Raw genomic sequence first — 144,179 nt, forward strand, 5'->3', positions numbered from 1 at the left:
CAACAAATCTTTATGCTCTTGTGCACATTGAGCAGATCAATTATGTCTCAGAAATCTACACATTCGGACAGTTTATCCAGCAAAAAGACTAAAAGTCTAGAGCCATGCTAGCCACTATGTGAGGTGGTAGTTTGGCACAGGGGTGCTTTGAGCTAAACGCTAATGTCTGAATGCTAACATGCTCACAATAAGGTGTCATGTTTACCATGATTGTTTAAAATGTTAACATTTACTAACCAGCACAACACGCAAAGTATAGCTGAAAGTGTGTAGCTGAAGCTGATGAAAATGTCAACAGTCCTTAGGCATAATTAATAGTACAGGCATTCATGTCCTAAGGAGGACACGAATGTCTGTACTAAATGTTGTCACAATCCATCCAACAGGTGTTCAGACATTTTACTCAAAACCGCATGCCAGAGATGCTCACAAGTCTTTGAGCTAGAGTCCAAGTGAAGTCTCAAGTCTCTGAGCTAGAGTCAAAGTGAAGTCTCAAGTCTCTCATGGTTGTTGTATCACCAGCTATGTTCAATCCAGGTTGCTTATAAAACTGCATAGCTATAAGGAATACTGTAACCTGTTTCATTTACAGAGCACAACCATGTAATGTGCAATGCAATTATTGATTGCTCATTAAATACTGCAAGTCAAAAACACTCCCCAGACTCTTAAACCCAGTGTAACGTTAACTAAATAAAACTGACGTTGCATAATCAACAATAAACCTGTAACCCGTTTTTAACTTACAGAGCACAACCATGTAGCCTAATGTACAATGTCTGAAGTCACTGTGTGTTCGACTTAAGTCACACTCGAGTCCGAGTCTCTAACTCGAGTCCCCATCTCTGCCGCATGCCAACCTCATTGTTGCACTAGAGAAATGTGTCAGGGTTTGTGGTGTGGAGAAGGTAGGAGGACCCAAATGCAGGACACAAGGCTGACAGGTTCAGTTCAAAAGGTTTAATGGAACAAACTGAGGGCGAGCACACTTACATACAGAGTGGCTGAGCAGAGGGAATCCAAAATAACACTCCAAGAAAACAAAGGTGATCCAACAGAAAAATCCAGAAACAGGTGTGTGAACCAAAATCCAAAGAACTGGCGGGGAATAGGCAGGAAACAAGGAAGACGAGACAAAGCAGGCTACAACCATTACAACAGGGGGCAGCAGCAGGACACACAACAACAACACACTGCAATGACCAGACAAGGACTGTTCAAGTTCAAGTCTTTATTTGCCACAGTGACGCAAGTCGCCTGGAATTCATTTTAGTAATTTGGCTCATTCAGGACAGTACAAGACAATATTGGACAAAAATAAACACATCACAACATAGCATTAAATACCACAAAACTAATGAGTAAATATAACAGATAATCAAAAATCAGACGAAGTGCTAATACATTTAGTGACACTGAGGAGAAGGACATAGTTGTATAGGCAAAGCAGATAAGGATTGTTGGTGTGCAGTGCAATTAGAATAACGGTTTGTTCTAGATCTGATGCTTCTTGGGCTTCTGCCTGATGGTAGAAGGGTAAAAAGAGAGTTAGCAGTGTGCAAAGAATCTTTAAGTATTTTCAGTCCAGTTTTAAGTAAACGGGTGTTGTAGATGTCACAGATCTTAGGGAGGTCCAGCCCAATTATTCTTGACGCTGTCCTAACTACCCTATTCAGTGCAGATTTATCATCTGCTGAGCAGTTACCCCACCATACAGTGATGGAGAAAGTAAGTATACTCTCTATCACTGCTCTGTAGAAGTGGAGCCTGGGACACTTTAAATTTCCTAAGTTGTCTTAAAAAGAAGAGTCGCTGGTGAGCTTTTTTTAACAATCTGACTGACATTGGTGTCCCATTTAAGACTGGAGGATATGATGTTCCCAAGGAACCTGAAACTTTCCACCCTCTCCACAGTTTTGTCCTTGATGACCAGGGGCTGGAGCGACTTACTATTTTTATTCCTGAAATCGACAACCATCTCCTTGGTTTTGGAGATGTTGAGGGACAAGTTGTTAGTTGAGCACCACTCAGCCAGCAAGGACACTTTTTTGTAAGCCGATTCATCATCATTAGTGATGAGGCCCACCACAGTGGTATCAACAGCAAATTTAAAAATCTTGACTGAATCATGGTGAGAAAAACAGTCATTGAGGAGAAACAGCAAACATATATACACCAGGGACTAACGAGCAGGGCGGGAGCAACACAGGTGACAGACATGAGACTAACGAGACACAGGCAGGCAGGGAGACAGCCAGGCAGAGGAATACTGGAGGAACAGTCAGAACACAGGTTACAGATAAGAGGAATATAAATAACAAATGATTACAGACCGATAACCAAAGACTACAACCAACAATGAAAACAGACTGAAGCTGGGATTAAAGAGGACATAGAGCAGACAAGGGCAAAATAACAGAGGTACACAGACCAAAAGTAAACACTAAGACATGAACTGAGACACAGAACTAGGAGCCAAGATGCAGGAGCTAAGACACAGGGCAAACAGAACACAAGACCAGGAACCGAACCTCAAAACAGGAAACATGACAACTGACTAACAGATAGGAGTAGGGAACAGAGACGGAACCGACTGGGAAACAGGACAACAATGAACATGGAACAGAAAAGTAAATAAGGGAAATACCAAGACACAACAGACTATATAACAGATACTGGACTAAAGGACAACAGACAGGACCGACCCCAAAACCCAACATACTATAAGACAGAAACTAAAAAAGACTACCAATAATAAGACCGACAGAGCAGACATGCCCACAGTGTGGCAAAAAAGTTTTTTCCATCTATCTATCTAAGTAGATGCTGACATATATAGAAGGATGGAAAGATACAAAGGCACAAACGGGCACAGTGAAAATGACACCTATCTGTCAACATTTTAGATGTCCCGTCCCATCCAGGCTGTGATTGGTCGGTTCACGAAAAGTGACATTGAAGAGCTACATTAGGCACTGCTTCAAAGGCACCCGAGCTTCTCTTCTCCCTCGTCTCTCTCCACCAACAGAGATTAGCTGGCGGGCGAGAACTGGAACAGGTGAGCGTCACGCATCGCCCAGAAAACCTGATATGGAAAGGGCCGAGGAGAGTTGTGAGCAGCTTGTGAGCATACCCGGTACGCAAGAAAATGTCCTGGTACGCCGAAGAGTAAAATGTCGAGGTGGTGGTACTGCGTACCAGTGCGTACCCGCCCATTTCGAGCTCTGACTCACTGACGAAGCCAGCCGGCTGAACAGCTGACCAGTGCGTCGAATGGGGGCTGTGTGCTCTACATCGGACGTTAGAGCACACACACTGGACACAAAAGATACAGTCTCACTTCCCTGTACCTTAAGTTGGGTGGGGGGGTTCCTGGACCTGAGCATGCTCCTTATGTTCTTTAGAACAAAGGAGGGGTTTCATCTCAATCCACCTGCACTGTGGTTACCACAAAGCAGCATGCCGCTGGGGTGAAGCGACAGGGCACACGGTTCACTCACCTTCTTAGCAGAGGTGAAAGCTAGCAGCAAGGTTTTTTGAGAGATAAAATTTTCAATGAGGATGCTCCTGGGGCTCAGGGCACAAGCAGCAAGTGCTGCTGAGGTACCAAGAGACACAACACTGGATGCTGTCTTCTCACACCCTGCAGAAAGCGTATGACGAGGGGGTGGGTGAAGACTGACAGGAGAGATAGCTGCTGTGTACACCTTGATGGTTGAGTGCGGCAGCCTTTTCGCCATCAGACCTTGCAGGATCGAGAAAATTTATACCACCGAACAGGTAGACGGATCTGTCTCCCTCTCAAAGCATCAGCGCTGAAAGCCCAACCACTTAGCTTGGTGGAGCAAGTCTTGGCAGAGCCACTTGGATGGTCTGTACGACCTCAGCGGATAGACCAGCCTGTGTCTGCCTCTCCTTTTCAGGAGCCAAACCTGGAGAGGCTGGTCCAACACCAGCATTGCGCATATGATGCCTCATCCTTGTGACAGAGCCCCAGACCAGAGGCACAGGCCAGGGCTCTGTCACGGATGGCTCAGAATGACGATCAACGGTTCACCTAACTGGAGGGTGAGATGGCAAAGAATAATTCATAGAAGTGGTGACTATCTGTGGAGGGGGTGAATTCAGTGAGCAGTTCGCCGTGTGCTGTAGAAAAAAGGATGCTGAGGCAGTAGGGACACTGCTATTTATACGTCACACACGGATCTATAGCAACATGTAACACCTCCAAACTAGTTCCCAATTGACCAACCAGTGTATAAAATAAGCGGGCAACAATAGAACACGCTGTACAAAATATAACCTCCAAATTTATTTGTATAAAATAGACATGCAAAGGGTTAAAACAAGACTGAGGCTAAGATAGTTAAAAAGAGTTCAAATAGGGGAAACTGTTAAACGGACCTGCAGTTCGTCGTGCCTGCGTGGGCGAAGCCAAACACAACAGGAACGGGTCTGCTGTTGGTCACAGGCTGGTTGGTTGTAGCCTCATTGCTTGGGCCTCTGGTAACTCTACTGAGTAGCGGTGGCTCTACACTGGCAGCTCCCCAGACCACAACCCAGCCGTGTACCACACTCTTGCAAAGAATCAGCAGCCTCAGCACACCCGCACACTGCACACAGGAGACAAACAGAAGACTCTTGAGCCTAGTGTGTGGCTGGTTAAATAGTTTGCAGATGGATGTCATGCCCAAGCACACCTGTCTGCCATTAGTCCATATCCATGCAATTAACCCAAGTGCAAAACCACACCCACCAAATGCACACTCACACTAAGTGCTCACCCCTCACACGACCACTGCACTCAAAATTGGCTGATACAGGTCTACCCCGTTACAAACATCCTATTGGTCGGCTACGTGCACAATAACAATTTCAGTGGGCAAGTGCGTGTGTGTGATTGGAGGAGGTAGTATCCATAGAGTCCAATAGAGGGCGGAGCCTGTGTGATTTAGAACAAGGTTTAGGGGATCACCGAAGACATCCTCTGGGCACCATGAATATAAACTTTCACAGCAATCCATCCTGTAGAAAGATTTTCAGACTGGACCAACCTTGTGTATCGCAAGATAGACATTGCCATCTCTAGAGCCTACAACCAAAAGACAACTAAAACTGTATCGTGTAAGTACTTATCTCCAATGGAGTTTGACCATTCTCAATATGAATGCACACAGAAGGATTAAGGGGTATACTGTGAATATAAATGACTCCACAAAAATATTTTTCAGTGGACACAAACAAATTATACAGTTCACAAAGTATTTCTGATGCACACATAAATATGAATTGTTTTAAATAAATATAATCGAAATCTACAAATGTATGTTTTTATATATTCAAGTATTTGCAATTTTCACGCTTACATGATTGGCTAAGGCAGAAGGAGCCATCTGATTGGCTACAGATGGTTCCTTGTTGAAAAAAATGCATTTATGATTTGAGAGGGGCATAGGAGTTCCCCAAAAAACCACATACAAATGCAGTGCAGGGTGCAGGTTCAACAGTTTTTAGATAAATGTAACAACATCCAAATATGTTTGATGAAAATTGCAAAGACTTTTAAATACATAAATAGATATTTTCGTGTGCATCAGAAATATATTTGTGAACCATATTTTTTTATTTGTGGTTTAATTGGAACAATTTATATTTCTGTGTGCACTGAACAACATTTTTGTGGAGAGAGACATTTGTATTTAAATCCCAAAATACATATGTTAATGCTTCTGTGTGCATTCATTGATTTTGGGGCTAATCTCCATACTCCATACTCTCCAACGGTTAAAAAAGTAGCACCTTTTCTAAAGGTTGATTCATGGCTGTGATAACTAGCATGATGTGACAGACTGATCAATAACTGCTCATGACTGTGGGGGTAACATTTTATTTTAATTTCTTCCCACAATTTACAAAAAGGGACTGTGTGTAGCTTTTCCTGTGGTGTGGTTAATTTATAATTCTGAAGTTTTAGCCAGAGTTTCTAATGTGTGTGTTGTTACCATAGCAACCTCAGCTGACATTTGTCTATATTATATAAAAGAAACAGCAGTATATGGTTAAATGCCGGACAGAGAAAATTACAAACTTTACTGAGAGGAAGAAAGGAAAATAGAATTTAGTCAGAATGTCCTCAGAACAAAGGAGATAAAAAAAAGAATTGCTGTTGTTTGTGAATGTCTCCTACAAACAAAGACTAGTTTGTGTTATGTCAGAAAATGTAATAATACGGGTTGTTTGCGTTGACAACAGAGGGTGGGTCCTTAGTGATCTCATAAGATTCCATCAAAGCTGTTTTGTTTTGAAAGTAACCTTGTTTGAGTTTCATTCTTCAGATGTTAAATAAGACAGAACAAACACTCCGGAGGCTTCTCCGAGATTCTGCAGAAATATTTTATTGAAGTTGTGACTTTTGTAGCTTGTAAGAACCCTCTTTGTCCTCAGAGAGCCTAATGCCCCCTCCACCATCCTCTCCCCTCCTCCTCCTCTTCCTCCTCCTCCTGTGTCCTGAGTTGTGGAGCTATGAAGCTCCTGAGGATAAGGAGGATGTGTTTGCTAAAAGAGCCTGTCCTGCCTTCCTGACCTTCATCAACGTTGCCTTTCTGGCTGGAGTCACTTTGGAGATGCCCTGCCACTGCAAACCAGAACAGGTAAAACCACTACATGCATGTCTGTGTAATTTTCATGTCCCACTCTTTAAAGCAGCAGTGGGGAAATCTTTTAAAAATAACTTTTTGTCATATTTGCTAAAACTGTCACTATGTCGTGACAGATACAGTGACAGTTTTAGCAAATATGATAAAACAAATGAGACAAGCGACCATATATTTTGGTCATTTAGTTGCCTGTGTGTTTCAGGTCCAGTCAGTTGTTTGGTTCTTCAAGAAACATCTGGGCAGCTCCAAGGAGACAAGAGTCCTGACAGATCACCATGGCAACAAGCTGCTGGACCCCAGTCACATCCCTCACAGCGGCAGCCTGGAGAGTCGATTCTCTATTCGTCTCTTCAGCCTGTTGATCTTCAGAGCGGGGCCTCACGACTCCGGCATCTATATCTGTGGCTCTGCCCACAAAGACTTCTTCTATGGTTACGACCTGGACATTCAGGAGGCGCACACACTCAGCTTCACTCCAAGGTCACGCGAAAGACGGGTAGTCAATGACTGTGGCTTTATTAAAAATTGGACATAACAGCTGTCAAATTGTGATGATGATGTATGTGTTATTTTACTGATAAGTATGTCATACATTTTTTATAGATTCTGAACAAATTATATTTTTCTTACCCATGTAACCCATTTTGAACTACTGATCATGAAGGGATTCATATTCTGATTTGATGCTCATAGGCTCACTCCAGAAACTATAACAGAGGAAAGTAATGAAACAAAACGACTCGGCTCTGCTCAGCCGTTGTACCGGATCTTCACCACGTTCCGGCCCTGGTCAGTCTGTGATCGCTGTGGAGTACCGGGAGAGCAGGTTCGTGTGGGACTCTGCTACGTCCACTCCCACTTCCTGCATATACGCTACAGACGGGTCAATCAGACAGTTGCGTCATGTGGCTCAGGAGGGGTGCCTTTTGGGCAACTGATGCGAGTTGGAGCCAAGCTGGAGGTCAAAAGCTGTGAAGTGACTTGTCCAACTCAAGCTCCTCCATCCTCCAAAATCCTTGCTCCGATGGCATTTCTGGGGTACAAGTAAGCATGTAGATAAATATAAAGAGGTACATACATCAGACAGGTGGGGTGGCTGTAGCCTCAGAAGGAAGGTAGAGCAGGTTGTTCACTAAATCAACAGATCGTCTGCTCCCCCTGACACATATCTGCAAGACTGAATGAGAGGCTTATTGTGAAGTGCTTTAGTTAAAAGCAGTTAAATTCAGACATTTAGGTGATGGGTACATTTTAACACAGAAACAGATTTATGCATAAAACATAAAACAAATATAACTGATGATCAGTCAAAGGTTTAAATGCTGCAATCATTTCATTAGTCCTGACAAGGAGTGTAAGGCTCCACTAGCATCCACTAGAATAATTATACCAACACCATACAAAAGAGCTGCAGGTAACAAAGAACGTTTTGTTCAAATAGAAAGTTGATCTTATACAGTTGATAAAGACAGTCAGTGGGTCACCAAAATCAGCAATAATCATCCAGCGGGAACCATGAATCTGATACTTTGTTCTGGACTCAGGTGTTTGTAGCAGCAAATTTATCATTCTAACAATGTCAAAGTTGATAACTACTAACAGGTCCAAACTGTTATTTATTTCTAAAAACAAACTTTTTTACGAAAACATGACCATATAGAATACTAAATCATGGATCTCTGTTTCTGTGTTGTAGTTCTGAGGAGGTACCAGTGTTGTACTTGAACCACCCTACGGACCGTGTTCTGACCCTGGGCTGTCCCGGGGCACGACCTGACATGGCTGTGGCATGGGACAGAGGATCTGAGCCCATCTACCGATCTGAACACTCGGCAGGTCATAACCTCAGCGCCACGCCCCCCAGGCTGTTGATAGACACCGGACACCACCTGGTGTTTAACCCTGCAAAAACCCAGGACTCAGGTACCAACCACTGCTTATTGTCAGCAAGTACAAGTTTGTGAAAAATGTGTGGTGATTTGATTTCGGGTGGTGTTTTGTTTACTTTACTGTCTCACAAGCTGCCAATTCAGGTCAGCGTAAGCTACTCACTACCCAGTTTGTGCAAAAACACTCTCACCTCAGTCAATCATGTGATCCAGGCACCTGGCTGCTCAGCTGTCCCTCATCACCGCATTAGTTCCAGTGTATGTGTTGTAGCCCCCTGCAATCATCTATGATGTTTTGGTGTTTTAATGTGATCCTGCTGAAATCCATTTCCTCTTTTGAATGCCTGTTTTTCTCATTTCAACCTGGTGTGATAACCAGAATATTTTGTTTAATGTCACTTAAATATTCTTTTTGTTAATTAGGTGTCTACTGTTGCTGGCTGCAGGGTCAGCAGGCCGCCGAGATACGACTTCTGGTCTACGCCCATTTGGGGCGAGGACAATCAGTGACATCACATCCTGACTTCCTGACAGCTCTCAAGACTGTGTTAAGATCATATGCTGTCATGACAGCTGTATTTTGCATTCTGCTGTTCGGCAGAGCTGTGGTCAGACACCTCAGAGACACCAGAGAAACACATTTGGATTAAACTAAATATTGTGATGTAGGGTAGTTATTCTCAGCCACCATAATAATAATGCCCAGAGTTATGCTGACACAGTTACACCGTTTGTTATTATTTTGTAAGCAAAAACAGGTGCAGCTAAAGGTCCTGGAAAATTACATTCACAGATTTTCTTGATGACACTGCTTTCTAAAAACATGTTCTCATACTACTCTCCTAATCTGCTCTCCTCTCCACTGTATTGTTTCCTCTCCTCTCCTGTCCAGCAACAACAACAAGCACATCAATTGTAAAATAATCAAGATTAATGTTATATTAAGTAGACTAGATATGTCAAAGACAATATTTGAGAAGCCATCATCAATTTAGATGAGTTTCTCAACAGCGTCAGTTATGTTGTTTTTCGCTTTGTCTCCGGAACCACAGTTGGTCATTTGAGTGGGTCCCCAATAAAAATAGAGTTTTAGATAAATTGTAGTGTTAAACTTTTAGGGATCGGTATCGATAGGATTTTATCAATACTACGACTCTCATCGGCTCGTTTTCTTTAAAATCAATACTCTTAAGCTATACTCACACTGTAAGCCCTAATGCTCATTTCGATTCATTGCCCAGATCCAATTTTTTTGATTGACTGCCTATGTCAGACTCCACTGTAAATTGGCAAGGGCCTGATAGTGACAACCTCTGCAGATAAGAGAGTGAGAGATAAATGATGAAACAAAGAAAAACTCACTGAGAGACAATAACTTAATAATAAGAAAAATAGCGGGAGAAGAGAAAGAAAAACCGTCAAGCTTGAGCGGTGGATAAAAATTAATAGAGATGGCGAGATGGGAGTTAATGAAGGTGAGGAAATACATGCAGAGTATTCCCATCCAATTATCTTTGTGCAAAATAGATGAAAAATATGGATGAAAATGCAAACATTGTTAATATTTCCAAAATATTGTAATTCATAATTCATTCAGTTTTATCATTACAAAGAAATGCATGTGGAAAAGAACACTTTTTTTTGCAATTCTTGATCATTATGTTCATTAAAAGCAGACCTGGTGTGTTTTGTAATAACTTGTTACACCTGGAGTTTTGTAGCACCTGCAGGTGTTGAAGTGTCTTCAGAACCGGGGTGCTGTGCTGAAGTGCAGCATATTAACAGAATCAGAAGAAAGATATCTGTGTTCTTGCTGTTAGACAGAGGGGGCTTCAGATGTGTCCTCATTAAGACGTTTCTCCACACTGAGAGCCAGAGGGATGAACACACAGGCAGTTGTTCCTCCACAGCTGTGGCCTGCTCTTCAGACCCTCTCAACCCTCTGTTTTTTCCTTCCACCTTCCCATCTCCATCTTTCTGTGACAACAGCTCTGAATCCACTATATGACCTCCAGCAAACACACTCATGGTCAGAGTCTTTGGGTGTTTTAGTGGTCCCCATGAGATTCTCACATGAGTCATTCAGTGAGATCTTTTAAGCTCAGAGGTTGATTTTTTTACACCAAATACAACTACAGATCTATTAGCAGCAATAGATGGTCTGACTGATCAATCAAGAGGTCTTTAGGTAATCAGCTAAACAGTAAATGGCCAGTGAATTAATATGTTTGATGGTAAATTTACTTTCTTTCTTTCTGTAAATGTTTCTTCTCTTTCTTAAATTAAAATCATACAAAGGACATGAGCCACATGATGATGTAACTTAAGTTCATACCGCTACAGTAAAAGACATTGAGTGTTAACAGCTTTACAATCTGTACATACAGCATGAAGACCCTCTAAATTTACACCCTCTGTTTGGAGCAGTCCTGTTCATTTGTGCCTGAGGAGCAACTTTCAGCAACTTTTTTGAAAGGAAACTCTCACCATGCTGTCCAATACTAGTCCATTCCCCCTAACCCCTCTCAGCCAACGGGGCCCGGTCATAGGTGCCACCCCATTATGTGGAATCGTCTGTTTTGGGTGAATTCTGTTTAGGAAAATATTAGAGATAGAAAATTAAACATCAGAAGAAGACTGACGATAAAAATGCAGAAATGTTCTTTAAAGAAAATAAATGTCAAATAGAAAATTGTCCTTCGAGAGCCTGAACTAAGATAAAGATTATATGTTGTATAAACCATACGCAACTCTCTTTTGAATGGTATTACTCAATGATGTGGCACCTCAGTCCTAACACCCTTTTTATATAAGAAAAAAACGTATTCAGAATCTCAGAAACATTTACATCTTATAAGGTTTGAGAGATTTCAGTTTCAAAAAGACATTTATAAGCTGCTCATCCCTGCCTCTGCACTGTGGGAAGATATTTTTTAGTTCACATACTTCATGACCTTCCTCTACACTGTTGTATTGCAGCCTCCCTTTACTTGCTGTACTTTCCTGTCTGTTAGGCAGCTCGGAACAGGTTCACATGCATTGCTGCCTTGCCCCAGGATATTTTCTCATTTTGCGGAGTTATGATTTTGTGCAAACCTGACTGACATTTCTGTGATATATGGATGTTTCACGTCCCTGTGAGCCGCCAGCTTGAAATCCATGACAATAAAATTAATTTGACAAACAGAGTTGCCCCAAAATCTTTATTTTGACAAACATGTAAGTTTGATGTGCCTTGGTTTGAAGACACTTTACTTAGGTTCCTGCTTTCCTTCTTTTCAATAATCAATTCTTCACTTTCAGAAAGCACAAATTATTAACATTATTTATTATTATATAAATTTCATAGATATATTAGTTAGATTTCACAGAACATTTTAAAAATAAATAATACATAAACATTTAAATGAAATATTAATGTTTTTACTCAATCCATACTTTCTTCAGCAAATTCAGAAGCCATGTCTCCTGGTTTATTAGAATATTAAAAAGGTTTTGTTTCTGGTAGACAAAAAACTAGTAGGTATTCTTACACACGTTGCATTACTTTTGCATACTGTGTGTTGATTTCCTGAAATCTCTCTAACTCAAACATTTCAAACTTGATGAAAAGATAACACCCTTTTCGAAGCATTCAACAAAAGCAGACTTGAATTCAGTTGAAGAAGCTGAGAGTCTACACCTCCTAGTCCAAAAAAATGTGACTTTTCAAATCAGAGCGTTATTCATTGTTAAATAACTTTCACAGTAACAAATTGGGAAAGATTTTGTCAGGTCAGCTGAGGACAGCTGTTTACATGTACGACATTGACATCATCAGCATAACCCCGGATTGTATGGACTTTTCTGTGTCTTTACATCATTCGCCGACAATATGAAAAGAAACATTACATTGATTTTTCCTGTGCACAAGAGATAACTGTTATACTGTATAAAAGCAGAAGGCCGATTGCTCATAATGTAGCACATAATGTGTCCTTTCCAGCCACATGTCCTTGAGCTAACAGTAGACAGTGACCATACTCCTCATCTAACCCTCTGCACAAAAATATTTCTGTTCATTTGTGTTGGAGGTGAATGAGACGGCGTCCTCTCCCTCAGCCTTATTTGCCCCTGTTAGATAACTTTCCTTCATAGTGAACCGATTGTAGCTGGCAGATAGAGCATAGACAAGAAGGCAAGGGAGAAAAATTTGGCCCACACACCACAGCCATTAATCAACTTGTTAGTGCATCCAGGCCAGCAATGTAGCATGCCGGCTGTCTGGTGGAAGATAAATGAACAGAGGGTTTCTTAACCTTGTTTTGCCCCGGGAATAAAGACAGAATATTTAAACCTTTCTGCAGCAACGCTACCTGCCCGCAGCGCAGGAGCGGGCAGATCAATGAGAAATGATTCTAGTTATTTCTCATTTGCTGCCACCCAGTTGACTGAAGTGATTGAGGTGAAAGGGTGGAAACTGGATTTGAACCGCATGCTGTACTAACTGAGCGAAATGAGCTCCGTTTCTCAAAACATTTGAATATCGTGGAAAAGTTCTTCCTTCATTTAGTTAAAAAAGTGAAACTTTCATATACTCAAAATTCATTACACATAAAGTAAAGTAAAGTAAAATATTTCAAGGCCTGTTTTTGTTTTATGGCTTACAGCTCAAGGAAATAAAAATCCAGTATCTGAAAATATTTGAATTTTATAGAATACAGAAATGTCAACATTCTAAAAAGTATGTTAATTTATGTACTCTAACTTGGTCGAGGCTCCTTTTGCACGAATTACTGCATCAGTATTGTGTGGCAATAATCAACCTGTAGCAGTGCTGAGGTGTTAGAGAAGGAGCTTTGACAGTGGCCTTCAGCGCATCTGTATTGTTGGGTCTGGTGTCAGGTCAGACGAGTGGGCTGACCAATCAAGCACAGTAATACCACGGTTAGCAAACCGGTAACTAGAGATTTAGGCACTGTGGACAGGTGCCAAGTCCTGCTGCAAAAGGAAATCAGCCTCTCCTTAAAGCTTGTCAGCAGATGGAAGCATGAAGTGCTCTAAAATCTTCTGGTGGACAGCTGCATTGATTCTGGACTTTATAAAACACAGTGGACCAACACCAGCAGATGACATGGCACCCCAAATCCTCAAAGACTGTGGAAACTTCAAAAAGCTTGGTTTCTATGCCTTTCCACCAAGGTGGTTGAACGTATAGAGTTTTACAGGTGGATTAAACGATTCTAAAGTAATACTTTTCTTTTTGTCAGTCTTGCAAATATTTCCTCACGGTCTGCTAGATGTCCGTCCGGTGTATGTGCAGAATAAAAATCTGGTGTTAGCACACTGCCCTGGCTATTTAAATGGAGAAACTAACAAAGTTGGCTGCACACTGCCATGTCAGACTCAGAGGCTCACACACCAGCAACGCAGTCAATCCACCTGAGTTTGCATTCTCAGGGTCATACCTGAGCATCGAACATTATGATGTGATTAAAACTGAGATATAACTATTCCAGCCATGATTTGTGTGTCAGGCAATGTTAAACGACTTGCCATTGGACAAAACAAAGAACAACAATAAAGCACCTTCAGCCAAATGGAACCTGTTCAGTATATCCATAATTTACATGTCATAAATATAAAGAAACCAATGAAAGATCTGACTTTAAGATTGGAAAGGACACTGCATGCCAGGATATAAATACAGCCAGATTAGAATCTTATTCAGATATATCAGCAGCCTGGCTCCCCAGTAACTCTGAAAAAGGTTGATTCATTAGCTGCATTATCACTGTAGAACCATTCTGTTTCGTCACATCGATCCGAAGTGTTGTTTTATGATTAAACATAAAGATAAGGTTTCAATAGATAGAGAGACACTGAGGGTTAGAGGAATTAAGTAAATCTTTATTGCTAGTGCTTTAAAATTGACGGAATGAGTTGTGCTGTCCCGGTTGTCCTGGTAGTCCTGGTCACTGGGCATAAAAATGCAATTCAACGCATTGGGGGAAGGCCTGTAGCTGCAGATTCTGACGGTAAAGGTATATGATATTTAACAGAAAAGACTGAGTAAGGTGGTGTTTGAGGTGGATGGAGGGCCAGAACCCCGACTTTGAACTATTTAAGTTACATGAGTTGCGTAAGTTATGCAAGTGACGTAAGTTAACTTACGTGTTAACTGACCTACGTAGTTATTTTAACCCATGATCTTTTACTCCTCATCAAGTAGTTTTGTGACATAAACCTAACAAATTGCAACATTTCATGACTTCAATAACGCGCTGTTTCAAAATTGCGATGTTTCGAAACACAAGCATTTTATTTAGAATATTTGTTGTTGCTAAGCATTGTTCAAGTTCAAGTTTATTTATATAGCAGATTTAAAAAACAACCCTAGTTGACCAAAGTGCTTTCCAAGTTCAGAATATACAACATATATACACGACTACAACAGTAGAAAAGGTAAAAAATGTCACTACTCAAGGCCAATGAATAGAGATGGGTTTTTAGGAAGGATTTGAAAGTGTCAGCAGTCCAGGCAATTCTTATTTCAAAAGGTAAAGTACTTCAAAGATGACTAAGATTAGTTGCTAACCTTAAACGTTAAGGTTTACCTTTTTATGTACATGTCTTTTTATGTCTATGAGGGGTACCCAGGGCGTTGCCAAGCGACACCAAAGGGCCTTGACCAAAGCGTCAATATGTGACGAGTCGGGAGTGAGAATGTGTTGTCCCTGGTAATACTGTGCCAGGCCTATACTTCTGCTAGCTTCACTGCCAGCTTCACTATGTTAATGAGTTTGCCAGTTAAGAACTTTCCGCTGTATGATCACAGAAATGAATGAGGTTACGTGATGATGGTGATATGTTGTCTATATACACTACTGTCTATGTGCATTCTGTCTGTTTTTATTATGTCTTTTTAAATAAATAACTAAAACCATGTTCAGTGCTACAGTACAAGTGCCCATGAAATGAGACATGTATAAGTGCTAGCAAGGGTTGTTGAGATGTAGTCTGAAAAGGTGAGGGTTTTAGCCTGCAGTTACTGTTTAATTTCATATGTAATATTATGGACAAAACAATGAAAAATATGTCACTGTCAAAATATTTTGCAATTGTGAGCACTGTATATCCACCTATGGCAGTGTTGGAAAGCAGGTACCACCTGCAGAGGCATCATAGAAATTCCAAATTAGAAGTGTCAAAAAACACATCTGTGAAACAACTGATTCAGCTGGCTGCAACTGTGAGTCTGGTGGCGGTAACGTGCTGTCAGACATGTACTTAGTTCTTCATCTCTTCCTGAAGAACATCTGTGCTCCTTGCCTTTGGAGTGGGCAAGCCCAACATCCAGACATCCAGTCATCATTCCATTTGTAAAAGAACTTCAGCAACTGCAAACTCGTGGTACGGAAATACGAAGCAGTTTAATGGACTTTATGGTTGTGACTTCTGTCATCAAAGAGAGGTGGGGGTCCTTATCCATATGTTAGCCCTGAGCCCTGTCTACGAACGGAAGCTGAGCATTTCTACAATGCAACCCAAGTCTACTCATGAAATTAGACTTTCAAATGGTCCAACCCATAGGAAAGCAAAATCCAATATGAGATCTCATAGTTGTTTCCTTCTTTTCTCCTAGACACAAGTGAGCTGCTTTTAATACCAAGGTGAGACCAAAGGCCTTTTCTCCCACTTCTCAAATTCATCTCAGGAGAAACAACCACATAAAATCTCATTTATGTCTGACTCTGATCAAAACAAGAGATCTCTAACTGATCTTAAATAAGTCTAATTTAAGTCTCCTGAACATTGGACCATGAGATCAGAGAAAGAGCTCAAAGAAAACTCAGCGATGACTCCTGGGAGCTCATGATTCTTCTCAAATATGACTCAGCTTTCTCATATTGGCCTCAGGAGCAAAAACTCATCTCTGTCTTACTCTGATCAAAGGATGAGATCTCTACAGTATCTTAAATAAGTATAATTTCAGTCCAGAATGTGGATCAGAAAAAAAAGCTCCAAGATATTTCTCAGTTTTGTCTTAGTGACCCCACTTAGGGGTTATTTTACAAAGTGCATACTTACATAAAATGTTGAGGTTGAGTATTTTCTTTTTATGGGGGGTTATACTTTTACTCCCCTTAACTTCAAATCCTTATTGTATTTATTGTTAATTATCTATTACAATTAAGTTATTGAGAAAATGAATTTTGACATTGAAAATAATGCACTTTGAAATTTTATGTTTTCCAATTTGTTAAGGTAGTCACAGCAAACATAACTGGAACACCCAATACTTTGACATGATGTTTAGAGATTAATTCATTAAGGACCGAATGCACACAAGAACTGAGATACAACATGTATCTGTCATATAGAATAAGCACTTTTACTTTTGATACTTAAGTACATTCACTATGGAATACTTTTATACCTTTTATAGAATGTAGAATTTTGAGGACTTTAATTGTGGATATGATATTTCTCCTCTTTTAAGTAAAGGAAAATTGTACTCTATTTAAAAACAATCAGTCCTGCACTTTTAATTTTAGCTGGATGGCGCAGCGGCAGTATTGTTGCCCTTGGACCAAAACAAGGATGGTTCAAATCCAGCTCAGGGCCTCCAGCACGGTTCTCCAAGCACAGACAGTAATGTCATACAATCAAGCTCACAAACAACTCTCCTGAGCTCCCAACTGCTTTTTAGGAGCAATAAGCAAGACATTAATGAACTCAAAAAAGATACAATGATGAGATCTCATCTGTGACTTCCATTTATCCTATTGTAATCTCAATTCAGTATCCATTTGTCTCACCCAAGTCTCAAAACCTCAATCTCTCTTCATCTCATCCTTTTCTACTAAGGGGGTTTAGGAGCAACAATTCAGATTGGAGTGATCTCAAAAAGATATACTATTGAGATCTTAGTGTTTTTTTAAGAGTTAAAGAAAAGATTATTCTGAGAAAAAGATTTTTCCTCTGGGAAGGCCTTGTTCCTGAATACCAGCATAGTGTATGTCTCAATGTTACACAAGAGCTGGCAACCCTGTGGCTGAATTCCACAAACCATGAAAATGGAACTAAAACGCAGCTGATCAACAAGAAACTTAAAGCAATCTTGCCACCTACGAAGATCACAAGAGTACCACGATCTATCAAAGAAAGGAAATTCTGGAAGGTGTCTGAGTGGAGGTTGTTTCTTTTATTCTATGCTTTGCCTGTTTTGAATGGGATCCTCTCCAGAAAATACTGGAGCCACCTTTTCCTTTTGGTTTTTGCCGTTTATCACCTCCTGCAATGCAGGATCAGAGACAGCGACATAGCGATAGCTGAGCAGTCATTGAAACAATTTGTCAGAGAATTAGAGGGGTTATATGGCACAGCTAATGTTTCATTTAATGTGCATCTAATGATGCATTTTTCTGCAAATGTGAAGAACTGGGGACCTCTGTGGGCCACATCCACATTTTTCTATGAATCTTTTAATGGTACCCCGTTGAAATATTTCAGTGGAACAACTCATGTGCCTTTCCAGATAAGGAAGAGGTACCTTAGGGGGAGGAGTGTCACAAAGAAAGGAGCCACCGTAATGTGAAATGCGAATGAGAATGTTACAGATCTTTTCTCTGAACTACAGGGCAGCAAGTGTTCAACTGACAAATCAGTTCAAATCAGTGCCCACATCGGAGTTTTTGGTAAATCAGTACATACATACGTCTTGGTGTTCCACATGCTTGCAATAAAGGAACTACTAGCCTGCTACTACAACCATTTCATTGTGCATGGAATACTGCATCACTGTTACACCAGCAGCCGCCTTCAGAAAAGAAACAACTCCATTGTAGAGTTGCAGAATGGAACACTAATCAAAATTCTGAGCTTGGTATTTTCTGGTGTAATGCACTGTGTTTTGGTCAAGGAACTTTTGAAGTCTGGAAGGAAGCTGTGCAGAGACACATTATTTAACATTGCATCAAGTTTTATATATGAAGTGTCTGAGTGCAACAAGATGTATGCCATACATCCAGAGTCACTGACATGCAAATGTGTCATGATTAAGTCAAGAGAGAAGGTATACAGGGTACCCGTGGGGTCTTAAAAATATTAAAAAAGTCTTAAATTTCATATTCCAAAAATAAGGCCTTAAAAGTTTTAAATTTCACTAATTTTACTAAGTTTTAGATTTTGTTTACCAAGGTCTTAAATTTTTTCTTGTCCTTTCGTAGGATTTAATTAATGCTGTAACGTCATAAATGAATACTTTGTGTGTGTGAGACTTCATAATATACTCCGTTTGGTGTGACTCTGATGTTGTACGGCATTACAGGTAACATTACTGTTTAGGTCAGTGTTTAGCTTTACGCTCTGAACTGTGAAGTGTTAGCAGTGCAAGAGCTATGGCATCCAGCTCTGCGCGAATCAGTCAGTTGTTAGAAAAGAAAACAAAAGAAAACGTCTCTGACGTGCTAGTAACGTTAGCTCAGAATGGGCAAGTGTCTGAAATTCAGAAAGCCAGAGATATGAACAAGTTGGCGGACGAGGCTGAGGGCAGTGGCGCTGAGGTTAGCACAACAAGCTGATCGGCGTGCGAGTCAGTCACACTGTGGCGAGCGCTGATGAAACAGCAGAGCTGGAAGACCCGCTGCAGGTTACCTGTCAGTTATTAATACAACAGCAACGGAGAGGCAGTGTCACGATCCTGTCTGCCATGTCATGTTTTGTACTTTTAGTCAGTTTTATTATCTGTTGTTTTGGTCTGTTGGGTTTTGGGGTTCTGTCTTGTCTGTCGTCTCGTGTTTAGTAACCTTTGTCATGTCTGTTACCCCAGTGATCCCCCTGCATGTCTGTCTCTGTTTTCCCCCGCTCTCTCTCTGCCTGCCTGTGTCTCGTTAGCCTCATGTCTTTCACCTGTGTTGCTCCCGCCCTGCTCGTTAGTCCCTGTGTACATACACCTGGTGTTTCTGTCTTGTCTTTGTTGGTTCATTGTCACCCAGTGTTGCAGTTTGTTCTTGTGTCTTCAGCCTTACTCGCCGTGTCTCCCTTTTACCCTGCTCATTTTTGGATTCTGGTTTTCACCCTTTTGGATTTCTGTTGGACAGCCTTTGTTTTTGGATTCAGTCAATCAGCCACTCTGTTTGTAAGTGTGCTCGCCTTTTGTTGTATTAAAACCCTTCTCTGAACTGCTGGCTTTCGTGTCCTGCATTTGGGTCCAACCTGCTCATACCTGCCTACCACCACTTACCGTGACAGACAAGTGTGTATGAGACGAGGGTCGTGTCTGTGTGTTAGGCTAACATTATGTGAATGGAAACATCTAACGCACATGAAACTTACATCACCCAGATGCACTGCTCACGGGAACGAGGGAAAAACAAACCGGAGCCCAACTCCTTATCCCTGCTGCTTTCAAGCCAATACTATATTTCAAGCAGCCTTTAGATGCTTTAGAAAGCAATTGGCATATTATATTACATTATCTATCTTATCTAGCCAAGGTGTAACTAATTCCAACAACTCATACCACACTTTGTTTTTGATTTCACCCCTTAAGAGTTCTTAGTGCACAAATATTGTATTCATTTCATAGGTGTCATTTACACTGTGGATACTGGGGACATGTCTCCATCACTTTTTTTTTTTTTTTAAAGCATTTATTAAACATGTTCTGAGAAATGGCTTGCAACAAGAAATGTTAAAAAAACAAAGGTTTATTTGCACAATAAGAAAACATGCAATTTAAAGATAAAAGAAACAAATGTGCATTGTTTAAACTAAAAAAATCTGAATCACTTTATTTAACCCTCCCGCTATCTCGATCTTCGTTCATCTTCTCGCGCGTGTACCACGCGCACGCGCTCACACGCACGAAGGGCAGTACGGAAGCGCGCAGCTCCTGCACACGTACTTGCTGCAGCCTCGGCACGTGGTGAAGGTTTTGCTGTCTTTTTTAGCGGGGCATATCTGACACCGCTTCCTCTTGCTGGCTTGGAGTTTCTGCAGCTGCTGCTGGAGCGGTTCGGTTCTGTCACGTGACCCAGTTTCAGAAGGTTCCTCTCGCGAAGGTGGTTGAGGATGAGGATGAGGACGAGAATGTGGACGAGACTCGCACCGAGCCCCGGTCGCGTTCGTGTTCGCGCTCGCAGCGGTTCTCACGCATCGGACCAGCGCGAGCGAGGCCTCGGAGCGGGGCAGCCCGCGTCTTTTCTCTATAAGAGGGGCCACGAGCGCTTTACCCAGCTGCTCGAGGAAGAACCTGCGCTTGTTGCGATGCCCGGACAGCCAGCCCGGGTTCGTTTCTCGCCATATCACGTAAGCGTTGTACGCGGACACGTCGAGTATGTTGTGGAACACGGCCACGGGCCAGCGGGAGGTCATCCTCCTGCAACTGTAGGTGGCCACCAGCTTGTCCAGGTTGTCGACTCCTCCCTTGGTCGCGTTGTACTTGAGCACCAGCTCGGGGCGCTCGCTGAGTCCGCTCGCGGTGAATGATGAAGCTGACGCTGAGGATGATGGTCCTCCGGTTCGAGAGTGCCACGGTAGCGTAGTCATCACCAGCACGTTCTTGTTTTTCTTCGGTACGTACGAGACCAGCGTGGTGGTTCTGTGTCCTCCCGGCCCCGGTCCGGTAGCGAACGCGAACTCGGAGGAGAAGGCGGCTCTACCTTTAGCGGAGATGAGCGCGGGAGGGAGTTCGGGTCTGTTCTTCCTAACGGTTCCGAGCATGGTCAGGTTCGCGTCTAGGAGCCGCTGGCCGAGCTCGTAGGACGTGAAGAAGTTGTCGCAGGTCACGTTGCGCGGGCCGAGGAGGTCGACCGTTAGATCCAGTACCACGCGCGCGCCTTGGTTTTTTTTGGGACGCGCGGGGGTCGCTGATGAAGACGATAGACTAGTAGACTCTCCGGTGGTAGTAGTAGTAGTGTTACCGGGTTTATTATTTTTCCCCAGGTAGACCTGCATCTTCCACGCGTAGCTGGATTTGGCATCGCACAGGACCCAAGACTTGATCCCGTATTTGGCCGGTTTGCTGGGCATGTATTGTCTGAAGGGGCAGCGACCTGAAGAGGAGAAGAGGGTAGAGGACAGGAGAGGAGAGGGGATTTTTAGCTTAGGAAAAATAATGGAGAGCTGATAAACACACGCACGCACCCACGCACGCACGCAAATGTAACTGCCAACGCTCTCTATATTAGATTTGTGAACGATGCTGTGCGTTTATGTCTTTCGCGTTCCTTCTTTCTCGTAACACACAAAAAAGAAAACCTAAACAACCGATACAAGCTAATAAACGGGCCATGCGATTAGCACGATACCACCACGTACCTCTGAAGGGGACCAGCTGTTCGTCCACGGTGACATCGGGTCCGGGGTTGTACATGTAGGGCAGCATGTCGGCCCACCTGTCCCAGAGTTCTCTCACCGCTGCGAGCTTATCCGAGGATCTCCTCTGCGCCCTCGTCTCGCGGTCGTCGAAGCGCAGCAGCGTAGAGTACGCGTAAAACGCTTTCAGAGGCATGGTCGCTCGGAATATCGAGCGTCCGCTCTCCGCGTCCCACAGGCTCGCCGCGGCCTCTCCCCGGGACCTGTACACGCCCGTGAGGATCAGGAGGCCCGCGTAAGCGCGCAGCTCCGCTTCGCCCATGCCCGCTTTCCACCACGGGTAGCGCAGACCGTAGCCCGTGCGCTCGGCGTGCAGGTTCGTCATCTCCAAGACGAGCGCACGGATCGCGCGCGTAAAGAAGAGCTCGAACGCGGAAGGTATGTCGCTCACCAGGGAAACCGCGTACGGGGTGGGTCCGGGCGGCGGGGGATTGGGGGTGCGAGTATGAGAAGCATGATTATGATGATGAGGAATATGAGGGGCAGCGGTCGCTGAAGAGACATCGCGCGGAGCGGTGCGCGTCCAGATCAAAGCTCCGTTTTTGGACGCGAGGTCGCTCCTGGGTAGTGGTTGCGGGCGCGATGGTTGTTCTTCTTCTTCGTTTTCTTCTTCTTCTTCTTCTTCTTCTTCTTCACCACCACCACCTATTTGCTGCAGTTCGCACTCTTCGCGATCCTCGTAATCGTACTCGCTGTCCGAGTGGGATCCGTTACCGCTAGCCTCGTTGCGCGCATGCGCAGGATTCTCCATGGTTACGGTCTGTGGATTCGATGACCTTTGCGTGAACCCGCGTGTCCGTTAATAATAGGGTTACGCGCTCGGGGTTGGGTCAGTCTGACCCGCGTGGGCTTCGCTTTATATCACGCGGGTCAGACTGACCCAACCCCGAGCGCTCGTAATAATGTAATGTAATGTAATGTAATGTGAACGGTTTAGTGCGGCCGGGTCAGGGTGACCCCTGGCAGCCAGGTTACACTAAACCGTATGAGCGTATCCTCTGGTATCGTACGCGAGAGGGAAAGGGTGCTCGAGGGTCTATCTGACCCGATAGAAGAGGTGTTTTATGGTGTTTTGTGTTTGTGTTACTCCTTGGTCTTGTCCTCCGCGGGTCAGATCGACCCCGTGTATCTCTGCTGCGGGTCACGTTGACCCAGACAGACACGTTTTTGTTTTGTGTTTGTGTTACTCGCTGGTGTTGTACTCCGCGGGTCAGATTGACCCCCGTGTCTCTCTGCTGCGGGTCACGTTGACCCAGACAGACACGCGTTTGGCTCTCTCTCCGGGTCACCCTGACCCTCGGAGACAGGCCTACAACATCAACTACCAGTCTCTACTATTCTCTCTACTTCTCTCGTTCGTTCGCTCGTTCACGGACCACTCTCCGCTCTCCAATCTGTACATTGTCCCAACAATTCGTATTCATTCATGACACGTAAGCGAGAGAAACAGCGGCCGCTCGCGGGGGTCACACGGACCCGGAAGGGTAGCGCGAGGGTTAAATAAAGACAATTCTACCATAAATTGGTGCAGAAAATGTCTCCAGAATGCAGGAAATTAAGTGTTTAGTGCTCAAAATTTTCTAGGGGACCCCCCACCCAAAAATATTTCCGCACTGAATATGTCATCAAATAGTACATAAAATATCATCTTGTCTTGTTCTCGTAAACCGAATATTGTGAATTGTGCATGTGAGCTAAGTTTGTCGTCACACCCCTAATCTAAACACTTATGGGATGTACCACGACTTTTAAGAACTGTTCTGAACCTTACATACATAAAATGATCTTTCTGTAGCTTTGTGCATTTATATGTAACAGTCCAGACAGAGAGAAAAATTCTTTGAATTGCAACTTTAAAGCACTTCATTAAATTAAACATGGTATAAATGATAAAACTAATAACATGATATAATAATAATAATAATAATCCTTATTTGTAGAGCACTTTTCAAAAACAAGTTACAAAGTGCTTTAACAAGTGTAAAGAATAATACAAAAAAAACAAGATGAGCATGAAAAATTAATATAAAATTAGTAAAATACAATAAAATAAAAGGGATAAAATACAGTCAAATAAGATCGGGAAAAGCTCTCCTATAAAAGTATGTTTTAAGAAGGAACTTAAAAGAGTTCACTGACTCAGCCGACCCGATTTCCTCGGGCAGGCTGTTCCAGAGCCTCGGGGCCCTGACAGCAAACGCTCTGTCCCCTTTAGTTTTCAATCGAGACTCTGGAACAGACAGCAGACCTCTGCCCGGGGATCTCAAGGTACGTGCTGGTGCGTATGGGACTAAAAGTTCAGAAATATAACAAGGCAAGAGGCCATGAAGAACTTTAAAAGTGATCAATAAAATTTTAAAGTCAATTCTAAAACATACTGGGAGCCAGTGTAATGAAGCTAAAATAGGAGTAATGTGGTCATATTTCTTTGTTCTGGTTAAAAGCCTGGCAGCTGAGTTCTGGACAGTCTGGAGTCGATCAATAGATTTTTGGGTTAAACAGGTGAAAAGGCTGCTGCAATAATCCAGGCGTATGCAAGCATTTAGATAAAATTATATGTATACTAAAAACTACAATAAGTATTTGAGATTTAGTACATGCTTCTGAAGTGAACTAATGGACATAAAGTACTCTTCATGTAACTATACTACAATAGACTTTTAGCTAAATGAATTTCACAAGCACACTAAATTAGCACCATAAGTATTTGCAATACAGTATACTTTTAAATATCACTTAAAATAAAGTAATATTGAAGTTCACTTTTTGAAAGTATACTTCAATATACTTCTTTAATAAAGCTTACTAATAGTATATTACAAATGACTTGAAAATAATAATAAAGTACACTATATTACCACTACAAGTATTTGTGATTTAGTATATTTTATAAAATACACAGAAAGGCAGCTTAAAATTTATTAACATTTAGGTGCATTTTTTTGTGAGTATACCAGGAATATACAGTACATCTGATGAAGTAAAATCAAAACATATTTTATGATACTAATAGTGTATTACAAAAATGTATACCTTTCATAAGTACACTACAGGCCCATCATTTCATGGTTATTTTGAGGTAAAGTGCAATTTGTTTGAGCTGTCATGACATCCAGGAAAAATATTGTACACAAAGTGTAAATGTGTATCTTGGGTACAAACCAATCGTGTGTGTGTGTGTTTGTGTATGTGTGCGTCTGTGGGGTGTGAACTAAGCACTGACTGTCTTCGCCTTGTTGGCTCCTGACAGACCGGTGTAGATCAATGCCCTCAGTGTTTGTTCCAGAAGTGACAGGGAAGTGATGTAGAGGCAGACACCTACCGGATCATTCGGACAATGCGCACACACACAAACACCATAGATCACATGCAATGCAGTGATAAGTTGATGCAGTACATGGCACTAAATAATGCATGTCCCTCCCCGTGTGTGTTTCCAACGGTAGATGCATTGAGATGTTATACCGATCAGTGCTCCCTTGAGAATTTCGAGTTATTGTTTTTTGTTTATTTTCTGGATATCGCAGAGATCGACCATCATTTCTGGTACCAGAAGAGAAAGATGATCAGATTTAATTGGCACCATCATACTTCCTTGAAAGCCATTTGCTGTCATGAAACATGATAATTAAATTCTGTTGAGAAAATGAGACGTTTGTTTTGCGACAACCGAGAGGGGCAGAGCAGGAAGGTGAAGCCTTGCAGACCAGACAGGTAATCGGATGCCTGCCTGAAATATATAAAGTTGCAGATCTGAGATTTAATAAACATTTTGGTTGTTAGTGACAACTCAAAATGGAGCACATTATGATTAATGTCCTAAAATAGAAAAACAAATACATGTGGGTAATATGAAACATTTTGCTGCACAGAGTATTAAATGATTGTTTGGGGTAGGGTTGGAGAGGTTAAATTACTCACTAATTATGTCCCTGGGCAGTTCAGATTTATCGTTTTAAAAGTGAGTTGGTTTTTATTAGAAAATTCAATCAAAGCACAAATTACTTCATAAAGGATCATCAATGGCCTGTCCCATTCCAGAGGGTCTGAGAAATGCAGCTGAGAAATTCGATTTGATCATTGTATACTTTGCAGCTCCAGTAACCCATGATGCAACTGTTTTTTTTTTTTGCACTGTGGCAATTGTTGTCACCTTGTATAGTCAGGAAATTTCATATTACATTATACATAAACATTCAAATTGGGCAATTGTGAAAATCCCAATTTACATCCAACACCAACATTCAATGCCAATACAGGAAGTATTGTGGTGTAGCAACTGAGACCAGTGGAGAATCTGTTAACATCGTCAACTGCTTATCCTGTGTACAAGGTTGCGCGGGGCTGGAGCCAATCCCAGCTGACATCGGGCGAAAACGGGGGTACACCCTGAACAAGTCCACCAATCCATTGCAGGGCCACACATAGACAAACAACCAGTCACACTCACACCTAAGGACAATTTAGGGTCCCCAGTTAACCTAGTCTGTATGTCTTTGGACGATGGGAGGAAGCCGGAGCACCCGGAGAGAACCCACGCAGACATGGGGAGAACATACAAACTCCAAGCAGAAAGACCGGGGCCACCCAGTTTGAACCCGTGACCTTCTTGCTGTGAGGCGACACCGCTGCCCACTGCACCGGGCCGCCCATTATAACTAATCTTCTGTATAAAATGCAGTTTGGGATTTTTTTTTTTTTTGGTGTCAACTGTGCAGTGCATTTCGCTGTGGCTGGTTGTTTTACAGCTTCAAGCTTTCACTTCTTTTAATTTTCTACTGACATTATGCCATTTGATTGTGATGGGAGATGCCCACTATGACCATCTTGCATCGGGACCCCGCACCAACTCGTTACACCCCTGCCTGCTTCTTATCTGATTTGTTTGCCTGTTTACCTGCCTGCCCTCTTTGGGTTTGACTCAGTGGATTTCATATTAAATCAGTCACCTGCACCAGATCTGACTCAGTCTGCATTGCCTACCCCTGTATTCCTGTAACCTTGATTTCAGCCATGACACATGCTGAAGAATCACCTAATTTGTCCAATACGTTGCAGTGTCAGTATGGTCTCACATGTGAAATAGTTGTAGACAAAATCGACATTTTCACACAAAATACAGTTTCATAAGAGTGAAAGTGTTTCACCAACTTCAGATAAGAATTTAGTAATATTTCTGTGTAATAAAGATAAATAAATTCAAACTTTTAAACAGTCTCTCACACTAATGTGATTCATTCTATTTGCATATTATTCATTGTAATTTGTTGTTTTTTTCTCAGGCTGTTGTTTCCCTGCTGAACACTGCTGTGCTACAGCACTGAAGTCAAACAATAAAAACAAAAGGAATGCACAGCGCTGAAGCAGTATGTAAAGGATATAAATGACTAGACGAGGAAAGTACTTTGTCTTCTTTCCCTTGGTTACATCTGTTACACTGGGCTAAAAATAAAACATATTTTCATGCTTTTTGTTCTCCATTATTTACTTTACCAATCTTTTTTCTATTGTTTTCAATTGATGTCTTCTGTGATACTTCTGTTTTTGCTTGAAGACACATAAGAGGACATGCATCTGTTCATCCCTTCTATTTGTTTTTTTATTTATTAAATTTTCAGTTGTATTTTTTCTACACATCGGTTTCAGTTCATCAGATTATTTAAATCATTCTTTCTCTCATTCCTTTGCTGCGTCACTTTATTTCAATCTCTGTCTGCAGTTGTCTCACTCCTGTCTCTGCCTCTGCATTTTCTTACCATCTCCACATCTATTTGCTGTCATTTCTCCTCCATCACTACTCTTTTTTTTTTCTCTCCATCTGAGTTGCCTGCTCATTCATTCTTCTTACTTGACTCCAGTTTATGAAAAACAATCTATCAAACACGTCTCTCCACAAGGCAATCGTTGATTATGCTCCTGTTATTTAATGGATTTATTAAAGGCTTAGAGGACTTATGCGTAGAACTGATTTAGATTGTTGTCATTTATTAGTCGATATTTTTTGCTCATGCTATACAATAATCACATGTCATTTGGCTGATGCTTACCCACAAAGTGATTAGACCGTATGAAGTGAGTATACTTTTTATTTATTTCTGACTGTATCTGTCTGTCCAGCACCTGAGAAATAAATCATTTACTGGCCATGAAATTTGCTGTGGATTTTTATGATCCTTGGATGATGAACTCCAAATCCATATACGTACCCAACAATAGAATAGAGGTCTGAATATGTGACAAAATGATGTCAAAGTTTCACTTTTTCACAGTTTTCAATGTCAACATCTTGTTATACCTTTAGCTGGTTTTATATTTAACACAAGGGGTTAATTGAAGGTACATAACCACTTGTTGTGGCAACTGGTTCAGTCAGAAGTGTGTGTGTGTGTGTGTGTGTGTGTGTGTGTTGAAATGACTCCTATTTTATGTAAGTAAAGTAAATGAGCCAATTTAGCTGTGTATTGATTTGAGAAATCCACTGAAACGTTGTTGAACACACACACCCCCCCTTCAATATTCAAGCCAGTTAGCCTGTATAGCTCCTGTTATGTCTCTCACACACAAATAATACCATGCATATTTGTTTGTATTTTTTTGACTGACACTAAAGGACGCCAAAAGATTAGCTGCAGGTCTTCCGAAGCTTTAAAAGTGATTGTTAAATAACAGCCAAAGTTCTTCTTCTTCTTCAAGTTTTTCACAGAATGTTGGAAGGAATTAATCCAGTGGGACAGATTTTATTAGATACAGTCACATTCATTCTGGACCAGAAATTATCTTCCAATTCATCACAAGAATTAGGACTCATTTTGTTGTGCTCATTTGTATTAAGAAATGTGATTCCCATTTTGGAACCATAGTCTTATGTTAACAACTCCTGGCCAGTTTGCAAAAAAATTACTGTGATTATTTATGGAGAACACAGATAAAACAGCAGATAAAAGGTATGCTGGGCTCACCCTCAGGTGACGGAAGGAGTTGAGAGTAGAACTGCTGCTCCTTGTTGACGTGTGAAGAGGCAGTTGAGGTGACTGTGCAGACTTTACAGATGCAGGCAGGTCAGTCGAAAAATAAACCAGAAGTTGACATAACTTGGCTCCAGTGAACACGTGCTCTGTTCTGTTCAGTTCCAGTTCACCCTACTCTCTTCATATCTTGACAAAAAAGACAACAATATATCTACAACAACAAAAAAGATCAGTGTGTCAGTTTGTGGCACTACTTAATGTTTCCAGGTTGTCCTGACAGGCAGCAGTCTCTTTCTATCAACATTCCTTACCTCTCTCAACCCTCTCATTTGCTCTCTTGCTATGTCTCTCTTCATCTTGTTTATCCCTCCATTTATCTTTCTCTGTCTGTCTTTCCATGTAGGGTATGTCTCTTTGCCCTTATCTTCTCCTGTCAGTCACGGTGCTCTGTGGCGCCCTATTTAGTATTCCCCTCAGTCACATCTGTCGGCTCGCAATCAATCACACACACACACACGCACGCACGCACGCACACACACACACACACACACACACACACACACACACACACACACACAGACTGCAAGTACTAGTGTTAATGACTTATATTTTAACACAGGCTACAAATTAGAAAAACAAATAGATGCAGTGGCATACCCACACACCCACAAAGCTGACAGTCTCATGTCCTTGGTTGCATGGTTTAATGAGCAGGAGGACACATGTAATGGCTGTGCTGGTCCAATGTCACGGTCACTTTATTAAAAGGGGAAGTATTTTGCAATCGCACCACGTCTGGGTCATTTGTACCAAGGACAGCCAGATTTGGCGTCCCATTTCAGACTCAGTCTCTTCCAAAGGACGAGGCCCTCGGAATGGAACGTGAAACTGTCCAAGCACCATCAATCACCATGGTGATGGTAAACATTTATGTTGCTGGATAATAATTTGAGATAAATGTGAAGTTAGTTTACAGTCATTCACTGTACTTGTTAAATACAATAAAAGAACCCCAACATGTGCTAATTATATAAGCCTAACTCCCGAAAGTCCACTGACTGAATTTGTCCTTTTTGTGTTTCTACTACCTTCTTCACAGCTCTCTGTCAGGTTTTGTTATGTTGTCTGCATGGCTGCATATCCCACAGGGATCAGAGCATTTTGCCTGCCTGATTCTGCTGACGTGTTTTTTTGTTGATTTGGTCATCAGTGCTTGCTTTTTATGCTTCAACTATGATTAAGTAGGCTACATAGTTAAATGTAAAAGTTCTTTTTTTGTCTGTTTTAACTGGGTTTATTGTTGTTTTATGATCGGGAGTCTGCACAGGTAATTTTATTATGAAAATCGGATTCTCTATGTCATTCTGTGTCTGACTTCCTGCCCAGTTCGATCTGCTCTATGCTGCTTGATGCAGCTTCTGTCAAAAATAGACCCACTGCCTATTCTCTGCGGAGTGGACAGCTGCATCTGGGGCGTGCTGCAGCCACGTCTGCAAGCATTAACTAGATTGACCGTGATTAGCTCCGCAGCCGTAACGCGGTGGAGTAGGACTCGGTGGACTTTGCGGTTGAAGGCATGTCCTGGCAGAATGCCGTGCAAATTTCAGAAGCAATGTGATTGTAAACAAAGTCAATGTTGTGAATTAATGGAAATTTGTTCAAGAAAATTATTCATTTTAACGAATCTACGACAAGAGAAAGAAAAATATTTAACAACAAAAAGGAATTAAGTTCCTGGTGAGTCCGAGTCTGAGGTGTCACAAAAACAAGATCAGTGCATACATTGCTGGCTAACTTACAGCTAACATCTGTTCACATCAATGGGCAAATTAACAGAGGCTGCAAAACAGTCCTATGATCAAATTTCCACAGATATCACGAGGCTAACAGTACAGTCCTCTGAACAATTTGTACAGTTTGTGTTTTTCACAAAGTTTATGAACTTAAGTGACTCTACAACCCGCTAATGTTTTTTTTGTTTTTTTGTTGTTGTTTTTCGATACTGCTGCATTTTAATGTTTATTCTGCCTCTTAAGCTTTGTATTATAACTGACTAATGTCTTTGACTGTGTTCTTAATATTGACTCTAGTTGTTTTATGAACTGCAGCTTGTGCTCTTATGTTCTGTCGCCTCCAGCTGCATTTCTACTTAAGCTCTGTAGCGCATGAACTTCTTGTTGCATGTTTGTTTTGGCGTCTTATTCCTGCTAATGTAGCAAATGTAATGTTTATTGTATTTTTGTTTTACCTATTACCTATTTTCAGGGTGCCTATTGTACATCGGGCCTAGGACTACAGATGAAAAATAGCCTTTTGGCTAACTCTGGCATATTTTGAGCCATGTTAAGTCATGTTAATATGCACTGTCCTTGCAAATAAATAAAATAAATAAAAAAAAAAAAAAAAAAAGAAATGAATGTTGCATACATGAATTGAATAATTGACCCTTCGCTAAACCACATCCCCCTTAGTTACTGTTGCTAAGTCTAACAAACAGACCTGTCAGACTTTTATCACGGCGCTGCCACTGTCTATTATTTCACTCCCAGGATGTTGTCAAATTTGTGGAAAAAGCAATCTTAGAAAGAAGCAGGCAGTTTTGCAGTTGTGTTGTGCATTTGAAGGCTGTATTCAGGCGGCTATTGAGACAGAAGACAATGATATTAAGGATCAACACTATTCCTTTAAAGCTGGTAGGTCTCTATTCACTATTACAATCATTAAAAAGCAGAACAGTAGGGCTATATAACGTTACATTCAGTAGTAAGTTAGTTAGCATTAGCAAACCAACATTACATTAGGAACAATCCACAGCCTACATTTTCTGGATTTGTTTTAGGTTTTGGAAAGGGAATAAATCGTACTTCTTCTTTCAACCTCTCTGGGTGGCGACTGTAACTATTACAAGTTCCCCAGGAACAGCGTTTAACCTTTTAAAAATACAGTAAAATAAAGCTAGAAAACAACTCCTTTTACATACAAGTCAATGGAGTGCAGCCATGAAAGTGTCGGACCTAATTTAAGGCGAGTCTTATACTTCGCTGTCATTGGCCAGCTTCGTGTTCGGGGCATGGCATAGCGAAGGGTGAATTGCATGATGTATACCAAAGCAACCCTGTTATGTGCACGAAACGTAAGATAGTAATATTTTTTGCTTCCAGAATGGAAAACATTTTATGCAGAATTTAAGGGAATACATTTTACGTTTATTAAAAAGTTTAACAAAATACTTGGTGGTGGTTGAGGTGAGTCCCCCCCACTTCACTGTGAAGTGCTTTGAGTATCTATGATAAAGCGCTATATAAATGTAATTCATTATTATTAGTAGTAGTAAGGTTGTTATTTACTGGTCATACACTAGCACTTAACATTAGTTTTTCACAATTGCTTAAACACTAAACCCCGTTCTCTGAACCAAATGCTCAGTAGCCTAAATCCATTTGTCGAATCAGTCACTCTTTTGGCAAAACCTTAAACAAGTTCAGGTAGTTAAGTTGCAAATCTCATGCACTCTTTTTGCAAAACTCTAAATACATTCTCAAACACCAAAACACATTTTGCACTGTGAATCACTTGTGTTGCAAAATGTTAAATACATGACGCAAAAGTTAAACACAACTACAACACAGCTTTTACACACAACAACTCATAATTCTGCTCACTTATTTCTAATGATGTGATAAAACCTATATGTGGTCAAGACCCTGGCCAGTGTAGTAGCAATGTCACACTTTGACCAAGCTATAAGTAAGTGACTGTCATTTGACCTTGGGGCCATATTACACTGAACACTGTCTTACTTTTCTGGGTGGTCTTTGGAATTTTGTGTTTGAGAGTGAGCAGCAGGATCATCAGCCGGCAGTCCATCCTGTCTATCTGACAACGTCAGCTTTTACTGTGGTTTCCCTCTAAGCAAGTGGTTCAATATCAACTAGCAACCAGTGATTCATAAATGTTTACCTTCAACCATACAGCCCTTACCTCAATCCAATAAAGGATAAAGGAATGAGAATTTTTCTCTGCCTGGTAGTGGAATGTATATGACTCATTTACTAGGTAAAATCTCTTACAGGCAATGGAATTGGCCTGTGGTGAGATAGGTGTGCAGTGTACAGTAAGGCTGCATCCAGCACACCAGAGGGTTTTCCTCCTTTGCTTGGCAAGGGACAAGGTTGCATGCGATGTGAACGGAGTCCTCTGGCCGGACCCAGCACAAAGACGTGATGGTGAGGCAAAATTAATCTCTCATTGCCTTTGATTCTGCACAACATTTTTTTATGTAATAGGCTTTTCATAGAGTTTTCTCTGTTCTCTGGGCTTACAGTACTGTATTTTTATGCAAGTACAAATATTCAATACTGCATTACTTGCAGTACTTACGGTATACTAGATATTTACTGTAGTAAGTTGTGATTACTATACTTTTTAAAATTTGAAAATGTGTTTCCTATATGCCAAAAAACATTCCCTGGACGCTGTGATCTCATTTTTTTAATGTAGTGTCTAAAGAATGCTCTGTTGTGTTTTATATATTGACTGTGTTTATGTTTTGAAAGAGGTGTTGAGCATAGATTACATGGTTTTCAGGCAATTGTTTGATTTTGCCAGAAGAGTCAGGAGTTTTGTGAATATATTATATAGTTTTGTTTAAAGTTTTGAGAAAATGAATGAAGGTTTCAAGAAAAAAAATAATAATAATAATAATAATAATAATAATAGCCCCCAAAAATGACATGTGCACCAAGACTACATGAGCTCTACAAAAAGTGACTAAACAATCAAACTAGTCTTCTAACAACTAAAATACAAAATTATGTGGACCTTTACTGTAGCCATAACAGTAGCAATTTCCAGCTCAGAAATAGGTCATTGCAGCAAAGAATATATCAGAAAAAAAATAAATGCAACCAATCTTTTGCCACCCGTATGCAGTTAATGAGCCAGAAGTGAACCATTACAACCGTTTTGTGCCTGTTGGTTTGCTACTCCAGATAAAGCCATCAATCAACAGGATTAACAGGGCTTATGTTAGATAAAGATATACCATTAATGTTTTATGTTGCATAATACCGCAAAGAGGAGGGGTGATAAAGATAGGAGAAAGGAGAGAAAGAACTGAAGGGTCAAGGAGGTTAGAGCTGGAGATGAGCAGATGAGAGGGCAGGAAAGGTGACGAGGTGAAGAGAGGAGAGGTGATGAGTGTAATGGATTAATATCGAGGAGAAATAGAGAGGAAGTGAAAACACAAGAGTTAGGGAGGGATAAGAAGTAGGAGATTTGGAAAGATGCCAGTATTAGACGTGTTCAGAAAACAACACTGTGTTAGACAAAAAGGGGCTGCACTGGTGTGGGCATGTGTGTACAGGTACTGGAGAAGATGAAATATGATCCAGAAAGTCCATTTTGAATAATACAGTACCTCTATAAATAACAAAGTATTCTGCCAGGATTGTAACCTAACCTGTAACTTAATTTGAGTTTTTTTAATTATTAATTATTATGCCCAGAATTATGTTTATTTTGTTTAATTCTGTAGCGCACATCTTATGTCCAAGGCCAAAATTTGGTGCCAATGCAAGCGGTAGTGTGCAAGGTGTGAAGTGAGAGTGACTGGGATAGTGAATGGACATGTAAAGCTTCTGACATAAAGCTGTTATAATTTATATTTTTTATAATAACTCAAAATGACAATGTGAAAAAGGTTGCTTTTAATGATGAACCTACAGAGAATTATCAGCTGAATATGCAGCACCTCTTGCCTTTATGGTGCTTGTTAGTGAGTCTGAGATCATTGTTTAGCTGTCCAACCCACAACTTTAATATTTTGATTCGCTCTCACTCCTCTTGTAGGGACATTTTCTGCTACATAAGGTAGTGAAAAAATGCTAAAAATCCACTGAACACTACTTGCTCACACATAGAGCAGCATTTAGCAAGAGAAATATGTCAACATCTGCTATGGGATAGCACAACATTTGGTAAAGACATTCATGGTTCCCAGAGGATGAATCCCACTGACTTTGGTGATCCCCTGACTTTTCCTCTAGCACCACCATGAGGCTGACATCTGTAGTTTAGTAAAATATCTTGACAACTATTTGATACCATAGACTGAAGTGACCATATTTGGACAAGAGGGTGGAGCTAGCTAGCTTGGTTAGCAGGTGCATCCATAATTCACAGATGCTAATTCAATTCTAATTCCCACAAGGTAAACATACCGCGGTCGAGCGGGGGCAGGGACCTGGCGTTTATTAACGGTAGAAATGCGGCAGTGGATGCTGTGATGTTATACAGATTGGATATGTCCAACACTTGCAGTTTGTGTTTATATCTGTCTTTTTCTTAAGTTGAAAGGTGATCCAAATTAAATTTTACTGCTTTTTCGGTGTCTTTACAGGGGAGTTGCGGTGTGAGGCGCTATGTTGGTCTGTTGTTTTGCCCTCCAGGTCACCGCCCATGTCACATGACTGAAAACAATGAATTGCAGTCAGTGGAGTCGCCCCCTGCTGGCAATTAGAAAGAATGCAAGTTTAAGGCACTTCCACATTGGCTTCACTTTTCAGATCTGGAGGTTGCTGCTTATATGAAACATACATTCCTGTTTCCTCAGGGTTAATTGTAAAAATGGTGCTAGTCTGACTTTTCATCTACCACCAAGAAAAAAATGTATTGGTTCAAATGTTAGCATGTTAACAGGTTAAGGTAAGATGGAGAATACAATAATACAATAATACACTGTACATGCTAAATGTTAGCATGCTAGCATTGTTAGCATGCTGATGTTACAGCCTCACAGAGTTACTAGCATGGCTGTAGATTAACAGAGGGGGATGTGTGAAAATTCTGCATCACTGGAAAAAAGGGAGCAAAACATTTAAAGGAGGTAAAAGACAAGGAAGACTGGAGATGTGAGAGGGTTAGTAAGAGAAACCAAGAACAGAGAGGGAGAAGGTGGAGAGGTGGCAGATAAATTGGTATGTGACTGGAGCCGTTATCTATTCACTCATCACTGTGTTAGAGGAGACACTCTCACTCTTTTCTGTGCCTTATCTGTCCCTGTTACTCTTTTCTGCCTCTTTCCATTTGCTTCACCGGTCTCTACCTTCTCTCCTCTGTAGATATAGATAGGCTACAGATTAATAACACGTTGGACCGAGAGACAGAGGGTAGGAAACAGTGGCATTACGTACTCTGCCAATTTATGCAAGGCCTCTGCAGCATACTGGAGGCATTACACTTATAGTGTCTGTAGATTTATTTTATTAAAATGTTTGTCTCTCCTATTTCAGACAAATACATACACACAGGATTTGTCATGCTATATCATTATCTTGTCGCAAGTCTGAGTGTGAATGAGAGAGAGACTCCTGCTGAGTGTAAGAGGGAGATAGACTGACAGTGATAACAGGGTGATGATGGTGAGATGAATAAGTCCTGACAGAACGGCTCACCCAGACACGTGCCTTGTCACCAACCAGGCTGTCAATTGTTCCTCAGTCAATCAACTGTTCAGCCTGCACTTAGATTATATGACACACTTAGCCCTTTTAGTAGGTAGTCATGCAGATAGTTTTGATTTTAGTAAGTTTTGAGGTCCTCAGACTTGGAGTATGAGAATATAAATCAGCACATCCAAGTCTGAGGCTATGGGTCTTTTTTGGGTTGGGAGTGAATTTGCTGTCCCAAGTTCTGGTATCTCAGGGTGTCATTCGCATGTGAGGGTAAAATGGAGCGTAAGACTGACAGGTGGACTGGTATGTTGTCAGAAGTAATGCATGTGTTGTACCAGACCATTGTGTTTAACAGTGTTAGGGTAGTTACTCAAAAAAGGTAATGGATTACACATTACTAGTAACTTTTTTTAAAGTAATGCCTTACTTTACTAGATTTCTCACTGCTGAAAGTAACTAGCTACATTACTTTTGGATTACTGCATAACATCACCTGTGATGCACAATAACAATATAAAGTTACACCTCATATATGCCCAGATCAACACAAATCCTTATTATAATGAGGACACAGGATCTCTCTTTTATGCTCTTTAATACTACAAAGCTGACAACAAAGTTGTGAACATCAGCCCAACATTTGTCAAGAGAAGAACGAGGCTAGAGTACAGTACTATAATGCTTAGAACTTCAATTGGACATTTGGAAACATTACATTTTTTTAAATAATGAATTTCATTACAATACAACATAACTTGAAATAGGTTGTCCTTCCAACCATCTAGTACAAATATAATTTTGTCAATCAATAAAAAAACAAGAAACTGGCCCTTGTCAAAATATCAGATTCTGCTGAGACTTCAAAGGAAAAACAGTGAGAGAGAAGAATTTAGAAAGTTGTGTGGCACTACAGGGAGTCCCCAGGTGCAGTAGTGCATGGATCATGCGTAAAATTCTTCCAGCCAGAGGGAACGATCACGAACCGATCACGAACCGTTCACAGCGTGTCGGTCGTACTAGCGACACAACCCGTACCGGAGAGTTAGTGGGGCGGTGGAGCGTACACAGCCAGGAGATCGTGGAGCGACCTGCCCGCTGCGGAAAAGTGTTAAGCCCTGGATATAGTTTCTTTTAACTACACAAGATGGCTGCCATGTGTATCCTGCGTTCCTTTGGAACATAGGTAGTGCACGTCTCCAGATATTAACGCTACGCGTCTGCGAGATGCAATTCAGCACATGAACGTGGGGGCAGTATGTCGATCTGACCGGCAGGTCAGCAGCAATCTATCAAATCATTAATCAATTGATTACAACACTGGTGGTGAACAGGGAGTTGAGCCAGATGGCAAAGCTTTAGATTTACCAGTCAGTCTGTTTTCTCACCCTCACCCTCATGAGCTTTGTTTAGTGACTGAAAGAATAAGATTGTGGATACAAGCAAACAAACGGACCCTGGGGTAGATGCAGAACACGCAAGAGAGATTATATATCTCATCTGGCTTGGAAACGCTTTGGGATCCCCCAGGAGGAGATGGAAAACATTGATGGGGAGAAGGACGTCTGGACAAACTTGCTTAGACTGCTTCCACCACAACAGAGCCTGGGATAAGCTGTAGAAAATGGTTGGATGGATAAAAGTTTTAAGGGTCATCATAACTGAGACTTCTGCCATCAAACCAGTCCAACAACCACCTATTTTATTCACCTCTGTTGTATTGGGAGGGTGTCAGATATGTCAGCGATTTCCCTCAACTGCTTTCAGATGTTGTGTCAAGGTATTTGTGCAACAAACCAAACAACAAACAATGTTTTTTTTTATCATCACCTTCTAAAATGACCCAAAATGCAGACAGCACACACTTTTCAAATGTGAAAATGACAACAGATTTCTGACTGCATCAAATTAGAAGCTAACAATCAACTAGTTATCCCAAGTCTGATCTGTAGTAGTTGATTTGACCTCAACACTTGTCTAGACGTCCATTAAGTGCTTCCTCTTGTGGCAGCATGTCTCTCAATCTGAGTCCAGTTTGCCTCTGTAATTAACTTTCTCTCTTTGCCTCTATTTTCTCTCTAACTCGTTTTGTTGTCTCACGACCTCCCCCGGCTCTTTCTCTCTCTCTCTGAGACAGAGCCGGAGGAGATGATAATGGAGGATGGAACATCGATTTAGAGCTGAAACCCAATGATGAACATGCTCACGCATGTACCTACTCACACACACACACACACACACACACACACACACACACACACACACACACACACACACTGTGATTTGGTCTGAGTGAGTCACACCTTAGCGTGGATCTCCAAGTTATGGTTCTTCTGTTTAGAAGTTGCTGACAGGAGAAGGAAAGAAATCAGAGTGACATGTAGATTGTTCTGGTTTACATTCTCCTCTTTTTAGTGAGGACAATATTATAATGCCTCGGCTTAAAAGAGCCATCCATGGACAAGTGGTCAGATTAATAATGTCCGGTCATCAATCTGAAAGCAGATGGGCCCTCACAGGAAGACCCTGTATACTCATTCAGGGTTGCTTACATCTTGCACTAACGCTAATAAACTGTCAATGGGTCCTTTTGAAGAAGCTGCAGTGACGTTAATGATCTGATGGGCCATTTTGTGCTGCATCATAAGCTCCATTCAAAAGGGATTTATGTCTGTAGTGGAGGTCAGATCATTTTATTTCTGCAGCAGTGATGTTAATCCTATCCGGATCGGCCACGTCTGTGTTTTTCACCTCCCGCCCTCAAGACACCTGCTGTCTCAAAAGCTGCTCCGATTATAGTTGTTCCATCATGTTTTGATGATGATGATGATGATGATAAAGGACACACAGCCAACTCAACAACCACAGTTTTGTCAACACTGTCAGCACTAATGTGTTCTGTCATTTCTGTCTTGATGGGAAACTATATGATATACAGCACTGTGCAAGAGTCTGATTAAGTCATTCACTGATAAATAAAGTCTATTAACATGTCTACTTTTGAAAGCATTCTTACTTTCCAGCATTTTATTTTACCACACCTACCCAAAACTCTTGCATAGTATGTATATATTTGTGGCTAGCATCTTTTCAGCTATGGCAATTTAGTGTATTTGATTTTTATTTTACGTGCCACTCTTTATGGTGGTTTCTGAGATGTGAACCTAGCCTGTTTTTGTGTCTTTAAGAAGTGACTTGGCCAAACCACCTTTGGTACTACCAAACTGGAATCAGACCTATGACATGAGGGTGTGTTTTTGTTCTGTTTTTATTTGTTACTGACACCTAGCTTGCCGGGTTATTGCAAAGCATTGGCTGAACCCTGTCTCTTTCTTCCTCCCCCTAAGGACTGTGTGTTTATGTTCAATACGTGTCACTCTTGGACACAGACAAGAGACCAGTCAGAGACAGCAAGAGAAATATCCTAATAAATTACATGTGAAAAGAATTGAACCCAAACCCTGGCCTGCACCAGAAACCAACAAACTACCCTATAACTAACCTTTACTGTCTGCTTTGTAAGTCATATCAATCACAGTCATAACTGAGTTCAAAGCTGTTTGGACTGACCATACGGTTGATTTTATTCCCCACATTACCCTGAGAAACTGAACCTGTATAAATGTTATCAGGCAGACAAACTCTGTTTTTCTTTAAATCTTTTGGCTTTACATGAAAACCTGAGAGTTTTAGTTGTTAGGAGAGTTCCTACTAGGGTTCACCAGTTTTTCATGATCAAAGGACAACTGATGTAAACTTAAATTTCTAATTCATGTGAGTTTATGCTACATTTTCTAGCAAATCTGAAACTTGTCTGAAAATTATATATTCATATATACATATATTTAAACATCCCAGAAGCTTAGCTGCTGTTGAGTTGGTCAGAACTACATGCAGCGTTAGCATGTGGGCTCATTACCACTTTGGTGTTTTATTTAACAAGTTATTAAATATGCATTATGTTTCAGATACTGTAGATGCCACCCCCCATCTTTCCTCAGAAACAGTAGCTGCCATTACTTTCTCCGGGCTGAGTGTTTATTATCTCTTTGCCTCCATATGTCCATAGTGGGTTAGTTGCTGCTCTGTGCACACAAGATGACACGTGAGTTCAACAGCCGAAAATCCACCAGGCTGCATAAAAAAAACAGTGTTAATTCTGTAAATATGTCTCTGGGGCTGTTCAACCAACATGCACTCTCTGTCTCACTCTCACTACTGGATGATGTGCCCCTTTTTTATATAGAGCCAATTTTAAATTGGTTTTGGACTATTATAAGTGGAGGAATATGCTATTTTCTGCACTATTTGTTTGATATGGCCAGTTATGTTTAGCACCTCCTTTAAACCATTAGCTGAGGAAAGGCAGGCAGTCATGTCAGGATATTGGTAGAAAACGGTATATATATTTATCCTTTCAATTTATTTTTCACACTTGAACCAAAACAGAATAATGTATGCACATGTACTTGAACAAAAAGTATTTTTAAAGTTTACTCGAGCTTGTACAGTGTTTGTTTGTTTTTTTACTGCACTTGATGGCACATGACTCTTATTTTTGCCTGTGTTTTGTCTGTGAAGACAGCAGCTTGTACATAACACATCAGGCATGTGTGTATTTGTGTGAGTGTATGGGTAGCAAAATAGGAGGCTGAATATAGAATATAGTTCTGCATGAATTTACAAGATCAGTCCAGAGGTCAGGAATTTTGAACTTTACAGCACACTTTATTATTGTATTATATTAATATACAGCAGCATTTACACCTTTTGTTCAGTTTGTTGGACAGATGACTAAAATGTCATTTGAAATTGGGCAACACCTAATAACTGCACCAGAACATCAAAGAATTCTTGGAAAAGATTTCAGACAGATTACTGTTTTTTTACTGCAGTGAGAAACACCATTTTTTCACCAGCTAATTTGTCAACTTTGTCACTCTACTGTTTGGTGTTGGGCATGTAGTGTACAATCAATTTATCAGTTTGCTGAAAACTGCTGTGTGATAATTACCTGTGAGTTTGTTACTACAAGGTAGTGACATATTTTCTATTAGACTTGCATTTGATTAAATATCACAAAAAATATTGATTAATGCAGCTTTATAATATTTATATTTTCTTAAATATTTCATGTCTTAGGAAAGCCTAATGGGCAGACTGATGATTCCTGGTGTCTGATTGGAAGCACAAGACTGCAAGAGACTATAAGTTAGTGAATGAGGTCTTCTTCCATCTGTTTGCACTGTCTATGGTTATTATACGCTGTGTGTACTGTCTGTATGTCTGTGTGTGACCTGAATGTGTACGTGGCTGCTTCATGTGTGAATAATTCTCAGCAATCTGCGGTTCACTTTACTCCAGTTCCAAACTCAACGGGGGACTTACTGATTGCAGCATAAAATTATGCCACACTAAATGTATTAGACACAACAGGAACAACAGAAATACACAGTCATTATGGTAAAACGTAAATAAGAAGACTACAGGAAAACAATTGTATAAATGCATGTGGGGATGAAATTTGAATTTTGTATGGGTGTGTTTGCGTTTCCTGTTTTGCAGACATGGGTGGAGGTTTCACTTCCTCCTCAGCAAAACTTCAACCTGACAGAATCTGCAAGTCTATAGGTAAAAAAAATAGAGAAAACACACTCTCTGTGCATTGTTGAATTTAGTTTCTCTGAATTTCACATACACATTTTTACCCACAGACCCACAGTGTGAGGAACAATCTGTGTGCAATAGCCTGTAACATCTACTTCACCTGTAAAATATTTACAGTTTATTTTTCATTGTTGAAATTCAGCTTCTTTTTAAAACATAAATATCTTCACTCAAAACACATCTATTCCTCCTGCCTGAAAAGTATCTGTACATTATATATATTATATAGTGCAAAGTTACAAATAACACTTCACGTGTCACATCTCCATAATTAAACCCAGCAAAAACTGGTTTTATGCTGAAAAAGGTCAACTGTTGAACAGGTCAGGCTGACCTGACACATAACAGAAATGTTTATTTAAGCAAATCTATTTACACATCTAATGATATCACACCTACACTAACTTTTGTTTACATGTCAACTAATGTGGTTACTGGAGGTGAATTACGCTATTTCATGCCAGCCATCGTTACCCAAAGCTCCATGTTTCTGCCCATGTTTGTCTCATTTAATGTTCTCAATAACAACTGTATTGTTTTCTCACAACTCTTATTGAATACTCTGCACTCCTGCCGGATACTCTTCTTTGAATTGTCACGCTAAAGGCTTTATTTTTCCTTTAAATAATAAATTTTATCTGGCAGTTTGTGCTTACTTGTTTCCTTTATTCATTTGATGCTGATGCAGAATCCTCTGCATGTTGTTTTGATGACTTTCCAGATCTCTGTAGGCTCTTTGACGTCCTTTGAGACACACTTGTGATGAAGAGGAAAATTAACTTGACGCGAAACTCAATGAGAAATGCTCAGCCTTCCCTCAGAAACGACTAGTCCTATCCTCAGGCAAAGCAATTAAGCCCTAATTCCCTCAGTGGAACTAATCACTATAAGATTATAGTTGTGTAGTCTGTACTCAGGTGGTAATGCCCAGTAATGTGAAAGTGGGTTGGTGTTCCTGGACCTTCCCTGGATCACAGAGTTATAAAAACAACACAATCTGCTCTCAGCTCAGGTTCTTTGAGGACAAATCAAATGTTTGGAGCAGAGGGAGCCAACGCATCCTGGATGCTACTGTTGGTCAATATCTGTCTGCAAAAAACAACAACAACAAAAAAAACACCATCTGCATAACCTCAAAAAGGGGAGTATAAAAAAATGACTTGATATGCAGCTTTAGTGCCGCCCTGTGGTGACACAAAGCACATCACTGGACATTCAACAAGTGGCCGGTTTAGTATATTTCATGGAAACTGCTAGGACAGATGCGTGCTTTCTACAGGTTACAGCATTTTGGCATTATTTGATCATATTGTAGACATATTAACATAAAATAAATTTTTGTCAAAAGTCCCACAATGTTGTGTGTTTTTGCCTTGTGTAGTTTGTATTAGTGAGATTTACAATGCATCACAGTAATCCTAAATGTTTTCATGTCACCTAGACTCAAAGCAGCAGATATGCTTTAGGCAGTGGAAATGCATTTGATAAGACTTCACACCCCGAACACATATCAGAGGAGATTTGTGCCGCTAGATATGATTCAGAATTATATCACCGATCAAAGGTTAACCTCTGATAACATATTGTGGTGGAGACTAAAGCCAGCTCCGCTCAGTATCTGTGACAGTGTTCCAACAGAGGGCGCCCGGCTGAAAAAACAGATTGTACCGCCAATATTTCAAGTCAACTGTTGGGTATTTTAAACTTAAATACCCCAATGATCAACCTTAAAGGCAGCTGACTCAAAGGACAGGTAATATCAGTGGTTAAAGGGCCCTGACAGTGTTCCTGTAACCCTATGATTTAAGAGAAATTAAATGAATGAGAATAAGAGCATTTAACAGTGATGTGCAATGGGAGGTGATTCAGTAAACTCACCATGCACTTGTACGTTTTTAGCAAACCAATTTTGGAGAATTTAAAAGCCTAATGTTGGCATATTCATGAGTCTCATGACTGAAAATGAGGAAACAATGTCCAAAATTGAAAAAGAACACTTGACTTTACTGGACATGCGTATCTTTGACACTTTCACTAGTTGATATGGAATTGCTGGGTATTATAGAGGACTGCTTAGTGTGCTAGTATAAGTATTACAGTAGGGCACTTTTATTATTAAATAAATACAAATCACCCCCCATCCTCATCTCTCCTCTCTCTCTCTTTTTGCCTCCTTTTTCCCTGTCTCATTGGTGTATGGCGCCCCCTCCTGTTGCTATTGGTCCATTCACATCATTTGAAGCAATCACTCATTTCCTGTTAAAACTCCACAGATTATACATTTCACAAAAAAAGATGATTTATCCTGCCTTATAACCACAAAACTAAATCTGAAGTATTCTAGGGGACTAATTACAATTCAGGTATCTTTGAGTTTTTGAGCTTCAGCCACCTTAAAATTACTATCTTGTTACACTCTATGAGTCAAATTAGGGCCTGTAAATCCCTGGGGTCTGTACAACAAATTGTATTATTGTTCTTTAAATGTGCAAGTCGCATTAAACATTATCTCCCTGTATGCCAGGAAATATGGATGTATGCATGGATGGATGAAAATAGTGTGGCTCCAGAATATACTATTAGTGAATAATAGCATTGGTGGCTGCTGTAGGTAATTGTACTGATTCTCATGTCAACCTTAAGATTCCTCAAAAAGAAGGAATCATAGTTCATGGAGGATTGATGGTGTTTTTCTCTCTCTTTCTAGGTTTCTGTGTTATTTTCTGACCACTGTTTTCCCAAGTCGAGCCACTGATTAGAAGAAAGTGTTGCAGAGATCTGTACAAGAACATTGTAATGTTGTAAATCAAGCTCTGAATATTAGGGACCAAACTTTTAACAATGAAATCTGAAAGCTTCTCTAAACGTTCTCAGCAGGATAAAAGAAGAGAAAAGAAGTTGGAGGTCCAGTGGTTTGAATCTATGGCCAGAAATATCTAATGCTGACCTGGGGTGTGTATGAAAAACAGGATATTGCTGGAATGGTTTCCTTGTGGTCACTTGACTTCTCTGCCTATCATTTCATCAGAATCCATCAATGCATGCAGAATTAAAACATTTCGTAGAAAATCTGTCGTAATAATCGTAGTTAATCTGCTGTCTGATTCAGTGTCAAAATTGTCAATTATACACTCCATAGTGTAGTGTTTAATAAATATAAAAACTATAAATACAAGTTTATTGTGATGTGGATACACTTCCTTGTGTGTAATAACATTTACAACGAAAAAACTTGATATATGCAGTATATCAAGTTTTTCAGTAGCCTATATAAAGTTTTATAACTCCGGGTCTCCTCCTGCTTGGATGGACGTGAAACCGCGCATGCGCTCCGCCGCCCTGTCCGCCAGGGCGGTGATCTCGCTCCCTCTCTCTCTCTCTCTCTCTCACTCACACACACACACACACACACACACACACACATACACTTTCTGTATGTCTCTCTATCACTCTCTCTCTCTGGGAAAAACCCGAGCAGGAGGAGAGCAGGGGGAGGAGGCGGACTCCTTCTTCTTCTTCTTCTTCTTCTTCTTCTTCCGATACAGCGTCGGCGGTAGGATATTTAGAAAAATAAATCAAAAGAAATCCACGCACCAACCCCCCCACCGGTGCGGAGCCACAGAGGGGAAAAAACACACGGATGTGCCTCCGAAAGCGCAGCGGATACCGCCCTCCGGACCTTATTAATGCCAAGATTGTGAGTATCTGATCGGCTGCAGAAGCGAGCTTGAACACGGGGAGGGAGGGGTGCTGGTTTCAGTTTAATTTCCCCTTCCCTGGTCTCCAGTCAGCGGCGGGGCTTTTCCTCGCTGCGCGGTGTTGAGGAAAAGGTCGGTCTCCGTGGTTCCTCCCCTCCCCTCCCCTCCCTCCTTTCCTTCTCACCTTCTTTCCTTTCTTGCTTTCCTTGATTCCTTCTCAAGAACACCAACAGCTCATTGGTAGAAAACTGAGAGAAAAATGGAGGGTTTTCTTACTTTACTTCTATATTTCTTTCTTTCATTTGTCATGTATAGTGAGTTTGGAAGAAACTGACTGTAAGCGGACGTTTCTGTGGGTTAACCATGCAACCTTCAAAGACAGTTTCTATAGGGGAGAACGGGTTCAGTTGTTACCCACCTCTCTTGTTAAACCAGCATGTAAAACACACATTTTGTATAGAACTTTATTCGTTTGACTGAAACCTTTTATTCTCTGATTTGTTTGTGTGTTGTATCTATTTCCCCTTTCAACTAATAGCAAATTGTCTTTTACTGTGTTTATGTCTGAACATACATTTGCAATGCAGATTCAAAAATGTAAGGAAGCTACATTAGGTGCCTTTTTAAGTTAAATGTTTGATAAAGTTGTTCTCTGGCAACATGAAAGTTGCAGCGGACCTGGGGCAGGTTGCACAAAACACCTTACATTCTTCTCCTGAAGCTTTCCTTAAAATGTTCACACAAATATTTAAGGTTTTCTCCTAATCTTGAGCTGTGTCTCAATTTGGATTCTTCCATTAGTACATTTACATGTAGTACACTGTGTGCACTATTTACTTAGTATGTGAATTTTGGCAGGGTAGTCAAACATGGCCGTATTGCGAATTGAAACTAAGTGGATCATTCTCATCAATAGTTGCAACAATTGTCAGCTACCAAAATATCTTCCAGCTTGCCGCCATTTAAACAAGTTTGAAAATAGGTTGGTTGACCCTCCCCTACGCAGTCATGATGTAAAACCATTGAGGGTGAGAAGTGTCCAGCGTTCCACCCTCATACTTTTTGATTGTTTTGAGTGTACCATCATTGTGCACTGCATTTCACCATGTTTGCCAGTGTGAAAGCACATATGCACTCAAAAGAGTAAATATGGAAGCGTGCAAATTGAGACACAGCATTTGTCTTAAATAATCCTTTAAAGTTAGCTAAACCATTGCACAAAAGACCACAAATGTCCTCTGACTCTATCTTAACCGCAACATGACATGAGTTTATGGCTATAAATGAAGAAAACAATGGCATCCCAAGAGGAATGTTCCGCGACCATGAGAACCCACTGGACAGACAATGAGCAATTAATTTTACATTATTATAGTCAATTCATGAGTCATCCAACCGTCTGCAGTTTACCTTACTTTCCACCGTGGTGTTATTTCAGCAATTTGGCAATTAACGGTTGCTCCACCATTTTATGATGTCGGCTACCATCACTGCCTCATTTGAAAGAGGATTGGGAGGTGGAAAATTAAATTTTGTATGGAATAAACGTACGAACCATATAAGCAGTTAGTCTAACATTAACGGATAGACATATTTCCAAGTAAGCTGTAAGATTTCTTACAGCTTATGTTAAAGTTATTCTTAGCAGTTTTGTTGGATTCCTTCCTGAAACTTTTATCTATTAAATGTTGTTATTATTTATGTTTGGTCCTCTGGGATGGACCTCTTCACCAGACTTTGGATGAATTTTTGTTGCAATTTCCTTCCTAATTTGTTGTTTTTTGCTTGTTGTTATTTGTGGATCAAGTATACTTTTTAGTACATGGTCTCTTTTATTGGATTCCTCCAGAAGAAAATATTTTCTTCCTCTGAGCAATTTGGTTTTCTTCTGCCATTTAAAAAAAATAAAAAATAATCTATCACTTTGTGAGACGATAAGATGATAACAGATAGCCTAGGCTATCACAAGTACTGGTCGATGGATGTGGGATTTTCAATAGCCGATATTTAGAGTACAGGGCAGCCAAAACTAACTTTTTCCCAATTCATTCCACAGGCTGTCTCTCAGCTAGGCTTTCTCTCAGGAGAAATTAAGCCTTAAATGTGCCTAAAGGAGAAAAAAGTGTTTTGAGATACAGATTCAGTTGATGTTGTAAATCTGTGTTTTTGTTTTTAGTTGTCAAGTTTGCTAGCTTGCTACATAGCAATTTGCTAGCTTGAGACTTCATGCCTCAACGACATGCAAAGTCATCTTGTTCTTTAAGTTGCAGGAATGACTGGAATGGCTCGAACATGTAATTTTTCAAATATCAAAAATAAATTTTGTGCTTGTGTTTTGAGGAATTTTTTAAACTCCTAGTTAGTATTCTCCCAGCACAAGAAGTGGAGTGATGTAATTGGTTTAGGGGCTGGTTTATCTCAGCAACGTTTACAAGAATTTGCCAAATTTTAAGATACATGGCAAACTATGCTGAACAGTTAAACTACATACAGAATCCGTGTATGGTTCGTTCTTTGATTATTCTATTTCAAAACCAAATCGTAAAAATGGAAAAACGGTAAACAAAGAAGCAGACATCTGTTCTTTTCTGTTTTAAACCCAAAATGGAAAAACAAAGCTGCTGCGTTTTGTTCTGTGACCGATGTTGTATCACTGCTGGGTTTTCAAACTAACTGGCTGCTGTACACGTGCACCTGATGCAACAGCTGTGGTCTGCCTCCGTCCCCAGATTGGTCACACTAGCAAAACATACATGGTATTTCTTTTCAAGTCGCATCGCATCTCATAGTGACTGTGGCGAATATCACTGTAGAAGTGAGCACTATATTATAGCCACATATGAAAAAAAAAAATTAAGAAAATGTAAGCTACTTTTTTTGCAAGATCGCGCCAAGCTGGGTTTGAACTCATTGGAGCAAGCAACATTTCCGTGTTGTGACTTGTTGCATTGCATAAACAAGGAGGAACAATAACCGTCCATCCGCAGCGCACCTCTCCCTCGCCCTTTATGCTCCAGCGCCCTGCTCCCTCTCCAGTAGACCTACAATGGGTTGTGTTGCCCATGGAACCGGCGCATTGTGGAAGGTCGGTGATCGTTCCCTTTGGCTGGATGAAGTCCGACGCTTCTGGTTTTACGCATGATCCATGTGCTACTGCAGCTGGAGGCTCTCTGCAGCGCCATGCAACTTTCTAAATTCTTCCATCTAAAGAAAAAAATAAATGTCAGGTTGAAACCCTGTAGAGAGACTGCTGCAGCTGTTGTGTCTTCTCTACACTGATTGTAGCAAAATGGCTACTTATAATGGCTACTAATAATGGGCATCGCAATGCTTGAATTAATTCATAATTAAGAAAGACATATTTATTTGCCATAAAGTGCTCGTCCATACCGTGCTTTAAAGCACAGCTTTGCTCCAAATGAGCCCAGTATGATGTATTAGGCTATATAGCCTACATTTAAATAATGAACGAAAATTACCCGAACATCTTAATCAGTGTATGATTTGTTAATATACAGCTTGCCGAATTAACTGATTACAGTTCGTCTTTGGTGTGTACCATTGGATGTACTGACAACTATCACTGAATTAATTTGATATTGAAGAAATCTTAAAAAGGGTTTTCAGGCAACTTCTGAGACGTTCCTCTTCCTGTCCCAGTTGTACATAGGCCTCCTGTTTTTCTAACTAAAAACCCACTTATGTTCAAGCTCATCTTAATTACATTTAATCAGGCGCCGCCATCGCCCAAGTGTATCTGCTGCAGGTTTATAAAGTGTAACACACAAATCTACACAAATCGGACACATTAAATATCAAAACCAATATTTTTCCGTTTTGGTTTTAAAATGGAAAAAACACTACTTGTTTTCTTTTGGTTTTTCAGATTCGGTTTTGAAACAAAATAATCACAGAACCATACACTGATTATACAGACAGCTTTTGTTTTAGCTTGTTTGTAACTATTTGCTATGGAGCCTATCAATACTACGGCCTTTAATAATTTAGCCCTTGGGCCCGTTTAATACCCGGTTTCAGTACCCATCTCTAGTCTAGGTATTTCACTTTTTGTCACATATTTTGTTCACATGACACGAAACTGAAATAATGTTAAAGTTTGTCACCTGTCTGCAGTGATGTGTTTTTCTCTCATCCTCGATGATATGAAGTAGCCTACTGACAATTGTCGCAAGAGGTTTTGTCTCCGTTCTGACCGCAGCGTCCTCCAACTTGTGACTTTGTTGTTGTATGTCGTGCTGAATTTAGATTTTTGCTATTCCAAATGCAGCTACATCACTTCAGCGTATCTGTTGGTGCTGCTAAAGCAAAAAAAAGCACTTAAAGGTATATACAGTAAAACTTCAATAAATAGCCGAGTCCCAAATAGCCACCTACCCCGTTTACTGGCCTGATGTGGGAACACATTTTGACAAATAAACGCAGGTCTCCCTTTAAACGCCTGGTCTGGTTGTTACATCTTAAACCCTGCGGGGTCGCCTGCTTTAGCTGCTTCTAAGCTGCTTAGATCGTTTATACAAATAGCCTATGCAATAGCTAATGTTTAAAGTGGTGGTTTATGCTCATTTTCTGGTTCAAAATCTTATTATGGGGTCGTACCAGAACAGATTTACATGGTTTAATTTTCAAAAAACATACTGCACATTGCTGCAGCTCCTCACCCTGTGTTGAATGCTTCGTTTTAGCTGTGGAGTGATACATCTTGTCTTTGTTGGGAGTTGCACACGAATAGTTCCTAGTTAAGGAATACTAGCCAATCAGAAGCAGTGAAGGGCGGGTCAGCCAAAAGACGGTAAGCCGCTTCGGTTAAGCTGTAGGCTACATGGACTGAAGCAAGAGTTTCAGAGTGGTGAGTTATTAATCTGTAACAAAAGTATTTTTCATCCATAAAGTTATAACTGAGCTCTGTCTCTACATCACAGTAACAACTTTCTGTCCATTGACTGCCTGGAGGGTAGCTAGTGTTTGGAAGGAAGAGGAGGGGCTAGATCAAATGAATGACGTGTCTTTGATATTATTGGATCATTTTTGTACATGTAATATTCTCTTTCAACTATTTCATAGTAGCCTATTTTAGTTTTGTGCAACAGGCCTGTCCCTGTATGGACGCCTTTCCCAACTAAAGGCAGGGTCAATTCAATGATTTGAGCAAATAAAAGCCCGGGCTATTAATCAAAGTTTTCTGGTAGTTCTAAGGGGAAGTCACCAGAACAGTTTGATTCGAAAAAGCCTTATGATTTTGTAGCCGACAATGTTAGCCGGTGGCAGCGTTGGACGATGGCATCGTCCTTCGCTCTTAATTACTCGAAGCTTCGAAGCTCAAAAAATGATTTTCAGGCCAGCCCTACATGTTGCGCCTGACACTTTAGAAGTAAGAATAGAAGAGACATTTTTAGCACAAGAGCCGAAAAGCTGCCACTGTAGCTTCTCCTGCGCGCTCGGAAAGGGAGGTGTGAGCGATGCATTCATGTGTTGTCGGAATAATCAGAATCTTTTTTTCCTCCTTTTGATAACGGTTAATTTACTGTCCATGTAGAGTGAACTAGATGTCTGCGTAGGGCTGTGCAATATGACAAAAAATCCATATCCCGATATAGGTCATTCCATATCCCAATAACGATATAGAACATTTTTGTAAATGAAATACGGCATTTCCAACTGTAACTTGGGGTATTTCTCTGCATTATTAAGTTGAGATGACAAATACCATGATAGAGTGAACAACAACACAGTAATAAGTAATGTAACTAATGTTAGCTAGGTTGTGGGTTAGCAATCTGACGCTACTGCTGCAAAGCTAACATGAGAGGACGAGACGGCTCCAGAGCAGCTCCAGACAGCGACACTCGAAACCCTCCTGCTACTACAGCTAACATCACAACAGCAGCATGTCTTGGTGAACTATAAAGTAAGCTGTTTGTCTGTGGGCAAGTTATTTGACATTTCCTGACTGACACACACGTCATGGCTGGCACTGTTGGATATTGTTGTGAGGCTCGTCCATTATTTTTAATGCAAATTTCTGCCCTGCAACACCGGCATGTGTGGAAGAACGGACCGCAGTGAAGTTAGTTTCAAGTTTGATGTTAGTTTTACGTTGGACATTCGATAGATGCTTTCCAACGTAAAACTAACTTCACTGCAGTGCAAAGCGCTGTTCCCTCCAAAATATTACATTAAAGTGTGGAATTTGTGACACAACGATATAAATCGAGTATAATTGTAAACGATAGACGTTTTTCTATCGTCACATGATAGATATTGTCATATTGCACAGTCCTATGTGTGCGTGTTGTTTATACGCTCTGATAATGCTAATCCAACAAATTTTCGTTGTAGCATCCATGTTGATTAAGAGCACATGAACACACTTAAGTCGGAAAATGACTTCACAACTCGAGAAATGGGACCATCCGAAGAGCACATGAATGCATCGTGAGCCACTGGTTGCAATTTACAACCCTCACCACTAGATGCTACTAAAACTTACACACTGAACCTTTAATATTAATATTTGTCTATTAACAGCATAAACTGTTGTAAGAAAAGGTAAAATGTAAATTGTTTAGAAAATCATGGCACATGGTTGCAACCTTATGATGAAGAAATAGTTGCTGAAAATTGTAAAATATATACACATCGTTATTTAGATTGGCTTAACTTGGAACATGATCTTAATTTCTGAGGTTTTGTGTTTCTATCTGGATCAAAGTTTGACACAAGTCCCTCTAGGAATATTAAAACTTGCAGTGGATGTTGTAGTGATGTCACAAGTTACTTTAACAGAAAAAGTTAAATTGAACAGTGGTTGCTGTTCCTCATAAGTGCATGCATGGTAATAAAACACAAACTCTGACAGGGTTATTGCCTCTACCTATGTAACACAGAGAATTTAACCCTGACCCTAGTATGTTCCATACAGATTCAGTGAGACAATAAAAAGCTCAGATCAGCTGGTATTTTGGACAGTTAAGACAAAAATCACACTGTCTTTGTGAATTTTGTGAGTTTATAGTGACTTTGCTGTACTTGATGGTATGTTTATGTATAAACTGCCACCACGAAGTTCCTGCTAAAAAGCAGTCGAGCAGCAGATTTATTGTGTCTTGTATAGCACACCCTTTAGCTTTAAACTATAGCTTTAATATTCCTAGTGAGACATATAGGATTATATCATTCCTTTTTATGACCATATAAGGTTTAGCCTCTAGTTAAGCGCTTTTAAGAGGAAGAGACACAAAAAAGGAGAAATGAATCTGTTGTTGCATTAATGTATAGGCTACTTAATTTGAGCACATATGGTATTTTACAACTGATGTTCCTTTACTTTCTCCCAGGCTCCTCATCCTTTCGTTGTGTAGTAAATGCCTTTTCATGAATCACACTGGACAGCTCTGTGTGAAGGTAATGCACAGGAAGGTGTTTTTGAAATCAGAAATAAAGGTGTCAGACTTGAAAGTATGGCCCTTTGCATTTCTTCCCTGTTTTCTATTTGGTGTCTCCAAGCATGTGGAACTGCTGGCTATCAAATGTCAACATCCATCTCCTTTTATCCTCATAAATCCTTTTGTTTTGGGTTCCTTCCCTGTAGCCGGTTCAGATTACACACTCGGCTATAAAAAAGAAAGTCCTCTTGAATGAGAAGTGAGATTTGTTTTCAGGTGCCTCTGTGAGGTTCGAGGTTATAAAAACCTTTTACGCACGTGAGTAACTAAACCAAGCTGAAGGAGGGAAAGTTTAATTGAACAATTTCAAACACATTTGGTGTGACAACGCCCTCAGAAATTGCAGGCATCCAAATTCCTTCTCTATATGATCTGTCATTTATTGGAGATTTTTACTCAAAGCAGCAGTTGTATACTGCATCACCATGGAAGCCAACATAAACAGTATCAGCTCTCAGAAAAAGAAGTCTGTTGCCTATTTGGGGTCCCAAACCTGAGATTAAGAAACATACCACCTCTCAGATACTGACATACACCCTACTTGCCTACTTCTTTTTGCCAGTTGGTACACACTTCCTCTTCCTGCGTCTTTCTTCATTGTGTCTGTTGCTTGCTTCCTCTTTTTTTAAGTTGGTCATCGCCTTCCCTTCCTGTGTCTCTCGCTCACTATTTCTGTCTCCCCCATTGTTTTTTCTTTTTGTCTCTTATTGTTTGTTTCTGTCTTTCTGGCCATCTTTTGTGTAATGTGTGTGTTTGTGTCTATGTACAGTGTGTGGTTGCCATTCTAAAGTGTCTTCGTCATCATCTTGTGCTTCTAGTGTCTTGTGGTGGAACTGGTCACTCTTTGTTCCTTGTTTGATGTTTAAGTCCATGAAAACACAAAAGTAGAACTCCCATGTCCCATATTGATGTAAGTTGAAAACCTTAGATCTCCCTCTCAAATGTTTCTCCAGGAACAAACCCCACCCACCACCACCACCTTATTTTTAGTTTGATCACCACACATTTTTGAGGTTCCGGGGGGATTTTGAAAGGATTGCATCAAGAGGTCGGAGAGTTTTCTCAGCCCATAGAGGACCTGGTCTTGGGAAAATATGAACTCAACAAAAAGTCACCGAAATTGGAGTTCCAAGTGAAAGCTGAACATTCTTTTGTGAAATCTAGAGCTCTAAATAACAATTTACTTGATTATTATATTATATATATTAATTTTCAGAAGGCCAGTGTGCTCAAATAGTTTTGTTCAACTAACACTCCAAAAGTACTCACAATTGAGAACCTTGAACAAGGGAATGTTTGCCACAGTGGCTTGAAATATGACTTAAAAGACGAACGGAGAAAGGAGAATAATTTTCATATTATCAAAATTGTTGCAGATCATTTTTCTGTTAATCACTAAATTGAAATTATAATTATTTCATCTCTAGCTGAAAATCTTAGGTGTGTCTGCAGTTGCATTGGCAGATATCAGATTGATTTATCAATAGGGTTGGATACCGAAACCTGGTGCCAATATAGAACCGGTTCCTATATGACTGGCACCTACTGGACTAAATTAGAACGCAAATTTCAGTACCTCATTTTGGTCCCACATAAATGTGTCAATTGAACCATTTTCTCTCTGGTGCTCCGAAACAGAGGTAAGGTATGGTCATCACCATTCACTGCAGTACCAAATGTAGCATCTTTCAATGAAAGTGTTCGAGCTGACAGCCTCTGTCTATATTAATGCGGCAACAGTACAGGCTAACGTGAGCCGTAGCGCATGGCAAAGAAACAAACCTGGCTCAACTGCAAGCTGCACGTGTTAACTTTTATTATTCACCCTCTCTGTCCCGAGGCCAACAAACACTCTCCTCCAGGCCAACAGGAACAACAACAACCGCCCCCTTAACTCTCTGTCAGTCACAGGTAGGAAAATAAAAGATTGACAGGCTTCTACACAAAACTACAATAAACAGCCCTATCTTTTACTCTATCTATTAAGTTTAAAGTTGGTTTGTAGCATAAGAAAACCTGTTAACTGTTATTTAGTGTTAAATTATTTTAGTTGCGTTAGGTGATTTAGGTTTTATATATTGTGAATTTGTCATGTAAACAACCGGAATCATAAAAATCCCAAACGATACCCAAACCTAGTTATCAGTATAAGATTGAAATTTCTTTTTGGCTCAAATCAGATCTGAAAATATCATAATCCAGCCAATATCAGTATGTAAGCTCAAAACCTCAAAAATCCAACATCAGTGCATTCAACATGCATTTTCTAAACATGTTCATAATACATTATCTAATCTGTGCTACATCAGCTAGAAATCAGAAATGTGCCACCTTGGAGCGCGCCGGTAGCCACAGCTCCCGCTTTGATTCCAGACGAGGAGTTCTGATGTATGTCACAACCCATCTATATCCCCTTGTTTCCTGTCAGTCTCTTCACTCTCGACTTCCAGTAAAGGCAAAACAATCTTTAAAAAGTGTCACCTCTATCAGGCAGTGCAAATGTGGCCTTAGGCGTTGTCCTCACACTTGACAAGATTTCTGGGTAATGAAGTCTTAGAAATTCAAATTCAGCTTTATATTGCAGTCCTCTATAATCAAATTAAAACAGTACAGGGAAGGCATGAATTCATACGTAGGGGTACAAGTGTCCACAAGTTAAAATATACTTTGAGTTATGGGGATGTTACTCTGTATTTTTTAAAAGTAAACCTCTGTTTATTTTGCCATAGGTGTCAGGTTTGAGGCCATAGTCCCTAAATTAGTCCTTTCAGTTTCTCCAGAATGACTTTTTAGCATCATTAGCATTCCTTATTTAAAGTAATTGGCATGATGAGCAATAACCTTGCCACTAATCTCTGTCTCATGGTTTCAATGTAGAATTCAGCTGCTGTTTAAGAACTCCAAGCTTGCATTTGTTAAGAAACGCTTTGGGGAGCTCACATTTATTTATGTTTTCAACATATTCAAATTGTTTTTCTTTTCCATGCAACAGATTTTCTATTCTCAAATTTGTGCACATTTTAAATTTGGTTTGAAGCAGTATTCCTGAATGTTACAGCCCTGGTTTGGTCCAGTCTTCAATGCAGGGTGTCCGCGGGGTCTTAAAAAGTCTTAATAAATAAATTTTTGCGAAAATTAAGGCCATTAAAAAGTATTAAAAAGTCTTAATCGCCATTTAACAAAGTATTAAATTTTGAAGATATTTTTTTCAATGTGAAAATCCTGTTTGTCCAAAAGTTTGTTTGCTAAAAGTGTAGGTGAACGTATTTATTTATAATGCGTAGCCAAAAATACCAGACAGGCAGAGCGTAGCGACTGTGTCTCTGTAACGTAAGGCGCAGGGATCTACCGTGCGCCTATTTCACTCTTAAACCCTCCAAAAAATAGATCCGTGCGAACCGGAAAATTATTTACGAATTTACGAATACAACCGACCGTAAACTCCCACCCCGCCGGACCCGCATTGTTAATCGTCCAAAACATAGTCGGAGTGGCGATCAGGAGTAACGGGATTAACCCGGTTGGGCGGTCACTCTGTGGCCACTTGATCAGCCCCGTACCTGAAAAACAAGAGTGAGATGCGCCGCCAGCAGCTGAATCGGTAAGACAGAAGACAACAAGGAAAATTCAAGGAGCGTGTGTGTTTGGCTATTTAGCTAAATTGGTGCTTTTTATTGAAACAAAATCAACTTTTCATAAAGCCGATATTCTCGTCAGTGTCACTTTTTGTGAACAAATCAATCACAGCCTGGATGGAGCGGGATAAAAAAAAAAAAAAAGATTGATGTGCTGCAACAAACTTTATAAATGTTGAACTCAGTGTTCTGCATAAACGGTAATGATTACTGACGAGTTAGTAGCCTGCCCACCATCAAGGTTGGAGACTATCATGTAGCCTAGAGCATTTTTCTTGCACAAAGTTAATGAATAAAAAACAACCCCAAACTGAAGCAGCTGTAATTTGAATTAATATTACACTAGTGGTAAGTTATACTTATATACTATTATTGAATATATTAATATCAAGCTTACAGTTTACTATTAAATTAACAATATACTTTTAATTTAATGTTCTATTTTTATACTAATACAGTCATTTAGACTAGTTCCTCCTCCAGGTTGTGCCTGTGCTACACCGCCTACACTACTTACGTTATTCATCACTCAGTTTATTCTCTTCATCTTTGTTCCCTCCTGGCCTATTTGAATTTTGTTGTATTGATCAAGTGGTCAATGAAAGTTATCACATGTCTTTGCAGGCAAGCTCCCATTATCTAGTTTAAACTAAAACACAAAATGACACTGTGTTTCACATGATTTGCTGTAATATTGCGTACATAAAAGTCATAGCTTATGTAAAACAGTTGCTTTTCGCAGGAAATCTGACCAGTTCTTCACATATAAAACAGTTGGCCCATACAGGCTGTTATAGGCAACTGAGAAAGTTGGTGAATGCCTCAATTTTTAGGTAGTGTTACAACCTGATGACATATAGGCAATAAATATGTTATATATATATATATATATATATATATATATACTTAAATTCCTTTTAAAACCTCAAAAATGTCCCTTTTAAAGGTGTGTGGCTGATTTAATCGGTTACAGTTCAAAGTGGCGCGGCAGTCTTAAAATATGTTGAAAAAGTCTCGAAAAGGTCTTAAAAAGGTATTGAATTTTACTTCAGGATTCCTGTATATACCCTGTCAATGGGATTTTGCCGTATTTGGTCCAGTATTCACTGGTTTTTTGGTCACTTGGTTTGGTCCAATATATCCGTGGTCACATCATAACTGATACCTGATCCGCTTAATAAAGTCAGTATCAGCACTGATTCTGATTGGGTGTATTTTCCCATTACAGTACCTGATTCAGTGTTAATATGAATTGTTTTTTTTCAATTATTCTTTGATGGGTCATAGCAAAAGCATACCATGATGCACCAATAGAAGACTTGCTATAGCTCTTGATTGAATAATCTTCTTAGGACGTCCTCACAATGTTTGTAGAGTTCATGGAAACAGAGTGACTTTTTCTTTCACTAAATCTTTGGAAATTTGCTTAAAATGTGAGCATCATTTGAATTAAAAATTGTGTAATAGGATCCGCCATTGATGGACGATTTTTAGGTTGACAGCAGGATGATTGTTACACAAACACTCACTATGGCCTTTTTTCTCTCCTTGTGTGTTTGTGCGTATATGTGTGTGTGTGTGTGTTTGTGTGTGTGTGCTATTGTCTGTGTATACCTATGTTTTTGTGGATTAATATACATTCCCCTGGGATTTTTAAATCATTTTGTGGGTGCTATCTGCTGTATGTTCTGTGTGCTTGTAAATTGGTCCGTGACTCCATGCTCTTGTGGGATTTCACACGTTAATGTGTGACTGTGTATGTTTTTTGTGACATTTTCGTACTGTGCTTGTGTGGCATATTTGCATGAATGCATGTTTGCACGTACATTTGTGCATTCCCCTGTATGTATGTGCGTGTCTGTTCTGTTTGTGTGTGTGTGTTTTATAAAGGAGAGGTCCGAGGCAGAAGGGGAGATGACATGCATGCGTCCGGCTTGCTAACATCGCTGACGACTCGCACACTAACCTGCCCGCCCTCACGACATGACAGACGTACTGGTAAACCTGCACCTCTTCCTCTCTCCGTCAACCAAAATCCTTTTTTTTTGCTTTTCCTGTGGTCATTTCTTTATTTCTTGATGAATTTCTTTGTTTCACTGTCTGGAAAATGTTTTTGGAACTAAAGCACATATCTGCTAGCAAAGGAACAGGCCAATGGAAATAATATTAATAATAGGACTTTTACGGAACAGAATACAACAAAAACTTGTGTACTTACTCTCTAATCTATTTAGAAGGGATGTCCTGTTTTTCCTTTTATAGGCAAAAAATAATAATTTTGCAATTATTTTGACAGATACTGCAATATGAGTCACTATTTTGGGGGACAATGGTAATATTAGCTTTACCATATAAAAATGATGTTATTTCTGCTGGGGTCTTTACCAAACAAGCATGTTCCCTTATGTATATAGAACATGCTTTTTGTAGGCCTCTATAGCACAACAAAGCTTCATTTATAATGGTATATTGTGACATCTTTATCAAAAAATGGCAGCTCCAGCGATTTTGATATTGCAATTGGCCATATTGTGATTTTGATCATTTCAATGATTTGAGCGGGTCAGATACTGGTATTTACTTCATACTTCATTTATAAGCTTAAATTATTCATATGATATGAATGAAAGTTTAATTGGGAGGTTCCAACTCCTGAAATTGTTGGACTTGATCCACTAGAGAGAAGACGCATCACTCTAGAGATGAAATGAATAGAGTGTGGAGTAGGGCTGCAACTAATGACTATTTTCGTAGTCGACTAATCTGTTAATTATTTATTCGATTAGTCGACTGATCACGATTATTTTCGTCACCCCCTAACCCTAACCCTAATTAAACAATTTAACTAATTAAATATCTTTCAAGTGAATTACTGATCTCCAACACGCAGCCTAACTAGCTAACGTTACCATTAAGTGAACAAGTTTTACACCAGTATCAACACCAGAGGGAAACCAGGGAAGAAGACAAACAGCGTAGGCTACTCCTAAAATTTCTCTGATTTATACAAACTTTAAAACTGTTAAAGAAAGATTTTTGCTTGGGAACTATATAAAATAAAAGCAAAATTAAAAGCAAGTACTATAACCACAACTGTACACTAACAATGTAATGTCTATTTAGAACAATAAAGCAACAGTTCCCTTTCATAATACTGTGGTTTATTTTTCAAAAGTGCTTATAGGCTATAACTCAGTGGAGAATGTTCTGTAGGCTACATCACGAGCCAGATGTCGCTTGATGTACTTTAAACCATTACTCATTACTAATAACTTTTTTAAAGCTGGGTCTCCAACATTGCCAGCATTATCTTGTCTCATGAGAGAGAAAGAGAGACGAGCGATAGGATGTGCTGCGCTAATGCACTACGGCGCTCATCTGCAATCAAATAAGATTTTAAATAGGCTTAGTAAAAAAAAAAAAATTAATTAATTAATGTATAGGAAACACTGCCTTTCCTCTGTCTCTGCAGCTCTGTTGTTCTGTGGTCTGAGTAATAGAGATGTGCGGATCGATCCTAAAGTATCGATATTTCTGATACCAACATTTCCTGCTCTAGGATCGATACTCATATAAAAGGATCGATATCTAAACTCAGTAATTTGGAGTGAGTGTGTGTTTTATCATAAGTATCTTACTGTCACCAGGATGGTCTAACTGCTCGGTTGATAGGAACTACTTCCTTCCGACTGTCAAAGTCATGCTTGCGCTATGGCTCTGTGACGGAGCTTCTTTGAAGTGAGCCGCTGCGGCCTTTTACATTTCCTGTGATTGAATATTGACTCTGGCTGACTGTAAAAGCAGTCACGTCTGGCTGCATTTTAGCTGTGAAGGTAATAATGTTGCTCTGTGTGATATGTGTGCAAAGGCAGTGAAATACTTTGGCAACACTGCAAACTTTGCTACACATCTGAGATTAAGTCAAAATAATATGATGATGTTATGAAGTGACAGTTCTGAGCAGGATATTTTAATTATAATTAAAGAATATGACTATATAAATATGAGTTTAATGTCTTGTCATTATGCAGCTATTATTTTGAATTGGTAAGGCCATAGCCTACTCCTTTTTTCTCTCATAAATACAGAAACGGGAGAGGGTAGGTCACATTAAACTAGAAATAAAATATGTAAAAAGTATTTGTATTGGTATCGGCAATACCAGCCTGGGTATTACGTGGTATTGGATCGGATAGGAATTAAGTGGTATCGCACATCACTACAGAGTAACTGGGACCAGAGGGCCCTGTGGGCGTGACTGGCACCGCTAACCTCACGGGCACTTGTGGAGCTTCTCAACCCCGAAAACGTTTGAGCACATTTTCGATTCGCCATCAACTTTGGTCAAACTGCCAATATTCAAGTTCTACACAGTTGATTTCTCGCCTCAAAACCGCTCAAAAGTGTATTTAGTAATTAAATAGCGGACAAATCTTGTAAAAACAAAAGCCGTTCTGCTGTTCGCCTCTTTATCCGTTACTTTCGCTTCTCGCATGAATACTTCTTCTTCGTGAGTTGTCTTACAGTCGAGCAGTCATGGCAGACAGTGGAAGTGATGTAGATGCTGATGCTGATTAGCTAAATGGAACAGATATATTTGTAACTTTACTTCAAATATTGATATCAATATATGAAATAAACTACTGTGCTTGTCATTTCAATGTTTTTTTTCTCCTCTCCCCTCCGCCTCTTGATCATTCTCCTAAATTTAACTGGCATTTAATTTTCACATGTCACTGGCACTATATATAACTGCTGTCAGCTTGTCTCCCTCATATCTCCTTGTAATTTCTCTCTCCCCTCTCTCCCTCCCTTGGTTTGCCTTCTTTCTCTTCCTCTCTCCTATACTTCTTTTCTTATCTCGCTCTCCCCCATTCCCTCCACTTTTTTTCTCTGATTATCTCTGCCTCTCACCCACTTTCCCTCTTCATCACCCCCTCTCTTTCTCTAGTTCTGCCTCCCACTCCCCCAAATTCCTTAATTCTCTCAACTTTCTCTCCCTGTCCTTTACTCGCCTGATGTCCTTAATGTTTCCTACATACATAATGATTATGAAATACAGTGGAGCTGTGCATATATGGCTATGTGACTGATTGCTTGATGGTATCATGGTATTAAGGCTTACTGTTTCAGTGTCTTCTGATGGATGTGAACACCCTTGTCCTCAGTCAGTCAGAGGAAAGCAAGACATTAGCAAAACTGCTCTGAGCAGTCCTGCAAACTGCTGGCCACTTTTTTACTGTCCTCCCCATCAAAGAATAAGGAGAAAGACACGGCAGGTTTGAAGAGATGTTCCTGAAGAGATGCATGGATGCCTGGAGCATTTATGTAGATTGAGGGCTAAATAGTCAGATTTGTAAAGTGTGGCATTCTTGTGAAAGAGACAAAGACGTTGGCAAGTCTAGACTGGCCTGCAGGGGTGTCCAAGTTTAGAGGAAGAAGGAATACAAATTATGGTTTTAGGAGATTTTGTCTTTAAGCCATCGTGGCATGAATAGGCCCATGCAGTCCTAACGGGTTGGGTTGCGTCGGGTTGGTGTGTGTGTGTGTGTGTGTGTGTGTGTGTGTGTGTGGACAACAGGTCTGATTCATCAAGATTCAGAAGAAACCAAGAAACCCTGTGTGTCACAATACCTCTGACTCTGTTTCCTGTCTCCTCCCTCTCTCTCTCTCTCTCTCTCTCTCTCTCTCTCTCTCTCTCTCTCTCTCTCTCTCTCTCTCTCTCTCTCTCTCTCTCTCTCTCTCTCTCTCTCACTCAGTTTTTCTGTCTCCATCTTTTCCTGTTGCTTTTCGTCTCTCTTCCTCCTTTACTGGAGGCAAGGCGTGTTGAGTGATGGAACTAATGTAGCTATTAGCAAAGGAGTGAGAGAAAGTCAAAAGAAGGACCCGTTTTGTTCTTTCATTCAGTCGTCCATCGTTGATCCACCATTGAATCGTCTCGTCTCTGGTGAGCTTTGCTGCTCAGTGTTTTCTGTGTGCTGACAGTTTAATGTGCCAGTATTTGAACAGGGTTTGCGCACTCTTCAAAGTTGTGACTTTATAGCTCAACAGGCAGTAACGGGGTTAGTGGTTTGAGTCACTTTCTGGCTGCCTATGCAGTTGGAAAGAGTGTCTACCAAAGTTTTGGTCGAGTGTTGCTTCATTACTCAAATTTATGTCATTTAATAACGCCTCTGTGGGTTATTGAGGAAATTCTCTGTTGTCTCGCTGATGAAACACTTTCAACACCCTCTTAGATAAACTTGAAAATGCATTGTCATCAAGCTTAAACAAGACTGTGTTTCAGTTCCTGAAAAATATACATCTTGGTGATAAGCAAATTTTGGCTGATAAACAACAAATAACCTACATATTTGTCGTTCCAAATCAGAAGGTTTCAGATGGATTTCACACTTTCCAGTGCAGGCATTAGCTGCAATTTATTATTTAACATGTATTTGGTTGCCTTGGGAACAACTTAAATTTTAAAAAATATGGTTGAATAAGCAAATGTTTACATTACAATTCATAAGTGCTAATTTTGTCAGCAATGGTAAACGTCCCTATTAAAACCATAAAAATCCTCTTTTCAGACATTTTAAATATACAGTATACTGCCCCAATTTAATTGAGAACATTTTAGTTCAAATGAAAGTGAAATCTCTCATTTGAGATTCATTTATACCAATGTATAATGTTTTTATTGTTTAATTTGTCGAAATATGTCAAACGTCTGGCATGGGCCCATGATTGTTCCCAGTAAACCCTCCTCACGATTTATTGATAAATCAATATATACTGTATATATTAAAAAAAATAAATGTAGCCAAAAAACTATTATTTAACTAAATCAAAACTATGGTGGAAATTGCTCTTCAATACTTAATCTTTACATATGTCTTGACATTTTGTCTATATCTCTATCCTATGGTATGCTGTTGGCCAAAATTTCTGGTCTCGCAAGCTGGTTGTTTTTATTACGACTTATAAAGACCAATTCACTGAGTCATTAATTATTAGCCTATAACTCAAAGCAACATTATGTAAGATTTGTTTGTTTTTTGTGCGATTTGGCACCTCTACCGTTTCAGAGTGTAATGCACCACTGTCGTTGTGACGGCCCTGCCTAGTTGGATGTTTAACTGTGTGGTGTTGTAACTAAGTTGTAAATAAGGACAGCTGTATGTGAAGGTTCTCAGTCAAGCAGGTCATAGTTATCCAAGGAAGGTTAAAATCAAGGGCAACTGGACTTGGTTGAAGATACTAGAAGACGTTTTGTCCCTCATCCAAGTGACTTCTTAAGTTCTGACTGACTGGTAGGACAACTCAGCTATTTAACCTCGGTGGGGTCGTTTGCCAAGATCATCGATCCTACTGGTTCTTTAGTGATCCTGGCTGTTGTAACGACAGTAGTTATGGTCATTAGAGCCACCCGAGGCCAATCCTCTCCTAGCAAAATATTCAGGCCTACCTCCACACTGCTGGTGCATTGCGTAATATGTGTGTAATTGAATTGAATAGATCAGCCCCAGATCAGGCCCCTTGTCACTGATACCTGATCCAGCTATTTGAGTCAGTATCGGGCCAATATCCAAAATCAGTATCAGATCAGTGCATCCCTAGTTTTTATTATCTTTAATCAACCGTATCCTGTTTTTTGTATCCTTATGAGCTTTTAATGTCCACACTGCTTCCCTTCTGATAAAGCAATGCATTGCTTGTTTCTTTCTCCCGAGCCCTGTTGTCATTGTTGCTTGCTTTCTGTAAATGCAACAGATATGCACAATTTCAATTTATGCAGCTGTCACATGGGTATACCATTACCTGAAGCATTTAATTATGCTTCAAGTCTATTTTTTTCACAGTACGCCCATAAACAAAAAGGTGATGACCAATTAAAAGGAACTGAATAAATATCTTTATCTACATTTTGCAACCTAGAGTGTGCTGTTCTCTGGCTCTTTGCTCTGGTTTGTAATGTAGCCTAGGTTTTAGTGATGGCTTGGCCATCATGCATTGCTGGACTCGGTAGTTTAGGTTTGCTGTTTTTTGTTCCAAAATGCAATTATTTTTGTTTATGATGTGTGTGTGTGTGTTCAGAGCATAGTGGTTTATGTTGGTAATTGTCATTTTTGTGCTGGTTTATAGTTCCGACCATTAGTGAGGTGAGGTGGCTGGGTTTTTTTTGCTACATTTTTGAGTTAACGAAGAAAGAGATTTTGGTAAAATTTTTATTTTTTAAATTATTAAATTGATTAAATTACATTTTTACATCTTTTTTCAATTTAGCATGTTGATTAGTCACAGTTGTTTTTTAGTGACATCGATGCTGTCTCGTCAACTTCTAGCTTTAGACATCGGAAAAAACCATCATTGACGAACCTACAGTATGTAGTCATAGTTTTCATTAATGAAATTAACACAACAATACATTGCACCGATTGCATTTTTGTAGGCTAATTCTGATTTCCGATTTTTTAAATGTCTGACCTGCCAATTTCCGATTTTCTTTATTTCTAAGAACTATAATTGACAGCGTACTTAATAATTTTTGTAACTTTTATTTAATGGAAATAGGCCTGTCGCGGTGAAGTAACTTCCCCTATGGTAATATGTTGGGGCTCAACAGCGCGGGATACGGTATTATTGCTATTTTTGATCAATGAAGTAATTTGGTTCCATATAGCATAGTAAGTGTGTCTGTGGATTTTACCTCACTGCTAGCAGCTTTATGGTTTGAGCAGGCTAGCTGCTGGGTATCGCATTGCATTTATTCACTGAGCTGACTTACAATCGCTATATATGGCGGCTTTTCCATTACCAGTACCAGCTCAACTCGCCTTGACTCGATGCTGCTCGACTCGGTTTGTCCGTCCTCCGTTTTCCATTGCAGATAGTACCCAGAGATAGCTCCCCTCAGTGTAGCTTGTCGTCATAGCGACGCCACACACAACTGCCGCGATGTAACTTTCAATGCGACATACACACAGCTGTCTCTTGATTTAAGTTAAAATGTTTCAACATTACTCAGAATGTAAGATAAGCGGTACGAAAACCTTCCAGCTGTGTTTTTTTTCTGCTGTTGTTGCTGCAGCGGTCTGTGTGACGGTGGGAGCAGAGGGCTCTGTGAGTGGGCGGCTGGCCGGCCTCACGAGCTCCTCCCGCGGGTTGGCCCAGGCTTCCCTCGCCGCCACATGCGGAGCTCTTCAAGTCTGAAAGCTTTCAAGCACATTTTTGCTCTGCCATCGCTTTTTGTAAATCTGGCAATATTTGAAATCTACACAGTTGATTTCTCACCTCAGAACTTCTCAGAAGTGGATTTAGTGATGAAAATTTAGTGAGAAAAATTGTACAATATAAAACGTTCTGTTACTGGCCTCTGTCAGGCGCGCAGTGCAGTGAATAGTGACGATTCTCTCTGACCAATCAGTAGTCTGCTGTGTTTTCACGTCACATTTTAGTATTGCCTCGCTTGGAGCCTCGACGGAGTTGATACGAAAAAAATTACCTGGAAGCAGGTACAGGTACAACTTTTCCATAATGGAAAACCAAACAAAGCCGAGTCGAGCTGGAACTGTGCAGTGGAAAAGGGACTGAACCCCTAGAGCAACGAGAGGTTAAGTGTCTTGCTCAGGGACACATTGGTGGATGTGTCAGAGTGGGGAATTGAACCCGGGTCTCTCACACCAAAGGCATGTGTCTTAGGCCCCATCCACACAAAATTAATTTTGTTTCTTTATTAGGATCCCCATGAGCACTAAGCGTTGGCTATTCTTCCTGGGGTCCATTCAATTGTATTTCACAAAACATTGGCATATAACCTCTGATGCAGACTGATATGATGTATAATAAATAATAATAATATAAATAATGATAATGATATTTGTTATTTTTTACTTTATTTAAACATATTTGAAATAATATATTACCCTATTTCTAGTATGTTATTTCTTATCTCACCATTTTAATTCTACTTATTCTTCACCTTATTATTGTTTACTCACAAACTACTTTAATCTGCTCACCTTTCTTTTCACTTCAGACACACACCTACACCCGTCTCTCTCTGTGACTTTCTTCAACAGCAGTTTGTTTTATCAAGTCAGCCAAACTCGGATTTTTGATTTTTTCACCTGCGATTCCATTTTCATGGCAGCAGGTGAGCTGCATGGAGGGGGGTTGTTGTTACTGAAGTAGCCTATCAAAACAAAACCATGGAATGACATCATTCACTGTTGCTTTACCTGGCCCATGCTTGTAAAATATCCACCGTTTCCTCTTCTTCTATCGTAATACCAGATAATCTCTCTCGTTCTTTCTTTACAAAGTGCTGAATTGGGTTGCCATTAATCTACCTGGGTGGTCTGCACAAGTAAAGTCTATGGGGCAAACCACAGCTTATTCTGGCCTGACGGGTATCAAAAATTGCAAGCTTTGTGTCTTCTTTATAGGGTTGGGTATCGTGTAAAAGTTTATGATACCAGTACCAAAACCAGTACCCTGAAAGTGATACCGATACTAATACTTCATACGATACCTTTAAAATGCCACCTGTTGAAGCCATAGTAGTTGATTGATGGCCTGTTATTATTTTTATTGTTATGGACAAGCAAGATAATCTATTCTTATTTTTTTTCTTGTTTCAAATAACCTTTACATAAAAGTATTGGGAAATTGTATCAGATCCTTCTCATCCTAATTAGTTCATCCCCACGGGTATTATACAGGAAAAGACTACAGGTTGCAAATTTTTGATCATCCAGCCGATCAGACTAACTAGCAGCTGCAGCAGAGGCTCCGTGGGTAAAATCAGCTAATCGCTGCTGCGCCACAAAAGTGTTTAATTGATGTGATGGAACGCAGTGATCGATAGGTGACAAGTGATGTGAATAGCAAATAAAAATGTACAGAGAAGTGTTAAATGATACCAGTAGATGAAACCAACGGAAAGCCAAGCTTATGGTGATAAACTCGCAACAGTGACAAACATGCCTGAGACCCCAGCCGTAGGTGAGCGGCTGTTAAAACCACTCATGGACTGAGCGTGTGCAGGCCTTTGTTATACAGTTTATGGTGCAGGCACATAAGGAAAAAAAAGGCGGGCTCTTCTCTTTCTTTCGGTGTGTTGCTTGTGTTTTTGGCTGCAAGCAAAACCATTCAAACAGTCATTTTTGCCGCTATCTGGTTACAAAAACTATCGAGTGAAGTACTGGTTTGACGTTTTGATTCTACTCGATACTGGGCTGCTTCAGTCGATATCATAAAGGTATTGAGTAGCGATACACATCCCCACTTCTTCACACTGACTGCATGTTTTGCCGCGTGTGTTTGACAGCGACAATAGTTGGTTACTATCTGTGCACCATCATTCGGCGCAACATGCATATAAATCTGACCAGAACAGAATCGAATATGTGTACTGATCGGCCCCAGTCACTGGTCATTGGTCACCAGTCATGGTTGATCAAGCTGAAAACTGAAACGATTCCAGTCACTGGCCGATCGACCCGTGCATATCAGTCTGAGTGTAATGCAAAGGCTGAGTCGGATTTGACTTTGTTAATGCTATGCAACAGTTACATAACAATAGTCCCTTTCTTGATTATTTTCTGCATTAATCATTTCATTTAAAGAAATAACAATCATGATTTTTTACAGCCCAAGATGATGTCATCAAATTTCTTGTTTTGTCCAACCAACCCTAAGGGTTGACCGTTTGTGGTAGTCAAAGCCCTGAAAAAAAACGCAAAGTCTTTCCAGAGTGAATAACTACGTATTAAGTCTCTTTGTATGTTTCTTTCTCCTCATTTTGGACAGGAATTGTATTTCAAGTGTTTTAGTTGGATGTGAACATAATCTTGTTCGGTTTAGGCAGATCCTCTTGAAATATGTGTTGCAGCTTGTACAGTTATAGTGGTGTGTGTTTTTGTGTATGTGTGTATATGTGGTTGTGGTGTGATCATAGGTGGACATGTGTATGCTGCGATTGTGTGTGCATCACAGTGTGTTTGAATGCACGTGTGAGCAGTTGTAGCTTGATTGTGTGTATCTAGTCAGTGTGTGTGTGTGTGTGTGTGTGTGTGTGTGTGTGTGTGTGAGTGTGTTTAGACAGGCTTGTCCATATAAGGAGAGGAGAGGAGATGAATTTGGGAGCTGATATGGTTTGTCGGCGCAGCCCTCTGGTAAAAAAAAAAAACCTTGAATCTGTCACCACAGAGCGCTGTTAGGTTGGATTTATAGACCCAGTTACTGTGTGTGTGAGAGAGAGTTTTAGTGTGAAAGCGAGGGAGTGTGTGTGACATTTTCAAATAGACTAAATGAAGAGAGACGGATCAAGAGCGAGGGAAGAGGAGCATACTGTACAAAGCCATAGCGTGTGTGTGTGTGTGTGTGTGTATGTGTGTTAAACAGTGCATTAGTGAAGCTTTAGCAGTGTTTAACATGTCAGGGCAGGAGTTCGGAGAAGCTCCTCTCCTCTATAAAACATTTCCAGCACCAGATCCGGGATGTGACACCTCAACCGCTTGTAATAATAATAAAACAAGAATCACAGGAACATAAATAGAATCTGCAAAGAAACAAGAAAACAACTTGCTTTACCTACAGTGACTTCAGAACCAAAACACTGACCAAAACAGAAACACGTCTGCTTAAGTTGAGTTAATTTACTGTATAAGTGAGGGAAAATGGAAGCAGTGGCAATTTCAACTCAAGCTGGGAATTTAACGATTGAAGTCCTTTTACTCCCACTCATTTTTGTTGTGTATTGAAATCAGAGCTGAAACTGTTGATTATCTGATTAGTCGATTAACAGAAAATTAATCTGCAAAGTGTTTGGTGATTGATTAATCGTTACAGTTGACAAATGACAAAAACGGTTCCTCAGGTGTGAATATTTGATGTTTTAAATTTTTGGCTTGTGGACTGTTTAAAGAATTATATTTTCAATTTAATAATCTAAAAAAGAATGAACAGATTAGCTGCTATAAAAATGATTAAGTGCAGCCCCATTTAAAATGTTTTATGGTTTTGTGCTGCCGCTTATTTTAATCACACCTGAGACAGTGTTTCCCACATACAGACTTTGCTTGGGCGGGCCAACCAGGTATATGAACGACCACCCAGGTAAATATGGCGTTTAAAGTATGGCATTTTGCAGAGAAACGCAGAGAGAGATGTTAACTGGTACTTTGCTAGAAGACGCGGACACGATGGATATTTTACAAGCCCTGACCAGGTAAAGCAACAGTGTCAGTATCGTGTTGGTTTTGACCGTTTCAATAGGCTATGTCATTAACAAGTGTCCTCCACATGCGTCCCACCTGCTGCTGTAAAAAAAGTGTCGGGGTGGAAAGATCAAAATGTTTTGTGTTTTCTCAGCGACAATCAGCCGAGCAGACACATACAGGGAGGGAGGGAGGTAGAGAGAGAGAGAGAGAGGGAGAGAGTATTTGTGAATGTGAGGAAAAGAGACATTTACACTGTCATTCTGTGGGAAACATTGTGAAATCTTTGAAAACACAAGCTAGATACACAGATGAAATACAGGTGTTTCCTCGCCTGAGGTCTTTTTTTAGTGTTGTGACTTGACTGCGAACACACCCACAGAATAAAATCATTGACAAAACATGAGATAACGTGTCAGGCAGGTAATTGGAAACGGATCAGCCACTTTCAGCTCTGAAGTAATAATGCCTAAAAGATTAAGGAAGTATGATGTATAGTGTAGCATGAATTTAGGTTCCACAAAAAGCAGTGCTGCACAGGTCACATTTGTTGGAAATGGGCGAATGAAGAGTGAAATGAAAAGTGATGAAGTAAAGATCTATGATTTTGTGATGAGTAGGGATGTCCTTATTTGATCTGCAGGGTTGTGATCGGGGCTTGACAACTGAGATGCTGGTATTTTTATGGAATTGGCAGCAAAATAGGGGGATCCCAGGACTTTTAGCGTGTGTGCTTGTGTGTTTCTGTTCACGTAAGACTATTGTATGTTTTGAGGAAAAGACCCCCTTTACATCTGGCACTAAAATGCCTTCAGTGATGGGATTGCAATCAGATAGTGTTTGACCACTATGAAATTACAGGTCTAAATGCACCTAAGGTGCACTGAGGATAAATTGTGAACCCGATCAACTTTTCACCTGTTTCAATTATTTTTTATATTAAAATAGCTGTTTAAAGTTTAGCCATGTGGTAAAATACTTTTTTAGATTAAGCAAACAAAGCGGAGAACAAAATCTGTGGATGAAAACCAGGCAGGCGGTCCAACAGTTGAGCCAATCTGACATGCAAACCATGATTCTAAAAAAAAATTTAGAGATTTAAAGTGTTTAAAAAACAAGTTTACATTATAAATATTCAGCTCCAGTGACAATGCCAGTTATCTTTTACTATCATTATTTATTTTGGAGAATAACCTGGTGAGGGTCCCCTCCTTTCCACACTAGTGCGTCCTGTGTCCTCAATGACACTCACTGCAGAGTGAACTCTGCACTGTTGCAGTATTCAGCAAAAAATATGCTACAGTTAACAAAACTCTTACATTTTTGGGTTTTATAATGTAAAATATTAAACCTCAAACACACATGCACACGTGCACAGACAAACAGCAGTGGAAACAAACAGTTTTTGCACTGGTTGCCTGCAGGTGGCACGTGTATCAAATTTTTACTTTCGTTGCCTGTAGATGGCGCACATTCATTTATCTACATCTGCAGATCAAACTGCTACTGCAGCTACCGCTCTGTTAATCTAAAAAGTTCACATTTTGTCCTAAGAGTTCTTCCTCTAAGGACCATGAATGTACCCAGTAAGTAAAAAATAACCAGTTGATTTTATATTAATATTCTATTTTAGGTTTCATATTTGTTTGTGCAAGTGCAAATTTTGGTCTGATGGAGGAAGCGTTGGGCAGACCAAGCAACTGGCAGATGATGGCCATCCACACTCTGCTCTGTTAAATCATAACAATGCAAAAGTTTCATTACAGCCCGGCTGGTAGAACCTCCTGACTTCAGGACTTTGAAGGTTAGCAAGTGGGTCTACATGCCCCAGAATTCCTCTTTGTCTCTTACCTCCCCCCAGTTTTATCTATGACTCCCTTTCTTTCCTTCGCACTGCTGCCACTTTTTGTTCAGTTCAGCGTAATGTTCATCGTCCTAATTTAGACAACACATACAGAAGACATTGTGGACTGTGCAAACGGCAGAGACAAGAAGTACAAGGCCTTTTGGTTCTGTCCCTGACAAAGTCTGATATGTTTTAATATAGTAGAATGTTTTCAATACACCTAAAACTTTTTTTGAAAGACAGAACATACTTGAGCTCTTTTACTCCCCATTACATCCCCTCTCTCTTTCATTTCATCTCTTTGTCTCTTGATCTGTCATTGTGACCCCCACCTCCACACACACACACACACACACACACACACACACATACACACACATACTCACTGAGGACTGTTGGCAATCAGGTGGTGAGATTATGGAGCAGTAATCTCTGAGATTAATACTTAAAATGAGTGCTTAATTACTTAAACCCTGCTGGCATTTGCAGCTGCGTGTGTGTGTGTGTGTGTGTGTGTGTGTGTGTGTGTGTGTGTGTGTGTGTGTGTGTGTGTGTGAGTGTGTGCGTGTTGGGAGATGTACATGCAGTACACAAAAGCCCTGGCAGTGTCTCTCTCTGAATTTAAATTTCATCTTGCTTTATTGGTATGGCATGTGAGTCCATCTGTGCTAGCAAAGTATGCAGAGATGGCAAACAAACTAGGACAGTACAAAGGTGATCACGGTGATTTTGCACAGAACCGCTTGCATTTGCACTTATAGTATCTCACAAAAATGACTACACCCCTCACATTATTGTAAATATTTGATTATATCTTTTCATGTGACAACACTGAAGAAATGACACTTTGCTACAATGTAAATTAGTGAGTGTACAGCTTGCTTAACAGCGTAAATTTGCTGTCCTCTCAAAATAACACATCACACAGCCATTAATGTCTAAACCGCTGGCAACAAAAGTGAGTACACCTCTAAATGAAAATGTCAAAACTGGGGCCAAAGTGTCAATATTTTGTATGGCCTCCATTGTTTTCCAGCACTACCCTCTTGGGCATGGAGTTCACCAGAGCTTCACAGGAGGCCACTGGAGTCCTCTTCCACTCCTCCATGACGACATCATGGAGCTGGTGGATGTTAGAGACCTTGTGCTCCTCCACCTTCTGAGGATACCCCACAGATTCTCAATAGGGTTTAGGTCTGGAGACATGCTTGGCCAGTCCATCACCTTTACCCTCAGCTCCTTTGGCAAGGCAGTGTTCGTCTTGGTGTGTTTGGGGTCGTTATCATGTTGGAATACTGGCCAGCGACCCAGTCTCCAAAGGGAGGAGATCATGCTCCGCTTCAGTACGTCACAGTACATGCTGGCCTTCATGGTTCCCTCAATGAACTGTAGCTCCCTAGTGCAGGCAGCACTCATGCAGCCGCAGACCATGACACTCCCACCACCGTGCTTGACTGTAGGCAAGACACACTTTGTACTCCTCACGTGTTTGCCGCCACACATGCTTGACACCATCTGAACCAAATAAGTTTATTTTGGTCTCATCAGACCACAGGACATGGATCCAGTAATCCATGTCCTTGGTCGACCATGGCGAGGCCTGTTATGAGTGGAACTTGTCATGTTGAACCGCTGTGCGGTCTTGGCCACCGTGCTGCAGCTCAGTTTCAGGGTCTTAGCAAACTTCTCAAAGCCTAGGCCATCTTTATGTAGAGCAACCATTCTTTTTTTCCAGATCCTCAGAGAGTTCTTTGCCATGAGGTGCCATGTTGAACTTCCAGTGACCAGTGTGACGGCCTTTCACACCTGAGACCTTGTAACACGGACAGGGAGGGAAAATGGCTAAATGGGCCCAATTTGGACATTTTCACTTAGGGGTGTACTCAGTTTTGTTGCCAACGGTTTAGACATTAGACATAGAAACGGCTGTGTGATGTGTTGTTTTGAAGGGACAGCAATTTTACAGTTATACAAGCTGTACATATCAAATAATAGATATAATCATATATTTACAAAAATTTAAGGGGTTTATTTTATCACTTTTGTGAGATTCTGTATACTGTATATTTCAGGATATATGAATGTGTTCTTAACTATACAGTATACATTTGGTTGTTTTTATTAATACATGTCAGCATGTATGCATGAAATAACATTTACATGACATCCTTAAGCAATTAAGAACAAAAACATATGTTCTGGTGAGACCAATGCTCATGTTATTACGATTGTGTATTGAGAACCGGTTCCAAGTAGGAACCATTACCAAATTTCCAAGAACCAACCAAGACTCCTAACTGTTTGCATATTTCAGCGGCGCTCATGATTCAACTGCAGTGAGCATTTTACAGTCCATAATAATGTCACATATCTGCCAGGACCTGCTACGCCGACCGAACATCACGTCATTTGTTACGCAGTACGTCAACAAAGCATGAAGAAGAGAGAACTTCTGTTTACATTCCTGGACCATGGGGGACTGTGGCAAACACTTGAAAGTTTAGCTTAGCTTCACTAAAGAAGATAACGACACAGCAAAATACAACACCTGCATTAAGCAGATTTGGTGCAAGGGAGGAAGCAGCTCCAATATGATGAATCATTTAATTCAACGCAGCGTGAATCTGAAAGAACGCACCAGTGTTCAGTGTGTTGTGGTTTCCCAGCTACAGTGATGGCCCAGATACAGCTAACGCTAACAGTAGCAACATCTCAGACTCCGGTACAAAACACATGTGCTGACATTCACCTTTTATAAAGAAGGTAAAGTACTACTACTACTACTACTACTACTACTGCTACTTCTCACCTGATTTATTACCTGAATAAAAACTTTCCTCATGAATTTATGGTCTCAGTAGCTAGTTTCAAGTGTTCTTCAATACTATGATGCTTATTTAGTAAATGATAGTCCCATTTAGAGGAAAATAGATGATGCAGATTGACATGTCTCTTCCATTGCATCCTGTCAATCATGCAATTCCACTGCACTGTGTAAATTTAACCAGCCCTGTTGAAAAAATCTGTTTAATTTAGTGCTTTAAAAACCAACAAAGGCCCTGCCGAGTGTCCAGATACAAGGGGCTTCCACTTCCATAGTCCTCCACTGGTTTTCACATCATAGTTGCACACATAGAGAATGAGCACACACAAACACAGACAGTATAAATACTAGGTACGAGATCTCGTACCATTATGACAATATTTCTCGTCGGGTAAAAAGGTGTCTCGCGAGACTCGCGCAATTGGCATTTTTCACATGCTGTCAAGCCACACGTTAATTTTGTCATACAGTGAAATACAAATGTAATTATAACTGATAAGATCACTCAGAGCAAATCAACTACTCCCAGCTGATGCAACATCGGCGTATGCCCTTATAATTAACTGAATCGAACAGCTCGCGCTGTGAGTCCAGACAGCTTTGACGAGTGGTAATGTAGCTGGTAGAATTTTGCAACATAAACGTCTAAAAACTGAGGCGCTACCTTGCTCTGTTTGGGACTGTGAGCTGCACTTTTTGATCTGCTGAAGTTAACATGTGGATTTGAGGTCGCTTTCGGTTTCACATGCAGTCCCAAACTGTGTCGGTCAAACAGTCTGAAGGGGATAACGTTACTACCAGCGGATCAATAACGTAATGCACCGCAGAGTAAAGGGCAGGTAGACTTCTCATTAAATGATGACATTAGTCTCGTAATATTATGACATGTCAGAGAACAGAGATGTGCAGAAAGTTCTGTACATGAAACACAGGAGCTAATAAAGTCCAGGAGTTTCTAACTGAATTAAAATTAAATCATTTATTATTTAGGTGAAAAGATGCCACAGTCGCATTTAAAGCAGTTATTTCCCCAAACAAAGACACAGAAGAGGAGGAAAGACTAAATCGTGACTCAGCAGGGATGATTTTAACTAAGTTGATCTATGGGAGAAACAGATCTGATAGCAGCACAGAATGACTGAGAGCTGCACTGACTTAGATTCTGGTAGAGTTAGGCTATAGAGTTTGAATTGTCACCTGCCACTTGAATTTTGTGGTTCTCTTGACATAAATAAAAACATTTTCACCATAAACCGGTGCAGGTAGATTCATAAGAATGCAGGAATTAAAGTGTTTAATGGTCAAAATGTCCATATAATTCAGCACCAAAAATTTCTTAAAAATAGCGTTAAAATCTCGTCTCGTCTCGATCTCTTGAACCCAATCTCAAATCTTGTGGGTTAAGTGTCTCGTCACACTCCTAATAAATATGTATGTAAAAAATAGTTTTTAATAAACTGTGTTACTTGAATATTTTTTACTGTGCTCCTTAATTTCTTTGAGTTCACATTGATTGTGGCAGAAATAGTTTTGTAAATAATAAATAAAGATGTCTTGGGAGATAAGTTCAAACTCTCCTCCTGGCTCCTTTTTCACTGGCCAATCATGGCGTAACATTATTATTATTTTTTTTTTTTCCAAAATAAAGCAGTGGTCGGATACAGCCCCCTAACAAACAAACACTTGTGATGAAGTATACTGGCAGCTTCAAGGTTTTTGGTTTGAATTTCTCCCTAGGACAATGTGACTAAGGCAATTACATAAGGCATAAAATAAGAAACTATCTGCTTTCGCCTTTTTCCTTTTCTTTAGTAACAGGTAGTCTGTGCCCTTAAGCAAGGCATTTATAATCCTAACTGGTCCATTTGAGTTTCTTATTGGCCTCTGTGTGTGTGTGTGTGTAGCAGGGAGTCGTGGGAAAACAGCATGTGTGCCCTGTCAACCTTACCAGGATAATTAAAGGGTAAAAAATATTTACAGAGATGGAGTTAAGATGACAAGGAGAAGTGAACTACCATGTCTGTGTGCGTGTAAGTTGTAAGTCTTTCTAATGTCATCTAGCTTAATCAGATTGACACTTGAACCGAATCCTGTTAAAAACGCACACACTGAAATTCAAATGGAACAGAAGAGGAAGTAAGACATCTGCTCAAAAGGAAGTGCACACATTTTCTTTTTTTCTTTCTTTCTTTCTTAATCTCTTTTTCTTTGTAGTTTCCCTCTATTTCGAAACTGAACTGGTAACGAACCTTGCCGTATTCAGTCATCATCTCTAGAAAACAGACACACACACACACACAAAGGCAGAAACATGATAGCTCTGTGTTATAAAAGATGGGCCGGGTGATAAAAGAGAGGAAGGGAGTGTTGCACTGTCTCTGGCTCTGACTGTGCAGGTAAACTGTCACATCAGAGTGTGTGGGTGTGGGTGTGTGTGTGTGTGTGTGTGTGTGTGTGTGTGTACGTGTTCCTGAAGGTGTGTGGTTGTCTATGTATTTTGTGTGTGTTTGAGTAGTGACTATACTCACACATTGTATACCTGTCAGCAGTGCCACAGTTGGCTACCTTGCTCAAACACACATTAACAAAGAAACATCAGTTCACTTCAACTTTTCGTTGCTCTTCTTCAGGCAATCTTATGGTCACTATACATACCTGAAGTCCTGCCCCCTTTTCTTAGTTAGCCTCTGATCAGCAAGCATCTGTAACTTAGTGGGTTTTCTCCATAGGTGTAATAAGAAAGCTGGACACAGTGGGGTATGTCAGCTTCGTTGCCAATTTGACCCAGTGGCAAACCGCCGTACTGCAGGCCGAAAAGTAGTTTCCATGAACTCCCTCTACTCCTACGAAAAATAAAATAAAAGATAATGTTTCATTATAAAAGAAACATTGGTAAAACTGTTATATTGGTAAAACAGGATAGCCAAAACCAAAAACTGGGTAGTTAAAACTCTTTTCCAGAGCCCAGAAAATCGTATTTTTATGTGCATGACAACACATACACTAAGTGAAAAACTCTGAATGGGAAATACTGTATGGGCGCCATCTTGAAGCACAGTGTCCAGATCTCATAATACATCCATGGTTTCATCACAAAGGTTGTTTTCAGTCTTTGTGAGAAACCGTTCCTTTAGTTTTCTGTATTTTTCAAATTTGGTTTAATAAATTTGTTTTAAAATAAAATGTTGCTGTCTTGACAAATCTAATGAACTGCACAACATACCTTAGAGTAAGGGTTCCTAACCAACAAGTGAGCATCTGGAAGCAGCAGATATGTAAATCTACACTAAGGTATCTGATGATGATGTTGTATTATGTTGTATCATGGAGCACGAAATGACTCCTCTCACTGTGAGAAACTGATCCATTCATACAAATAACATTTGGAAAGTCTAAAAGAGCCACAAAATGATCATCAAAGTTAGCAGAATGCTAAACCGGAAGTTAGCCAGCACAGTGGAAAATAGAAACCCCACCGCCAACCAGCATTTGGCGAAGTAATTACAGAGTGAATTAGACACCAACGCACAAATATAAATGCCCATGACTTTGTGGCCACGTGTGCAGAAGTATAAATTTGCATTAATTAATTAATAACAACACTGTAGACTGAAGTGCTGCTAATGTATTGTAAAATTCAGCTTTACATGTGGGATCTATGTTTTCAAATAGTCTTGGCACGTGCACGTGCTTCTGGCAATCCAAAGAATTTAAACAGTTTACATTGTTTAGAAGCTATGACTAAAAATAATATACAGTTTATGTTACAGCAGTAGATCATAAAGAGACAAACCTGCAACATTCTTTATTGCCATGTACTGGCTTTATATTGAATTGTGACTGTGTTTAATCACTCAGCAGAACAGATCCTTATTAACATGAAATGTTGCAGGTTACGGCTTTCAATTCTAAATTTACTCGGTTAACAACATCAGACCATTCTGCCACATTTGCCGGCTGTCTGGAGTGTTGGCATCAAACACACACACACACACACACAGGTCAGCAGCCTATGTCTGTCCCTGTGCTGGCAGACAGAGTTGACAGCTGGAGGCTAATGTCAGCTGAGCTGTAGTTTCACCATTTTAGAGAAATGTAAAAATAAGAAACACATCCAATCTAATGGTAATAGCATCGATGTGAAATTCTCTGGCGGGGACACACACGGCACTGTCTGTGTGTATTTGTGTGCATTGGCTTACATTTCTTGGTACACCTTTTATGTGTACATATGCATGCGCTTTTTCATTATGTTTTTTCACATGATGTACACCATGTGCTCATACATTCATTACTGTTTGTGACTATACTGTATGTGTACCACAAAACTTCAATTAATAGCCGAGTCCCAAATAGCCGCCTAACTCCTTTACTGGCCTGGTGTAGGAACACATTTTGACAAATAAGCGCAGGTCTCCATTAGACGCCTGGTCTGGTTTAAGTTCTTTGGATGTATAAAACCTCTTAAACACCGCGGGTCGCCATTTTAGATGCTTCTAAGCTGCTTAGATCGTTAATACAAATATTAATGTTTAAACGTATGATCAATGTCAGTATGGACATTGTTAGATCGGTTAGATTTTCAACAATTCAATCCTTCAGTTCATTTAATGGAAACGAGCCCCAAAGTGTAATTCTTATAGATTTACCGGTGTAACCTGCATTCTACAATAAAGGAAAGGGGGGGAAAAGTGCTGACTGTCATTTCCTTTTGAAGCGCTCGTTAAGTCCGCTTGTTGTGTCCGTTCCTTGATTATTTATAGCCTATTCCTTTAGTCTGTAAGGGTCCACCAGATCAAAAGAATCAACTTTTCATAAAAGTTGTAAATCCTGTCCTGTGAAGTCCATCACTCTCTGTCTGCTAATTTCTCTCATCCTGCAAGGTGCTGTTTTCATGATGTTACTTCAAAATAAAAGCGCATGTCGGCGCTAGATCAAATGAATGACGTTCATTTGATATTATTGGATAAGTTTTATACAAGTAATATTCTGTTTGAAATAAATAAACTGTTTCATAGTAGTTTTGTGCAAAAGGAATTAAAGGCCTGTCCTATATGGATGCCTGTCCCAAATATAGGCAGGGTCAATTTAGTCCAGGCTATTAGCTATAAGTTTTATGGTATATTTGCCCCTATGGCTGTGTTTCTTAACTCTTTCTGGCACACACGTCTCGAAATAATGAATTGAATCCAAGCTGGGACTGCTGTTAAATTGTTTAATTCTATTTTAAAGAAGATGGTGGGAGCTTTAAATAGAATATACACTTACAGGAACTGTAAATGTTAAATATTAAAAAAAATGCATCAGCCTTAAAGATCTTATCTGCAAATCAAGCGATCCAGGGGGCTCAAGGTCCAGAAGCCAAATTGAGAAACATGTGTGTATGTGTGATCATCTGTCTGTGTGTGTGTGTGTGTGTGTGTGTGTGATCACAGCTCAATCACATGATGCATCACATTGCCCGGTCTGTCTCCATACCCGCACTCTTTCACTTCCTCTATTCTGCATGGTATCTGTCTCTTCTTCTATACCCTCTAAATTAGCAAATCTCTTGTTTCCTTCTTTCTCTCTTCCTCTTTTACTCTATAATCTCTTTCTAGTCATCTTTTAGCATATCACACCTTTTTTATTTCTCCCAATACATTTATTTATGCCCCCTTTTAACCTCTGTTTTTCTTTTTTCCATTTTAATCTCTTTCCCCATCTCACTCAGTGTTTGAGAAGAAAAAGAAAAGAAAATGCTGACAAGAATGTGGTCAAATACCGAATCATTATTTTTGTACAAAGTTATGATATTTTCATCTTGATCTATATCTGAAGCTCGTTTATGTAAGCAGTTTTATGTTGTTCTGTCTTTTGCGAAACCTCAAAGCAGGTTACACTGGAAAGCTCATAACTGCATTCAAGTCAAGTCTGTCTTCATTCTGCTTTCCTCTCCCTCCCATCACAATTTCCAATAAAATTATCATTAGCATGTATGATTAACAGACAGCACTACTACTCAATGCGTAAAAGACTAGAGACTACTGCCAGAGAAGTTAATAAAATATACATTTTAGAATCCATTTTAGAAACTCATTATCATCAATCATCCATAAAGGCAAACATGTGTAGTTTGCCATGCTAACTGTGCTACCTTGGTATGATTACTGTAAACAAAGATGATCACGTGAAGACCATTTTTAGCCTCTGTCCAACATCAGTGGTGTTGTGAGAGCTCAAGTTTCTCAATATTAAGACACATCTCTATATGTTGGAACATATTGTTTTCAGGAAGATTACGTTTTTTCTGTACGCAATTAAGCAGAATGCTTTACCCCTCAGGCAGCTTTGTGGCACCCTGACCAACCTGAAAGTCATCTCTTGTTAGCAAAAGCTTACTGAACTTTCCCCAGACCCACGTTAGGATCAGTGCGCGGCTCTACAGGTTGACAGGCTTCTTTTGGATTCACTTGTGGGTTTTATTGAGGATTGATAGCAAAAATGCTAGATGTCACACCTTGTCACGTTTTAGATATGAAAATTAATTGTTAGCAGCTCCACCAAAAAGATATTTTTTGTCATTGTGGTTTTGATACTTTTACTTTTAATTAAAGGATATGAATACTTCTTCCACCTTTGTAAATGACTCCTAAGAATTCAGAAGAAATAATAGTATCTCTCTCTCTCTCTTTCTCTCTCTGTCCATGCAGTACACAGGTCCGATCCCGGCCGAGCGAGGGGGCGAGCTGGCCATGGGGGGAGGTCGCAGCGAGACCTCGGCACTGAGCGGGACGGGAGGGGGGCGGGGCATGGCCACTACCCAGAATTCTCAACGGCCCAACGCCTGCTGCTTCTGCTGGTGCTGCTGTTGCAGCTGCTCATGGTAACAAACACACACACACAAGCACACACTGCATTTACTCAGACAAATACACACAAACACTTGCACACATGCACCCCTAATGTAAGCAAACACACACTGGCAGAGCAGTTCTCTGGAGCTGTAGTCCTGTTAACACAGCTGTAACAGATATGACGCACAGCTGCCTTATCATTATTGAAATATTCTTCAACAAGTCCACAAAGTTTGATGAGACTTGTCAACTTCAGCAGTATCTGTGCATTTCCTCTTCCTTAGTGTTACTGAGAGGTTTTATAAAATGCATTTATTAAGTAACAATGAGATTAGGGCCTAATAAAGTTAAGCTTCAGTTTCTGTTAAAGTGGATTTATGGCTCTACGTTGAGTGTCTCAGCGGCACAAATGGGTTTTCAGTTGTGTAGCATGGCCTGCCTTGAAACTATTGCTGTGCTGTGCAGTCCTTAAGAGGAGGTCTAATCATTCTTGAATTTACTCTGATAGAAAATGGAAGTCATAGCAAGCAGGAAGTCTGCACGATAAATAGCTTTGCCTATCATGAAATATGTCCAATGTTATTTGATAAGGAGCATGTTACTGAGCCTTTCTTCAAGTTGCTTTATCTTGTCTTCGCTTGCAACAATCTCTGCCAGCATCAGAAACTTGTATGGAGGATCCACAAGCAGCCCAAGCTGACAAATCACCGTTCTGGTGGTGTCCACTTAGTATACTTTCAGCTACCGTGGCATTGACACATACTTAACTATTTTTGGTCCAGTCTCTCTATGTACACACATACAAATACATTGGACAAACCTGCTCACAGTCACACACACTGAGTCTCCAGACATTAGTCAGACAGTCGCTGTACAGTGTTTAGGTGTATGTAGTTCCCACAGGGGAGCTAATTATTTATAGATCTTTCTCTCTCTCTGTGTTACTCACACCCACACACACAGTGTGTAGACACCTGTAGCTGCTGCTTTACCCTGCTGTTAACATAACTGTGGTTACTATTGCCATTAAATGGGGTAATAACATCCCTGTGGGTGATTGTACATGTGTTTATAGTTCTGAGAGCAGTTACTCTTCTGTCAGCTGTGGTTTTGTGTATGTATATATATGTGTGTGTGTGTGTGTGTGTGTGTGTGTGTGTGTGTGTGTGTGTGTTCCCTGTCTGAAAGCCGTTTTATCATGTCAGTCTCACCGTCAGGAATGAAGAGGAGAGACGAAGGCGGAATAGAAGGAAGAGAATATCACAGGACACCAAGATGGAAACTATACCAGACCGTGAAGACTGGTGAGTTTGCAGCACTAACACACACTCATTGCGTTTGGTTTCAAATTTGTTAAAAGATTTAGATAAACCTTTTGTAGCTTAGGCCATCACACAAAGAACAATGATTCATTTTTGGTGTGGATGCAAGATTATAAACATTTTTTATATTTTCCATGTGAGTGTCTGCTCTTCATTTCTAACTAAACATTCTCAGCCATACTAGTGAATCATTACACTCTCTTATAGTTAGCATGTCAATAACTGCAAGATGACATGTTGTCAATTCACATTTATCTTCTAACATGTTAGCATGCTTGTAGGGTATGCAACGGTAAGCATTTTAACATGTGTACAAAGTAGCGTGGTTCTGATGGTGAAAATTAGCATGCAAATGTCAGGACTTTTGACCTATTGATGGTTGTAGATCAACAAACCTCATCCTCTGGGGACCAGAAAGTCCTGTACAAAACACACACACACACGCGCGCGCATAATCGGATTTCCAGTCGGATTTCCAGTCATATTTTGGTGTAGATGTAGATTCCAATGGAGGTGTGTGCTCTACTGAGTGCTTTATAATTTCTGTTTAGTTTACTGGTGAATGCAGGATTCATGAGATATTTCGCATTCAAAAACAATACAGTTGCACAGATGTGGTGCTGACTGGAAGACAAAATAACAGTTACTAGAAATACAACACAAGGCAGAAACAGAATCCAAAACATTTAGGTAAATAATGAATGAAATAAATGAACCATCCTTTTTATTCCTCCTCCCTCAGCACCAAACCCTCAGCAGAAGAGATCCGGCTGTGGTCTCAGTCCTTCGACAAGCTGATGAGGAACCCGGCGGGTCGAAATGTTTTTCGGGAGTTCCTGCGGACAGAGTACAGCGAGGAGAATATGCTGTTCTGGCTGGCCTGCGAAGACCTCAAACAGGAAATCAACAAGAGCGCCATTGAGGAGAAAGCGCGCTCCATCTATGAGGACTACATTTCCATATTGTCGCCAAAAGAGGTAGGAGAGCTCTTAGCTGACTTAACGTTGCTGTTTTTTGTATAGGATAAGATATTGCAGATGCAAACAAGGGCAGGTTGAAAGACACCGACAGCCAAAAATTTATTTTCTGTATATCCATTTTTTAAAAATTTTATTTCATAATGTAACTCACAAATACAACACTCTCTGAAAGCTGAAGGTTACATCTCTGTCACATCACAGTCTATCACTCTTTGTTCTTCGGAGAGTTATGCTGGAAGTTTTCAGACATTTCTAGGGGTTACCGATTTACTGCTTGTGTCATTGTTTAAATTCCAAGAGATTATTGCCTGTTAATCACTTCAGGATGTTGAACCATCATAAGAACGTTGCTCAAGGTCTGTTCTTGTATCTGAGAAATGCGATGATTGTAATTTAGGGAACTACAGTGTTTTGAAAACATATTCTTATGTAAGATCTGGCTGATGCATTTTGTTTTCCAATAGGGTTATTGCTTCATCCGTGCCCAACTGTCAGTCTGTGTGTCCATACGTCCAACATTTTGATTCTCTAGAGCCATTATCAGGCCAAAATTCCCACTTATACAAAATAAATGGATAGTTGTTATGCTAGGAAATTTACTGACCAGATTCCAGATGATCTCTTACACTACCATCAGGACAAAGGTTAATCATTTAGGCCTTAGTTCAAACAAAGGATTTGATGGTTCTTGCTTCTCAAATGTGAGAATCTTTAGCTTTTCCTTGTCATACATTTCAAACATTTGATGCCGTCAACTTGATGGGTATAAACCCTTCATGGAAAATATATTCAGCAGATAAAATCGATAATGAAAGAATTGTTAGTTGTACATCATCATGTTATTAATTCTAACATTTTAAAATAGTAAGAACATTGCAGCCTCTGGGGACTTGCAGCTTCTTTATTTTTACATAAAACTTGTCAGGTGTTACACACATGCTCCATGTTCACACCAACACCCACCTTAAGAAATGCGAGCCCTACTGATTGAACCAGTGATAAACTTAGACATACTGTAGTACACAGACACACAGATATTTAAAATTTATTTATTTCTGGTGAGAAATGGGGGAAGCATTGTCTGCTTTAATGGTATTTTTAACTGACCATGTGTTTAACAGTGGTTGCTTTATTTAGTTTAAGAGCTTGAGGCTTTGCTTGTCAGGCTCCGTCACCACTGTGTGTGAATTGGCATGTTAAGACACTGGTGTGTTTGGATGTAGAGTTGTCTGCATGTGTGTAAGTGTGTGTGTGTGTGTACAGTGTGTTTACAGGAAGCTATAAATTGCTGCTCTCATGGCAGTAGATGCTTTTTTTTTTTTTTATTTATAGATGCACATGCACAGAGAAAAATACAGAGATATCCAGACATGTGAATTTGGCAGAAAAGATGCATGCCTGGCTGTCTGTCTGCATGCCTGACCTTGGTAGGATGCCTCTCTCTCTTTCTGTGTGTCTCTTTCCTAAATAAGAGCAGAAGGAAAACATAAGAGAAAGCTTGTCATTCTATAAATATCTGCTGGTGCCGTAGCTGTGGGGCCACTCTGAGTGTATATATGTATTTGGCTCTATGGAAGCTAATTAATGACAAAACTACCGAGTACAAAACAACTTCAAACTTTAATCAGCCTGTAAGTCCAGATGTGAGAGTGCAGAGACAGATTTAAAGATGGGGTATTAGTTTTAAATTTTCAAAGTACAGAATCCTGATTTTCTTGCGTTCAGATTGAAATCAGCACAAATGTTCCCCCCAACGGAACCAACCGATCTACTGCGATCTACTGGAATGAGTCCGCCAAGCTGACTCCGGGAGGTAGTATAAACAGAAGTAGTCCACGTCTGTGGCGTCCGCAGCTGTCCATGTGCACTTTCACATTGGAATATATTTGAGGCTTCATAAAAAAGACCCAACGCTCGCAATTTAAACCTGCAGAGAAACACAGAGACGCTATCTTGTATTAAGCTACATTAGAAGACGCAGAGAGGGTGGATATTTTACAAAGCATGTAAAGCAACAGCGGACACAGCTGTTGGTGCAATGCCATTCAGTTACACAGTCGCTTATCAAAAAAACAGAAAGGAAAAAATCAAAACGGCAGTTGTTTTTATAAAATTGCTGTCAAATAAAGTCCACAGAGCAGACAGGTGCAGGGAGAGAGAGAAAAGTGTAGGTGTTTGTGTCTGAAGGGAAAAGCAAGGTGAGCAGATTACTGTAGTTTGTTAGTAAACACTAAAGTCAAATTAAATTAAAATGGTGAGATAAGCAATAAATATTTTCCTGCTACAGTTTGGAGAAAAATGAAAGTTATTTGAATAGACCTCTGCCAGAAAAGCAAATGCTAATGGAGATCCTAATAAAGAAAGCATTTTCCAATAAAGAAAAGTTACAGTTGGGTATGCTGTCAGTTATAGTTTTAGAAAGAAAGAAAATTGGAATCAGCAGGTCACACATTTAACAAATCGTTAATCTTAATCAGCCAGGACAAATAACATTAGTGGCAGCTTTAGTTTTAGTAAGCCGATGTTATGATAATACAGAAACAGAGCTCTCTCTCTCTCACACACGCAGACAGTGACTTACACACTCACGACCACCTGACTCATTGCCAGAACTTCTTGGGCACCCATCCTGGTTTCTGCTGTTCTGCTTCTATCTATCAAATACATAGCTCTGGCTCGTGAAGCGACAGCCTGCCTAACAACAGACGTCAGACGGTGTAACGCGACTGTTGAGCCCCTAACAGTTTAGAATATTCGCTGTTAATTACTAGGGCTGCACCCGAATATTCGATCGTTGGGTACACATTCGATTTTCAATTTTGAGATTAGAATATTGAGGGGTTTTTTTCCACGCGCCTGACCTCCACAAACAGCAGTGAACGTAACACTCCAGTTCACGTCAAAGGGGGGAAAAAAATTAAGTCCTCAGCTGTGTGGGAGCACTTTAAACTGAGTAATAACAACAGCAATGTGGCGTTTATTAATTAATTAATAATTGCTTAATTTCATTTCAGATCAAAACAGTCAAATCGTAAAAACTGTAGGCTACAAAAAACAAACAAAAACATAATGAACACATTTAAATAATTATATTAGGCCGATTATGTAAGAAGAACATTTAGTAAGCTATAATAAAAGTCAAAAGTGAATTTGCGTTATAACGTGTTATTTAGTTTCGCTAATAGTTCTGCTGTCCATGGATCCCCGCCCGGCTAAACCCATGCTGACTATCTGATCCCTTTAACCCTGCAATAAATATTCCTCTTTTATGTAACTCCTCCCTTTCTTAGTCCCGCACTTGGGTCTTCTAACATAGCCAAAGTTAAAAACAAAGTTTTGGTAATAATCAATTAGTTAGCCTAGCTATGAGAACAAATATACTCTCTCTCTGTTTCTCTCTCTCTCACACACGCACACACAGACAGACTTACGCACCCATGCCCGCCGTTATATCTCCCCCATCCGATCCTCCCTCACTTGGCAGAACTTCTTGGGCATTTATCCTTTTTCTGCTGTTCTGCTTCTATCTTTGAAATACGTAGCTGTAGCTTATGACAGCCTGCTTATCAACACACGTTTAAGCAATTGCCATAACGGGACCGGGAATTGGGGGGGGGAAATCCTTTGATGTGTTGTCTTACTTTTGTCACTAAACAAAATTTCCCTCCAGGTGAGTCTGGACGCCCGGGTTCGAGAGGTGATCAACAGGAGGATTCAGGACCCGACGCCTCACGCGTTTGAAGACGCCCAGCTACAGATCTACACGCTGATGCATAGGGACTCCTACCCACGATTCCTCTCATCCAACATCTACAAGTCGCTCATTAATGGCGGCTCGCGTACCTCCTCTGAATCGTAGTCCCACGCCGCCTCCCCACCTCTGATCCTACACTTACAGGATTGATGTCAGACCATTTCATCGCTTCTCTCGCACACTGCTCCCAGTACAAAATTTTACAGAATTTCAGAGTCCTCCTCAGCTCACTTCTCTTCTCAGAATCCCAAATCTTTCCAATCTCTAAGACTTCTCATTTCTTGTTTTTAACCCTCCATATCCTAAACCTGTAGTGCTGTTGCCAAGACCTCCTTTCCTCTCCTCTTTTCTCTTCTCTCTCTCTCCAGTTGACTCTTCTCTTCTGTATGTCTTCTATTCCTTCTTCCTTCTTTGTTCTCATTAACTCGCCCTTTACACTGTTCCACCCCCACCCCATTCTCTTCACTTTTACGGTTGGAAAACTCAGCCAAGTGTCTAGAGGGCCTTCAAAAACAAGAAATGTAGTAAATTAATAACAGATTTACAACATAAAATAAAACTTTATAACACAATAACATTTATTTTTCAAGTAATAACCAAAAAGTAAACCTGTTAAATTCTATTAATTTTGTCATTTGAACAATATCTTAAAATGTTATACCCATAAATATTTTGAATCTTCATAATCATCTGAAACAGTGAGATCATATTAGGTAACATTTCATTCATAACATTTAAATTAATAGTGCCACATGTTGAAAGTAGAATCCATCCAGCAGCCAAGAATTGATTTCAATATGTATTTGTAAACAGGCCAATCTGATAATACATGGACCCTTGGTTTTTAACAAATTCGTCACTTCAAAATAAATCTTAACTCAAGGTCCAATTTCTAGCTTTTCTGGAGCTTTTAACCTCATCTCACTGTCTTCCTCAGTGGGTGGAGTTTGCACAGTTTGATAGTTCTGAGCTACGTCCTGTACGGAAGGATGTGGTTCAAAGTTCCAGAAAAAGATAGAGAGTAAAAAGATTAGAGTCTGACCAATACTGGATATTTAACAAGATTTTGATATCTGCTAATGTTCTTCTGTCCGTCCAACTCCATTCTTCTATTCATACTTTCAACCAATTTTCTATCTTCCGACCTTTTTCCCTGTTTTTCATCCTCAACAGAGAAGCAAGCAATCTCGTAGTTGAAGTATTTCTTTGGGATATCATCTACTGTTATGTGGACATGATTACTTGGGAGATTTTATTGCATTTCAAGGGGAGAAAAATACATCTGTGCCATGGATTCTTAGAGATTATTTTTTTTTGTGATTTGCCCATCCAGTCACATTTAAGAGCCAATTACAGATGGATGCCACTGACTTCCGCCCACCTCATCGCCTGTTTTTCATCCTATGGTTATCCATACCAGGACTAACGGAAAGGCAAAAGAAAAAGATAGATCATTCCTTCTCTTTCTTTTTCTCTCTTTCAACTGGAAAACACAGGGTGCTCCCTCCATCCTAGCTACAAACGAGAAAACATTTTTTTCTTATTTTTATTGTTTAGTTATCCGCTCTTGTTTGCTGGATCAATCTTTTCTCTCCTGTGATAAACAAATGGACGAATGGATGGCTGTCACTTCCTTCCGACTACTGATTTACAAACAGACGTCTATTTTTTAAGAGAAAACTATATGGAACATTTTAATCATTGTTGATTTTTCTTTTTGTTTTGTTTATTTGGTTTCTCCCGCTCGCTCCCCTTCCTGGAATTTTTGCAAGAAGAGGAGGATTCCTCTGGGACTGTACTGATCCACACCCAACGCAACACCACAGACAGCACAGACAGGTGCAATAAAACACTGGAGTTTGGAAAAACAACACACACATACATGTGTTACTATACTTCAGTGGATCTCTCAAAAACCAAATTGATAAAATTCCTTCTTGTCCAAACCATAATCCCTTAACAAGATATGATCATGTCTACCAAAATAGCAGATATTTATACCTCAGGTTTGTTGTGTAAGATTTTGTGAATTTTATCTATGCTGTGAAACATTTCTCATTTTCTCAGTGAAGCGATAATCCACTGCCATGCAGTTATAAAAATAATGCACCCACAGAGTGTGATATTTCGTAACCACCATCGGCACTTCTAATTATTTAAAGTGTGTCTTTATTCATATTTAATACTTCAATTAGCCTTTTAAATGTATTTATTGTGTTATTCAGTATTTCTCTAGGCTAAAGTTGCCATCTTTTAAAAGTAATTTAATTGTTTACTTTTGGATCTATTAATCATTTTATCATGTTCTTTTCTGAATGTTAGAGCCTTGGAATTGGAGCTGAAACAATTCAAACAGTTGATTCATTTTTTCAATTAATTGATTAGTTAATGGACAGCTTCTCAAATGTGAACATTTTCTGCTTTTGGTGTATGATGTAATTTGCAATTAAATATCTTAGCAGTTTCCACTGATACAAAAAACAAAATATGAAAATATATTTTGGCTATTGGTACATGTGAATTGCATTTTTCACACTTTTGACATTTCATGACTAAATAATTACAAATTAACACATTGGAAAAAAAAATTGTTCATCATTTAAGCATTTAAACTCCATAAAACACAACTTGAAGTGTCAGAAAGGAAAAACTCAAACAATGTTTAAATTAGCTCACGTTAAATTCTGTTGTCTGCACTGAGTGTGGAAGGGTGTATTCTCTTAAAAAGCCAGCATTCAGTGGAACATTATAATGTTCTTTCTTCTAAACCAGTTATGAGTACAGTTTAATTTCTGCTGCATTGATGCCATATGGACATTAACATAACTAGCATTTCCAACTTGAAAACACTGTATACACCATTATCTAGTAAGTAATGTAAAAGCAAACTGCATACAATCGGAATTTTTGAAGGCTGCAGTATGTCTGACTTACCACTAAACATGACATGGGGGGGGGGCACCTGTAGTTTTAATGGTCAAGAAGGACCAAAGAAGATAAAATGTTGCTGTCTTCTATAAAGATCCCCAAGTTTTAAATCCAGAAGTCAAAATTGTCCTACTAAGTATAGTAATACAAGTATACGCACACACACACACATACACATCAGGGTGGCCTACCTGGGCACTGCTGCTGCTGACCTCTGCCTCTGTGACCTCTCACCTTTGACCTCACCACTGTCTGTCGCCCACTCCTGATTGGCTGCAGGAGGCTGCAGGGCTGAACTGTGGTTGGTCAATTCAGGAAGGGGGGGTGGGAGGAAATCCCAGGTGCAAAAAAAAAAAAAATTTAAAATATATATATATATATTAGATATATTAATGAAATACAACTAATAAAATATATAGCGAGAAAAAAGGAAGATATTATGTGAGAGGGGATGCGCACACCCAGTGCTTCATGGGAATTTGTAGTTTGGAGGAAAAGAAACGTTTGTAGTTGTCTGTGGAGGCAGAAACAACAGATTTTTAAAAACAGAGATGCCGAGCTCTTAACCAGATTGGTCACTCAGAATGCTTTTATCTTAGTATTGTTAATGTTATTTATTTTATATTTTGTTAAAACTGTGATTTTAATTGTACATATAAAAACGGAAACCCTTGAACATCTGATGGGAAGCAGCTTCGTTTGTTCAGTGTTTGTGTGCAAGTGATTTCCCCCCCCCATCTTCTTCATCAGAGGTACAGTATGAATTTCCCTGAACCTTGCCACTGTCACTGCTTTTCTCTACCCTGCCTTTTACATGATAAACAATTTATAAACTATTTGCTTTACAATTCGGGCCTTCTTTTTATAGCCGTGATATTGGATTATTGAGGCGGTACGATACATTGATATTTGGGATCTGATCAGATAAATTGGCCAAGAGTTTTTTTGTTTGTATTTTTACATAAATACATATCAAAGAATCATGAGAAGGATTCCTTTGGTGTTTTTTGTGACCAAGCTATACATACTCATTCTAGCTAAACTTATTTTCTATCATAAGAACAACATACCAAATGACCGCAGAGATATGGAAACATGGTGGCATCAATAAAAATGATTCTAACAAGGAAAGAAACAAAAGCAGTCAGACACACAAATCCCAGGGACAGTCGATACCAAAGAATGCCAATAATCCACTGTAAACATCCATCAGTTTTTATTACTGCTTCAACTTTGACCTCCCGTCCTTGCTGTAATTGTGTGCAGTTTTCTTGCACAATCAAGGGATTATTAGCAACATTTCAAGTGCGCTCACTTTCAGTTTTACCGCCAAATAAAGTGCTTTGGATTATCTGGTTTAAACTGTTTGCTTGTTTCCAACCTGTCTGACCACTCATGTTTCTAATCTCACTAGACTTTGTTCCACTCCTAGCAATAGCTTGGAGAGTACATTTTATACTCTAACTGATAGGAATCAGGGGCCCAAAATTGCAAAATAAAACCTTAGATTCAATAAACCAGAAATTTTCCTTTAAAAAGGAAGCAGGTGGGTGTTCGTGGTGCGATAAGGAAAAGGTTTTGCTTACCCTGATTGTGTGTGCTGAAGGTTTGAGCTTCACCCAAACTGTAGGTTTAAGCCCCAGCAGCTCTTCACATACTATAACCACTATGTAAATAAGAAGACATTAACAGCTCTCACCAAACATTAGTTAACCAACCATCACACACACACACATTTAACATCTGTACATATCCCCCCACTGGTAAATCAAAACCTAAAAACAGAAAAATGAGAGGAAAAAAACAAAACTAACTCACCACTGCCATAATGCAAGAACACAAAGGCAAAAAGCAAGTTGACATGTTCCTCAAATCTTCGCCAATCGATCAAAACCTTATAGACTGCAGACTGATAAAACTCATCATTTACATATTTGACTCTTTTAGAGTTTCCATGAAAAAATGTAAACATCCACAGTCAACATGGTTACCTACCCATTTATTTTTCCCATAGTCAATATTATATGTCTCACAGAGCTTTTCTATGGTGAAACTTTCAGAAGGTGGGAGCTTAAGATTGCGCTGTTGAGAAAACAGATTTTTTATTTATTTATTTTATCCACAGCTTAAATCAGTTAACTTAAAACATTTTTAACTTTGGTTGAATTTGGTGGTCATAAGGTATACCTATATGATTGATGCATTATCCAGGAGAGTCCTTTGTTTCTGTTTTAAGCAACACTAAGGATAATGTTAAAAGAAATAATTTCAATGGAAATAGATAATGAAGAAAAATACTTCTGGAACAAGCAACTCAACTTTACTGCAGGGAAAGAACATGCTCCTTCAAACCTCAATTTAGTTACTGTAATATGCGCCAATCCATTACTATTAAACAAGGAACAGTCCATTCAAATAATGCTGGATCAAAGTCAAGCAGTACTGGATCTGAAGGTCACTGAAAAGTTTGATTTAATCAGAACTGATCTTTTATGAGACTACGTGTTATAGTATACACCATCTCTGAGAATCCTCCGTCAATATAGAATACACTATTTAATTTCATAAATATATACACAACAGAATCACAGAATTAATTATTTCACTGTTTTTATACAGGCTGTATAAAGCGCACAACTTTTTTTCTACTAATATTATGTATTGCAATTGCTTCCAATTCACTGCTAGCTTAACCAAAAGTCACAGGCAAACATACATTCAACATATATGAAAAATAATAATAAATAATAATTTATTTGCTTTAAGTTTAATGAAGCACAAAATAATGGCCCTATAAAAGGTTTACCAACTTGTTCAACACTAGCATTTGCTAATACTAACAGCTAGCTAGTTTTGGTAACTATATATTTTTTGATATTTCTGCAGCTTTGGCCTGAAAACATGGTGAGATGTTACTACATAGTAAGCTACATACAAAAATATTTAAAACTAACTTTAAATTTTCCTTAAATTTATAGTCAAAATGGCCAGTTGAAATTGCCATCACATTGTCTTTCAGATATGATTTCTCACTCAAACCACGCTGTAAACCAAATATGGTCAAAGAAAAAATGAGAGAAATTTACACAGTCAGATTGTAACCTGTTGGCTAGTTCACTGTAACCACGTCTCTCTCTGATCCAGCAGCCCTGCGTTCTGTCTACACCACGACTTCAGTCTGTTTTCCATCCAGAGAGAAGACACCTAACAGAACCTGGTATCACAATGGCCTTCCAGTGTCTCTCCCATGCTCATGTATGGAAAGAGCTCAGCAGTGTTTCCACAACAAACACAACAGGAACTTTCTCTGCTCTGCTTTCTCACCACTTTTCATCGCCTCTGTCAACATGCTCGCGTCATTTGGAAAACGGAGAGGACGGCTCGGGTTCATACTTTAATTAATTGTGATTCATTTGATTTATTGTTTAAATGAATGAAGGTGACACAGGCCTCTGTTGTCATAGGGAGGAATTTCATAAACAGTGATCATGTTTACATTTTCTTGAAGATAAAAAGTCTATACTTAAGTCAGACTGTTGCCTTTTCTTTATAGTGTATTGTTTATATAATAATAGAAATCACTTGAGCAACTTAACATAACTTGAAAATCATGTTTTTATTTACCTCCAGTGGTTTAACTACTCTTCTTGCTGCAGTTTGTTTAAAAAAAAATACACAACTAAATAAATCATAATAATTCCCTTATGTAAGATTATTAAATAATTATGGTTACACTATTTACTCAGCATTTTACAGTTGAAAACTAAACTTGTCGGTCCTCTGGTGGACAAACTATGTAAGGGTGGCAGTGTTTCTAAACCACTTATCTGCAGACATAACACCAGACTATCTATGTGGTCTCTCTAACTGACTCATTAAAATATGTGAAAGCGGTTGAGATATTTTGCTAACTATTAAAATCCAGACCAGCCACAAAGAGAAAAGGACTACAGTGATGTTGTCTTAATCCAAGAGCTACTTTAATATAAATGTTAAGGGCAAAATATGTGGCAGCACAACATGGCAAAGAAAGGCACATCCACTGTTTCTACAAGGCCTAAATGTGATTTAAATCTGGCTTAAAGCTTCATCTAGCGTATGAAATAAACTCTGTGCTCCATACAAAACAAATTCAACCAATAGAAAACGTTAACTGGCTTATTTTTCTCGTAATATATAACAGCTTTTAGTTTTATAGATATATATAAAATTATACAAAATAAAGAAAAGAACTATATTATTTTTTTAAATCCACATTCAGTTCACTTAAGTCAGTTTGCTTCATGAAGGAATAATAACCACAGGTCCTCTTCAACAGAACTGGAAGAAAAGAAAAAAAAGAAAGATCGTGATTAAGATTCTTTTAAGTTTCAACCTATAATTAGAGCTCATTTTGCCTAACTTAGAGGTAAAGGAGCCCTATCCAAACAAGTTAAATGAATTGTCTTCCTCATTAAGCTGTTCATTAAAAGCTAAAACACAGTTACGCTGAGTCTAACTTTAAAACGCAAGATGCCATTTGTTTACTTAATTAAAACCCTGCATTGTTTACATGTTTTATTGCTAGATGTCTTTTTTGCTGCCTTTGTGGGTACATTGCTATGTTTGTTGGCACGTTACTGCTGCCAACTGCCAATCAGTGGAATAGCATAAAACAATACAATACAAATACACACTCCTTAGCAATACTAGTGGTCAAAAACTCCTTAGGGAAGGTTTATCTCTTGCCGCCATCTTTGTAAGTTATTACAGCCAGAAAGTACTTGCTTTGAGCAAAGCAGTGGAACCTGAACAGAGCTGATGTGGGATGAACCAACTGTTTAGTACTTTTAATTAAAATTATTTCTCTTACATTTGATGAACTCAGCTAAAAACTGCACTAATCTCTATATTCTATTTAAACAATGGATGAAGTAACCATGTGTCATGTGAAAGGTGTCACCTGTAGTGACAAACAAGAGAATGCAGGTCTACAGAGCTTTTTAGTTTATTTTAGCGCATAGTTTTGCTTTTACAGCACATTTTCTGTTTGGTCCAGTCTCAGGCTCTCAGCAACCCCGCTTTTTTTGATAAGCCTACTGTACACTATCGGCCCAGCACCAAACAGCGAGAGAGACAAAAAGTGAACAAATAGCTGGTGAAGAAAGTGGAGCATCCACCAGCTGAAGAGCCAGAAATTTTTTCAGGAGTTGGTGCAGACCAAACCAGAGACAGAAGGATGGTAAATATTAGACTAACAGTTATTAACAGATTTGCTTAATGTTCTTCAATTGATGCAGATTTAATCACAGTAGATTAAGCAACATATCTCTAGTAACACAAACTTTTAAATATTTTATTAATTTGCTTAATTAGCTTTAAACATTTTTTGGTGTTGGGTGTGTTGTTGGGTTAATACCTACTATGTATAATGTCAACTTTCCCATCCATCCATTTCAGAAATACAAATGTGGTGCGGACCAATGAGCATCTTATGAAGAACTACTGGCAGCTATGGGCATGGTTTAGGTATGACAACAGCAAGAAGCAAAGCAACTGTTCAAGAAAAACAGTGGCGTCTCCTGGAGAGATTGGCGTAGATGCTGTTACTGCATCAGTTGTATCCAAACTGGAGAGTATTTCTTCATTGAAAGAAGAGCAAAGAACGGCACTGAAGGCTTTTCTGGATGGAAAATGTGTTTTTGCTCTTCTCCCAAGTGGCTTCAGCTCTCTTACGACATCATATGGTTCGTTGATATGATTGGTTGAAGTTAACACTGATAGACAAATGGTTCATCCAATCACCTGCCAAGTATTTGTTGAAGGTGCCTGCCGTTTTGCAGTTATCAAGAACAACTTCTGAGATGGTTAAGTGTAATAAATCATCTGGTGCATTCGCTTGCCAAATTACACGAAATAAATATTTCTACATGTGATGTTCTGTGTGTCATTGTAATAAGAACTTCCCAAAACTACAAGAAGGGGAAGGAAGAAGTAACAATGGAGAAGAAAAGAGAGGGATGCAATGGAAGGAGGAGGGTGAAAACCACAGCGAGGAGGTGTGAGATGTAAACAAGAGGTGAGGGAGGGGAAGGATGAAATGTGAGGAAAGTGAAAAAGAGAGAATGAGAAGGAAGGAAGGTGAGAAGAAGACAAAGAATTAAAAAAGAAAGATCAAAAATAAGCTGTAAAGCAGAAACATTTGAAAAATTGGGGGATGAGAGCGTTAGGACATAAAAGGTGAACGGAAGCAGCACTAACTGAAGGAGAATAGAGGAAGAGACCAGTCTCTGCTGCCATCTTGTGGTGGGAGTCTGTTACTGACATTCAGGTCAATCACTCAGCCTTTATTACACTTCAAAAGGGAAAAAAAGTGTATTGTAATTTAGTTATTAATTGATTTTAACTGGACCTGTCCCATGCACATAAATACTTCAGTAAATAATGTCCTATATATATATCTATATATATATATATATATCTATATATATATAGATATATATATATATATCTCAGAGTGCATTTCAACATGAGAGATGAACTGTTAAACATTTGATAAGAAAACACATATTTCATGTTTATTCTGAACAACCTTTACATCTTTATTGTATAGATTGATTTTGCAGGTTATTTTTGTGAATGTTTCACTTGTTGATGGGTGGATGGGTACATACATACACATTTATTTTATGGGTGGATATACATAGTACATGGAAGAACTGATCTCTGTATTTTAACCCTAAATTAAACATTTAGCCGTTTGTTAATAATATTCAATACTACTAATTAGTATTTATTGTTTCTTTACCTTCCATCGGTTGCCACAGCTGTTACATAACACAAAGGTGGTCATTGGCTCATCAGCACTGCGAGTCTGGACCTATAACACACACATGAAATAACATAATGAAATATTTACCTCAAACTTTTTTTTCTTTTGCCATTTTATTGTATTCTTTTGAATTCGTCAGATTTTATTTGCCTAGTCACAGTCCTGAAATGCTCCAATCCTGATTCAGGCATGTAAAACACTTTGTAACTTTTGTTTTGAAAAAGTTAAAGAAGAAAAAGAAGTTGAGAAAGTTAAGAAAACACACCTGTGTGTAGGTGCAGCTCTTTCCGTGACACTTGTTGCAGATGAACATGTCCGTCTCAGTTCCTCCAACCTTCGACAGCTGATGCTCTCTGATGGACTCTTTAGTCAGAGCCTCTCTGATCTGCTTCAGCTCTGCACTCGCCATCTCCTGCACACACACGCACACACTTCAAATATTTAAATAGACAGGATTCAAATATTTACAGCGGTTAGATGCATTCTTTGACACTTGAATGTGCTCAAAAATAAAATATCAGTATCACTAATCTGCATTTATATGCTAGCTCACTGATATTTGCAATGAGGGACTGGACAATGTTTAATCTGTTTATCAGATTAATATATCTCTTTGACCTTCATCTTAAAAAACCCCCACAAACCCTAAAACCAGCCTTAACACTCAAACAGCCCCTTAAAGATGTAAGGATGAGACTAAATGTCTCCATGACTAACCTCAGCGGTCATGCAGGCAATGCGTTGAGGCGAGATGTTTCCACACAGGACATTACGCCGCAGGTCGGGATTCTTCTGGTCCTTCAGGTTGGAGATCCGGCTTCGTAGACGAGATTTATATTTCATATCTGTTGACTTAAACTCCTGGAAGATCTGTGGGCACGATGAGCAGTCAAGGACAAAAACACTACAAGTGATGACAAAACACACACATCCTGTATGTATCTATCACATGCATCTTGGATGCGACACTGCCTTAAGCTCCTCTTCACTCTGAATAGTACTGATTTGACTTCACGTAAAATGTAAAAATACAAAAGGATTTGCACACTTGCACATAATGTATGTATCTGTATGAAAAGATTCTCAACTTAGCAAGAAGTCTGCTAAGTTTGCGTCAGTGAAACTAAAACACATAGGATCTTGAAGAATATTTGGCTTGGAGTCAAAGAGGATTAAATGTCTACAGGTTGTTCAAGGCTATGGTGCTTATTTTGCATAAGAACACAAAATTGTTTGATGGACATAAAAATGGGGAGACAGCCTTACTATTCTTTAGGTCCACTAGAGGAAAGGTCATGTTGTTAACTAAATCAGAAAAGTGTAACACCTATATGGTGACAATTTAGGACATCTCAGCCTCAGCTTATCAGGCTCAGCTCTGCGTTGTTAAAGTCAGCTCAATTCTCATCAGCTTCAATTTGGGCTAAATACATTATGTTTAACCATTCAACCATCATTTTGGAGGACATAGTTTGGGGTGCTGTTGAACTGTATTGCATCATACAGAGAGTTGTTTCTGTTATTTAGCCTACCATTATTAAAGTGAACATGGTGGACATAATGCTGAGCAGACACACGGGCCTACGTCGCCCTCACAGAGTCAGTCTGCAAACACAGCTCAAGTGTTTCTCTAAGTGAAACACACCTCGAAATCCTGTTCTGTTGGTTCATGTGTGGTTACAGCATTGAGAAAGTGAAAGGATATCCTCTTCAATTTGTGCTGCGAGGTGCTCACAGTCGACTCCAATTGTCTTGTGGTCATCTGGAATGAACTCAAACAACACACACACACGCTTGTTTAATTTTAAGTGTTATAAACATTAATTCACTTTTTACAAAAGCAAAATGAATGGCACCATGATGAAACAAACTGGGAACATGCTAACAAAATTACTAACACACATTTGCTGCCAGAGTTAGATTTTCACATATTTATTTGATCGGTTTATTGTTGTTGGAATAGATCTTAAAATAATATTTTTTTTTTGAGTACTTAGTAATGCTCTTACCCAGAACTAGGGATGAAACAATTACCGGTTTAACGGTAAACCATGGTAAAATTCCTGACGGTTATTATTACCTTACACATTTTAATTACCATGACAACCGGGTACGGTTAACCGCGCTGTCACGGCAAACTGTCCAGCATCTCCCAGAAGCAGGCTCGCATGCGCAGAATGCAACGTGGGTCTGTTTGGGTCAATGACAACACGGTGGAAGACAACGCTGCAGAGATTTTTCAGTCACTCTGAAGTCTGGTCGTATTTTAGTTTTTATGAGAGCGCTGAGGGAAGCTTGATTGAAGAAAATAACCTTATAGTGAACGCAGGGCGAGTTAACTTTTAGCTTTGGCTTGTCTGTCTGACTTGCTAACAGCGTGTAAACTGAAGCTCTGAGTGTTGCTGCTTTTGTAAAAACACTACAAGTTGTTCTGCTGCTGTGTGCGTCGTGTGTTGGCAGAGTCTATTCGTCCGCTGCACATGAGAACACGTTACGCAGTTTAGTCAACCAACCAGCATATCTAGAAACGCTACAGACTGCTCTGTATTTACATCAGTTGTTGGACTCAATGCAGTTACTATCACTGTCTTCTAATGACTTATTTGTTTTTATGTAATTGTCCGAGGGGTCATTGTATTACATATATTATATAAAATATAAAATCTTGATAATGCACACTTGTTTTCATATGTTTACAAAAGGTATTTGCGGTTTATTTTTTATGCAAACAAAATGGCAATTGTATTTGTAGTTTTCAATATAAAACTTGTGGAAATGGTTTCAGTGTGTGTATCAGTACATTTTAATCTTTTTCGGCACATTTTTACAATACCGTGATAATACTGATAACGATGATAATTTTGGTCACTATAATCGTGATACGAAATTTTCATATTGTTTCATCCCTACCCAGAACAAATGTTAAGTTTTGATCCAATTGGAAACAAGAACTTTTTCCATTTGCTCACTTTGGAATTAAAAAGATCACCCAGGTCTTGTCAACTTTTTTGGATTGTGAAAACACCACCTATAAAAAAGTACTTCCTTACCATCAGTCTGCAGCGCTGCCACCAGCAGCTCTCGGCACTTGTTCCGCACACTGTCGGTGGTAACAGGAGCGGGGGGGAAGGAGGTGACCAGAGGTGGGAGGGTTGGGGTAGTGGGACTAGTGGGCGTGGTTGGGGTGGTGGGGGGCTCCCTAGACTTCTTGCTGCTGAGTAGTAGAGTAGAAATGATGCAAAATATAACGCAGTAGGGTTTGGAGTGACAGAAACATGACTGTGGTTAAAGGACAATCCCACTTTAAAGAGGTCGTATTATGCTCATTTTCAGGTTCATAATTTTATTTAGGCGTTTTACAAGAACAGGTTTATATGGTTTAATTTTTTCTTTGTTCGGAGTTGTACATGCACAGAACCTAGGTAAGGACTACAAGCCAATCAGAAGCAAAGTAGGGCGGATCCTGAAAAGCAAGGTAGTGTGATCCAAAATAAAGCCACTTTAGACGGTAACGAAAGGCCAGGCTTCTTATTTATAAACGGTGCGTACGTACAAAACAGGGCTGGAAATGTGCGTACGCCACTTCCCAAGCAAAGGTTGTGATCTATAAAAAACAAACTTGACGGGGAAATGCGTTATGTTAGTAAACTCTGAACCATGCGTACGCACATAAAGAGGAGAAATGGGAAATGTCGACTCACATGGCAGAAGGATGAAACTGTGAAATGAAGGCCTACTACTGTGTAAAATATATCGAAATATTACCACTGAGTCGTATAGGCTTAAAGCCTTTCTAAATAATCATACACTCGTTTGTGAAAGAACACCTCAAATATGTTGGACAGTTTAATCAGGAATTATGTTAATTAATAGGCCTACTTACATGCATTGAAATTTATTCTCATAAATAAGGTGAACAGGAGGACAAATTATATTTAAACTGATGCTGTTTTCAATGTGTCAGTCGAGCAAATATGAGTGAATAGTTTCATGTAGTGTTATCACATGTTCGTTTCCTTATCGAGCCAAACGCTGTGCACCAGCGTGTGGATGCGATGCGCTGCTTTTAAAAACACATTTTGGAAAAATAACACTATTTTATTGTCATTTCACAACAAGTCACGGGCTATTTCTTTCAACTCATCGCCAGCCTCGTTAAGTGAGTGGGCTGTAAATACATGTTTAAACAAAGGTGGAATGCATTTGGTTTACTCTCTTTTTAAATGGGGGGACCCAAGTTAGTACCTGGGTCATCCCGTCTTGCTTGTGTTTCAGTGATGTCACTACTCAAGAGGGATGTCCCTTCCTGCAGATCGGTTATGAAGGGTTGGAGCACCGGTGCCCCCTTTCCTCCGTGTGTTGCATGAAAGTGCAACACACCAACCACCAAACAACATGCTTCAGCTTCACTAAAAGGAACATGAGTGTCACACTGAGTTAAATCTCGTTTTGTAGCTTCTCTTTCAGAATTTGCCTCCTTTTCTTCATGCAGTCAGTACGTATTAATATTAATGAGGGGCGTTTCACTGACCATTTATAGGCAACTATGGGCGTTTGAAGGGTCAGACATGGAGCTCCCTCACATGCGCCACATTTCGCACGGTTTTATAAGTCTGAATATTTTTTGGCATACGCCATTTTAGGCTTTTGGGCGCACATACACTTTTGGTGAGGTTTCTACACACAGTTTTATAAATGAGACCCCAGGTTTTTAGGCTGTTCAGAAGCAGAGTTTTATGAGGGAGATGGGAACTCCCTTTCGGGTGGACTTGGGCTTTTTCTCTTTGCAAATCTATTACATGCACAAAAATCATATATTCCAAAATAAATGAAAGGAAAAAAGCCAAAAAGCATAATATGACCTCTTTAAACCTTCTGTTATTAAAGACAACATGGAATGGAAAATTTCCTTTCTCTTCATGAGAATCATGCTGCGTTCCAGACAACTCGAAAGCTTCAGAAGTCCAACTAGAAAAAGTATATTGGCTATGTTCCTACTGGGGCAAATCCATCTACCCCAACTTCATGAAGAGGAGGTTGTCAGACGTCACACAACAATGGCAGCACCAATAGAAGCGCATATTATGAATGGTAAACATCAACTAAACGGCAACATAAAGTATGTAGATTTGCCTGTATTTAATTAAAATAATACATACTATCATATAGTTAAACCACCTATGTATGTAAATTGATGTTGCAAGTGTTATTAGGTAGTTAATCACAGTAAACAATCTCTGAAATTCATCTTCTCTGCACAAATGTTATTCAGGAAAACGTTAAAAATGCCAAAAAATGTGAAAACTAAATATACTTAAATATACAATATGTACTGACTTTTGAAGATTACCAACCAATGTAGCTGCACAGGAAATTAATGAGTAACGTATATTTGAGTCACTGTGTTTCCACTGGGAAATTCAGACATCCAGCTGTGACTGGAACGCAGCATTAGTCCATCTTATGTGGCCTCATCCTCATCCATTGTAATTAAAAAATGACATCATCACTGTGCGACAGACCTTTTCTCGCTGCTGCTAGAGTCCTTGGAGGTGGATGATGACCTCACAGGTGGGCCTTCCTTCTTCTTCTCCTTCTCCTCCGAACCATCTGAGACACAAAACAACAAACACATACATGGATACACATTTCTGGCTCAGTCATAATGTTAGGGCTGGGCAATAAAACAATATTAACTATCTTGACATAATTTTTCTCAGTAACAATACAACAAATGTTCAATGAATGTTCCATGTTTGATATAATTCATTTAAATTACAAAATGAACTAGCACTTAATTATTTTTATTAAAGGTTCAGTGTGTAAGTTTTTGTACGATCTAGTGGTGACGGTTGCAAATTGCAACAATGGATCACTGCGCATTAAGGTGCCCCTCAGATGGTCCATTTCCCGAGATGTGAAGTTGTTCTTACGACTTCGGTGTGTTCATGTGCTCTTAAGTTGGAATGTGGATTCACCGTGGACGCTACTACAAAGATGTGTTGGATAGGATTATCATCAATTTCATTTCTAAATCCAAAAACAAAAATGCTGTGAAAACTTTCAACATATGGTCCTTTTTTAATATCTTTATACAATCTAGACCTCCCTTTCCAAGCGTGTAGGAGAAGGTGGCCGACACGCTCTGTTGGCCCTTGTGCTAAACAATACATGTGGTCCTCCATTTGTTCTAATTGCTCGTTTTTTTTTTCTTCTAACATTATTAGACGACGACGACGACGACGACGACTACTACTACGTACATATTCAACGTAGTGACAAAGCAGAAACAACGCAACATGGAAACTTCCATGATAGAAATGGTTCATTCTAAGCTAATAAAAACAATAAATAAAACAGTTCATTATGTTAGGTTTTTATTCACTACTGAAAACATAGTACAGAATCTCACAAAAGTACACCCGACATTTTTGTAAATTTGTTTATATCATTTCATGTGACAACACTGAAGAAATGACACTTTGCTACAATATAAAGTAGTGAGTGTAGAGCTTGTATAAAAAAATAATAAATAAAATAAATTTGTGTAAATTTGTTGTCCCCTCAAAATAACACATCACACAGCCATTAATGTCTAAACCGCTGGCACACTCACTTCTGTGAGATACTGTATATTATCAGAATCGGGTTTATTGCCAGGTACATTTTCACATACGAGGAATTTGCCTTGGTATAAATTGGTGCTTACAGTACACATGAAACAAATAGAAATATATAAAAAGTAAGGAGATCAAAAAAATTTACAAGTATACAAAAAATACAACAACACTACAATGACAAGAATGCGCATGAGCATAAAGCACAGTTGAGCGTTGTTGTAAACTGTGGGGTCAGGAGTGTGTATGAGTGTGTGTGTGTGTGTTTGGGGAGGGGGGCATGAGAGTCCGTGACAGACGGGACCCGGGCCTTGTTGCGAAAGCCCACTGCCATCGGAAAGAAACTGTTCTTGTGGCGAGAGGTTTTGGTCCTGATGAACCGTAGCCTTCTGCCAGAGGGCAGAGTCTGGGAGGGGTCAGCCACAATCCTTTCTGCAAGCCTCAGAGTCCTGGAGATGTACAGTTCCTGAAGAGATGGAAGGTGACAACCAATCACCTTCTCTGCAGAGTGAATGATACGCTGCAGCCTGCCCTTGTCCCTGGCGGTGACAGCAGCTCCTGAGTGGTGAGTACCAGATGGTGATGGAGGAGGTGAGGATGGACTTGATGATGGCGGTGTAGAAGTACACCATCATTGTCTTTTGCAGGCTGAACTTCTTCAGCTGCCGCAGGACATACATCCTTAGCTGGGCCTTCTTGGTGATGGAGGTGACATTTCTCACTTGAGGTCCTGGGAGATGATGGTGCCCAGGAAGCGGAAGGAGTCCACAGTGGCGACAGGGGAGTCACCCAGGATGATGGGGGAGGGTGGGGCTGGGCTCATTCTAAAATCTACGACCATCTCCACTGTCTTCAGAGCGTTGAGCTCCAGACTGTTCTGGCTGCACCAGGTCACCAGATGGTCGATCTCCCACCTGTAGGCGGACTCATCCCCAATGAGCCCAATGAAGGTGGTGTCATCCGCAAACTTCAGGAGTTTGACGGACTGGTGACTGGAGGTGCAGCTGTTGGTGTACAGGGAGAAGAGCAGAGAGGAAAGAACGCATCCTTGAGGGGAACCAGTGCTGAGGGTCCTGGAGTCAGAGAGATGTTTTCCCAGCTTAACATTCTGCTTACTGCCCATCAGGAAGTCTGTGATCCACATGCAGGTGGAGTCAGGCACGTTCAGCTGAGAGAACTTATCCTGTAGCAGGGCTGGGATGATTGTGTTGAAAGCAGAGCTGAAATCCACAAACAGGATCCTGGCGTAGGTTCCTGGGGAGTCCAGGTCCTGGAGGATGACGTGAAGGGCCATGTTTACTGTGTCATCTACAGACCTGTTGATTTTGTAGGCAAACTGCAGGGGGTCCAGAAGTGGGTCAGTGATGGATTTTAGGTGGCACAACACAAGGCGCTCAAAGGACTTCATAACCACAGATGTCAGGGCGATGGGTCTGTAATCGTTTAGTCCAGGGGCCCGGTCTCCACTCCTAAACGCATCTTCCTTTTCCAACCTCTGCTGTCTGAGCTTAGCTGTGATCCGGGGTTTGTCATTGTTATAACTCACCCTGGAGCGTGTTGGAATGCAGCTGCCCTCACAGAAACTGATGTAGGACGTCACAGCCCCTTTATACTCATCCAGATTGTTGGTAGCAGTCCTGAAAACATCCCAGTCAGTGTAATCCAAACACGCCTGGAGGTTCTCTACAGCTTCACTGGTCCACTGCTTTGATGTCCTCACCACAGGTTTATAGATTGTTAGTTTTTGTCTGTATGCAGGAATCAAGTGAACCATGGCATGGTCAGAGTGTCCCAGTGGATGTCGAGGGACGACGTGATAGGCACTGCTTACTGTGGTGTAGCAGTGATCCAAAGTGTTCCCCTCTCTGGTTGGACACTTGAACTGTCTGTATTTGGGGAGTTCATGGCTGAGGTTTCCTTTTGTTAAAGTCACCAAGAACAATAACAAAGGAGTCCAGGAATGTCTGCTCTACCCACAGTACACCATCAGCACGTTGGCCTGCGGTGGGATGTAAACACCGAGCAGAGAGTAGCTAGCAAACTCATGTGGAAAGAAGAATGGTTTACAGTGTATCAGTAAATATTCCAGGTCATGACAACAGTGTTGCTGAATCACTGTCACATCGTTACACCAGCAACTGTGAATGTAAAAACAGACACCTCCACCTTTTGTTTTGCCGTAGAGTTCTTTGTCGCGGTCTGGTGTGTAGACCTGAAAGCCAGCCAGCTGCAGCGCAGAGTCCGGTATTGATCCACATAGCCACGTCTCCGTGAAGTACAGAAGAGAAGATTAAAGTCTCTATTTTCCCCCACCAGTGGCTGAAGTTCGTCCAGTTTATTGCACAGTGAGTGCATGTTGGAGAGAAATATTCCCGGTAGCAGCGTGCGGTGTCCTCTTCGGTGTAGTCGCACCAGCGTACCAGACCTCCTACCTCTCCTCCGGCGTCTCACCACATGAAGAGCGGAAAGTGAAGCCTTGACCAGAATGTCCAATAATTCCGCTTATGATACTATAAAAGTCGGAATTAAATCCGCTGGTGTTGTTCCCCTGATGTTTATGAGCTCTTCTCTGGTGAAAGGGCTCTGGGTATCACAGCAGAATGCAAAGTTAACAAACGTAAACAAAACAAACAGAGCGCACCAAAATACCATGGCTGCCCTGAGCGGCGCCATCTTACCATTTATTGCATTTCTGTCAAGAGACCCTCCTAAATATTACACACTGAACTGGGACCTTCCTTGTAGAACTGAGTTCCTTGACTCAGTACATCAAGCCGACCGTCATTAACCATTAACTTAAGTTCGACAGACAGATCAGGGCAGTTGTTAAATCAAACTTTTTTCAATTGATGCACCTGGCCAAAATAAAGCCAATTCTTCCGAGGCAGCACTCTGAGTGCGTCTTTTAGCTGGAATGCGTAAACTCGAGCATACTATTTATTATATGGTTGTTTTATTTATTTGTATTTTGTACCTCGTGTAAGCTATGTATTTCATGTCTGTTATTTATTTTTCTGTACAGCACTTTGTGGCTGCTTTGGCTGTTTTAAAGTGCTCTGTAAAATAAATTTTGATAGATTGAATTTTACTCATGCAAAAATGATTTTACCATAATTGTTGTTGAATAACTGAATGTTCTACCTCAGATTTATTTCACAGTGTCTCGCAGTTTGGCAAATGTTTGTCATTTTCTGACCACAAACAAAAGTTTAAAACCACACTTAATGGTGCGTTCCATTTGACATGGGAAGTCGGAATTTCCAAATTCATAGTTCAAAATTTCAAGTCGGATTTCTGACTTGGGAAGTCAGGGGGAACCGCACTGCCCCAACTTCTTGATCCGAGATGGCTGTCGGGGTATCAACAGTTAGTGAAAGCTGTAGTTTATCCTGCTTATTAGCACTTCTGTGTTCACAGAAATTTTCATACATAAAGTGCTGTCCAGCTGCTGTCTCTGGACGTGTTGCCTATGAGTAAATACCGCACAATGCTTTTTTTTTTTCCTTTTTTTTTTTTTTTTTTTTTTTAAAATCAACCGCCGTTTCAACAGCTAACCTGGCTAATTGTAAACAATGGCTGGCTGAGCGAGGTTTTCCAGCTTGTTAACTGTAACGCTGTCAACTCGGGTATGAAGTCGTTCCCAGCTCCCACCTCCGACTTCCGAGGTAAATGGAACGCAGCAAAATCATCAGATTTCTTCAACTTTCACTCAGGAGCAAAAATCATTTTAAACTTGCCATATTGCTTGGCCCTACCTAAAATTAAGAAACATTACGCAGTAGACACATCAACATTTCATACATGTACAATGAAACCTGTGGAAAAATTTTGGATTTGATTAGAAGATTGATTTATGAGGCAAAATTCCTATATCATAGCAAACAGTACAATTATCTTTCTTCATCACCTGTATCATGACAGTATAGTTAGTGTATTTAGAGAGGACATCATGTCATGTTAGGTCCTCACAAAGTTAGAAGTAGGAGAGCACTCAACGCATACCCAGCAGTTTCTTCCAGGACTTAATGAGAGCTTTGGCCAGAATCTGAACTTCTTCATCTGAACTCTGCTTCCTCACCGCGTTCACCGACATCCCAACTCTGGTTGACTGCGAGAGCGAGAGAGACAGAGAGAGAGAGAACGGGGTTGTGAAAAACTGATATATGGTTTATATGTTTTCATACTATAAACATTATATATATAAACAATTTCTTTCCTAAGAAACCAGTACATACATCCTTGTTGTTTGTTTTTACTTATTTGGTCAAAATTTTAACAACCAAAACAGAAATCATTTTATTTATCCGCCGTGATAGTGCCCCCCACGTTAATGCTTTTCAGTGGCCATGACTTTTGGGTTCCAATTGACAGCGTTTGTGCTGTAATTTGATTGTTTCAACATCTGTGTAAGCAGGCACTAAAATAGTTAATGTATTATGTAACACCACAGTTAACAAACAGTTAACCAACTGGTGGGTGGGGGGGTTAATGAAATCACTATGAAATAAATTAATCATGTTTTTATTGCCCCTTTTGTGAATGGGTGTAACATTACATAAAAACGGCACATGGCTGCTTTCTCGGTCCCTTGGAACAGCCATTGTTCTGCATCCTATGTGAAGAAATGGGGTCAGATTTTCTGCATGCGCACTCCCAAGCCTCTTGCCTACTTATTCTGCACTGTACACACAGTGACAAAACTGCAGCTAACGAAACGGAGTCTGCTAACACCAAAAAACAACCGGCTCCAAGCACAACACAGACTCCAACACAAAGCATGAGAAATATATTGTGATATTGTGCTTTAGTTGTCTCAAGTGAATGAAAGTTATTGCCGACCAATTACTAACTTTATCCACTGCAAAATACTATAGTTGTAATGTTGTGGCTTGCCACATTACTTCACCAGCTAACACAATCCATATTACTATCCTCTGTACCAGTATTATGTCAAAGTGCTAATTTTAGCCAGCAAGAAATTATATAATGGTACAAAGCAAATGTGGAACTATTCGTTTCTAAAACTAATATTAATGTAACGCAAGGGCGTCCAGCTAAATTAGCATGGATTGGTTGTGTGTGGGTCTCAATCTCTTTAACTTAGGCCTTCTCTTGTTATATCTGTTTCGGCCGATGCCAAGTTCTTGCTCTTGAGCAAGTGAGGTGCACATGCTCGGGAACCTAGTGGTTGCAATCTGAAACCTCACCGCTAGAGGCCACTGAAAACTCCACATTGCCCCACAATAGCCGTGTTATAATTTTTGTTAGTTTCTTTTCACAAAAAGTGTGGTAAATTAATATTTCAGTTTGGCTTTAACATGTTATGCTGTTTAAAATGTCTTCATAATGTCTGCACAATTCAAATCAATATACTTTATAGGCATGAATGGTTAGGTTCAACAATGTTGTCAAAGCAGAAAGTCACATATAAACAATAACAAAGTATATATATAAATAATAAACAATAAAATTAAATTAAAAAGGGGCTATATGTAAGTTTTTCAACGAAATTACTTATGAATCAAATTTTCATTGCCTAAATGTGAATGGGCTCAAAACTCACTTAGAAATTAAGTTTAATGTGACCACCCCCTCCCTGTTTCTGTATTTTTGAGAGAAATAAGGAGTCGGCTGTAGCCTTACCAATTCAAAATATTAACTGCATAATGAAAAGACATGAAACTACTGTCATATTCTTTAATTATAATAAAAATATCCTGCTCAGAATTGCCACTTCATAACATCATCCTCTTATTGTGGCTTAATAGGTTGACCAGACGTCCTGAAAAATCCGGGACAGTCCCAAATTACGTGCAGTTGTCCTGACTCCTGTCCGGTTTGTCCCAAAAATTAGACCCAACATGAGTTTTGATTATAGCCTAATTAAACATTAAATACTGATCGTTGTGTAGTTCTCTTGCTACAGTAGAGGTTGCAGGTTATCTGTACATTGTGTCAACAGCGTTGTTACAGCCACAAAGTACCACTCGTCGTGCTCTTTTCTCCATTTTGTTTTCTTGTGGTAAGTGGAAGTTACAGTCGCGAGGACACGGAAAGTGTAGCTTCAGGCAGCCACGGCACGGCGGAGACATCTGACACGCACTGATGACATGAATAAAATAAAAATAAAAATTAGGTAAAAGATCATGATTTATCCACTGTTACATATCCCCAGTAACTGTGTTTTTACTAATGACAAACAGGCGACTTCATGAACAAAGATAATTAATTTTAGTTGTGTTTAGATTCCTCCGTCCTGAATTTCACTCATTCTCATCTGCTCACCCTATGACTTAATCTTAGATTTTTAGCGAAGTTTGCAGTGTTGCCAAAGTATTTCACTGTCTTTGCACACAGATCACACACAGCATCATTATTACCTTCTCAGCTAAAATACAGCCAGACCTGACTGTTTTTAGTCAGCCAGACTCAGTATTCAATCGCAGGTAATGTAAAGGGCCGCAGCGGCTCACTTCAAAGAAGCTCCGTCACAGAGCCGTAGCGCAAGCATGACTTTGACAGGCGGAAGGAAAAGTAGTTGCAATCAACCGAGTATAGACCATTCTGATGACAGTTATATACTTATGATAAAACATACACTCACTCCAAATTACTGAGTTTAGATCCTTTTATATGAGTATCGATCCTAGAGCAGGAAACGTTGGTATCAGAAATAGATACTTTAGAGTCGATCCGCACATCATTACTCATGAGTTCAAGCGAGCACGCGTACGAGTACGCACCTGGTTGCAATCTTAGAACCGCACTGCTAGTGGCTGCTGAAAACTACATAATGCCTCTTTAAAAAAAGAACAAACAAACTAAAACCAAATTGGTCTTGCATTGAAAATATGTCTTGCTTTTTGACAAGCAGTAATTTTTCTATGTATGTAAAAGTTCAGCATCTCTCCTGTTATAATACCAGGTGTAAACAGACATGGTGGAGTCGGTGGATAATGTAGATGCTTTGGTCTTTAGCTCTAAGGTCATCGCCACAGAATTATTGTTGCACAGAGGCGCTCATGCAGCAGCATGCCTTGTGCAAAGACATGTTGTTTTCACTGACATGCAGACACGGATACAGAAACATGGGATATAAAAGAAGAAGCAGAAACAAAGCGGATCGTGTCAATGGGTGTCGGCCTGGATATGAATTAGTATCTGGTATTGTATCATCACTGCAGCAAGATTAGGAGTTCAGCAAAAACTTTTTTTTTTGTTTTAATTTTTTTTTAATTACATTAGCATGTAAGAAAACCTGTGTATCAGTCAACAGAAATAACTTCTTGGTCATCCTGAGGCCAGACTAGTAGTGGCAGTGCTAGTGGTTATACTAGTACTGGTAACAGCAGTGATAACTACCGTAAAACTTCAATTAATAGCCGAGCCCCAAATACCTCCTTTACTGGCCTGGTGCGGGAACACATTTTGACAAATAAACGCCTGCCTTAATTAAACGCCTGGTCTGGTTTTTATAGAAGTTCTTTGGATGTATAAAACCTCTTAAACCCCAAGGGATCGCCCGCTTTAGCTGCTTCTAAGCTGCTTAGATCGTTAATACAAATATTAATGTTTAAGCGTATGATCAATATGTCAATATGGACATGCTGAACATCGTTAGATCGGTTAGATTCTCCACAATACCACTGTTCATTTAACGGAAACAACAAGACCCAAAGTTTAATTCTTCTAGATTTACCGGTGTTTGCATGGCTACAAGAGAGGAAAAGGGAAAAAAAGCTGACTCACGTTAAGTTTGAAGCGCTTGTTAAGTCTGCTCGTTAAGTCCGAATGTGTCTTCCTTTAGTCTGTAAGGGTCCACCCATCAAAAGAATCAAAACAGCTTTTCAGAAAAATGTATCCAAGTTGTAAATCCTGTCATGTGAAGTCCATCGCTCTCTGTCTGCTAACATCTCTCATCCTAAATATTATTTTTGTATACAGACCTAATGGATGACAGTGGTAAGATGCTTCAGTTTAATACATTTAAAGACAAATTCAAAAGCCAGTGCTCATTTAAGGATATAGCAAAATTTGTAAAGTAATCCAAAACACGCTCTTACAATCAAACATACGTAAGTAGTCTTGCCAGAATTAAAGATCAGAAAAATGCGATAGGAAGTGCGACAATAAAACTATTTGCAGCCTTCACCCATAATTATTTTTATGATTATGCAAAAAAAGCTAATATTAAAACAATAGATAATAAACTAATAATCATAGATAAATATTTAAAATACCTGAAATGGCCGATTTCTCCAAAAATAAAAGAAATGCAATTTAAAATTATTAATAGGTATTATCCAGCCGCAGAAACATTGCGAAAAAGATTCAGATTTGAGGTTGACCTATGTTGTTTCTGTCTGGTGGAGCCAGAGACTACTGAACATCTTTTCTTTTCGTGTCAAATTACATTACAGTTCTGGCAAAACGTGAAAGACTGGCTTAATGTCAGAATAAAGAACATAAATAACTTTGAAGCGCAGCAGATTTTACTATACAACGATAACCTGTCCAAGGATATATGTGAGATGGTCAACATTATCATAATTATGGGAAAATATCACATTCACGTATGCAAGTTGAAGAAGCAAAAACCTATGTTGAATTGTTTCAGGAATGAATTAAAGAAATATTTATCTTCCCTACAAGTACTGTCGGATAAACACCAGCCAATGCAAAAATTGTGTCACACTATGCTGCAATATTTAGTGTTTAATTAACGATAAAAAGATACATATCACCTGGATCTGTTATAGGTCTGGAGTGATAACTGGTGAATTCAATGTAACTATCTGTAGTTATATACAAGCACCAATATGTCTACTCTCAGCTAAAACTTGAGATAGTTTTTTGTTTTTGTTTTCTCTGGGTGTTTATTGGAAAAGGGAAAAATCTACTACCTTTTGTAGGTGTAACAAGACTCTCAAAACTACAATGTATGACATAGTAAAGTTACGGTGACACGGAAGGAAGAGCTGAACAATAACTGTTGAATGAACGGAAATAATGTGCCTTCATTATAATTTCATAATTATCTATTTTTGTTTCAATTTTGTATTTTTCTTTTTTTGTGTGTGTCCTAAATTGACCTAACATGTAAATTTACTATCACTAGTATTGTTGTTATTATTTTTAGTGGAGCCTTGCTGTTCTCTTATGTTTTGTATGGTTTTGAAGAATGCAAATAACTTCCTGACGAGATTTTGTACAATTGTGAATCGTAAATAAATTTTTTTAAAAAAACAAACAAAAAAAAAACATCTCTCATCCTGCACCGTGTTTTCATGAGGTGGCTGACTTCAAAATAAAAGTGCATAAGCCTGTCTGTCGAGCTAGATCAAATGAATGACGTGTATTTGATATTGTTTAATAATTTTTACATAAGTATTATTCTGTTTGATATAAATAAACTGTCATAGTAGTTTCAATTTTGTGCAAAGAATAATAAAGGCCTGTCCCATATGGACGCCTGTCTCAGATAAAGGCAGGGTCAATTCAGTGATATTAGCAAATAAAAGCCCCAGCTATTATTCAAAGTTTTATGGTATACTTCATTAGGTTGTGTACAAAGGGGTGGAGTTAATTACCTGCAGGGTCTCCAGGGACATCTTGATGTTCTTTAGTTCCCTCAGCAGGTCAAGAGCTCCATCCTGTAGACAGAACAATAAACAAAAACCCTCACATCACCTTCTTACCCAGTAAATGTGGCCTCGTGTGAACACATCAGTGAGTAAACCCACAGGATGAATCTTTTTTCCCCAATAATGGGTGTCTTTCAAACAGGGCTGACACTTAATCTCTGAATTTTTTTGTTCATTAAATGGACATCCATCTGGCGAACTGACAGATTTGTTTTAGTGGACATCACACATTTAACCAATTAAAGTCAAGGTGACTTTATTGCATGTGAAGATTCATGGTTTCTTCCCAAAACTCCCACCCACAGCTGAACAACTGTCACCCAGATGCCCTGAGACAATCGTTCAATGTATACTAAAGGTTACAGAGAAGATGGTGAATCCACGAGAATGTATGTCAGTGAGTGGAGTTTTCTCTGGACGGAGCTCTTGCTCACTATTGTTCAGGAGATTGTCACTTTAATTTCACTAGGTTATCAGCATTATACAGCTAGTTAGTTCACTAGTGGTAAATGCCACATCATTAACGTTGGAAGCTTACGTACCTCAAATTTAATCAGAATTGATCAAATTACTATGTGTAATATGTCAATGTTGTTCGTGGTGCTAAACCCAGTAAATGAAAATGATCCACTACTCTACAGCTCTGCATAGATTTTAGCCTCCATTAGCTCATTGTTTTGGTTCTCTAGCTGTACACATATTGTATCATTCATCGCTCTCAATAACCTCCCAAATAAACCACAGCCAGCTGCCCCAAGACAACACACACAGACAAGCTGAGGGTACCCTCCCTGCCCACCACCAAACAGCAGAGCTGTTGAAGACATTCAAGCATTTAGCACATCAAGAACAAGATACTTCCCTTAGGAGTTGGTGGAGACCAAACCAGAGCTAAATGAAAAGTGAATATTGGGGAAAAAAACAATGTTGCTCCATGTCTGCTGGATATAAACAGTCAATTCTTTACTACCTTAGCCACAAGTCATACATAGGTGAATTTATTTTAAAGAAGTCATATTATGCTCAGGTTCAAAATCTTATTTAGGGGTTGTACCAGAACAGGTTTTCATGGTTTAATTTTCAAAAAACACAATATTTTTTTTTCATTGCTGCAGTTCTTTTCACCCTGTGTGTTAAAGGCTTTGTTTTAGCTATGGAGTGATCATCTTGCCTCTACATGAGCAGTTCCTAGTTAAGGACTACTAGCCAATCTGAAGCAGAGAAGGGCGGGTCAGTGAGGAGCCAGTAAACACAGCTTCTGTTCTGTTGTATATCTTACCAGCTTAGCAACATGGACGGGAGCAAGAGTTTCAGAGTGGTGAGTTATTAATCTGTAACGAAAGTATTTACTTTTCATACTTTCATCCAAAAAGTTTTAACTGAGCTCTGTCTCTACATCACAGTAACAACTTTATGTCTATTGACTGCCTGGAGGGTAGCTAGTGTTTGGGAGGGAAAGGAGAGGTGTGTGCTGCAGCTCAGTGTTCTTTCCCTGGTGTTTTTAAGGGTGTGTCGGACTGCCGCTTGACGAGCATTATGACATTTTGCTTTCATCCATGCATCGTCAAAGGGAAACGGCTGGACTACAAACAAGCGATTTTAAGGCAGTTCAGAGCAGTGTTTTCTGTGGGAGTTCGGAACTCCCTTTGGGGTGGACATTTCGGATTTTTCAATTTGCAAACCTATTACATGCACAATATATATATATATAACTCAATAAAGGAGACGGGAAAAGCCAAAAGGCATAATATGACCTCTTTAAAGAAAACTGTATAAAACAGTTTCTGCTGAGACCTTCTCCATTATCCACACTGGTGTCACTTGGTTCAGGCTGTGGTGGTCATGCAGACTGAGGATGGTTCAAAATATATGAAGCTTTTAGTTTAATATGCGATTGGTCTGTATGTAGTATAGGGATCCATAACACTGTGTCCAAAATGTCTTTGGATAACCACCGCTTCACTGTGCAGAACGACGTACAGTACTGTGTAAAGGTATTAGGCAGGTGTGGAAAAAAAAAAGTTAGAATGCTTTCAAAAGTAGACATGTTAATAGATTATATCATTTAACAAAATATAGTGTAAAGTGAATGAACACAAGAAAACACCAAAATCAAATCAATATTTGGTGTGACCACTCTTTGCCTTCAAAACAGCATAAATTCATCTAGGTTCACTTGCACACAGCTTTTGAAGGAACTCGACAGGTGGGTTGGTCACTTCCAGGACTCCTTGTTCTTCTCTACGCTGATGATAGTTCTTAATGACTTTCACTCCATGTTTGGGGTTGTTGCCATGTTGCAGAATAAGTTAGGTGCCGATCAGACGCCTCCCTGGTGGCCAGTACTTCTCAGCATTGAGGAGACAATTGATTCTGACCAAATCCCCAACTCTGTTCGCAAAAATGCAAGAAACATCCACCATGCTTCACTGTTGCCTGCAGACTCCTTTTTTTTTTAACCTCTATCCAGCCCTCCGGCAAACAAACTGCCTCCAGCGGCAGCGAAATATTTCAAATTTTGACTCATCTTCCAGAGCCCCAGCTGCCAATGATCAGACTTCTCCGGACAGTAGATGAGTGTTCCAGGGTCCCACGGTTTTCTGCCAATTCTAAGCTGATGGCACTGCTGGACATCTTCCGATTGCAAAGGGAAGTAACCATGATGTGTCCTTCATCTGCTGCAGTAAGTTTCCTTGGCCGACCACTGCGTCTACAGTCCTCAACGTGGCAAGTTTCTTTCTGCTTCTTTAAGAGCTTGGACAGCACATCTGGAAACTCCTGTTCCTCATTGCTGAAATTTCACCAAATACGATTTGATTTAGATTTTTCATCTGTTTACTTAAGGCTTGTGCAGACCACACGACTTTCAATGTCGGCAGTTCTCTGTGCTGTTCAGACTACAAAACTTGTGTTGTCTTGTAAAGGCCACGACATACTTCCTTTTGGACAATGCGTAGAACAATGCATAGGCTTAGACAGGCATCAGCGATGCAAGTGGCATTGTTCATATACTTGCCTGCGCACTTTGCGTGTACCTGGAGGATTAAACGTGAATCCACTTGGGGGCGAATCATGGCCCCAAGTGGATTCACGTTTAAGACACCGGATTATCTTCCTTGACAACCTCTGAGTTTGCACATCGTAAACAAACTTAACATAGTCACACTTGAGGAGGTTATGATTTTAATGAGACATCATAATGATCTCGGTAATTGCGGACTAGTTCCAGGAGTTTTATTGTAAACATCCCACCATAAATCTCCTTTTTTCAAGTCTGCTGCTAACCTTCTTCTTCTTTTGCATTTAATGGCGGTTAGCAAACCAACTGCATACCGCCACCACCTGGGCTGGTATGTGGAACAGTAGATTGCTGCTGACCTGCCTGATTAAACAAAGCATCGATGCAAAGAATTTGTGTCGAAGCATTTTATTAATCAATTTTATCAATTTAATCAATGAATCGTTTCAGCCCTAGTTCACACATAACAACAGGCGATCGCCGATCAATCGCTGATTTGCCCCCGATCACAGCCCGACGGTTGGCGAGTGCAAGGACTGGAAATTGGGCTTAAAAATCATGTAGTGTGAACTAGGCTTTACTTGTATTTTGTTAATTGACAAATAGAATCTATTAACATGTATATTTTTCAAAGCATTCTTGCTTTACAGCATTCCTGATTTCCACTGCTAAAAAACATTTGCACAGTACCGTATGTGCAGCGTTTGTTTTCACATTCAAGTGTATAAGCACAATTTTGTGACATCATCAACATACAACTTACACAAGTGCGATGTACAGCAGCAGACATCTTGTGTCATCTGAGTTGTTTGAGGAGGAAAGAGGAGATTTTAACTATTTTTAAAGAGGGACTTGAACTTTTTTGGGGGGGGGGAACCATCTTTATTCTTATTCAAAGCAGACTATTTTTAATAATTTAACATAGTTGAAGGTCAAACTTCCCTGCTTATGAACAGAACTGCCCGCTGGCATTCAAGTGTTATTAGACATATTTTGATCATAAATGTCTGAATGTTCTTTATTCATGTACTTAATGCTTAATCTCTCCATTATAAAAGTAAAAACTATACAGAACCCTCCTGGGTTCATGCTAAACGTTTAAGTAAACAATGCTCCAACATGTGCAGTGACACCTACACTTAGGCCTACAAATAAATAATAGTTTTTTAAAAATAATTTCTTCCCTAATAACTGACTCACCTTTTGCTCTGTACTCCAACACACAACAACAACCACATGAATTTAATAACCTCTGGAGCTACAGGTAAAACATTATGAGGTGGGTTGACTAGATAATTGATTCAAGCTGCGAGTGTTTTAATTGGCAGCTTTTTGACCAATAGCTGCCGTGATTTATTGCCAAACTATCACCAAAAATCACCAAAAACAGAAGCGTCAGCCTTGTTGTGTGTGAGATTATCAGTAGAAATGTGCAAACCCTCCTCCACAGAGCTGTGATCATGAGTTAAAACACACTCCCCGTGTTTCCAGAATTTTCCCTCTATCAGCAGTTAAAGGTAGAGCTCATCACCTGATCGCGTGTTTTCCAGCGGATGCAGCAACTGTTTTTACACTCACCGTGTTTTTCTTGTGCACCATTTTATCCAGCTTTTTGGCGATGCGCTCCACTTCCTGGTTATTAGCCATTTTGAGCTGATTTCTCGCCTTCAGTTCTCCTCCTCTGCTGCGGTGAAAACCCCCATTGATGAGGGAGACAAACTCTCCCCGTCGCTCTCTCTTTCCTTCTCTACGCAGCCTGTCTGTCTACTTCTCTCCCAGCTGCTGCCTCCCTCTCGTTTGTTGTTATGTGACACCGTGGGGCGCCGGGAGTTGTAGTTGTAGTTTTAATTTTTTGACTCGCTCCTATTTCATCCTGGAGTGGCCAAAAGGCTTACTGGAGGACACTTCTCGGGTGTGGGCATCTGATTTCTCCGCAGGGTTCCTTATTCATGCTGCATCAATCATTAAAACTATAATTAAAAAGTACAAATGTGTCTGTTTATGTAGCAACATTTTAGCCTATTTTATATATCTTATTTAGGCTATATTGTTGGAAAACAGTGAGGAATTGCTTAAGTTAATTGAATTTGGGAGCAGCATCATGATCCTTAAGCAAGGCTCACAAAAGTGTTCTGATAATGTGATTTTCTTAATTTGTGCATGCCATGCTTTTGTAATTTTGTAATAGCCAATAAAACCACAGCATTTTTTAAAGTGTTGCTGTTTGTTAAAGGCCCATTTTTAGCTCCATTTTGTTCATCCTAGAGAGGCAGTCTGAATCTGGTCCAAACCTTCATGCTACAACATCAATACAGACTACAGGACACAAACTAGGCTATTATAGGAAACCATCTGGAAAGCTCGTGCTGCAAAAAATATCGCGGGTGACAGAGACCGTGAAAGGTCAGGTGTAAAAACAAATGTACATAATGGTTGCAGCACCTTCAGGACCTCTCATTGTTTTCTTTTTACTAGAAGGTTATTTCACCACCTCCAACTATTTTATTTCTCTCTACAGTTGAACGTGTGGACATTTCCATTTTGAAATATTTCTTCAAATAATTATCACTGTAATCTAGGTAACAAAGTGCTTCACAACAATCAATGTAAAACATAAACAAATCAAATAAAAATTGGTATCACGGTGGTTTTACCACAATTAATAGGTAATTAATAAACAAGTCAATATACAAAGAAAGGAAAAATAGATTGGGTTATTTTGGCATTTATTTTTTACCCTAACCCTGAAGAATCATTATTTTATTTAAATATGTAACTGTTTTTATGCTTGTAAAACGTTTTGAACTTTGAACTTTATTTGTTTATTCATCTCACACTGACCTTGAACCTGCTTTATTTCTTTGCACCAAACAATCAATATATAGTGTAATTAGACACTTTCTAAGTTCAGCCTGCATGTACTTACTATGTCGTTCCTCTAGATGTCAATGTTAAGTTATTTTCTGCATAGTGTCCAGGGTAGGAATGTTGACAATAGCATACAGTAAATTTTTATGTGTATTTTTGTAAGATGCCAAGCTTTGAAAAATACACAATTTATTTGGAAAATATGTGAGTGACTGGTGTCTCCAAGATGATTTAACTGCAGTTTCATTCAGCTCAATGCAAATGTGTAATGATGAAGCCATCATGGGTCCAGATGAAGGTTTAGGGATTGAAGACTTTGATTTATTAATGAATATTTGCAATAGACCAGAGTGTGCAGAGACATTTTCTTTTATATTAGATTTTTTCAATTTTTCAATTTCAATTCCACCTTGGAATTGTAAAAATATTAACAATAATCTTTATTTATAGAGCACTTTTCAAACCCAAGTTAAAAAAGTGGTTCATATATATGTATGTATATATGCATGCATATATATAAAAAATAAAAAATAATAATAATTTAAAGGTTCAGTGTGTAAGATCTAGTGGCATCTAGTGATGAGGGTTGTGAATTGCATTACTCTATCCAGCCTACCACTGCCCCCTAACTTTTCAAAGAGGGTAACACAGCACAAAAGGTGTCTCTTCTGAGACAGCAGAGTGGCCAGTCAAGAAATGAGGTTTCTTTAGGTATATTTATTAAGAAATTATATTTACTTAATTATTCAGTAAAACCATATGTTATTGTGATCTGGCCACTGACAGATACCACGGAAAATGTAAGCAAACACTGTCACTGTTTCTGCACCACAGTCCATTATAAACCACATATTAAATAAAGTTTATAAACATTGACAAGGGAAACACATTAATTCTCTCAGTGATTATGGACCATCTCCAAACTGCCCGACAACAATAATATCTGGCGCGCTGCCAGATTATGGTGCTTTAATATAAAGAAATAAATACTTTGATAGCTTTGCTTAAAAATAGATCCCAGTCATGACAGCAAAAGTTACTCACATAATCACTTCTTCTTTAGTGGTTTTGCCTACAAAATAAAAGCGTGAGAAAGTTTGTTTATTGCAATCTTCTATTTGAAGTAGAACAGAGCTTTTACTTTGAAGAATTCTGAACGACACTAAAAGAGTCTGTAGCCTGCTTGACACATCTCTGAAAGAGCCGTCCGGGTTGTGAGTCCTGTGCCTTACCAACTGAGCTAACCAAACAACATTCCAAAGTAAGGTAATATTATGGCTAATATTCTCATCCACCATCTAATGGTTGAAAATATTGCTCCTATTCAAAACTTATTTGCAGACTCCTGCAGTATATTATTACTACTTCTTCTTCTAACGTACATGTACAGTGATGAGTGTCTGCACTGCCTGAAGTAGAAGAACAAGAACGTAGTGACGAAACGCTTTCTGTAGCGCTGTTTGTCCGATTTCAGCTACTGTAAACATGATGATGCAGAGTGGCGACGTCCATGGAAGGGGGTGCCCGTGGTTATGTACATATAAATGTCTCATTCTAAGGTTATAAAAACATAATGGTTTATTATATAAAGTCTTTATACACCACTGAAAACATAGTTATGGATCTTATATTGCATTTCTGTCAATAGATACTCAGAAATATTACACACTGAACCTTTAAGTAAAATTGAACAATAAAATTAAAACAAGTTTTAAGAAGAGATTAAAAGAGCATCCTGACAAAGCCAGCCTCATTTCCTTGTGTCATTGATCATGGCGATATTCTCAAACATTTCATCCATCCATCCATCTTCATCCGCTTATCCGGGGTTGGGTCACGGGGGTAGCAGTTCCAGCAGGGGACCCCAAACTTCTCTTTCCCGAGCCAATTTAACCAGCTCTGGCTGGCGTTCCCAGGCCAGTGTGGAGATATAATCTCTCCACTTAGTCCTGGGTCTTCTCCGAGGCCTCCTCCCAGCTGGACGTGCCTGGAACACCTCCCTAGGGAAGCGTCCAGGAGGCATCCTTACCAGATGCCCAAACCAACTCAACTGGCTCCTTTCGACGCGAAGGACTCCCTACCTGGAGTTGGCACTACCTGCTGAGAACCATGGCCACAGATTTAGAGGTGCTAATCCTCATCCCAACTGCTTCACACTCTGCTGCGAACCAATCCAGTGAGAACTGAAGGTCACGGACCGATGAAGCCATCAGGACCACATCATCCGCAAAAAGCAGTGACAAGAACCCTCCGTTCCAGCACCTTGGAGTAGACTTTACCGGGGAGGCTGAGTAGTGTGATACCCCTCCAATTGGCACACACTCTCTGGTCCCCCTTTTTGAACAGGTGAACCACCACTGGGCTTACCCGGTCTGTTCAGAGTCTTCCCCCACCCCCTGACCCAGCTCACCACCAGATGGTGATCAGCTGACAGCTCCGCCCCTCTCTTCACCTGAGTGTCCGAAACATGCGGCCTCAAATCAGATGAAACGATTATAAAATCGATCATCGATCGTCGACCTAGGGTGCTCTGGTACCACGTACACTTATGAGCATCCTTATGTTCGAACATGGCGTTCGTTATAGACAATCCATGACTAGCACAGAAAAATAAATGAAAATGTCCCATATTTTTTAATGTAATCTACAACAGATTACATTTTTAAACAAATTCCCCCAACAGGACAACTCATAAGACTCTACTGTAGTGGTCCTGACTCTCTCTCTCTCTAAATTTAAATCAGACAACCCTCTCTGCATTCCACACGAGTAAATAATTCTTGGCGAAAATTTTTTTGGGTCTCATGAATTCTTGCTGCTTGATGTCTGCAGCCAAGAGCCTCCTCCAGCTGGGGATCTGCAGAGCAGAACTGGCAGCAACATTGACAGCTGCTGGGTGAGATAGTTGCCAGTCTGAGCATGTGTGTGTGTGTGTGTGTGTGTGTGTGTGTGTGTGTGTGTGTGTTTACTACAGAGAACCTGGAAAGCTTGGAGGTATGCAGCAAGGGAGAAAAAGATGCAGAGGAGGGAAACTCATCCAAGAGCTGATTGAAAGGAAACAAAAGCAGCTTCTTCCTCCTCTCTCTTCCTCCTTTTCTTTTTTCTTTCATCCTCTACTCATCTGCTCTTCTATTAGGTCTTCTCTCATTCTCCTCTTTTTTCGATCTTTTCATGTCTCCCTTTCTTGTCTTTCCTTGCCTTCAACTTCTCTTTTGTCACTTTACATTTGTCTCTTCCTTTCTCTTTTCATCCCTTTTTTCTTATTTTCCTCCTTTCTCCAGGCCTCATCTTATTCCTGATCGTTCCTGTTTTCTGTTTTCTTCTCATCTCCACCTCTCTATACTTCCTCCTCTCTTCCTCCTCATCTCTTTTTTAAATCTCTTCTTTCTCCCCTACTTTTCTTCTTTTCCCTTTCATGTCTCCTCTTCTTTTTACAGTCCTTCCTCTTTCTCCTCTGTTGTCATCTTCCCTTTTCTCTTCTCCGCCTCACCTCTTATGTCCCCCCTTCTCCTTCTTAGATCACTGCTCTTTCCTCTTTCTTTTTCCTCTTTCTTTTCTTTTTTTCAAATCATCCTCCATCAGGTTTTCTACTCCTTCTTTCTCTTCTCATCTAACCCCCTTCTTTCTTCCTATCCTGTCCTACTACTTTACTCTCACTCTTTTGTTGTCTCGTGTTTTTTCCTTCTGTTTTTACTTGTTCTCTACCTTCTCCATCCTGTCAACTCTTTCCCTCTTTTCTATTTCTCCTCTCACATCTCCATTTCTTTTCATTTTCCCTTTTTATTCCCCCAACTTCTCTTCCTTTATCCTCTCCTCTTTTCCTTCATTCTCTTCGTCTACAACTTGTTTCTTTTTACATCTCTTTTTCACTTCCTCCTGTTCTGCTTGTTCTCTCCACTTCCTATATCATCATCTTTTGTCCTCTCAACTCCTCTCTCGCTTCTGTCTTTCTTGGCAGAGATCAAATTTTGATCTTGAACCATATTCCAAACACATGTAAAAGAACAGGTGAAACTTGTTGTTGATGTTTTTACTGCACAGGCCATCAATTTTCACTGAAGTTTATAATAATAATAATAATAATAATAATAATAATATTAGTCTTTATTTGTAGAGCACTTTTCAAAAACAAGTTACAAAGTGTAAAGACAATAATACCCAAGAGACAATAATACAAAAATAATACAAGATAAAAGCATGAAAACATTGAAAAGACTAAAATACACGTTTAAGATAAATATAAAATCAGTAAAATACAATAAAATAAAAGGGATAAAATAAAGTCACTTAAACTTAAAAGAGTTCACTGACTCAGCTGACCTGATTTCCTCGGGCAGGCTGCTCCAGAGCCTCGGGGCCCTGACAGCAAACACTCTGTCCCCTTTGATTATATTATTAAGATATCCCGGAAAGTAAAAAGATAACAGCGGGGATCATGATAGGAAGACAATCAGTGATGTGATACATGAAGTATGTAATGAGAAAAATATGGATCATTGAACATTATTTAAACAAATGAGTCATGTTTTATTCATTGTATCTGTGAGAAAAGAAATCCTCAGAAAATAATTGAGGTAGCTTTTGGAACTTTTAATAAAGTTTTATTTGTTTTTCCTGGAAACAAAAAAATACCATATACATATATTTGTTTTTATATATAAAAAGGAATAACTGTGCTGACCCTGCACTACGCTTGGAACTGAGCTATAAAATTGGACAATCATCTTGTGAGGTACAAAGTGGTATTATGAGACAATAACGGGCCGGGGCTTGCTGGTTAGCATGCCAAATTCAGTAGAAATCTCTGCAAAACAATATATACAGAAGATATCTTTGACATGACGCCAAAACTGTTACTTCTTCACATTCTGTTGATAATAGCTATATCTTACACATTGTACCTTTAAGCGTGAGTGAAGTCACTGTACTCAGGATGACGAAAGTGCCCTAACTTGATCTCTCCCTAACCCTAAAGAAGTCGTTTTTGTTTATTTTTCAACAGTGGTTTGTAAGGATCAAATGAATGATGTTGTCAGCCCAGTAGGCTTGGGCCGATGGCTGTCAGATGGTTGAGCAGGCCTCGTGATTGTAAACCCCCCCGTCAATAAAATTCCAAATTTTTCACATAATACCGCCATCTGAATGCAGATTTTAATCACCACGAAAATTATTATTATAAATTTTATATATGCTTTGCACCTTCCTCGGAATTCTCCTCCCCACACACACAAGAGGCCTACACCTCAGGAAACACACCGGCTTGCCCCGCCTCTCTCTTTGTATCCGAGTGAAGTCTGTGCGAGTGAACACATGCACATAAGACGACCGCTAACTTATTGTGCTGCAGCTGAATGGCTTGAATGATGGTGGTTGCTTATGACTTGGCATGATGTGAGAGTCCCAACAACTATGGAAAAATGCCAATAGACTTACAATGCAATGAATTCCATTACAACATCACCTCTAACATATAGGCTAAAATCAAGCTGTGCCAGTAAACTCTGTTACAATAATGCTTTACTTCTTGGTTTGCAGGTTGTGAATAATGACAGTGTTTAGTTTGTTTGTTAACTTCTTTAAAATGACTTTATTAAGGAGTCTTTTGGATTAACTTCTGGCAGCAGGAACTGTTCATTCTATGTAGAGTAGATGTATGTATCCAGGAATGGTTTATGTTGTGTGTATTAGATCAATGAAACCTGCTCTCAGCAGCTGAATTCAGGAGGTGCCCCCTTGTGGTGATCTATGGGCTCATTCGAAGTCACCTCTGACGCCAGGAAGCGTTTCTCCACTTAAATGGATCTTTGGAGTCTCAGTTGGAGCAGTTTCAATCTGGAGCAGGAAGTGCCCACTCTCCTTGATCTGTAGCTATTCATTTTGACCCTCGGCACCAGGAAGTGTTCTTCTACTTATACTAGATCTATGGAGTCACTGCTAGTTATGACCTCAGACAGGAAGTTTCCTCTCTGTTCGATGGAAGGAGTTATTCTTATTTCCTTCAGAAAGCAGGCCAAGTATTGTGTAGCGTTGGCTCCTTCTTCCTCTCTGATGGTAAATGAGTCTGCTGAGGCTTAATCAGAACAGAGAGTCTGTTCATAATTAGATCAGAGTGATTCTCATGCCTATTTAGATTTGGTCATTTTATACACATAACAGAGAGTAACTGGATATGCAGAGGTTTGCTGGGAAATGAGATAACTGTTTTCTTCAAAAATGTAATGATAAAGATGTCAAAATCAATGCTGCAAACAGCAAGACTCCAGTGTAAAAGTTGAATGGTTTTATTAGGACAAAATGGGACTGCATAAGAGACACGTGTACCATCTTCAGTAATTACTGTAACAAAAATCAAAACACAATAAGCTTGTTTATCTGACATGTGAAGATTAGAGTCTTCTATGCAAACAGGACGAGATGATTGGAAAACTGAGGCTTTCGCTGATTGTTTTGGATCAGTTACTCTGTAATCAAAATGATTTTATAAATATTAATTGATCAGATAAATATAAAGTGCTTTTCATGTCATGTTGTTTTGATATGAAAAGTTGAAACCTCAAAACAATTTGGGTGTGTTTTTCTTGACTTTCCATGAAACTCAGTTTTGGACTGCATCATCCACTGCATGGGAGACAGTCCTGGATGGTTTCAGTAGCAAATCTTAAGGGAGCGGCTGTGCATTGTTACCTGGGACAGTTATTTAGACTTACATTTGCCAAATCAACCACTTAGTCTTCTTTCTTTAAGTCTTTTCTCTTGTGAAAGTAAAAACCATAGTTTGAAACCACCAACAAATCATTCATCTTTTATGTGACTTGTCTGTGTCTGTTTGTGAGTGGTGTCTTCTAGGTCTAAATACAAACTTGACTGACAAGCGACACAGGTTTGTTTGTGAGCTTTATGCTTTATCAGATGTGTTTACAAGTAGTATGTTTTGTTTTTTCAAGAGAAAAGACTGGTTGACAAATGTATGGTTTACTTCCCCTCCTCTGCTTAAGAGCAGGGCACAGCCACTTCTCTAAGCTCTTCCATGGTAACCACCCAAGACTGTCCCGACCTTCATGAAACTATATGTTTACAGTAATTGTAATATTTTATGGCACTCTAATGGGGCCCATGTAGCAGAATAATGTGTTTTGATGCCAAACAGTTGCATTGTGGATGTAAAAGTCCAATTAAATCTTGTTGACAGTAGAGAGAGATATATTTTTGCAATTCAAAAACATATGAGAGCAGTTTATTGTACAGATAAATGTCTTTGGTCCAATATTCAATAAATTTTCAAGGATCCCACCAAGAATGTTGCATTGCATTCTAGTCATTTAAGAGTGTAGATTTTGCTTCCCTGCCTTTTCCACGAGGGATTTCTCACTGTATAATTCTTACACATTGATGCACAACTGCTTGAGTCATTTTACTGTTTCTTTCTTGATGTTGTCAAAGGTGGTGACACATTTTCTCTTATCGAATGCATCCGAATTGTCTGGATGTCACATTATCCAACAAACAACTATATGAAGCTAGTTCTGCTTTTGGAGATTTAACATGAGTAAAACAGATACTTATTTGGCTTATTTACAATCACTAGTACTTTTCAAAAATGGATTTATTCAAAAATGTTTCTGCAGTTATTGTATTGAAGTTGATGGAGCAGGAAAATGGTGTCATGCCCATGAAATTTATGCTGTAAAACATTCATATTTAAACATCAAAGGAAAAGAAACAGAGAGAGGAAACACTGAACAGACCGATCAATCCGCAGCACGAAAGACTGTCTGACGCCACGACTGAACTGTATTAACGTTAGTGGTATCTGTCAGAGCTGAGACATGAATGTAATGAGTCATTATACAATGTCTTGAAGTCCGCAGCTTGACAGAAAAAGTGAAATCAAACTATCTATTGGGTTCACAGTCTTACATGCAATAGAAGAGGAAGATTCCAGTACTCATTAATAATGTAGGAAATAATTAAAAGATTATTTTTATTCTTTAACATTGGATTTCTTTGGTAAGTTTTTCATTGCTGTGGTGTCTCTAATCCTGCATTCCTTTTGTTAAACTGCTGCTGCTGCCAGAAAATTAAAGTGAATTTCCTGTGATTAAGCATTAATCATGCATAAGTAAAATACATTATAACTAACTGTTGCATGTTAATCCCTTGATGTATTTGATGATGTCAACATTCGACCTTCTCTGTGTGCGTGTACGTACGAATGTACATGTGTTTGTTTGCTTCCCGGCCTGGTGCCAACATTCCAGCCAGGCAGCCACACCAGGAGACAGGAAGTCAGGAACAAGGTGACGACGATGTCATCATCCTGGGACAGAGAATGAGGCCGTCAGTCCTGTGTGGCACAGGTTCGGCACACGTCCAGTCATTCTCCGCCCTGCAGGGTCAGCAACATGTGGCAAGCCGGTAAACAACAATCAGCCTAGAGACAGATGTGAGGAATTAAAATTTAATTTCAATCCAGTGTTTCAAGTATGCTAATGAAAATAAGACTCATGAATAATTTCTTCAGAAAGTGATTTGTACTTAATATTACTTAAATGTCAAGCTTTGTTTCAAGTCCCCCACATTGATTATTGTTACTTCACTTCAGTGTCACTTCCTTTAATTTAAGCAAAAGACAATACAAGTAAAAGCCTCCATTTAAAGGGGCTATATGTAGATGTCTTAAGTACTGTACTACTTTGATACTGTCCACCACTGGGCTTAGCTTTGGCTACCTGAAACTAAGGAAAGGACTAGATATGTTTTTCTATATTTTGGCTCTGGACGGAAAGCTATCATCCATCAAGACGGTGAATGTGACTGGCCTTGAGCCACATTGCTTCAAGTGGGAGCCCCCTACCCCTGGCATTAAAATGTGTAACAAACAAGTACAACATAAAACACCATTCACAAAATGAAGTGTGTAATCTACTCACACACACACACAGCTTGGCATACATGCTTGGGGCAAGTTCTGCCATCCTACTATAGGCCTATGTGTATAGCACTGTTACACACGTAGCCAAATTTCTTTGTATTTGTATTTTTGAAATATATTTTTATATGAATAGTCTTTTATCAGATTTAGCTATTGTTGTAATTTCTATTTGTTCGGGTCAATTATGAACTATAGCTAAAATTTAACTGCTAGTAAAAACTTGAGAGAATTAGCTGGGGCTGAGGGGCCACTGCTGCAAATATTTGAGTTAGTCCTCCTCTAACACACGTTATCTCACTCCAAACTTTTGATAAAACTTGAGAGCCCTGTTCGTAACGTTCAACTTAGATTTATTGTGGTTTTACCGATACTCAGGTACACAGCTTCTCCACCTCTCAGTCGCTGTAACTAATGTGACCCACATAATATACTATACTGCAACAAAACGGCGACAACAACACAGAGGAAGAGCTGTCCACTAACACAACAGTAAAGTTACTTACTGCGGTCAAACTGTTTCGTTATCATAAAGAGACATGAAAGATACACAGATAGTAAAGATAGTTACTGAAAAGCAGCAGGCGAGCTAACAATGTAGCACGTTGGCTAAATGCAGTAAATGTAACGTTATCATGCAACGAGCATAGATTAGTTCATCCTCAAGCTAATAAAAATATTACTGTAACAGGGTAGTGGGAGTTTACCTGAGTTTCCAGTATGTTGTAGATGTCTCCTTGTCTGTCTATAGCCGCTCTCACACTGCCTTTTTCCCGGGAGTATTGTGCATCTCGCTGCGCTGAATGAAAGGTAGAGAGTTGTTGAGCTGTCTCTGAGCCGGGAACGTTGAAGCAACAAAGCCTGAACATGTCTATAGAAAAGCCACAGCCTGCATGCCGGTGTTTCTGCGTTTATTGCCGGATTTCTGTATGAAAGCGGTTGTGTTTTGGATTATGCTCGATCATGAGTTCAAGCGAGCACGTGAACGAGCACACACCCGGTTGCGATCTTAAAACCACACCGCTAGTGGCCGCTGAAAACTGCCCCTTTAAACTAACTATATAGTACAGAAGTATTACAAGCAAAATGTTCTTAAAATATCAAAGCAAAAATATTCATTCTGCAGACAACTGGCCTTTTTGACTAATGTATTATTGATTCTAATTCTGATATTACTATATGTGGCATTGTTAGGGGCTGTGCAGCCTAAGCTTGTGACCGGAAGGTTGTCGGTTCAATCCCTGGACTAGCAGATGGTTGGTGAAGCAGCAGATGGTTGGTGAAGCAGGAGATGGTTGGTAAAGCAGCACTTGTGCAAGGTCCTTAACCCCATCCGCTTCAGTGGAACTTCAGGTTGAATGTGTACTGTAAAAATGAGATCAGGATGTTTATGGAAAAGAGAGGCTTCCTCTCAGGGAAACTTATCTGAATTAATTAATCTGATTATTAATACTGATGTAGAAATGTATATGCAGCATTTTACTGTTGTTGCTGGTCGAGAGCGAGTTAGGTGGAGATAGTTTAGTCCAGTGGTTCCCAACCTAGCAGTCGGCCCCCTTACAAGACAAATTTGAGTCCTGAGATGATTAATGGGAGAGGAAAGAAGAAAAACTAAGTTGTGCAACACAAATCAGTTTTCAGTTTTTGGACTTTTTTTCCTAATCTTTGAGGAGCAGATGTGCTTTTAAGAATTGTTTGCTAAATGTTTTCAGTTAATAGAAATTCTTTGTGGAAAAAAACATATCAGACATAAATCTTAAAACATATCTGGAGAGGCTCTTTCAGCAAGTTTTTATGCATGTGCAGCATGTTGTTCTGCAGAATTCATATCTGGTTTTAGTTGAAAATGGTTTCCACTGTGTCACTGTACACCTTTAATGACGTAAAATCTTCCTTCAGGTCGACACGGCGTGTTGCTGCCTATACTGCATATACTCACTAAAAGCTAACTTTTAAATAAAAGCCTAATAGACATTCTTCAAGTCTTCCCTTCAGTCTCTCTTGCTCTGCTTCCACTTTTCTTTTTATTGTGAAATGATTTGTCTTTATGAATGAAGACAGTGTATTGTACAGTGTTTGCATGTGTGTGTGTGTGTGTGTGTGTTTTCCTCTTGGCCAGGTCACAGCAGGACTGAAGTCCGCTGGTCTGCTGCTGGGTCGTGGGAGTGTGTCTGTTCTGATGTAAGTTTGTGTGTGTGTGTTTTATGAGTGTTTTAAGATGTGTGTGTGTGTGTGTGTGTGTGTGTGTGGGAAGGCATTGGCAGCCCCACTCCCACACACTTCCCTCTCACACCCCCTCCCCCTCATATACATAGTACACTCACACACACACACACACACACACATAATGCTCATATATAGACATCATGCATGAAGACACACACACAAACACACTTTCATAATTCTTGCATTTATTGTAAATTTTCTTTTTGCATGTTCTCACTTTAAAAGCTATTTACAACCTCTTTTAGCATAAGTTGCTGAGTTTGGAGCCACTGTGACTTTTTGAGGTCACGGAAAGAAACACTAATTATCTGTGAACGAGGCCTCCGGGTTCACGTCCTTCACTGCTTTACATGAACGTCACACTGCTTCCCGCTTTGGCATTGAAAATCGACATTGAACATAAATACAGTCCTGCAAATAAAGATGTTATTCCGAGGGGACTGAGTTGAATATTAGCGGAAGGACTCTGTGGAATCAGTATTGTCCCTCCAAAAAGGGAAACTGATGATGTGAATTAAAAATAAAAATGACAACAATGAGTAAAAAAGTAAAAATGTCCAAATGTAGACAAATATAAGCGTAAGAGAGAATGCATTATGAAAATTTTACTTATTAAATTTTACCTATAGCACTGTTTTGTTTAGTCGTCACTCTTAATGTGCGTGTGTCTTCATGTGTCATTGAAGGGAAGGTGGCATTGTTTTACCATGGCGTGTGGTGTTGCTCCTCTGGGATTAAAGACAGAAGAATAGCAGCAGCTTTGCAGTGGTGTGAAACTGAGAAAGTGTTTGCTCCCTGCTTCTTCTTCCTGTCCCAATGCCACCACCCCCCTGTCACCCCCACCACATCCACCCCCACTTCCTCTCAATTGGACTCATGGGACTTTAAAATGACTGCCCGTGTCCATCAGTCAGTCAGTCTGTCTCTGTTTGTGTTTTTCTATTCAGTTCATTCATTTGCATTAACATCAACCATGAGTTCAGCCTTAGCGGCCGGTCACACACCAGCATTGACAGTGAGGTGTGGTTTTTGTGTGTGTGTGGGGGGTGCTAAGCCAAGCTAAGTAAATGACTGCTTCATATTTATGAAAGTTGTATTAATCTTGTCATCTAACTCTCAACAAGAAAGCAAATTTGTGTATTTCACAAAATGTCAAACTACTCTAGAGTAGTGGTCAAGAGTCCACAATAAAGGGATGGAAAAGTACAATTTATTTCAGTGTAGTATTTTTGTAACTCTGGCTACGGCTCTATCAGTTACGCTAACATTGTACTAGATAATAGACCCTTTTCCCGGCAGACATTTTGACTTATCAAAGCAGGAAAGGCACAGGTGTAAAAAAAATAACATTAACAAAGGCTCCCTTCCATTAAGTGCCCCAGTAAGCCATGGCAGTGAGAGAACATGCACAGTACAAGAGCCTTTGTAAAACCAAAGTTGACGAAAACAGCTCACCACATAAAGTATCTGAGACCATTTTTGATAAATGCTGCCTGTTTTCAAGGTCAATAGTGAACTATCAAACTCAAATGAATTTATTGAACCATAGTTTTCCCTCAGTGCTTTTGCATACACTGCTTCTATGGTCAGATGAAACATAACAGGTTGACATCCAGCAGGTCAAAAGAGGTTTTATAAGGTAAATGAGTTGCTGTCAGTTTCAATCAACACAGTCATGAAGTAATGGGCTTTGTCCTTCTTTCAGCATGCCTGCCCTTATTATAGAAAGAGAGTGAGAGAGACAGAAAGAGAGAGAATGTTTGCATGCTAAATTGGATATAGGTCAGGCTATGGTGCATGCATGGCTTTGTGTCTCTGAGTGTTGAAAAGGCGCTCTAATCTTTATCCACACGCACACATCCCTCTCCACCCTCATGCTGCTTTCAGCATCTCCCCACTGTGGCAGCAGCACAATTCCCAGAAACTGCACACCATCCCGAGCAGACACACACACACACACACACACACACACACACTATAGATTCCTATCAGTTGTGCATATAAGTGGGCGCAACACGTTTTACACGTGTGTCGACGTGTTTACATTGCGTATGAACTAAGTGCAGCAGGACAATGGTGGGACGCAGTGAATGTGACACGGCTCTGTGTGTGCATACATTGTTGAAGACCACACACACACACACACACACACACACACACACACACACACACACAGGGGATGTGTGTTTGTTTTTCTGAAAACCTGTGTCTTTTGTTTGTCTCTGTTTGTTTTGCACACAAAATGCACCATCAGCTCTTTTCTGATGAGTGTTTGTGTGTGTGTTAAAGAGAGTGTGACCATAAATTATATGTATATGTGTAAAAAGTCACAAAGCTAGGTTTCTGTCACCTCTGTCCCTCTTTGTGATCACTTAAAACTTATATACAATATAAAAAAGGAAGACTCTTGATTCCAAGGAAACTCCATGAACTGATAAGATCTTCACCGAGTTACGCTGCTGCTTGTTTTTACTCATTGCAGAGCAAATCACGCCAAGGATACAGGTGGTTCTGTCTGTGGCAGGGGAGTAGATATGGTTTCATAAGTTGGGAGGGAGGTTATTCAACTAGAAATTCTAGCATCTTTTTTTTAGAAATATTAAAAATAAATAAATTCAGGTCATTTCAATCATTTCTACACTGTAAAATATATTGTAATTTTACAGTAAATTGGCTAATAATTGCATAATTTCACAGTAGTGCGCAGTGACTATTTTACAGAAATTCAGATGAAAATCACAGTAATGTAATATAAATTCTTTTAATCATATAAACATGTCATATTTGGAATGAGTTTCTATGACTTTCCATTAGCTCTTACAACATTATTATTATATTGTTGCTTTTACAACCATGGCTGCTTGTTAACTGATAGTGAAGCTCATCATGCTGCTGCTGGTGTTCTCTCTCCGTTAGGGTCTGTTCATGATGGCCATATTTTTGAAAATTGACCGGATTCTCTATGTCGTTGTGTGTCTGACTTCCTGCCTGGTTCGATCTGCTCTGTGCTGCTTGACGCAGCTTGTGTCAAAAATAGACCTGCTACCTATTCTCTGCGGAGGGGAGAGCCGCTTCCGGTGATGCGCAGCGGCTGCGTCTGGTGTAATGGCCGCAATTAGCTCCAGCAGCCGCGGCGCATCTGCAACGCGCCATAGCCGGAGTCAGTGGATTTTAGCCGTTAGGCCATGAAAAAGGAGGGAAATGCACACAGATGTACTGGGAAGAACAAACAATGTTGATTCGGACATCAGTGCATCATGATGTCACACATACTATATGTATAATAACATATTGTTTATCACCCATGGACATCAGTGCATCACGACGACACACATACCCACCCCCCAACCACACACAAACTTTTAAATGTACACATCACCTAACTGCGCACGGTCACATATTTACACACCAGGAATCGCATGCCAGTACTTAAACGACCATGCAGTCATGCCAGGCTTTCTCTCTCTCTCACACACACACACACACACATACAAACTCTCTCTTTCTTTCTCTCTCTCTGCAGTCACTGATCCCCTCCCTCTGTCTTTAACATTTTCTGAATAGTTGCAGAGACCACAGAATACTTTCCCAACTTCTGTGGCTGACTAAACTGGAGTCTCTGAGTTTATTCACCATCACTCTTCCTCTCTCACCCTCTCATCCCTTCTTCTCTCTCTCCATTTGTCACTTCCACACTGTATATATATATGTATCTCTCTCTCTCCCAGACAACTCCTCTTTCTTCCTTTCCTCTTTCTTTTCTTCTTTCGCCTTTAATCGATCTTCTTCTCATCTGCTCCTCAGTGTGTCTCACCTTTTAGGAATCGGTCTGTTTATATGTACAACTACTCTATGTTTCCATTCAGTTTTTGTAAAATATTGAATGAAATGAATGAATTTTCCTGATATTCCCAAAAACAAAAACAAAAGTCTAGAAAGCTCATTAATCCATTAATCCCTTGTTGCTTTCCCATAGTCCAAAAAATGGAAACGCTACTTTACATATTACAGTACTTTACTACATGAATAACTGCTCATAAACAGTCATGAAGGAGTCTTTATGACACAGAGACACAGCAGCTTCCACTATTTGGGGAGCTTTCAGTCAGCAGATCCTTAAATAACTAAGAGATAACAAAACTTTTCTGAAAGTCCAAATCCACTTTCAGCTACTGCAAATTTCAGCTGTTATTGTGTCTATTATCTCAAATTTACATTCTTTTTTATCCAATACAAACATTTATATTGTTATTTCTTTCTTCTTCTTTCAGAGGAAAAAGCAAAAAATAAATAAAAATACAACATTCAACCAGTGTTAAACAATGTGCATCACATTTTGTCTTAAGTTGAAAGGGACTGAAAGACACTGACAGGAAATGCAGCGAAAGAGAGTGAGACGCAACGTGCAGTAAATGTTCCCAGCTGGAATCAAACCCGGGACATGCAGTTCATCACAACCACTGAGCCACCAGATGTTCCAATTTTAATTTGTTACATTACAATTTACAGGTTTCTTTGGTTTTCACTAATACTGTATATTAGAGACTGCATTTCTGAAATGTAGCAGTAAGTCATAGATATTATGTACCAATATTGGATAAAGTTAAATATAAGCTGATCCAAGCAAGCTGATTGGCCTGGAGTGTGAAATGGGTAAATCAAAGAGAACAACATAGAGCTACAGTCCCTCAGAAGTGTTAACTATCATCACCCCCCACTCCCCACCTCCCCTGTGCCTGCTTTTAACTTGATGATATGATCTCTTTCTGTCATCACTCAAGACTGGCCACATGCACATACACAACATTCAGTCAGTGCATGGAGAGAGTGTGGCCGAGCAGTGTCAACCTACTCAGAGTTAACTCGGGGGGTGGGCAGGCAACCTCAGGGTTGACAAACTCTGACTTCTTACACTGGAGTTAAACGGTACTACGACGGTGGATAAGATGTTGGTTAGTTGAGTCCGTGTTAACCCGGTGTTAACTTAAGTGGAGTTGGTGCGCGTTCGCATAAAAAGGGATGTGATCGCAGTGCATGCTCCGTATTTCTCCAGAGGAATGCAAAGGAAAGAGGAAATTATGAATGTAAAGACAAGTTAAATCTAATATCGTGGCGGATGACAAAGCCAGCGAGGCTTGTTGGCTTCGCATTGAGAGGCCTAATTATCTTAATAGTGTTCTTATTGTAGTTCAAATCTCTATTATGTATTTTATGGGTTCTTCCTTTGTAAAGGTACAACTGCACATAAGGTCCATTGTAATAGAAAAAAAGGAGCCAGAGGAGAGGGGTAATAATCCGAGAGAAAATATAATTTCAAAGATTAATCTACAAGGAAAAAACCTTTTTTTCTCTAACATTATAGTCACACATTTTATGAGAGAAACTTCGCTTTGCAAGGCTGCAACATCACACACACACACCTCTGCTGTGAAGTATGCATGCAATGGAAAGTTATATTAAACTTTGCTATCGGATTTAGCAGTGAGGAAATATTTGTGAGTTTAGCCAACAATCACAATCATGCACCTTTGCCGTGGATTGGGTGTGTTCAGAAGAAAACACAATCTTGGTTATTAACCCCCACCTTTTTTGGACACGTAAAATAGTCAATCTAAATATGTGAAAACACTTCATCTGCATCCAAGAAACTATCCCGTTAATTAATTAAGATTTCCTCTCTTAAATCACAGAGACTGCGGGGCTCGCTGTATCAACATAATGCTGTTGTGTTCAGAATAACTTCATTTTAGCTGCAACTGCAGTGCAACAAATCAGGATGAAATCTAAACATATTTCATGAAGTGGTGTGTATTAATAGCCTACTTCTCATCATTAATACTGAGTACAGATGTGGTGTATAGTCCACGTATACAGGGTAACCTCAAACTAACCATGAACAAAACCTGCTCGGAGCAGTTTAGAGATGCGGCGTAAATTGCCATGGCAACAGACCTCGGGTAACACCTATCCCCCATTCGTAGTACGGGTTAACCGGGAAGTTACACCCGACGTCACAAAGTTACTCCTGAAGTTACATGGATAAGCCAGTTACCCCGCTTCGTAGTACAGGGCCCTGTTATAGAAAGCAGGCTTAACAAACTCTGAGCTCAGGGTTGATTGAGCCTGAGGTGGGAAACTCTGAATTTTGGTTCCAGAACAGCTGATCAGAATAAGTTCAATCAACTCTGAGTATGTTGAGCCTGATGGAAGCGCATGCGTGGGGATGAAAAAAAGCCATCATCAATGGAGCTCCGATACTACGATTCACCATGGCAACGGGTAAATAAAGGCAGAGGTGGAGTTAGAAATGTGAATTTGTGCCAACGCGGACCATTATAGGCTCTAAAACACAGGAGCGGAGGAAGGATCAATGCATTAACATTATTAGGCTACTATACAGCGTTGCTCATTCATCATTTACCAGACAGGAATTTCCTTAATGAATGAAAAAGTGCTACAGCCCATTACATTAGATTTTAAATAGGAAGGCTATATTTATTAAGCTGTAACCCAACGGGACAAAATGTCTGTGGCAATCGGCCAGTCTATAGATCAAATATAGCTAAGACACAGTTTACTCGTGAACCTGTGATTGTAAAGTTACAGTTATACCCAGCAGGTTAGCCTATTAATTATTTTTTTGCAGTGGAAAATGTGTCTATAGGTTAAAGTTTTAGACGTCTATTTTACATTAATAAAATCTTGCTAATTTCGTATTTTATTAAAGCTGTCAAAGCACATTCAGACTATCAGCAGGTAATAATGAAAAACTCACTTTTAAACCTTATTTAGGCCTATTTGTTTCTGCTACACCACAGTCATCCTCACTCAGAAATAGTCACATCATCTCCAGTCGATAACTACGATAGGAATGTTCCAATCTGTGCGACTAGCCTACAATATGAAAGATTACTGTTCATTGATCAGTTTTATTGGTTAGATATTAAACAGTGATTACTGCAGTAATGTAGCCCACAGTAAGTGTTTTCAGTGCAACATTCCACAGAGTTGCAGCGTTATACCTAAAGACGGACATAGATTTTATTCTTTATTATTCCACGATGTGCGGAAATCTGTCCTTACCTTGATGACAAATTGATCATAAAATGTCATGTTCAAGGTCATGTTTGGGTAAAAAACTAATAGCATGGATTGGCCTGATCTAAGTATGGTTTTGCACAAATAAAAATTTATTCACATCGCGGAGAATGTTATTATGGGTGACAGTAGGTCTCAGAGGCTTGTAGAAGAGCTGATCCAACTCCTTGTCCCACCAACCCCCAATTAACATTAACCTCTTGATTACAGTAACCACAAGTGTTTTAGTTCCCTAAACCTAATCTTACCTTAACTGTGATTTATGTGGCATAACCATAATCTTTCTTTAACATTAACCATACGGTAGTTGCCATGCACAACTATTGTAAATGCTCCGTACTTGTATAGCGCCTATTGTAGAGTGTGACAATTTCAGTTTTGGAAATGGCCGAAACAACAACAAAAAAACATCATAATACTGATGTTTTTGTTATTGTCTGGTGTAATTGATTCTAAAAAGCATTTCATTAATTAGCATTTAAACTATGAAGGGACAATTTTCATCAATCCCTCCAATCAATCACTCCGACAATCACTGGACCATGGTGGCCACATGATTTATTATATAACTGTACAAAATTTCATCAATATTTTATCAGTTTTAGGTAAATGTTACACAGAAACCACTGCTTTCAGTTCACTTAAGTACACGGTGAAAATCAACTGACAGATATATGAAACTCCAATGAGAAAGGCACCATTAAAAAGTAACTTGGACAAAAAAATAAATGCTGACTGTGATGGATTAGCTATCTGCAGCAAGTTTCGAGTCTCTACAAATTGATTTTTATAGAAATGAACTGAAACCACAGGCTGCCTGGAAGAGTGGAAACCGAAATAAAAACTTACTGTACGCTTTGGAAAATGGCAGGCAGTAATTCAAAGTACACATAATTTGTATTAAATTAGGTAAAGCATGCAAAGACACCACTATAATCCTTGAAGGTCCTTTAAGGCGACCTACCACACTCTGGAAACTATGGGATACACTTCACTGACTGACTTAATCCACCAAACATAAATGAACAATTAAATAAAAAACAAAAGGTATCTGCCAAGAAAAATCAGATTCACTGCATTCCTCCCGTCTCTCAGCTGTGTTCCAGCAGTGGTGGGAGGCTCTGCTGAATTAGAGCATTTTAAAACCACACTGCTGAGGACTGAGTAATGTAGCAGCAGCTCTGCCTCTCGCTCTTTCTCCTCCAAAATACACCAGCCCACTTCACATCTAAATCATATCTAAGTGTCAGCCACAATCAAAACAACTGAACTGCAACCCAGAACCTTGGATAGACAGGGATTCAACAGACAAAGGACATGACTAACACATATAAAGCAATAGCCTACGTCTACAGCCCACACTACCTCTCTGTGAGGCTACTCACACAGCTAACATAAATGGCTGAATAGATTAAGTTTATCCTAAAGGTTAAATCAGACCATGTTGTTACTTAATCAGATGGGTTCATCCTCCGAATTTTACTGTTGGAGCGTTGTGGTAATTCATCCAACATGTAGGCATACCTACTGTGGCAGCTGCATCCTCTCACTGAACTCAAACTAACTAGAAACTCTAGTTATGCCCCCAGTGTCCTCTTTCCTGTTGTCTCTAAGTTTATTAAGCAGATCCTTAATGCTCCATAATATGTGCAAATGTTTCTTTCAACATTTTCCACTCACACCGACATCAATTTTTGCACACACTGTTGAATACTGACATATAACATGCTCACAATTATGCTCCTAAAAGCATCTAACAAATGTTCTACATGTTCTACATGTTAGCACATAGGCATGCTAACATGGTAATGGTTACATGCTAAAAGGTACACACTAGCATGTTAAGGTAAGCTAATGTCATACAAGCATCAGTATTGTCAGCACATTTAGCATTAGGCTACTGACAATATGTGGACAAATACAGAAGTATAAGTTAATATGTTTTCAGTCATATTTTTGATGTTAACACCAGAAAACCAGATACCAATGTCAAAATCATGCTAGCAATAGCACCTATAATTATATTTGCCCTTAGCCTTTTGGCCTTCTCTGCCATGCTTTAATCACAGATTGTCAGTCCTGATTTAAATTAGGATGTTTTGCCTCAGAAATGACTAGAATGAACATCATCATTATCCCATTTCACCTCTAAATCACTTTCTCTCCCCTCAACCGCACTCAAAACAGCTGCAGCCTCTGGAAAGTGGTAAAACAGTACTTAGGTTTTAAATTAGTGGCTTTACAAAAGGAATGAGTTTGTGTTGCCTTAACAAATGGCTGGGCCAGCAGTTTTGGGTGGGACGGAGGGTCGAGGACATGCTGAACTACTTTGCAGTTAGTTTACAAGAAACTAATGTACATCACTGTTTTGGATTAACAAGAAATGATACATGACGAGCATCTACGGTCGTCAATCAAGCGATTTGGAAAAGCTTTAAAATGTAAAAACAAAGAGGGAGATACATCTTTTTGCAAAGATTTAATACTTTATTTTGTGTTTTATGAGATGCTCATGGTGTTTCACCACTGTAAACAATTTGATAAAAATCTTTCCAGCTGTAGCGTTGTGTGGCATGGTCTATCAACAACTCAAAAATCAAACAAACTTAGTCTGCATATTAATATTTTAGTGTTCTTAATTCTGTAAACCGGGTAGAATTGGAATATAGAATAAAACTGGAGCACAGCTCAAGCTTTGTAGAAAATAAATTACTAGAATGAACGTCACCATTATCCCGCTTCACATCTAAATCACTTTATCTTTCAAAACAACTGCAGTAGAGAACACTGGCCTAGAAAATGGATAGTATTTAGATTTTAAATTAGCGGTTTGTGATGTTTTCACACACAGCCCAGGGCTGTGCAGAGAAACACTTACGCATCTAGAAACTTGAAAATTTGTTTTTGGGTAAAGACAGAGTGTTGCTGTTTATGCTGACCTGTTTTCAATAATGATGATGTAAAAACAAAATGATAAACATGCTAAAATACTAAAATGAACATATTTATTATCCAACTTTATAGCTGAATTATCGTCTGTCCGCTCCATCAACTGAAGCAATGGCCTAGAAAACTGCACTGTCACCTTTATGACACCTTCAGTTCAATAGAAACCAAGCAATCTCAATCTTCTGTTGAGGACTGAATGATATGATTAAAAGCTCCAGAACAGCTACTACTATGGACCAAAATGTGCTTTAGATTTTATGTGTTTGGATTCGGACACCTTAGGCTGCTCTAAACTGCTTTATGTTTATACATCTTAAATATACAAACCTTTTTTATAGAGTTCAAACTTTGGATATCATTGCAATGGATATCATGCTATCATCATTTATTTCAAGATATGTATTTTACAAAACACATCACTCTCACAGAGAAGTTATGTGATGGGTGAAATAGGATGAATCGTGTCCCCATTAAGAAAGACGCAGGGCGCATTTACATTTTACGCACAATATAGAATAGCATAATGTCATTGATTATTTGAATCTCCCGACACTCTGACAGCATCAGTCAGGATGAACTTACAGCAGCCTCTCTAATCATGAAAGTAATTGTTAAAGCATAAACACATGGCATTTGCGCATGATCCATCAGGGGAGCTACTGCCTACTGTTAAGAGGAGCCAATAGGAGGCCATAATGTTACTCATGGATTTGTTTTTCTGGTGCCAAATGTTTCTCACTGTTGGTGAATTATTAAAAAAACAAAATACCACTTAATTTCGGGTTTAAATGCGTTGTATCGCACGTTACTGAGATTGTAACGAGTATAATATTACCATTTTTTTTAGTAATGCGTAATCTTACTGCGTTACAGCAAAAAGCAATACATTACTGTAATTGCATTACTTTTGTTACTCCCAACACTGGCGGTAAGGGAGAAGCAAGATGACTGGCAGTAGCAGAATGTAGTGGACAGGCTTGGGCATTGGGCTCGACCATATCATAGATGTAGGATGGACCTGAGCCATTTGCAGCATGGTAGGCAAGTACTAGTGTCTTGAATCAGATTTGAGCAGCCACTGGTAGCCAGTGCAGGGTGTGGAGGAGCTGTGTTGTGTCGGAGAACTTGGGTAGGTTGAAGACCAGCCAAGCTGCTGCTGCCGTCTGGATGAGCTGTAGTGGTTGGATGGCACATATTCATCATCATTCGTCACGAGCTGAACTTAATAAGACTTCCTCTATGTCCACAAAAGGCCTATTTCTCACAAATATTGTTCTCGAATCTGACAAAATCTGTGTTAGTGAGCACTTCTCCTTTGTCGAGATAATCCATCCACCTCACAGGTGTGGCATATCAATATGCTGATCAGACAGCATGGGTATTGCACAGGTGTGCCTTAAGCTTGATTTATACTCCTGCATAGTGTCTCTGTCATTATGCAATTACACCGCCAAACGCTAGTCTGTGGTAACGCTACACGTCCACAGTATGGACTTTTGCCAGCCGAGCAGGCTAACTTCCAGTTTAGACATCCACTAACGTGAATGGGGGTAAAATTGTATACGTGCGGCTGGTATAGCCTTTTCAAATGTTATCGATTGAATGGATGACTTTCTGATTGTGACACGAGTTGTGACGGGCAAATATATTGATCCACCATGCTACAGCCGCTGATTTGGCCACTAGTAAAAGTTACTTGAAAGCACGGGGTACTTCCTGTCGGCTCAGAGGCATTGCGAGGCTATATAGCCGATTAGTTCTTACGGTCCATGTCGCCTCGACATTTAGTTATAGTGACGACGTAGGAAAGGAGGCTACGCAGAGGCTACACCGTCGATTCGATGCAGGAGTATAAATTGCACTTTAGGCTGGCCACAATAAAAGGCCACTTGAAAATGTGCAGTTCCGTCACACAACACAATGCCAAAGATGTCACAAGTTTTGAGGGAGCGTGCAATTGGCTTGCTGACTGCAGGAATGTCCTCCAGAGCTGTTGCCCGTGAATTGAATGTCATTTCTCTACCATAAGTCGTCTCCAAAGGCGTTTCGGAGAATCACAACCGCACACCACGTGTAACCACACCAGCCCAGCACCTCCACATCCAGCATCTTCACCTCCAAGATTGTCTGAGCATTCCACGGGCCACAATCAACAACCTGATCAACTCTATGTGAAGGAGATGTGTTGCACTGCATGAGGCAAATAGTGGTTACCCCAGATACTGACTGGTTTCTAGACCCCCGGGGACCCCCCACATACAGTGAAACTGCACATGCTCAAGTGGCCTTTTATTCTGGCCAGCCTAAGGCACACCTAATACCCATGCTGTCTGATCAGCATCTTGATATGCCACACCTGTAAGGTGGATGGATTATCCCAGCAAAGGAGAAGTGCTCACTAACTAAGATTTTGACGGATTTGTGAACAATATTTGAGAAAAATAGGCCTTTTGTGTACATACAGAGAGACTTAGATCTTTGAGTTCAGCGTTTATAATTTTATTCAGTATCCACGCCAGCTGCAAAAAATTTCCAGAAACAATAGTGGATTAAGGGTAGAATATGAAAGATGAAGTACATTGATTAGGGACAATTCTGCAAAACCCTGAAAGACTTTAAATACCAATGTTTTAAAACATCTCACTTTCCACAGTATCTGCATACAGCAACTATCCAGTATGGTTAAGGTTATGTAGTGGTTAGTTGCAATATTTTTAGGATTAGGCCTGCAGGTCTGTGACATGATGCAAACTCTGATGTCCACAACGTGTCAACTGATTTATGTCAAACCCTCAGTTACCTGTAATTGGTGTGGTTGAACATGAAACAAATAAAACAAATATGATTTTCTACTGGTTTAGACAACTAAAATAAACCATAGCTGAGATTACTGCTTAAATCTTTTTCTGAGTTTCTTTTTCTTTTTGAAAAGGCTGCAGCCCAGAGCTCCAGTTAACAAAATACACTGTGACTGATAGTTAAGTGGACTTTAAATTAGGGCCTATATCCAATGAAAGTGGTGTTGTTTTACTGCTTAGCAGACAAAAGGCGTCTCATGAAGCAGGGTGCTGTTTTTTTTATCATCAGAGATACTCAACTCTGCTTTAATTAATGGTAATGGTAAACCACAAATCACTAGCACAAACATTATAATTATGCCACTTCACAGATAAATCATTTTCTGTTCTCCCAACTACACTGAAAACAACTGCAGCCCACAGCACTGGCTTACTAAGTGGATAGTGGTAGAGTAGATAGTACTTAAGTTTTAAATTAGTGGCTTTTCTCTAGGACTGAGGTTGTGTTTGTGTTTGAGCACTCTGCAGGACTCTAGCTACAGATTTTGTAAACCTGTTGTTACTTCACAGTTGGTGGAGCAAAGCCAGACAAAGACTTTGCTTGTTGAACTGTTAAAAAAATTCTTCGGACCTTTCAAAATTCATTGTCAAAAGTACTCCTCTTTTAGTACCTATTACCTATATTAAAAGATGATAGTCCAACAATTTGCTGCAATTATAATACAGAGCGGAAAAA

At 39.7% G+C, this 144,179-nt stretch overlaps 4 protein-coding genes and 3 long non-coding RNA genes across 14 annotated transcripts; 4 read left to right on the top strand and 3 right to left on the bottom strand.

Moving 5' to 3' along the window:
• Window positions 1-6,184: 6,184 nt before the first annotated feature.
• Window positions 6,185-9,008, bottom strand: LOC123975796. The gene is made up of 3 exons (XR_006826161.1): window positions 8,737-9,008; window positions 7,287-7,833; window positions 6,185-7,169 (listed from the first exon to the last, which is right to left on the bottom strand). It is a non-coding gene; the product is annotated as an uncharacterized LOC123975796 (long non-coding RNA).
• LOC123975795 (Ig-like V-type domain-containing protein FAM187A) lies at window positions 6,320-9,209 on the top strand. The gene is made up of 5 exons (XM_046057554.1): window positions 6,320-6,650; window positions 6,859-7,136; window positions 7,350-7,700; window positions 8,353-8,579; window positions 8,969-9,209. The coding sequence occupies exons 1-5, from the start codon at window positions 6,453-6,455 to the stop codon at window positions 9,193-9,195; spliced, it is 1,281 nt and encodes a 426-aa protein (XP_045913510.1). The 5' UTR covers window positions 6,320-6,452; the 3' UTR covers window positions 9,196-9,209.
• Window positions 9,210-14,920: 5,711 nt separating this feature from the next.
• On the top strand, window positions 14,921-15,470 carry LOC123975516. Its single transcript, XR_006826073.1, has 2 exons — window positions 14,921-15,084; window positions 15,175-15,470. It is a non-coding gene; the product is annotated as an uncharacterized LOC123975516 (long non-coding RNA).
• Window positions 15,471-20,386: 4,916 nt separating this feature from the next.
• On the bottom strand, window positions 20,387-22,658 carry LOC123974629 (piggyBac transposable element-derived protein 4-like). The gene is made up of 4 exons (XM_046055452.1): window positions 22,544-22,658; window positions 21,851-22,399; window positions 21,454-21,585; window positions 20,387-21,399 (listed from the first exon to the last, which is right to left on the bottom strand). The coding sequence occupies exons 1-4, from the start codon at window positions 22,656-22,658 to the stop codon at window positions 20,387-20,389; spliced, it is 1,809 nt and encodes a 602-aa protein (XP_045911408.1).
• Window positions 22,659-33,018: 10,360 nt separating this feature from the next.
• On the top strand, window positions 33,019-41,965 carry LOC123975613. 2 transcript variants are annotated; one of them, XR_006826113.1, is made up of 3 exons: window positions 33,019-33,101; window positions 41,469-41,537; window positions 41,892-41,965. It is a non-coding gene; the product is annotated as an uncharacterized LOC123975613 (long non-coding RNA). The 2 variants fall into 2 exon arrangements; XR_006826114.1 differs by lacking the exon at window positions 33,019-33,101 and adding an exon at window positions 41,273-41,342.
• A 3,530-nt stretch (window positions 41,966-45,495) lies between these two features.
• Window positions 45,496-91,835, top strand: rgs19 (regulator of G protein signaling 19). Of its 6 annotated transcripts, none has more exons than XM_046056519.1 (6): window positions 45,588-45,690; window positions 58,680-58,787; window positions 81,357-81,529; window positions 82,706-82,804; window positions 83,565-83,799; window positions 87,473-91,835. In XM_046056519.1, exons 2-6 carry the CDS (start codon window positions 58,773-58,775, stop codon window positions 87,659-87,661), a joined length of 711 nt encoding a protein of 236 aa, XP_045912475.1. In that variant the 5' UTR covers window positions 45,588-45,690; window positions 58,680-58,772; the 3' UTR covers window positions 87,662-91,835. The 6 variants fall into 6 exon arrangements, with proteins under 6 accessions (XP_045912473.1, XP_045912474.1, XP_045912475.1 ...); XM_046056520.1 differs by lacking the exon at window positions 45,588-45,690 and adding an exon at window positions 56,698-56,755; XM_046056521.1 differs by lacking the exon at window positions 45,588-45,690 and adding an exon at window positions 58,203-58,222.
• A 2,607-nt stretch (window positions 91,836-94,442) lies between these two features.
• Window positions 94,443-118,356, bottom strand: tcea2 (transcription elongation factor A (SII), 2). 2 transcript variants are annotated; one of them, XM_046057584.1, is made up of 10 exons: window positions 118,154-118,356; window positions 113,503-113,565; window positions 107,915-108,020; window positions 102,818-102,905; window positions 100,346-100,506; window positions 99,001-99,057; window positions 98,013-98,167; window positions 97,561-97,707; window positions 97,272-97,343; window positions 94,443-94,804 (listed from the first exon to the last, which is right to left on the bottom strand). In XM_046057584.1, the coding sequence occupies exons 1-10, from the start codon at window positions 118,220-118,222 to the stop codon at window positions 94,796-94,798; spliced, it is 927 nt and encodes a 308-aa protein (XP_045913540.1). In that variant the 5' UTR covers window positions 118,223-118,356; the 3' UTR covers window positions 94,443-94,795. The 2 variants fall into 2 exon arrangements, with proteins under 2 accessions (XP_045913540.1, XP_045913539.1); XM_046057583.1 differs by having other exon boundaries at window positions 100,346-100,509; window positions 118,154-118,355.
• Between the last annotated feature and the right edge of the window lie 25,823 nt (window positions 118,357-144,179).

The sequence above is a fragment of the Micropterus dolomieu genome, linkage group LG08, assembly GCF_021292245.1.
Source record: "Micropterus dolomieu isolate WLL.071019.BEF.003 ecotype Adirondacks linkage group LG08, ASM2129224v1, whole genome shotgun sequence".
NCBI classification, from domain to species: Eukaryota; Metazoa; Chordata; class Actinopteri; order Centrarchiformes; family Centrarchidae; genus Micropterus; species Micropterus dolomieu.

Bases quoted from the DNA above. Each gene is read 5' to 3' on its own strand.
- rgs19 (XM_046056517.1), top strand. From the start codon at position 45,634: ATGTGCCTCCGAAAGCGCAGCGGATACCGCCCTCCGGACCTTATTAAT. The intron at 82,805-83,564 runs GTGAGTTTGCAG...CTCCTCCCTCAG, and splicing joins ATACCAGACCGTGAAGACTG to CACCAAACCCTCAGCAGAAG. The intron at 83,800-87,472 runs GTAGGAGAGCTC...ATTTCCCTCCAG, and splicing joins CCATATTGTCGCCAAAAGAG to GTGAGTCTGGACGCCCGGGT.
- LOC123974629 (XM_046055452.1), bottom strand. From the start codon at position 22,658: ATGGAGAATCCTGCGCATGCGCGCAACGAGGCTAGCGGTAACGGATCC. The intron at 22,400-22,543 runs GTGAAGAAGAAG...ATGTCTCTTCAG, and splicing joins GCAGCAAATAGGTGGTGGTG to CGACCGCTGCCCCTCATATT. The intron at 21,400-21,453 runs GTAACACTACTA...CGTCTTCATCAG, and splicing joins GGGGAAAAATAATAAACCCG to CGACCCCCGCGCGTCCCAAA.
- tcea2 (XM_046057583.1), bottom strand. From the start codon at position 118,222: ATGGCTAATAACCAGGAAGTGGAGCGCATCGCCAAAAAGCTGGATAAA. The intron at 113,566-118,153 runs GTGAGTGTAAAA...TTCTGTCTACAG, and splicing joins TGGTGCACAAGAAAAACACG to GATGGAGCTCTTGACCTGCT. The intron at 108,021-113,502 runs GTAATTAACTCC...TCGCTCTCGCAG, and splicing joins TGTCCCTGGAGACCCTGCAG to TCAACCAGAGTTGGGATGTC.
- LOC123975795 (XM_046057554.1), top strand. From the start codon at position 6,453: ATGCCCCCTCCACCATCCTCTCCCCTCCTCCTCCTCTTCCTCCTCCTC. The intron at 6,651-6,858 runs GTAAAACCACTA...TGTGTGTTTCAG, and splicing joins GCCACTGCAAACCAGAACAG to GTCCAGTCAGTTGTTTGGTT. The intron at 8,580-8,968 runs GTACCAACCACT...TTTGTTAATTAG, and splicing joins TGCAAAAACCCAGGACTCAG to GTGTCTACTGTTGCTGGCTG.